Genomic DNA, 144,179 nt, shown 5'->3' with positions numbered 1-144,179 from the left:
TTTCTCATTAAATAGTAATAACACTACTATGCACCTTTATTATTCATAGCACTCCAAATCCTGTCATCCCTACTCAGGGCCCGACTTCAGTGGGACAATTCACACGATTAAAGTTAGGCCTGTACTTAAGGGATTTGCTGGATCAGCTCCAGGATGTTCAGCATCTTGTAGGAACAAACCTTATCATTATAATTTGTAGGCTGGAGTTCTTTTCCCGAGACATAATCCAAATATATCTATTCAATGGCTTTTTGATGAGGCCCAAAGAGGGGCAAACACACGTATGACAGAGTAAAATTCAAGAGCCCAATTCACAAGTTAAGGAAGCAGGGGGGCAGACACATTTTTAACTACAAATTTTTAAAAAATAGTTTTATATGAAAATTGAAGAGGAGTTTACAATTTTCACTGGGAGTCAAGCAAGTCAAGAAAGGAGAGGTTAGTGGTGATGTGCAGACAGACAGCTGATGCCAATGTCCAAAAGCCGCATATAGTACAAATAGGTATAAGATGTGTCGGTACCCCAGTTTCCGTGTGCCAGATCCTATTTGCTTGCCCAAAATGATGTTTTGCAATGGGGAAGAAGGCACCATGCCTACCCTCTTTGGAAAGCTGGCCTTCACCCTGTGTTTCTGGTATTCTTGACGCCAAGCGTGGGAAAAGTCTGTGCTGGAGCGGGCCCACAGCAGACTCCATTTCCCAGCAGCCCCTGCCCGCGTCACTCCCAGGGAGACCTCAGCAGCTGTGGCACAGTACATTGCGACCCTGCCCTGACTCTGGACCATGCTGTCACCACTGCAAGATCACAGCCCTGGAGCAGTTCCCTGCCCAGCTGCACGCCCTACTGGTGTGACTGGGGCTGGTCTCCATGGAAACCCTGGCCCCACACTGTCATGGCACTGCCACTGCTGGGCTCTTCATGGAAACCAGCCACAGCAATGCAGGCAGAAGCTGCTGGGAAATGGGGTCTGACCACCAGCTGGGTCCGCCATTTTGCCCGTCCCTGCCCTACACCATACATTTTTGTCTATGCCCATTTAACACTTTAAACAACATAATAACTTAGCAAAGGGTTTCTTTTCTTAGCCTCTCACATGGTATCTGTTATCTCAGATCACCTTAAACACACAGAAATCAAACTCTCCTCATGGATGTAATAATCACATTTTCTAGCAACCTCTAGAATGAGCAGGCTTTCTTCCTGGTCAAGTCATGAGATTTAAAGTACTTTTCCCATGATGATCCTTCATTTCAAGCCTAAAGGCAGATTTAGGTTCCCAGCAATGCACAAGACATACTAGGCAAACAGGTGCTAACTTACCAGAGTGTCAAGCTGATCGTTGTATCTTTACTTTATACTTAAACAGACAGGAGGGCAAGAAATGAATTATTTTCTTCAACCATTGACTGTAAATACTTTATTTGACCAACTGCATGATGCCATGTTCATATGCAAATATGTGTGTAGGGGCAGGGGGGGAGGTTGTTTCATCATTGGAAAGAACTCCATTTGTTTCCTTCCTACCTGTTTTTTGAAAATCATTCGTTTTAATTTTGAACTAGTTTAGATATTATTTACACTATGACAAGACATTATCTGTTTTTCTGAGATCACCTGTTTTTATTTAATAAAAATGTTCTTTCATAACGCACAATGGGCTAGAGAATTCCCAAACCATTCAAAATACTTTAAAGTTCTTTTGGGACATAGCCAGATACTTAATATTGTATTACATTTTATAGTTGTCACTTAATCAAGCTATTTAATATTATAGTACATTTTAAAACTGTCACTTAATCACATTTTCTTGACCCTTTTATGTGAATTAAAGATCACTGTAGATAAAAAATGGCATGCTTTAGTTTAAATAGATTCAGTATGTCCAGTTTGACAGTTACTTCTGAGACATTAAAAGAATTTTCTGTGATTAATGTGACCCACACACGTTAAATGGTGTAATGTTCCATTTCTTCAACCATTAGAGGAAACAGCATCAGACAGAAGGAGCCAACTTATCCAACTGTATGTAAAACTAAAAAAGTCTAAAGATAATGTAGGGCTATGCATGCTGAGCTAGGAGACTGCCTTAAACTGATTTAATATTTTCCTTCTCTATACCTCAGGAGGGGGAAAAAAGATTCACTAATAATCGTAAATGTATCTTCCACAACAAAAGAGCATTGTACCATAACTTGCTCAGAAAGGAAATAAATGCACTTTACACCAAAACAGGTGAGTGGAATTATTCTGTGCTTAATATAAACGATTGAAAAGCATTTGTTCTAATTTTAGAAAAAAATATCTCAATGGACACTTACTCACAAGAACATAAAGTACACAAGAAAAGTCTGTCATCAAACTGTTTTAGTGATGGCTGTGATGGTTTTATGCAGTTAATCTGAAATTGCGTCATTAAAAGATTTTACGCTCTTAAGTAGTACATAGTAAAAGTAAATTATATTCATTCATGGGCATTTTTAAAAGTGCCACACTTTTTTTTTTATCAATGGCCCTCAATTCTACTTGTTTGTTTAATTAATCTGTCTATAATTGTTCTTGCTTTGTATCATAATCTCAAATCAGATGTATCATATTTGTTAACAGCTGTGAATATAAGGGTTGCCCATTCTTAGAGCACCGTGTGCATTTTTCATGATAGTTTAATTAGAAGAGGTGAATCATACTCTATTTAATCCATCAAGTAGGACATTTTACAATAACATTGATCTTTTGTTTGACAGCAAATTTATTTGATAACAGAACAGAATATAATGTAACCAAATCAGTGTCAGTAATTCAATTCAGATAGTCAATTAAAATACTGTGTATACAGTACATATGGAAACAATGAACAGTAGGGCAAACTAATCAAGGCATGACAAGAAACTACATAGAAAGCAGGATGTTGAAGCAGAAGAATGGCTCAAAATGTTATTTACAGGAGCTGCCAATGAGAGGCATATACAGTAAATGCATCTCTTCAAAACCCTTCATATGCAGCCATATTGGGAAACAAAATCAGACAACAAAGACTAGCAGATATCTATACAGAGACTGCTCCCCCTTTATCATTTTCTTCAGCAAGACTAGACATTACCTGATGTCATTTTGCACGCAACATGACTTTTACCCCTCCTTACTCACAGCATGAGTAATCAAGCTTTTACAGGGGACTTTGGGAGGTTGCAGGGGAGGGAGAAGGGAATGGGAAACATCTCAACCTGGTGAAGAAATCTGGTCAGCGGTAAATGCTCTTTCTATCCAGACATTTTGATGCTGAAACAAAGAACACATTGACAGCATGGGGCAGATGCAGAGGCTCACTGCAGAGTGATAAATCCTACTATGTGGTGTTCCAGAAACAATGAACATTGCACGCAATAGCTAAATTGGAGGTCATGGGGACTGCAGGTATCTCCGCACAAACTATGGGACATATAGCTCCAACGGGTACAATCTATCAGTCTAGTGCCACAGAAATTATTTACATTGGTTAAGAGTAAGTGCCAATTAACACTGGTTAAGACTCGAGTCTGCCATAGACTCATTCATAGAGAAGTCAGGCTTATGCTTCACAGAACCTTCAAAGCAAGCATATTGGGAAGTTACTGGGGTGTTGTGGGCATTAGCTAGTTAATATGTCTATAGGACTTTATGAAGCATTCTCAAAATGCTGTTGCTTAATATGCTTAATATTGGGTAAATATTCTCTCTGTTACCATTAGTCTCATCCACCCTTCCCTCTTATTTTTGCTTGTCACTATCAATTGTCATGTTTTTTCGTATGACCCAAGTTTCTTGCATCGCAAATGGACCATTATTACATGTTTGTACAAATGATGTCCACAACACGGGTAATATTATTCTAACGTGGGTTGGAGTTCTGGCAATGTAAATATTAGTAACTGTTGCCCTTCATAAGTTCCAACTCAAAAATGCACAAATGCTGCCTGCATTTGAAAGCAAATGTTTCAGAACTTAAAATAAGTAGCTGAACATATGTAATTCACCTCCCTTCATGAACAAACATGCTTCCTGATGTTGTTTGCTCACAGTTCAAATGCTAGTTTGCGTAATAAAGCAGTCAGTATACACCTAAGTCCTAGAAGGAAGAATTACAATTGCTGCAAACTCAAAAAATATATAAGCTCAGTGAATTAAGAACACAGCCCTAAAATGTGTACCAAGAAGTATTTGTAAATTGCCTGCATGACCTTTACGTTTGTCCTGCATTGCTTTTCTTACCTCTTCTCATTCCAAAACAGCATTTGAAATCAAACTAAGGTTATCTGCTGAATACATAATGACCCCCATCTTAATTTCTGGTCATATATATCCTTGATGACCTTAATGAGCTAAAAAGTTTTAATACAGCTTTGTTTTAATTTGTCTTTTGCTTTTCACAAAACCCTCCTGTATGACATTATTATAATTCTTTCCCTAGCTTTATACTTGCCATCTCCTTTACTATTCTTCTTGTCTTTGGCTAATCTTTCCTTTTGTATTAATGAAGCCCTTTGTAGTTTCTCTTCAAATCTTCAACTAGATTCCTTCGTGACTTTTTTTTTTTTAAACTTGCCAGAGTCTTTTTATCATGAAAATTATTAATACTTCCATTGCTTCTGGCATTGTACCATCAGCTCTAAAATACTCTATTATTATTTCTGATCTTCAGTGGCTTTCTCCTGACCCAGAAATATTGGCAAATTACAGACCTATAGCCAAGCATTTATGGGGAAGGTCTTGCATCAAGTGGTAGCCTTTCAAGTGCTTAACCATCTAGTAATAATATTTATGACAAATGGCCTCCTGGTTTGCAGTTATGCCTAGTTTACTATGCATACTGCTAAGAGAGAGCCCCTTAAAATGGTCAATGATTTTTTATAAAACCCTACTTTGAGTGTCATGTCAGCCCTTACCCATCTTGCTATCTGTATGGCATTAGACACTGCAGATCATGGTAACCACCTAATCACATGCCAGGTTATAAAAAGTGGGAATGGTCTGTTCAATCCAAAGACATCAGCTTGTCTCTATTGATGATAATCATTCATCTGCACCAAGCACCACATATTTTTTCTAGGATCAGTGCTGAGACCACTGCTCTGGAATGTTTTTACAACTAATTACCAAAATGAATTGGACTGTTAAGGTAACAATGTATGCAAATGAATAATTTATGCATAATATTTGTTTGGACAACCTGAGAAAGTCTCATGAAACAGTCTATCTTCACTCTCCCTTCACAGCTGTCACAATGTCTCACTGTTTCAAATGAGTTTTCAGGACATAACTAAATAAGAGAAATAATTGGTGAGTAGCAGCCTTTTGCACTGATATCTCCTCAAACCATGATTCTATTCTGATTATATACAAGCTCAATCAAGATTGTAATCAAGAATATTAAGGATAATCTTGAATGATGAGTCATCTCCTACTGCACCTATAGCAAACAGGCTGAATTGAACCTCCATTATGCACACCAACTTGTCTGCAAACCACAATTTGCCACTTCAGATAATGCCACAGCATAACCAGGGATGCTTTTTACCATGCCTTGAGTCAGACAAACATATTCAGCTATTATTACATATATAATAAGACCTACGATAAGGTCTTTAGTTAATCCAGTGGTACCTCTGCTTGTTGATTTTGAACCAGAGACCCCTCTCACAATCTTTTTTTGACAAAGTCTCATTTTGATGGCAGACTGAGATGCAAACTGCTCCATGAGAAGATCTGTCTTATTAAGTAACCTACAGAAAAAACCCTACAGATTCACACTCTATTCTGAGTCTCTTTATTCACCTCATATTGTCAATACCAACAATAATAATTTACCCTTCGAAAGGACAGCCTTGCCAAAAAATGGTGTTTAGAGCAAGTTACATGCATCTTTTCCTTGCCATGTGCAATACTTGCAACACTTGGCTTTGGAAATACCACAAACATTAAGATAACCATCAGGGGTGGATCCAGGGGGTTGCACTGGTGACTTGCACCTCCCCACACTTTGAGTCCTGGTCCTCCCAAGGTTTGAAACCAACTGCCTGGCAGTGGCAGCAGCATTTCTAGTCAGGCAGTGCTGAGGAAGTCACCTGACTGCATGAATCATTATAACCTACCTTATCCCTTTTAAACTTTTCATTCCACAGGCATTAATGACACTCTTCTTTTTAATGGTCTTGATGTTCCATCAACCCAGCTAGCCTTTGTTCTGCATTTCTGCTGTCCATTAGCTGTTCCTTGTAATGAAGCTCCTATTTCACAGCCCTGCAGATTGATTCTAAACCATTCCAATGAAGTTATACTTACTTTTGCTTCAATCTTAAACTGAATAATGCAGCCCTAGAACCCTAACAAATTAGTAAAGTGTCTAATTTATTTTTAACTAGAGAAAAATGTGTTGTTTTATATGTGATGATGCACTTCACCATTGGCACCCCCTTATTCAAAACAGTTACCTATCACCCATGTCAAAATGTCCCATTTGTAAAGAAACCTATCCTGTAATGCCATAAGCATATGCAAAATGCTGCTGTGTCACGCATTGGTCTCAAAATAGGGTTTTACAAACATGAATTGAATCTCAGAGCCATTCTGTCATATACAGAAGGTTTATAATTATGCCCATTTAGAGAGCACACAGAAGTGCAGAAAATCTGAAAGACCTGCCTGAGTATACAATAAAACAATAGCAGAACTTATACTAGGAAAAAGCATTTCTCTAAGTGACCTCAGTATAAGTTGTGCAAGTTGTCAATTTGTGTCCTTCTAGTGATATGTCCAGTCATACTTGTCTCAGTACCAGACATCCTCCTACTTAAATCACAATATAATGCTCTCTCCTTCATTGCTACCAGAATACACTGCAGGTGTGAGTTTTCCAAAGCATACTCAGTGGGCACATCTACATAAGATGCTTACTGTGTATTCGCCTAATAACACTGCGCAGTATCATGGCATGGCAAAAACTGTGCTAATAACCTGCTGCATTATTAGGCTAATGCATAGTAAACGTCACTAAACAACTGTGTGCCGCACATTTAAATGTGTAGTATCTAAGGTGCATTAATGAATGTGTGGATGTGCCCAGTATTACCTTAACTCTGCTCCCACCAAAGTTAGTAACTATTACTCCTAAAGTAAATGTGGATTTTATCATTGTTTTCAATGGGAATAGTCAGGATAGTGTTGAGTCCATTTGAAACTTGACTTCCCACACATAGCTGTAACTTTGTTGCTCCAAAAATTAATTCTGAATGATATTAATCGTATTAATCTCTGCAGCTCTCAAGAGATTTCAACCAAAACCCAGATCAGGCCATAAAACAGGCTGTTCATCACAGAACTATGTATTATTTTTTAGCTTGTTTTCAGTCAATCAGCATGTGTCACAGGGGGGCAAGGGAGGAGGGAGATTGATTGTTTTAAAACCACTACCTCTGTAGACAATACCACGGACAGATTTAGTAGTAATAACATGATCTGCAAGTAATTTTATCTTAAAATGCGCCTGTTTAGTGATATGGTATTCATTAAGCGTGAGTGAAGTAAATCAAATTCATTATTTATGTGCCTTGTCCTGCACACCCTTACTTTCATAAGTAACGGTTACCAGTTTAAGAGAACTCAATGGGAACTGCTTGTATAAGCACCAGTAAGAGTTTCACATACAAGTAAAGGTTCCCATGATCAGAGCCTTTATTTTTTGTTCCCTTTTACTACTAATTTAAAAAAATATTATCAACACTTAAAAAATAAGGAAAATATGGAATTGATACATCAGGATGGGTCGAGGGAAATTAATCTGAGGCTTTTCTATATGGATACTTTCTGGCCAAATTAGGAGAGCTCTCTACATGTAAAAAGGGGATATGAGAGGAAAGATGTTTAAAAGTGGAACATGAGGAGTGAAAAAAGCAATTTTCTTGTATGGCACAAATATACCTCAACACTTACCCTAAACTGCCTAAATTCCAGTCTAGCAGACCCTTGTGGTGGTCTTATGGTAATGATAGCACAAGACTGGGAGAGTCAAATCCTAAATTGTACAAATTAAGGACACCTGATTTCAAAAGATCCAATGGTACATAGTTCAAGCAAAGCCAGATAAATCATTAGTAAAAGAAATAAATTCTTGCTGAAACTCCTCCTTTGCAACTGGCCATCACATAAACTCAAGTTGTGTATTACCTTTTCTGTAACATCTTCTCCACAGCAGGGAATTCTACCGAGAGGAAGTAAAACAGCCATAGTAATGGGAATGCTTTCAATGTGTGCTTACACCAGAGCCGCACTGCTGCCAAGCAGAAGGCAGGGCAGGTTGATACTTTAGGCTGCCTGTACACGTGCTTGGAAGCAGGAGCATTTTAATTAGAACTATTTCAGGGCAGCCACTCTAAACACCACATTATTACATGTATTAAGCCTCTGCACGTTTATAAATGGCTGCAGGATGCCTTATCTAAACCTTATCCATTGGAGTTCTAATTAGAATGCATTGGAGCACATGTATAGGCAGCCTTAGAGACTAAGCGCTTCAAAGAGGCATGAGCTTTCATAGGCACCAACCTATTTTGTCAAATGCTATGAACGGAGGCAGTATGCTGGTGTTCCAGCAGCGGTATGAAGAATGGAATTTCTGTGCAGATGGGAACTGGGCCCAACTGGAAACTAATTCAATGATATATAGAATAAACTTTGTGCAGAAGTTTTACCAAGGGAAAGACAATAGTGTGACGGGTTTAAAGTAAGGAGATTACAGGGGTGTAGGTTATAGCCATGTTGGTCTAACAACATAGGCAGACAAGGTTCTTTGGGTGAATCTGATATCTTTTATTAGACCAGCTTAAATAGTTGGAAAAAAATTATTAAGCAATTAAACAATTCGGGTTCAAAAACCCTTCGTCAGGCTAAGGAAACACCAACTGCTGAAACTTCCTTATCCTGACAAAGGGTTTTTGTGAACCCAAAAGCTTGCTTAATAATTTTTGACCAAGGTATCAAGTAAGGAGCTTCAGATGTTGGCCCCAATAAAGACATGACTATTTCTTGATGGGGTGACTATAAATGCTATGATGGAAACTGAAGAATATAGTAAGAAATAAAAGTAGACATATATCTTCCTAATGATAAGCACAAGTTTAAAAAAAGACAAATTGGGTACAAACAATTAAATGGTCATTTTATCTAGAACAGAAATTAGCTGCAAATAACAAGAACAAAACAACAATAAAAATAGTAAAATTGATCATTTTCATAAAACACTGGGTGTGGGTCAAACCTTTATGAAAATTATAGCAACAAGGTAAGAAATAATTGGAGAAATCCTGATAAATAAGCAAATTTATTTTTTCAACTATGGATGATAAAAGCAGCACATATAAATCTAAATTTGAACAGCGTTCAATGCGCAATTGAATTAATCCAACCAAATTGTTAAACATCTACTAGAGAAGTTGTAAGTGGTTAATCTAGACAGAGCTTTATAATGAATAAGAACAACAGCAAAAAGAATTGAACTTTTGCTGTCAGTAAGAAATCCAAATCATGGATAAAGATATTATGAATGCTGTGTAAAAGGCTCTGCAAAATATCCTCCACTGAACAGGAACTAATGATAGATGAATGCACATATGTAATTGAACATGCCAAAAAGGAAAAGTTACATCCCAAGAAGAGGAACAGAAATGTTATCAAGAGAATGGAATCATGGTAACATCAGAAAGATTAGGAAACATGTAGTGAGCAAAGGCAAATTATGGAAAATGCAGATTGCTTCATAAAATCCATGTTTCGGTCTCTACATATTCTGCATTAGATCATCAAGGGAAAGTCTGTCATGAATACAGGCATGTGGAATGTTGGCAGGGAAACTCAACCATGTAAAACTCGCCTGTTTTGGGGTTTCTTGTCAAATGTACAGCCCATGTTCCCATCTGAATTGGTGGCAAAATTCCCTTCCATGAAAGCAGGATAAGGCATTTGCAATTTCACTTGGTGAAGAAAGGTTCACAAAGATGCACAAACCTTTCAAGTGCACCTGAGCCCAGGTTCAACCAACCCTAGAGGCTGATTTATCATTTTGCTTCAACTCCATATGAAATATGATTTTCCTGGCTGTGTTTTGCTTTAAAATGCTGGGTCCGGTTAAATCAAAATTCAAGCGAGATAAACCCACGCAAACTGAAATCAAATGAAATTTCATGCACACACCCTGAAAAACTGAAATGGCTTAAGGGTACATTCAGAAGACTAAGCTAGTGTATTGGTTAAGACTAAGCAAAAAGCAGACCACATTTATAGCATAAGAAAGAGAATGCCATTAAGGTATTGGATGCAAATATTTTCTGAATGCAAGCCAAGTACACAGTAGGAATAGTCCATAAAGCTAAATCATTTCTTACTGTAACTTAAAGAAAACTTCATTGGTAAAATATGCTTTTTAACTCTTCTTTTCCATGCATACATCACAACTTTTGTTTCCGTTTGTCTTGTTCCTTATTTCAAAAGCTGCATTTGCTGTAGCAGCTCATTTTTTTCATGCAAAATACTGAATCTAATAGCGGAAATATGTCATTCCCTCCTCTACACCACATGGCATGAGTTAATGATGATGAATGAAAGTAATAAAACCCAAATCTTTTTCAAACTAAAGCTCCTGTTAAATTACTGGAAATTATATGCATGCGTCTACAATGAGGACACTGCAGAAGGTCAAAGATCCTGCTTCCTGCATTTGGCCAAACTATTCAACAGGCAACTTGGCTGGACTAAAGAAATATTTCTGCTGAGATCTATGGGAGCCACCTAAGAAAAGCAGCTTAGCTTAGGGCTGGAGATTTCATTACAATGCTTCTTTCCTTCCCTGTGGAACATTAAACATGATTCACCAGAGCCCAGAACCTGCCTCACGTGTCTGTGCAAGCTATTTTTGGATGTTCAAAATTGGGGATTAGGGCAGTAATATATCATCTAACGTGATATATATTCTTACAGTAGGTCTCAATTTCCCTAATACGGGACTTGATTCTGCGGCATTCAATATGAAGCAGAAGGAATTCAGCTAATTTAGAACCAGACTGTGCCTTGCTTATTCACTTTGAATAATAACTTACTTTTTGAGTAGTCGCATTGAAATGAAAGGAAAGTACTTGAAGAACTAGTTGCTTTTCAGTTGAAGCAGGGTGGTCAAAACTAAACTAGTTTCTGGCTATTAATATTACCTTATTTCACAAAGTACATCTACATATTGTTCTCCTTCCTCGCTTTTCTGTGCACCCTTTCTCTTTCATTTTGCCTCACCTGTCTGTTTTCTATCAACTCCCCTTTGCCACTCACATGCTCTGTTACTTCCTGTCTCCCGCTCAGTCTTAACTCCCTGCGGGCTAAGGACAAACATTATGCATAAACCAGTTTAAGTGATCAGAAACTGATTTAAACCTGTAACAGAACAGATGTTCAGTGCACATAAACCATTTTGAAAATGGCTGAAACTGGTTTTAGGTAAACCTGTTTGAATGTAGTATCAGACCTAACTGATTTGGGGCAAACCGATTTATGCAATGTCTGTCCCTGATCCTTTGATGGTTTAAGCTAAACCAGATACCCCCAGCATCCCAGCATGCTCTCTGGGCTGGGCAGGGCTCTCTGCTCCACAGCAGAGCTGGCCCCTTCCCTCTGCACCTTGGTTGGAGCTCCAGCAGAGACTTGCAGGCCCTGGGTCTGCTGGCTTCCCCGTGCCCCCATCCCCCCTCAGCACTCGCTGCTTAAGCAGAGATCCCTTCCTCCTCTCTCCCACAGCATGGACTGTAGCCAGTATGTGATATGCTAGCTAATGCTGTGTAAGGCAAATAGGACAGTGTCCGCTTAGGGCTTTTTGGAGGTGATCAACAGCTCAGATGGTAAGTGTCCCTGCATTCCTTCCTTTGGAAAAGACAGGCAAGGTTCTTTGGGTAAACCTGATATCTTGTATTAGACCAACTAAATAGTTGGAAAAAATTTTCTTAGCAAGCTTTTGGGTTCAAAAACCCTTTGTCAGGCTGAGGAAGCACCTGCAGTTGGTATGTGCTCTTCATGAATAGAATGAATAGTAAAGACGACAGAGGCTGGTATGCATTTTCCTTTGGAAAAAGTTGTTTAAGAACAGCTTATAATGAGAAAGGATTTGTTTTCTGATGGCATGTTAAGTGCTGACAACAGAGCTGACAAACGATCTGTTATCAAGGTGGGGACACCCCTCCCTACTCACAGTGTCCTGCAAAGGGGTCTGGCCACGCCCCTTGAGCTCAGCCCTATGCAAGGGAAGGTAAGGGTGCTCTAGCACACCTGAGCTTCTAGCCTGAGCCACTGCAGGCATGTGCCTACATTTCTGGGATGTCTGTCTGGTTACAAAACTGGTTTAGCCTAGCCAGGTTAGACTAACCTGCCAAGATTGAATCCGTTCAGACTCAGGCTTTCTGAATGTCTGTCCCCAGCCTTGAGGTCTGAATCCCTTTCTCCTTTCCTATCCATTTTTGAGGTTTCTCGCTTCCTTTTTTCTTTGTTCACAACCCTTCTCTCCCTTTGTTCATAATCCTCCCCCACTGGTCTATAATAGGCCATTTTGCAGCTACAGCACAGAACACTTGAAAGTTCAACTTAATAGTAAGTACTTTTCAAAATCTTCCCAGTAGCTGGTTATTTTCTCACCAGAGATGAGTCTGACTGCTTTGGATTTAAGACTGGTAGGAATTCCAGCAGTTCCTCTACAGAGGTCCAAGGAGGTTTAGTTTGCACATGAGAAAAAGGGTCAGTACCATCACTGCCAGCAAATCTTTCTAGACTAGTTTTATTGTGAAGTCTTGCTGTCCCATGCAGAGCAGAATGAAGAAATGCAAAACAGAACGAGCTGCATGGGTATTGGGATGCTTCTGTTGCATTAAGTTAGCACATGGAGGACAACGGACAGTCACCACAAAGCCAGTATAAGATTTGAAAAGTGAACCAACATTATTTGAGGCAAATATTACCTACTTTTCCTTTCCTCTGTGTTTGCAAATGGTCAGCACTGTAAGGTAGAGAAAAAATAAGCCTTCTTTTTCCTTTTTTCTTCTCTCTGTTTTGGTCTTAAGATACCTTCGTCAATACCAACATTCTCCTAGGTCCATCAGCCTAAACATTATGGGCACTCACATGTGCACTCATCTGGATGTTTCTCCAGGGAGAAATAGCAGCAGCACATAGTTGTGCCACTGCTACTTGTTCCCAGGGAATGCTCCTGCACATGCAGTCTGGCACATGGCAAATTGCCCCAGGTAGCATAAGAAAGACTGGGGCCAGCACCTGGGCTGGCCCAAGCAGCCTTACCTGAGGTCCTGGGGGTTTTCCATAGCTGCAGCAGTGGTGATCTGGGTGTGCAGAGTCTGGCTCGCAGCCAGAGTGTGGCTCTGGCTGGCCAGGCTCTGGTTTTGGGTGGTGCAGCCACATGCACTGCCCCACTTTTTTGTAGCACATTTTTTTAAGATACCAAGATTTCCCATCTTTTCACATGCACCTCACGCATTTTGTGGTGCCTCAAAGACTTTGAGGCACCACAAACTACACATGCACACTTATCTGAGCACACCAAATGAGCAAGCATGTGTACTTTGTAACACCTCAAAGGCTTTTGAGGTGCTACAAAATGCATGCAGTGCATATGAAAAATTTTCTGCACTGCAAATTTGCAGACTGGAGCCAAAATTAGATACTGAGAAATTCCAATATCTGAAAAAAAAATGCACAAAAAAAAAATAGTGGGGTAGTGCACATGCCTGCAGCGGGTGCTGACTGAAACCAGAACCTGGCCTGCCAGAGCCGTGCTCTGGCTGCTGAACAGGCTCCATGCACCTGGATCGCTGCCACTGCAGCCCCAGGAAGCCCCCAGAACCCCAGGTAAGGCTGCTGGGGCCAGCTTAGGTGCTGGTCCCAACTTCCCCTAAACCACCTGGGGCAATTTGTCACACTCCAGAGCACACATGTAGGGGCATACCCTGGGGACAAGTAGCAGCAGCACAACTGTGTGCCACTGCTATTTGTCCCCAGACTAATACACATGTACGCTCATCTGGACATGTCCAATAGGTGCAAATGTAGAAATTTCCCAAAATGGCTAAAGAATTTAGGTATAAATATCCTATTAATTTTCAGTGAGATCTCTACACCTACATCCAGTAGTTGCTTTAGAACATCTCCTGCTTGATTGCCTGTTGCTTTTTGTTTCGTTTTACCAGAGGTAAGTTATCCAGTTTTGATCCTGCACTGAATACCAACATAAAAACATTTTAGGTGAGCTCATACCAAACCCAGCATTCTGTGGGTATTGTATAACATCAGATAATCCATTTTGGTATGTTCTTACAAGACTGGGAAAGTTCAACAACTTCCATTATCTACAGAAATCAGTAGAAATGAAAGAATATATACCCAAGCTAACACAATTTCAGATGTAGTTTGAGGCTGTGACTTTTATTCAGCAATCTCAGAGAGACCACAACTCTTAGCAATATTACATAATATACATTCTGGTTTTCTCACATACTGTATGCACGAACACAGCTCTCTGCTAGAGTGGGATTAAGTCCATTTACAAGGCTGGATGCCTATTTTGAAAAAGGTACACTCAAAGTTCTACCCCTATATAGGTTTAGAAGGGTAGCCTGCAGCAAGGGGCATTTCTTCTGAAGACAGAATAGACAGATGACAAATAATACCATATAGGAATATATTCCATAGTAAAAGCCAACCCATGAGAACATTATCTATTAATTTTTATTCATATGTCCTTGTGTATGAAACTTCTGGGATCATTTTAACAAAATATTTTAGTCAAATGAAAATAATTGAAAATGCACTGACAACAATTGCCTGCATTAAAAACTCTGCAAAACCATTTCTAGAGACTCAAAACCCTATTACAAAAAATGCAGTTATCCACTGCCCTCCCTTACTAGCTGCTCATTTTGACCACTGTAGTCATCCCTCATATCCATACTTATCCAAGCAAAGGCCTCACTGAGGCCTATAGATAGGTCCTGTGTTTGTGCCTCACATGTCCACATGTTTAAGAGCAAGATGATCCATCTTGTAAAGAGAATCCCAGAGTGGTAAGTGACCTACAATGGCCTCTTTCAGTCACACAGTAGTGCTCTTACTACCATAAAAAGTAGCCTGAACAGAGCACATATCAGTCAGTTTGCAAAGGGTCTGGTGGCAAATATAACCATTGTCACTTATAGGAAGGTAAGAAACTGTCCTGACCAAGTAAAAACAGGGAAAAACAAACTCTTTGCTTTTGCTATCACCTGGAATTGCTGTAGAAATAGTGGCTCTAAACAATGCTGAGGTTGTAAATGTACTTAACAAGGTAGTCATCAATAAAGGGTGAAGACAGGAACTTCCCACCAGTTGCTGCAAAAGGAAGCAAATTTGGCCATAGAATCAGTTTCTTCCCATCCGTTTGGCTGCAATACAACTTGAGGCTTTTTTCAAGCCTCTGTCATATTCAGGCACTGGTAATGGAAAGCAGCTGCACCACCTGAATGTCATCAGGATCCTGCTGGCACCACAACAAAACACCTCACACAACTCTATCTTGTGGCCTTACAGAAAGGAATGGGAAGCAATGCTGGAGAGGGCTCTTGAGATGGAGAATGCAGTTCCCAATACCATTCACTCCAGGGTCCCAGAGAAATAAAGACAACGAGCTAGCAAAGGACCCACAGTTCAGTCCTGGCGAGATCCATGGGAATGTCCATAAAAAAATATGATCAAAGGGATCAAAAAGTTTTGTATAACCCTGTATAGACCTGAAATAGTCACCTAAGACCACAACCCTTGACAAAACAATTGTTGGCTTTTGCTACCAGCTAACTTCTGAATCCCTGAGCCTAGATCCAAACCAATGGTATTCCAAGGAATTCAGAAGGTACAGAGCTATACCATGATCCTTTTAAGCAAGGGGGTGAAGCCTCTCACAACTCTGAAATAACTTTGCAATCAAGCAATAATTGCCTGAATGGTTATCTGAGAACACACTTGAGGAAAATGAGGCTGTGCTGAGTACCACAGAACATCCAGAGTTCAGCATCCTGCTCTTCTGTCTACACCAGGCATCTTCCTTCCCCTCCAACCTCCCAGCACTGTCGTCCTCTTCCTGCTTTCCCATCAGCAGTTCCTTATTTCTTACATGTAACACTCTTCTGCTCTTCATCCAATTTAGAAATTGACCCCTCTCATTCCTAGTATTCCGCAATTAATGCCACTTTCTCTTCCCAAGAATTTCTTTATTACCCTCTCCTCCCCAGGCATTCATAAATCCTTCTGCACTCACAAAGGTGTCTCATGACTTGTCCTCTTAATACCAAGCATCCATCACCTAACCTCCTTTATGGTGCCCTCTGCACTCCTCATTTTTTTCTGCTCCCCTTCAGTCCACAAATACCCTTAATGGCTCCTTGTGCATTCTTAAAATAATCTCAACTCATACCAAGTCTCATCTCCCCTTTACTCAAAGCAATATATAATGGAAATGGAATTCAACTAGATCAGCAGACTTCCCAGATTGTGATGAGCTTGCTGAATTACAGGATCTGAGCTCTTTCTATTTCATCCTGCACTTCTTAGACATAACTTTTATGGTGGTCAGGGCAGGATCATGATCTCATAATGTCTGTAACACTCATAGCCTTCTATTTTCAGTCTGAAGATTGTAGTCAAGACTATGGTGATTCAGCAAAGCTGAACAAAACTCCATTTTCATCTTCATTGCAAATTAGTCCTGTATGATGGCTACTACAGACTAAGAGCAGTTTGCACGTATAATAGTAATATTTGTGGCAGTGCACCAGGGAGACGAGAAAGTTAATTTACAAGCTAGTCAAGAGGATAATTTTGCCATGTTCGTGTTATGTGTGAAATTTCTATACAATTGCAGGATCCAGTCATCCTGCAAAAGCACTGGGGGGAAGGGGAGGGGGGGGAAGGGTGTGGGGCAAAAGGCTGATTTCCAACTTCTGTAGTGCCAATGTCATGAAACACTGGAGACATGAATCCTAATTTAGCTCCTTGAGTGCTGAGCTGTGGAGCCTCCGTGACCGGCCCCTGCAGAGCCTGAATTTGAGATGAATAGAAGTCTCTGAGTGGGACTTCAGTGAATGATGTAACAGTTATACAGATGGCATACTGGTAGTCATTAAACAGTTATGGCCAGCTTCAGTGCGAGAATGAATAATGAGTATCTAGGGTGATAAAATTCACCCATGAAGTTGAGAAAAAAACACATTCTGATTTCAGATGCATGGGTAATCAAAGATAGGCAAGTGCTTGCCACAGTATGATCTGTTATCAGAAACCTAAAGCAGCTGGTTGAGTTCTGAACTTTAACTCTCAGAATTCCATATGGTCACAGTTTGCTGAAAAGAGAAAATAATTGCAGCGATTTCTTTAAGCAGAGTCCAGTTTGAATGTCTTTTCACCTCCACAACATAAAAAAACCAATCTCATATATTCTCAGAGCCCTGTTGATATGCTTTTAAAAAAGCTGAAGAAAAACAGTCTTTCAGTGCTGACACTATTTCACTTCCAGCATGGGAGAGAACTGCTCTAGACTAGTTAAAGTGAAATGCAACAACCTGATTGGAATCAGGAAGCTGCAGTTATTACCTCTAAAACCTTTCTAATAGCAATCCCAGAATATAGGTTTAGAAAAAAAAATCACTTTAATGGAAGTCTTAGAACTACATTTTCATACTGCTGAAAGTTGAGCTATTGATTAGCTTTACATTAATTTTAAAAGGCAAGAAGAATTTGTCATGATTTTCTCCCTTTGATTTCACTGCCCATCAGCAACCATATCAGTTTTCTGCCTTGCTGCTGAGCAAAGTAAATGATGATGCACTTCCTCTCCTTGCTTTTGATTCCAGCCTGTTTCAGCAAATCTCAACCAGTCACTTCCTGTCTCCCCTACTTCACCGTCTGGCACTTATTTCAGACAAGTCAATATGTTTAAATTATATCTGTACCAGAAGTAATTAATCATAAAGCTTTATGCTTTGTACAGTTGTTTGAATTTCTGCTTGGTATTCACAAGTGGGGAAAAAAATGAAATGAGTATGATTGTATTGCTTAACTTTACATACCTTTAACACTGGGATTCCTTATGCTTCTAAATGAGTTACATTGCTCTCTGAGCATAAAAATTAGGGAGCTCAAGTTACATTCTCTCAAGTGTAACAATAAAATATGTAACTTTATAATCATTGTCAACTATAGTTCCAGATAGTACACTTTGAGACAGATTAGCAATAAAGAGTTAGATTGTGACATTAGTCACAGTCCTGACCAAGGGACAGCGTGTGAGCTCTCCTAACCAAGGAAAAGTCTTTGGAGGGCTCGTGCCTGGGAGACGCTTCTGAATCACAATTCTTGCACTATTACTGCTGCTCTCTGGGACATGAAGTAATTCATAATATAGTAGTATATGCCAGCAGGCTCTGCAATCAAGCAATATGCCAGCAGGCTCAGACTAGTGACTGGGAAGGACTGGGGAGAATACCACAGCTCTCAATTTCTCTCTGCTTGCCTCTCCCTGCCCTTTCTAGTCCCTTCTGCTTCTGGGAAAGAAATACATAGATAAGATTTTATTCCTGTGCACCCAGGTAAACCATGCAGGGAAGCTTTTAGTCTCTTGTGCAGTCCCTTAGAGCAAGTTAAATCTTGCCCAGTAGCGAAAGAAGGATATTTCTACCTGTAAGTGATGACATACACCTGTAGCACAGCACTCCGGTTCCGCTGAGTCATTTGCCACTCTTGCATGATGCCTCTTGTTCTCACAAGGACAGCAAATGACTCCACAGTTCGAACCTAGCAGGTCAGGTTTCTAAAAAAGTCTTAAGCATTTTGCAGATCTACAGAATCTATTATGTTGTGCAAGCATAGCAGATCCTTTGACGTTCAATCCATAATTTTGCTGCAGCAATCTATCAGATCCACGACATCAGAGAATTTTCTTCCAAATGCACTGGGGCCTATATAATAAAATCAGGGTGGGGGTACTCTATTGAATTCAATGAAGTTATAGCAGCATAAATCAAGCACAGGTCCCATTGTTTCTCCTCATTTTGTCAGCCATATTTTATTGTGTGTCCATTTTTTAGTTGTCTCATTCATAGGTCATGTAAAGTTTGGACAGATAGCTAGTAATTTCAGTTTATCCTAAGCAAGCCAGTCTAACAAGCAGCTACTCATGCTACAGGAAAGGAAATTAATTTAGAGTTCAGCAGACTGCTGTTGTGCTTCCTCAAGACATAAACAATACAGCTCCATCAGTTTCTAGAAACGAGGGTTTTTTCATCTAATTTATGGCATGGGCTCCTTTAAAATATTTGTTTAAAATAGAACTTTTCTTAAAATGCCCCAAGCAATTTCAGGAAGATTACTTATCTTTTTTTTTCCTGCCTTGCCATACCTTTCAGCTCTCATGCAAAAACTATATTTCAACTTATATCATGATTTTTGCATTCTATTAATTAGCATTTGACCTATCCCCTACTGCTTCTTCAGTGGAGACTGCCAATTTTTAACCAAAGCCTACGGCAAGAACCAGGACACTAATGTGGCAAATGGAACAAAGTGCTTTTAAATGAGAACACTCAGGTGTGTTTTAAAAAGCATTTTACAAATAAATATTTTCTTTAGAGAAACCTCAAAATTATTTTACTTTTTTATTGCAGCTCTTTTAGGAAGTTTGCAACTGGTCCTTTCTAGCTTTCCATGGACAATGTTGTAAAATACTCATGCCATTCACCAGCAGTCTAACACCATCAATTAGCAATGTCTTTAGTACCAACATAAAAAGTTTCTTGCACATATAACTAATTCAAATGCCCTAAGGTTTCCCAATCCATAATATATATCAGGCCCCAACTAAGTCCATCTCCACAATATTTTGCATCATTTATAGACCTCTGTACATGGTCTCTCCTTTTTGCTACTGTATATATTTGCATGTGGGTTCAGACTTTGTCACAGTATTTAAATTTGTTTCTTTCCCTCCTTTTCAGATTTCAACAGCCATTCAACTGTACTCTCTGCCCTTCACGCCTGTTGTTCTTTTACATAGTTATTTCTAATACTCCCATCCTTCTTCCCTTGTTGTAGTTTGTGATTTATAGCTGCCCTGCAATGGTTAACTCTCTTTATTTCCCAGGCTATAGTAGTATGCAGCAGTAGTATGAAGATGCTCCTTATGTGACACAAGTTTTAAATCAGAAAGCCCCAGGGTAAATAGTTATTAAAAATAACATTCTCCACCCCCACACACCGAAAAAAAGCAAAAGTTGTTTTTTCTTCTGTGAAATTAGCTGGTAATACCAGCTCAGACCCTAAAGGAAAAATGTCTTCATAACAAAAACCACCACTATGTTTAGCATTCATTAGTATCTTTGCTGGCAATCTCCATAACTAGATACAGATTTGCATGGTCATGGAGGCTGAACCAAGGAGGCTTAGTCATTAAGATGGCCTTTCCAGTACTGTAACAGGCCATGTACAGGGTAGACATGAAACCACAGCATTTATTGAGGCACCAAGAGTGAAAAGAAAAACAATGGGCATTGTGTCAATGGAAAAATCAGGACAATTGTAAAAGAGCAGCATGTACGAGTGTGTATGCATATGAGAGATGTGGGAACATACATTCCCTTGCCCCCAACCCCCACACTGGTTCCTTAAACCTGTAGTGCAAAGAAATTCAAACTTTTACTGACCAAAGCTGATATCATTCTGCAGGAGCTTCACCCCATATGAAATGAACATCAATGTCAGTTTGTATTCTGTATGAAGTGAAGGAAAGCAGAAGTAATCTACTCATAATAAATCAAAACTGCCCCAAATGATTATTGCAATTACACATGTGTATACGACAAAGCATGTCAGCCCAAGTCAAACTTAAGTGCATTTGAACATCATGCACCTAGATTTCCACTGACAGTAGAGTGTAACCGTGGACAACTCAGCAAGAGGGCATCTGTCTATGTAAAGAGATTAGAGAACCAAGATAACATGATCTCCATTTTCTCCCCCCATCCCCCAAAGCAACTGGCTTACTCCAGAGAAAAGAAAAGAAGAGAAAGCAGCAAGTAAAATGCAATGAACTTCTGTCCAGCCTATCAACCCTCTGCAGACAACTGCATTAATTCTGATCACAATGTATGTATGTGTTTCAAATGTAACTCTTTGGGAAGGACTCCTTCACTTGGGGGTACCTATTCATTATGGTTTACAGGAATTTTTAGCCAGGAAGTTCCCATTCATGTTGAAAGGGTTAAGCAGTTAATTCCAATGTTCAGATATTAACATTCATACACCACTGACCATCTAGCCTCTGTATGGTAGCTAAAACATTTTGGAAGTGGTCTGAAAGTTGCTTGCATGCTGTAACACACTTACTGAAAAGGAAGTGAAAGTTGAAACATAGCTGAAAACATGTGAAAGCAGTATTCTACAGGACTCTGCAACAGAAATGCTACTTTCACTTGTTAATGAGCCCAATTCATAGATTTAAATCCAGAACAAACCATTATGACCAGGCTGGCTTCCTTCATAGTACAAAGCCAATGACCTTACTCAGTAATTTCTGCATCCATAACCAAGCCAAGTCCATAACTCTGGCTAGAGATATAGCATAGCTTTTAGAAAGATATACAACCTTAATTTAAAGACTTTAAATAAGAGAGAATTCACTACCTCTCTAGGTAAGCTGTTCCAATGATTAATTACCATCACCAGTTAAAGTTTCCAGTTTATCTCCAGTCTAAATTTGTCTAGCTTCAGGCTTCAAATTGTTGGATCTTGTTATGCCTTTTTCACTAGAATAAAAGCCACTTTTCATCAGGTATCTCTTCCCTGAAAAGTTACTTTTAGACCAAGCCACCTGTGAACCACCTCTCAAATGAATTAAATTGATCAAGCTTCTGTAGACTTCCATTATAAGGCATGCTCTCCAGAGCTGTAATACATTTTTGTAGCTCTTTTCAGTCTCTTTTCTAACTTGTCAGCATTCTTTTGGAAGGGTGGACATCAAAACTATACACAGCAATTAACTGTAAATACCAGTATGACTATATCATTTATATATTTATATTTTTGTAGAGGAGGAGGAAAGGGTGGGAGGGTAAAATGAAATAAAAATACTTACATCAAATTAAGTCTATACTCTCCTGTATGTATCAATGGCCTTTGTGTCATGCCCAGGTAGGAATAATTGAAGTAATAAAATAGCCTCTAAGTCCAAGGCACCAATGTGTTTTACGGCATAGGTGAAAATTATGATAATGTTCTAATGGATAGTTTTCACCAACAGAAGACTACCATGCAGTTGTGTGCATCTTAGGAAATGCTCACAATTACAACAGAATACAATACCTGCCAGTATTGAGTACACTTTTTTTGTTCAAAATGACAAAAGAAAAATAATAAGAGCAGGGAACGATATAAATACCTGGCTCTGGACCTGCACTGCATGTTTCTTTAGGGGGCTAGTAGCAGCAACACAACTGAGGAGACTTAACCATGGGCTAAATCACATTGCATTAGGTACTGTACAAACACAAAGGCAGTCTCTGCCCCCAAATGCTACAACTGCAGTCATGGACTCTTCAACCAATAGATGTAGAGAAAGTATAGTAAATTTGGTCCACATCACAGTTATTATTGTAAGGATGATTTAATTATATCCCTTTAGTGTTCCAATGACACTGTGAGCCCCAAGGTGCTGGGCACTACACAGTCACAGTTTCCAAATGCTTATAACATAGGTAATTTTAATGTTGGAAATATGGTCAGACAGGAAATCAGTAGCAAAGGCAAACAAAAATGAATCCTCCACAACAGACAACCAAACCAGTGTTTTCAGTTAGAAGACCATCTTTTCTCAAACTGGAAATTTATAGCTGATATTTTCAAGGAGGCATAAAGGGGTGCAGAAATCATTGAATTTAAGGACTTGGGTGTCCAGTTCCTTTAGGCTCCTTTGAAAATCAGTCTACAAATCTGGGAAATAAATTATGACTCCTATTTTATGCCTGAATTTTATTAGTATTTTGAAATATGCCACATATTTATACAGGTTGGGAAAGCCGTGTCTATCATAGAGACTGTTTCATTTTATTTAGGTCATATGTTAAAGAAATTGCAACAAGCAGGAACACTCATATAACAATTGTTCGACACCTAAGTGGAAACCAAAGAGTTTGCCTTTTGTTCTTTAAGAGTCAGCATGTTGAAGAGTTCCCTGTGACGTCTTTCATGATTTCCATTGTTTGCATGGTATTAAGGAAATGAATAGCCTTTTATTTTTGTGAGTTTCAGTTGCAGAGCGCGTATGCTAAGATTAAAAGGAAAACAAAAGTGCAGAAATGCCAAGATACTATATAACACACAGCCCTTCATCACTCGCCTAGATGCACAGTGTTACAAATTTTATCTAATCAACTGACATTTTAAGTAGTGGAGAATTCAACAAGAATAACAATGTGGTGACAATTTAGTCTTTTTTTTCTTCATAAAAACACTGTCTTCTGTTTGGTCTAGATTCAGGTCAAGACATTTCACTAATTTGCTAGTCATTAAAAAGATATTTTTATACCCAGCCTGTAATATTATACTCTTCAGTGATTATGATAGCTCCCAACAGAATTCCAGACTTGAAAATGAAGGCTGGGAAGCTGAGCTGCAATTATGATACTTTAAATAATTCCACAAAAGTAGAACCACTGTTAAATAATTTATAGTCTTTGATCTTGTCACAGATCTACTGAAATCTTCACATCACTCAAGCTAAATATTTTCAAACAGAAATGGGATAGGTTGCTTTCTCCCCTCCCCCTCCCCCGCCTTCTGTCAGAATAGAATCTAAGGAAATAAAGGTTCAAGGGGCCAAACTCTCAGTCAAGGTGGTGTAAGTTAAGTGCAGCTCAGATCAGAATTTTTTCTTCACATTTAAAATCTTTCAGATATTAGGCTTTAACAACATCATTTGAAAAAATAATTTAAAAAGTATTCCTTATTTTTTAAAATAGTCTTTTTCTAATATCAAAGAGGATCTTGAAAATACTACTCTTCTATTTGGGCACTTCTCAGCTCATCTATGCAAGATGATAGACGTATGGCAAGGGAAACTGAGCCACAAGCAGATCAAAATATGGTTTGTGCTAAGCTCTTTAACAGAACTTGGATTCATGGTGTAACACTTACAATCTGCCTAATCCCTAGGTGTGGAATAGCTACATGTTATCATCAAAAGCACTAGCCAAAACATGCATATGCAGTGGAAATCCATGGAAACTGATGGCACTGCTTACTAGTTGGACATGTCCTATTGAACCAGATTCAGACCAGAAACATTGAATTCTGACTCCAACAGCAGTTGAACTACATGAACTCTAAGGTCCTTTTCAGATCCTATGAATCTAGGAATACTTCTCAAAAACTGATTTTATAGGGGAAATAAAGTTAGAGTAATTCTAAGAAAATGTGGAAACTATGTCAGAGATATGATGTAAGTAGTAGGTTTCAGGAGAAATCTACACACGCGCCACAAGGAGAGCAGCATGGCATGCAAAATAAGAAAGGATTTAGATTCCAATCGCCTGTGTAAAAGGTCTACTGGTTTTATACTTCTGTGACACCAGCAAAAGATCCATATATGGCCATATGATGATGGCACAACTCCACAAATGGCTCACATCTGTAAGTCCCATGTTCTCAAAATGTACTGTGTGATTTTAATATCTGTGTGGATGCTGCACTCCAAAGAAGATGGAAAGGAATCTTGGAGTTAGGACACTTGAAGAGGTACACAAGTGACTCAAGTTTATGATGCAACTTTGGGTTATCTTTTAAGCTTGCAAGTTGCCAACATTTGCAAAGAACTAAAATGTAGAATGTTGCATCTTTTGTTGAAAATCATGCCACTGCAGACAAATTGTAACGTCTGAGAAGTTTTCATAGAATCAAAGCATTTGAAGGGACCAGAGGAGTCATATAGTGTTTCAGCTGGCACAGATTCAGAATTCACTGTTCTTGGCTTATGCAGCCTCCTTCTTGGAAACCTCCAATAAGAAAGATTTCACAATTCCCTTGGCAGCTTGTTCTATTACCTACTGTTTTTAAGGCTAGAAACTAAGATTTAATCAAATTTGCTTGCCTGTAGCTTAAAACACATTGCCTCTTGTCCTACCCTCCATGACAAGGGAAAACAATTTTTCTCCATCTTTTGTATGGCGATCTTTCAAATATTTGAAACCTGTTATGTCCACACTAAATGTCCTTTTCTCCAAACTAAACATTTCTAGTTCCTTCAGCCTTTTTCTCATGCAGTTTGAATTCCCAGTTCTCTTATCATCTTTGTTGTTTGCCCCTGGATCCTTTTCACTTTCTCTGCATCCTTCTTAAAATGCAGCACTCGGAACAGAACACAGTACTCCAGCTGAGGTCTAGCTTATTATCACCTCCCATATTTTGCATATAACGTTTCTGTTAATTTAACTCAAAATTGCATTTCCCTTTTTTTTTTTCTTGCAACAGCATCACACTGCTGGCTCTTTTTCAGCTTTTCATACTATTCTCGTAGATGCTAAGGTAATATAGTGACACAAGCCACATAAGATGATAGTCCAACATAAATTGCACCTCTCTAAATTTCATATACAATGTTTGCCAGCTCAGTCTCACCTACTCACTTGTCTTTGAAAAACATTTTAAAATATTTACTGAAAAAGCAGCTATTCATTTTATGCCACATTTCATGCAGTGTTTGATGCCTATTGTTATAAATGAGTGATCTTAACTTAGTAGAACTGATGTAACCCTACTTAATGTCACCTAAGGATCCACCCCATCCTTTTCCTTTGATTCTATGCTTCCTTCGGTTTCTTTCATGTTTGCCTGACAATTGAGCATCTTGGTTTCTGTGTGTCTTATCCATCTCTGACCACATGTGCACATTTCTCTGTATTGCACCAGATTGGAGTCCTGCCCATTACATTTATCTACACACCCATTCAGAGAACACTACCTGTCAGAGGTATAAGTAAGAATTTTGGCTCTGGAGGCACAGATAACAGAGAACAGTGTCAGGGAAGGAGAGGGAGGAGAGGTGCTGAGCAATGGAGGGTGAAAGAGGGCGACTACCAGCGTGGTGCGGGGAGGATGCTGAATGCCAGAGATTCTAAATCTCTCCTCTACATCAGCACCCGAAACTGGTACCTCATTTGCCAGTCCTAGTTACACTACTCCTGCCTACAGTACCAAAAAGGTTCAATAGTGGGCCAGTTAAATCAGCTGATGGAACTCCCAGCTGCATGATGCGCCCCTGCACATGGTATGCCTATACAGCTAGGAACCCAGATCAGCAGACAGGGCTCCCAGCCATGCAAGCATATGGTATATCCCTGTGGCTGGAAGCCCTGTCAACTGATGGGGTTTCCAGACATGGGAATTTGCTACTTGCCAGTGCAGGGACAGCCCAGGATCATGATCACAGGCTCCCCCTGCACCAGCAATAAGAGAAGATGGGATTTGCTACTTGATCCCATAATCATGCTACCTTCCATGCACATGTGGCAGGAAGCACAAGTGTGTGGTTCATGCATTAGATCCTGCCATGGTTTTAGCTGCATATCTGAAATGGTCCTTCTGATGATCTTCCGAGGTCCCTTCCAGCCCTAATGTCTATGGTCCTCAGATTCTCAGAACCCTGTTAGACTCTCACGTAAAATGGTTGCAGCTCTTGGGATAGTTAGGTATTGAGTAGTTAGGCATTGTTTTCTCAGTAGGTATTATAAATGTTGACTGCTAACCACAAAAGGGTAAAGGAATAATATTTTGGTTGTATCTGTACACTATATACCATCAACTTAAAAACATTTGGAATTTCCACTTTGACTTTCTCTCTTATGTGAAATGTTAGTTAAGTGGCATTCTTCCAAGCACCTATTGTGCATATAAAATTTAATCATGACAATGAAGGAACCTGTATTTTACTTACTACTTTGTTAATTAAACTTAACAGAATTGTTGGCAGCACATTTATTACATAAACCATAAGGGAGAGAGCATTACACACAGAAGATAAAAGAGTGCGGCAGAATTGCATGGTTATAGCTATGGCTTACAACAACTACAGGTACCATAATAAAATGTAATAAACATTATTGTTTTTAATCCATTCACTGTGCTTGCTTCATGTATCTTTGTTAACCTAATGCAGGCAGACAGTGTTTCCATTTCTATACACTCTTATTTTTGTAAATCACATTTCTCTAGCGGTTATTTGTTTTTGCAACCCGAGGGATAAAATGTATTATTGGTTACAGTCAAGGGGATTATAAATAGGTATCTGTTTAATTTCAGTAAATTGGGGCAAAATCAGGGTCAGTTTCACACAAAGGACTTCCATTAAAGGTGACAGACAAAGGAAAATAAAATTGGGCATTTACTCTTTCTTCTTTCTTTAGGCTCGACTATTTGGGGTGGAAGGATTAAGTTATTCCTATAAGAATCTGTCATGACTGGGGAAATGGCAACATGAGAAAGACCAACCCAGTGAAAACTGAGCAACTTAAATCTCAACAAAATTCTGGTTAGACTGGTTACAATGTTTTGGTTCAGTAAATGCCTATTTAACTGCTACTAAACATTCTCTAAGGAGAAAGTCTGTTGAAGATGCAATATACCACTTCCTTTAACCAGGTCTGAGAGCCAACAATAACTATCCTCCAAGACCTCCAATAATCCCTTCTGTAAAACTATGCTTACAACAAAACAATGCTTATAAATGCAAGTGCAAGTAGAATTATCATTTTTATAGTTTGTTTTTTAACTTTAGCAACATGACATTACTAATTCCTTGCAAGTGCAATTCGAAGGTTACCCTTTCAATTTTTCCCTTACTAATTGCCTGGATTCTAATGATGCTTGGAGGTCCCATTCAAGACTCCCATCCAGGAAATGGGACTTTATTTTACTTTAAATTTAACAAAAACATGGTTCCTGTCCCAAAGTATTTGCAATTCACATGTATGACAGATGCCACCAGGAGCATAAAACAAGATTTGGGGAAGGTAAAATAACAGTGAAGTAAGTAACAGTCACAACACATTAACTGTAACGTGTCTTTAGCCTATTTTCAGATTGTATCATGCTTCTGTATGTGAAATGAAAGAGAGAGGTAAACAAAATACTCTTTCTGCATAGTACATAGGGTCTCAATTATGTATTTTCAAAGAAATGAAAGGGTAGAAAGTAGAGAGTATATGGCTATCCCTTCCTCCTGCATGGACCTGTAAGAGTGGTCATCCAATGATTTCTCCAGACAAACCTTGTACCTGGAGTCCTTTAAAAGAAGAAGGCCTCCTCGTTTGCAGATGGCACTCAAATAAGTTCCTCACCTGTCTAAGGAGAAAGTGTGGGTTTAATTAGGCATCCATCTGAATGCTTAATGCCTGAACATGGTTTCTATGGGTGAAAACTGACAATTTTAAGACATATTCAACATTGTCTCAGCTACCTGTAATTTGGAGCTGTGCTCATGCACAGTAAAATTTCATACTGTGACTGTTAAGTTCAGGACTGAGTCAGGATTTGGCTTCCACTATGAAGAAAAGAGAATCCATGAAAAACCTTCTCAAAGCAGCCTGTATAAAATGGGTCTTATGTACACCAATGTTTTCCTTTAAACTCTCACTGCTGTTAAAAGGATACTGAAGAGGACACATATGGCCTTTGTTTAATGCTATTGCCATCTATGGAGTTATACCACAGATTGGCAGAAATAATGAGAGCATTAGGACAGATCGGTCCCATTATGAAGGTGTTGTCTAGATTCACTCTGTGTAGAGTTTAAGAGCATGCTGGAAATTCCTCTAATGGTGAACCAGCATTCTTGCCAGCTGCAGAGACTAGAGCTACACCAATGAAGGTGTTTGTTCAGAAATGCCTGAGTGAAGGACAGAGTAAATTAGCCTTTACACCCTCTGTATCCAAGAGCTGTAGTCAAGAGGAGGGCTGGCATATCAGCAAGTTAGAAACAGAGGAACAGGCAGCTGTTTCCCAAGTGCACAGGTTGTTCATTACTGCCCTTACTGTTCGTTACCTCTGGGGACATGGAGTCCAACCAACCTGAAGGGCTGTTTGAAGAGCCAGAATTATCAAAGGGAAATTGAGAAGCTGAGGGCTGTCTGTGTTGAAAGGGCAGTGGGCAAAAAATAGATAGAGGGATATTCTGCAGCACTAGAGAGCTACAAACTCTTGACAAGTCCTTCAGGGGCTCTTCTCATTTCAGCTTGCAGCTGTGGACCCTGTAATCCATGAGAACATGGCTTGCTTTCAGGGGCAACATTTGAAGAACGACTGCAAGTTTCTTTGCTACATTCTTTTTCATTTCTCTTTGACTTCCAAGTCTTGGTAGGGTAAGAAGTATCCACCACAAAAGTGAGATGGTATTTAGTAACAGCAGAGTTGCCTGTAACCTTGTACATCAAAATATATACTGCACATATTACAAATGGGATACATACATCCAAACCATATATCAAAAGATCAGCGATGACAGGGCAGCCATTGGAAAGGTGTCAATGCAGATACATTTGGACAACTGCTACCCTCAGGCTGCCTCAGGGAAGTTTTGATCCAGAACAATGAGGCAGCTTCCTTGACACAGAAATACCCATAGCATCTGTTTATGCTATGAGTGTTTAGGCTGTTGGGAGATTAACACTTCAGGAAAATGTGTCTAGATTTTCTTGTGTGCAAAGCTACAATTCAAATTCTTTGCTTAGCACTTATCACAATGCCAGTTTCAACTAGACAAGATAGATAATCAATGCCCTTTGATAACTAGTTTTGCTTCACAGCCTCATTACTTAGAATAAAGTTTTCCCAAGTACATTTATTGACGTCTTACATACATCATCACACATCTTCAGAAATTAATTCATTTAATGTTTCTTCATAAAGCAAGACTGCTAAAATTATGTCAGTTCTGAGCCTTTTCTGGGATATCAAAATATTTTTAAAAATATTGCATATTATTATATCATAGACATGCAGGGCTGGAAAGGACCTCAAGGCTAGGGACAGACATTACAGGTGAGGTCCCATATGATTGGAAAAGGGTAAACAGAGCCCAACTTTAAAAAGGGGAAGATCTGGGGAACTACAGACCACCCAGCCTGACCTCTGTACCCAGAAAGATTATGGAACAAGTCCTACAAGAATCCACTGTGAAGTACCTAGAGGAGAACAAAGTGATCAGCATGGATTTGCCAAGAGCAAGTCATGTCTAACCAATCTGATTTCCTTCTAGAATAAAATGACAGGCTCTGTGCATAAAGGGAGAGCAGTGGACATGGTATACCATGCTTTAGCAAGGATTTTGGTGCTGTTTCCTACAACATCTTTATTAACAAGCTAAGGAAATATAAACTAGACAAAAGCACTGTAAGGCGGATACATAACTGGTTGGGACATTGTACTCAGCAGTCATTAATGACTCAGTGGCTAGATGGAGGAGGTATCATGTGAGATACGTGGTCTGGTATTGTTCAACACCTTCATAAATGATTTAGAGGATAGGATTGAGTGCATGCTTGGCACATTTGCAGATGACACCAAATTGGATGGAATTGCAGACACTCTGGAGGGCAGGGCTAGGATCCAGAATGACCTGGATAGATTGGATGGCCTGCAATAAATGAGATGAGGTTTAACAAGGACAAATGCAAAGTCCTTTATTGACATGGAATATCCACATGTGCAAATACAAGCTGGTAAATGTCTGGCTACATTGCAGTATTGCATAGAACGACCCAAGGGTTACAGTGGACCATAAGCTGAATATAAGCTAACAGGATGCCCTTGTTGCAAAAAAAGCCAACAGCATTCTCAGTTGTATTAACAGAAGCATCACTTGCAAATCAAGGGAAGTGATTCTTCCTCTATTCAGCACTAGTGAGGCCTAACCTGGAGTATTTTGTCAGTTTTGGGCCCTGTACTTCAAGAAGGATGTGGACAGTTTGGAAAGAGTCCAGCACAAGGCAACACAAGTGATCAGGGACCTAGGAGACAAGACTTATGAGGAAAAGACTGAAAAAGTAGGGTTATATAGTCTGGAGAAGAGAAGACTGAGGCGGGATTTGACAACAGTCTTCAAATAGCTGAAGGGTGATAGAGGGGATAGAGATGGGCTTTTCTCTGTGGCCACAGCAGACAGGACTAGGAGCAATTGCCTCAAGTTGCAGCAGAGGAAAGTCAAGTTGAAGACTAGGAGGAACTTTCTGGCTATAAGGGCAGTCAAGCATTGGATCAGGCTACCTAGAGAAATCGTGGAATGTCCATCCTTGGAAACTTTCGAAAGCAGGTTATGTATACTTGGCTGGGATGTTTTAGTCAGGGATGATCCTGTCTTGAACAGGGAACTGAATTAGATGACTGTATGAGGTCCCTTCCAGCCCTACTTTCCTATAATCCTACTTAGGTCAATTTAAGTGTAACGCTATATGTACCCATGGAAAAAAACTGTATTAGAAGATTTGTACCTCCCATAAGTCTTTGGCTTTTAGACCAAACAAACCCATTTCTTTCAACTTTCCTACAGAGGTTACACAAATGAGTCCACATCCCATACCACATCTCAGATAAATACAGTCTCAGTGCCTCCAGTATCTCAAAAGCAGCACTCTATTAATATATCACAGAAGATTTGCTTTTTTTGCAAACAGACTTCATTGTCATCTCATAATCAATTTATGATCTAATGTACTCATCATATAGTTTTGTAACAGTGCCATTTAGCCTTCTTATATTTACTTTCTTTTTTCCTCTAAAGTGTAGTACTTTGGATTTGTAGTGTAGTACCCAAAGAACCTTGTCTGCCATACTTTGGATTTGCCATTACTGAATTTCATCTTGTGGATATCAGGCCATTTTCTCCAATTCATCAAGTTAATTTTATTTTTAATCCTGTCCTTCAAAGTTCTCATCATCTCTCTCAGATTCAAATTATCAGCAACTTCTAAAAGTGGACTTGCTCTTCCATTACCAGACATATTGAGTAGAACTGTGCCCAGGAGCGACCCTTATAAGTCCCCATTTTAAATGACCTTCTAGCTTGAGCGCAAACTAGCGACAACTATTTTGTGAGGCAAGGAACTTAGGGTGTTATCTTTTATTAAGCTACCTGTATATTTGGAAGATCTTATGGGCATGAGCTACCCTTCCTCTGAGGATCTTAGACAAGCTTTTGGGCAGGTACCCTTCTTCATAGGGTTGCATTTTGGGTAGTTTGGGGAGCTCTCTCCCAACCATCCAGTTGGTCCAATAAAAGATATCACCCAAAAATCCTTCCTTACATATATCCCAGACCATCATAGTTAGAACATCATTCCATCACTATACCCCTTTGAGTGCAGTTTTTGACTTGGTCATGCACCCAACTTCTGATTTAGATCATAACTCCCTAAATGCTTATGAACATTTCATGTGGGATGGTATCAAAATCCTGTCTCATGTCAAGATGCATCACATTTACTGTCTCTCCCTTACCCACTATGCCAGGTCAAAAGAAAACACTAGATTGGCTCAACGTGACCTGTTCTTGATGGGTTTACTGTTTTTATTTCTTTATTATCCATTAGATACTTATATACTGATAACTTAATAAGCTGTTCCAGTATCTTTCCAGGTATCAAAGTTAAACTGACTGGTCTATAATTGTGCAGGTCCTCCTTTTTCTCTTTTCTAAAGATGGGTACTAAATTAAAGGCCTAAATATTCAGAGATAAGTGAACAGCTATACATCTGATTTATGTGTACAGTCATTATAATATGTGTACACTGCTCATTTTGATAAACTTAAGCCAAAATGGTAATACACTGAACCTACCTACTGCATACTCCCAGATTTAGGTAAAATAAATGAAGTCCAGGGAACCTAACCAGAATAACACTATATAATGGAATCATTCACTGTCATGGAAATTAGATTGCTATTATGTAACTTATTCCATTCTCCTGCCAATGCATGATTTTTCCATGCAGAGAATTTGCAACTGCTTTATCCAATACAGTGTTAAGAGGAGCAGGTAACTCTCCTTCCTCTCACTTTCCATGGGAAACTGTTCTCTAGCTCACTGATCTCACAATTTCAATCAGCTTGGTCCCAGCAAAAACAGTTATTTACTACCAAATTCATGGGATTTAGTGGCTAATTCAGTCAACAAAGTAATATTATCCCAAATTTCTCTCCCCCACTCATAAACTCCACTAGCACACCCACATTTCCACTCACAAGCCTTACTGCCTGTAATGCTTCCAGCCTTGTTTTCCGGAGTTCTAAATAGCTCATGCAGTTCTTATATCATAATAATACCCAGTGGTATCATGAAATTTTTCCAGCTAGTCCCATGGATAAACTTTTCGTCATTTCAATAAATTAATGAAATAAATAAATGAAATAACCCTGACACACAGAGGGCAAGATGAAGTTTATTTCAGGACTAGTTGTGTAGTTCTAATAATCTGGTAGCATTTTACTCCTTCTTTGGCCATCCATCCAAGTATCCTATTACCTGGGCATGTCTGCACATTCATTAATGTGCAGTGGATACCGCACATTTAATTTAGTATGCGTATAATCAAGAACTAAATAAATGCATAGCAACTGGAGTTTCTACGAAGTAGGACCAGCAAACACTTTTTAAGTGATGGTACTTTACAGTAGCCTAATAATACTGTGCAGTAGCATATTAGCATTGTTTGTGCTGTGATGTGCTACTATGCAGTATTATTAGGCTACTGCACTGTTAGCATCTAATCTAGACACAAAATTGGAGAGGCCAATAATACCATGGACATGCCCTGTTTGTGATTAGACCTTCAGGAAATCTCATGAGGTTCAATAAGGACAAGTGCAAAGTCCTGCACTTACGATGGAACAATCCCATACACCGATAAAGGCTGGAGGCTGACTGGCTGGGCAACAGTTCTGCAGAAAAGGACCTGGGGGGTTACAGTGAACAATAAGCTGAATAATAGCCAAGAGTTGTGCCCTTGTTGCCAAGAAGGCTAACAGCATACTGGGCTGCATTGGTAGGTGTGTTGCCAGCAGATCAAGGAAAGTGATTCTTCCCCTCTATTCAGCAGTGGTGAGGCCACATCTGGAGTACTATGTCCAGTTTTGGGCCCACTACAGAAATAACCTGGACAAGTTGGAGAGAGTCCAGTGGAGGGCAACAAAAATAGTTAGAGGGCTGGGGCATATAACTTCTGAGGAGAGTCTGAGGAAATTGGGCAAAATGCTATTCTGAGAAGACTGAGAAGGGGTTTAATAGCAGCCTTCAACTACCTGAAGGGGCAAGGGAAGGCTGCAGCTGCAGGCTGGGGCGCAGTGCTAGGCTCTTCCTGGCAAGGGAGTTGGGCCAGAGTTGCACTCAGGGAGGGAGGGAGGCTACAGCAAATTTTGGGATGGCTGTAGGTCCCCTCCCCAGGTACCCGTCCTCCCAGTGCCCCCACCACCCACCCCAAGAACAGCCTGGCCCAGCCCTCCACTGAGAAAAGCTCAGTGCTGCCCCAGCCCCAGCCTGCAGTAGAAGCCCACCCCCACACCACGTTTATATCCAAGGGCACATACCCCCCATGCCCTCCCGGGGTGCATGTAGCAGAAGCAGGTGCCCCCCACCCGTGCCCCTGGGACAAGCTGCTCACAGTTTCATCCTGTGCTCCACCCTAGCTGTGCAGCACCTGCCCCTGCCTCTGTCCCAGCCTCACTCCCTCCCTCACTGTGAGGACCTTGATTTCCCCACCATGCCCCTTCCCCCACAACAGACTTACCAGCCAAACGCTGCTCTCCAAGCTGCCTGGTTGCATACTGGCAATCATATGCATATTGGCCAATATGGCTTGTTAAAAATTGGCCATTGGCATTGGCTCAAAAAATCTCTATCAGTGCACCGCTAAGCTAGACTGTTGTCAGTGGTGGCAGATGACAGGACAAGGAGCAATGGTCTCAACTTGCAGCAAGGACATTTAGGCTGGATATTAGGAAGAACTTTCTCACTAGAAGGATAGTAAAGCACTGGAACAGGCTACCCAGAGAAGTTGTAGAATCTCCATCCTTGGAGAGTTTTAAGACCTGGCTAGAAAAAGCCTTGGTTGGGATGATCTAGTTGGGGATGGCCCTGCTTTCAGCAGGAGGTTGGAATAGATGACCTCCTGAGGTCTCTTCCAACCCTAATTTGTTATGATTCTATGAAACCAAAGTTACTATTCCTGAGCTGGATCTTTTCCAAAGATTTAGGCTTGAATGGAGAAGCCTCTTCTGCAGAATGGATTTCAATAACTAAATTATCTTCCTCTATAATGCCTATATTAATGCAAAGCATGTTTTATTTTTATCTGCAAAAGTAGATTACTTACAAGATTTCTTCTGTTAAAGAGCATATTGGGTTATATTCTCTGCTCTTCTAAATTGGCAAAGCTCCATTTAAGTCTACATCAATTTATTACAACGAAGGAAATGGCCCAAAGCCTTCATATTTGCTGAGCATTTGACAAAAAGATAGTAACTGAGACCATATCATATGAGAGCTCTGAACCTTCATCTGACTCTTCACTTGATATGAGTTCTGATTTAAGGACCTAATGTGTAAAGCCATCATGGATGACCGCCTAGTATCTCAGGGGCTCATTTTTCTTTTGTGAACTCCTGAGCTAATCAGGGATCCTGAAGCATTCTTCAAAGCCTGCAGCAAAACCCACACTTTCCCAAAACATTCCTGATGCAGAACAAATACATTTAAAACTATTATATCTAAAAAGGAATGCAGAATTTAGACTTGCCTTCTCCGAGGTCAGCTGCTTATATAGATCAACATCCTCAATACGAGTATAAGCAGCTGAAACCATAGAAGACAAGTCTAAATACTGTATTCATTGCCTAGATACTATGTTATGGCTACATTAAAATGCCTAAGATATAGATAGAAACCTCAATGAGTGGAAGGTTGAGACCTCACTAAGTCCAATCTGTCACTTCTCTACTTGTCCCCTGATTTACTAATTCAATCCAATCCAGGTCAGTTAAAAATAATTCTGATAAACTGACGTGCATAAAGGAATATGGGGGCCTACATTGTTTACAAGCTAGCAAATACTCAGTGTTCACCACTATTCCAGCTATTTCAGATATGTTCAGCCCCTTTCTATTTGTAACACACTGAGTGTCTCAGAGGTTTGTGACCAGCTGAGAATGCACTGAGTTATCATTATTACAACTGCTGTTGAAATTTATTTCTAGGTACCAAACCTAGCATCTATTGAAATAGAGAGCAAAGCATCAGGTTAGACTTTGGATACCATGTAGCCTACTCTCCATTCAGATCTTGTCTGAAAGTAAAGTATAAGCAGCAGTATCACACAATAAAGGTACCATGTAAATAAATGCTGTTAAATTCTTCGTCCATTTAAATTTATTATTCAGATAATAAAATCCATTTGGCATGTAGTAAAATATTTTAATCCATGATCCCCGTCCCCCATCAACTTCTCTAGAAACAAAGATGATTATATACTGTAAAGTATACAACTTTCTCTGAAATAAAGAGCTGAAGTCCCTGAGCAGAGCCACTTTTGAAGTGTGAACCTTTTTTTTAGTAAGAGTAAAAAGACTCAACCCTTGACCTTCAGAGATGTATGATAATGCTAAGAAAATGCTAACATATTAACAGCTGAGATTACCTTATACAAAATTGCATTTTATAACTTGTGTTGCATTTGTCAACTCACTTAGCCTGGTAAAGCTACCATCCTCAAAGTAAAATTTTGTTACTTTTTTTGTTTGAAGGGGACTAAAAGATTTTTCTCTACCATTTTAAAACACTGTATAAACAGGTGTGTATTTCATCCAACATATTTGTTAATATATCTAACAACTTTAAGAATGTTACAGTATTGCATGATGGGATTTAACTGGCACCTCTCTTCTCTCAGTGATAAACAAAAAATTATCTAAGTAATTCTTATCACCAATAAAAATGTCATACATATAAAACCCTTGTGCGTCAACAAGCAAAAAGACCCATAGACACTCATTCATTTCCAAGTTGTGTATCTTGGCCATAACTCTTTAGTAGAATATTATTCAGACCATTTTTGTTTTCCTTACCTACTTTGCACACTACAACTATTACTTCCAGAGCAAAATAGGGACAGATATGGATCACAGTAAGGTAGAGTACAAGCATTTTTGTCTGTTCAAAGCTTTTCATTAGCAGCTAGTGGGCAACAAATATTTTTATTAAGATGTATTACTTCAGCAAACTGTAGTGTGGCAGTCCTTTTGGGTGGCTGTAGCTTTATGCTGACTGATTATGAGCCCACCTCCCAGCACATAGTTTGTAGAAACATATCCTCAGTATTTTCAATATTGGAAAAAAACTCTCTTGCCTGTTGGAAATGATTCCATGAGGACCAGCTGCTACTGTATAGCTTGAAGGGAGAAGAGGTTAAGATTAATTCACAAGTTGTAAGCGCACCTGACATGAGCAATTGTTTTCTTACCCCATATAAATAATATTGCACATTGGTAGACTCAAATTTAAAAGTACATGCAAGTACAATATGTATGGACATAAATCCTATATATTCACACATATATGCATATCTTACTATTGTTACCAGCGATAACTGCTATGCTGACAATGCCCATGGTCAGCCATGAAGATGATTTGCAGAATAATCCAAATACTGCTGTGCAAGTAGAAGTTTGATCAATACGGTCCATAACTTGGACAGCATGAATTAAGTCACTTTGATGGTATGTTCAAGAATACCAAGGTAAATCACAAGCCAGAAATGGCTTTAATTATGCACATTTTACCGCATTTTACTTCAGGCATTATTTCCCCAGGCCATCACAGCCACAGTTTCTCCCAATTCCAACACCCAACACCACAAAAATATTTTTTTAAATGACTTAAACATTTTTCTCCCCTTCTTTTCTCTTTTTGCAGCAATATTCACATAAACTAGTCACCCATTTGTGTACATTTGAACAATTTGCCTGACAATAAGGCATCTGCACTTGTATTTTCATTTCTCTGGCGTCTGGAGTTCTAGAAATTCAAAACTTGCTTTTTAAAAGAGTCTGTAGTAGCATTGGTCAACCCAGTCATATTCAAATCCAGGTTTCCTTGCAAATCTCAAGTTTGATTGATCCAAAACAAACCTGAATGTTAAAGGAATTCAGAGAGAAGTCAGGTAGTGTCCCGGAGGCCGGGGTGACACTGGGAACTCACCGGTGGCAGGAGTCGACGCCCCGGGGAAACCCACGCAGCTCGTGAGCCAGCTCTTCATTCAGCTGTGGCCAGCCGGTGACATCAGCCTCGAACGCTGGCCGGTGAAGACAAAAGCGGCAGCAGCTGTAACGGAGGAGGAGGATGGCCCCGAAGAGGGAAATCCATCGACAGAGGAAGAGAAGGGTGAGGCCCCGTGGCGTCCTAGGAAGGACAGGGAGCCAGAGCAGGAGGAGCCGGAGAGAAGGAGCCGGCTGCAGCTTCCAGGAGTCGGCAGCAGATGGGAGGCATCTGAACTGGATAGCGGCAAAGGGAAGTCACTGCGGAGGACCCACCAGAGCCAGGTGCACGCTGGGCGCGGTATGGCGGCAAGAATCCCTAAGGAGAAGCCAGATCAGGGCGGGGTCACCGCCGGGACCATGGGTGCCCGAGCCTATTAGAAACATAGGTCCTAGGGGCCGAGGGTCTGGAGCCAGATCCGTAACTATAGAGGCTTGACCCTTTCAGTATAGAGAAAAGGGGTAAAGGAAGGTGGCAGATGGGCAAGAGGAGCCATGTGCTTCCTCCTCAGGGCCAGCTCCAGAAGGTGGCATAAGGCCGGGGTGTAGGGGTGGTTGGAGCCCCGTGTACATCTGTCGGGTGGACCCGGGCAACGAAAACCCATCAGACAACTCCCCCCCAATGCCGATACACCAAGACGTGGCAGGCGAGAGTGGGGGCAGCGACGCGGTGACAGAACATCCGCTTTGCCCTCAAGGGTCCCGGGTTGGAGCCGACATCCGAAGGGTGGTGTCTTCAGGAGCAAGCAAGGCCCAGCGGGCACAGGCAGTATTTTGATAATGGAAGGTACAGGTTTACTGGGGTTGCAATAAACCTATAATGGTCAAAAGAAAACATCTGCAATTAATGGTAAAAAGGACATGTATTTAAATGGTAAAAAAGCATATACATGGACAAGTGATCATTGGGTCAGTTACCAAGAAGACACTGTTTACCTACTGTATATGAGCAGGACTAAAAGATAGCCATGCCAGGGAATATGGAGATGACACAGCACGTGGATATGTTGTATAATTTTTGCTGGAATTATTATGGGTGGCTGAGCCCAAGAGAGAAAGAATAACCACACCCTAAGATCCATACAACTTTGTGACAACTTAGTTAGATTTTGTAAATTTGGCTAAACTCAAATGTGTTTAAAGTCAGGCGGAATATAAATTTCTTAATTCTGCCACTTACTGAGGTGCCCAGTAAAAGTGTGTGGGGTTATGTGGGTGGGTGTAGGTGTGGTATGACTAATACTAGGGTTTTTGTTCATTCTGTTGCCTGATTAACAGTAAATATATTTTCCCTCCTGTTGGGAACACACAGGAAAGCCAAAACAAAAACAGAACTTATCATATTTCAGGACCAAAAAACTAGAAGTCCCCCAAGAGCTCTTTTCAGTATATTAATTGGCTTCTATGCTTTTATAATAATCGTGTTAAACCAACAGACTTGAAAACTGGTAGAGTGTTAACTGGAATGTTAAAAGAATGTTTACTGGGCGATGTGTTTGCATAGGAAGAATACTGAAAGTGCAGTTTACATAAGGGTGTTGGCCATATATGACAGGGAATGTGTTATAGTGTATATTTCCTGCATGGTGAAATATGATGAGGTAATGGGGAGCACAGCTGAAACCTAAAGAATTACATATTTGTGTGTCAAGACCAAGAGGCTGTTTACATTTCTAGATCCTACCAAGGATGAAGAAGTCCAGTCCCTTCTCCTACCCGTCTACAACTAGCATGTTTCATTCTAAGGTATGTTATTAAGGAGTGTTACTTTTACTGTATTTAACTGACTTTTAAAATGAAAAATACGACATCAAGCATGAAAGAGAAGAAAACCTCACATGGAAATAGTGAGGTTTTAAATGGGAATTTGGGACCAGATTGTTAATGCTTTACGTTGGCGACTGCTTATCTCAGTTGATCGCTAATGTAAATGTGGCTCAGAGTGGTCCTTCTACATATTTAAATACATCAGTTCATTTTATCTTAATACTGTGTTATGTTACCCACTGCTTTCAGGACCATAGAGGATCTCATAGTCTGTAGCTTCTTTTGATCTTGTTGGCTGCTTCTGCTGCTAGGGCTCAAGTCCTGTCAGCAGAAGCTTTGCAACTGGTGCACACAGAATCTGCCTAATGTGTTAGAAACTGTCACAATTCCAGCAGTAGCCAGCATTTAACACAATGCAGTTTTTTTTGTAGTCCTGTCTTCTTCTTGTAGCTGAGTTCCCAAAAGGCAGTAGTATGTTAGCAGATGCACACCATGAAAACAGAGCAACAGTATCATCCAGAAGGCTTTAGTTCAATATTTTATTCACCTCTGATGTGATGAAGGGTAAGTGTGGGCATCATGAGTTCCTTGAAAAAACTTGACTGAGTTTTTCTTTCTTCCACCCTACTTGAAGACAAATGATACATTTGATGGGCTAATGAGTATTACAAAGTGCTGGAGTTATCGGAAATATTCACCGTTTCTAGCCCCATTTCCTTTTCTGAGGCCACCTGACCACCCCTAAACTCTTAGTGCTCCTACCAGGGTTGCTAACGGTCCATAAATGTAGGGGCAATCTGTAAAAATAACAAGCTGAAAAATACAAGTTGTCAGGGAATTTCACAAGAAAAAATTAAGCCACCAGTAAAAAGCAGAAACACTGAGCTTGTTTCAAGAGCTGTATCAGATTGAAGCCAAATACAAACGCTGGACTGAGAAAGCAGAGCAGTGCCACCTAGTGTCTAAGCAGGACTGCTGCTTAGACCCTGCAGTGAAGCCCTGTCAAGGCTTTCTGGTCCACTGAAATGTCTATGCCAGAATGGTGGGAAGTGGAGCCAGTGGAGATCAGGTTGGGGGTTGGGGAGAGACAGCAAGGTTCAGGGTGCAATCTAGGTATCAGTGTGTGGGCAAGTAGGGGACCCCTATGGGGGGAGGGGGCAGCAAGTTGTAAAAACAGTGTTGCTACACAGAGTTGCCACCCCACACTTTATTTATTTATTTTACTGACAGTAAAAACATATGCTAGTAAAAAGGTTTTGCTGTTAGTAAAAAGTTTGTAGATTGTCAGTAAATAATTTCCTTGGGCTGGCAACCCCTGCTCCCACTTTTACTCACTGACTTGAAATAACTTCAATATAAAACTCAAAATGTTGCAATGCCTCCAAAGTGGACTCCCCATGAGATCCCATCTCTTATGTCTCCAAAAGCTAGTTTGCATCCATCTTCATCTCATTTCAGCATCAATCAATTCAAAACCATTCCCTCCTTCCCTTACTGCTTCCTGCTGATTACCAAACTCTTTGGCCTTTCTTTTCCTATCCCCACTTTGATGTGGCTCAAGAGCACAGACCTCATTGACTCCAACCACCAGGAACTTTGAAAAATATTTGGCTGAAACCTCGAACTGCCTCTAATCCATTGCACAGGCAAGGGGCTTTTGAAACACCTAAGAGCATTTCAACCTATAATTGGATTGGATCAACTCTTCGGCTAGTAACAAAAGCAGAAACTGCAATGTCATTTAGTCCGGCCCTCTACCCAAGGAGGAATAATGGACGTGTAACTAAGAAAGCTTCTGGCCGAGATAGCCAGGGGTCTTGAAACACAGGCTTTGGGCTTTATAAGCCATCAGGCTGACTACTGAGCTAGAACTACAGATCATTTTGTCTCACCATTTTCTGATAGAGTTGTGTTGACTGCCTCTTTTTTGGTCCTAAGCAGTTACAGGTCCAAGGGTAAACAGCGTTCTAGGCTGTGATTTTTATAGCTGCCCAGAAGACTTGAATACCCTGCTCTCACCAAATCCAAAGAGAATTGGACATGTGAATCTATAGCCAAGTTTGGAAATCTCCACCCAGATATTTTATAACCAAGCCATCTAATTCTGCTATCCACAAAAAGGTTGTGTTGTATGGGGCTGCTAGGCATGCTATACAGAACTAAAAAACTAGCCTCAAAGTTTATGGAGGATTGATAGAAGGGACAGCCTGTGATGTAGCAGAGATGTCACACAGGCTGAACCAGGAAGGCAGAACATCAATGACAGTGGAGCTGGTGGCAGAAAACAAGAGACATCTAGCAGGGTGTCTAAACAGAGGGAGGTCTCTTCCATCATAATTTCCACCTCACCATAAAAATAACTGCTGAAAAGAAATCTTTTAATTTCTATTACAGTCTGTGAGATACTTACGTATTATCTAGACACACCATATACAAAAAATATGGCACAAACTCCAACTGATCAGTTTCAATTACTTTAACAATGATTTTGGAAGTAAAAAAAATCTGCCATAACCACATATCTTTATAAGCAGTGAAATAAACACCACAATATGCCTTCTCCCAACAGCTGGAAAATTATGCTATGACTGAAATGACATCGTTCTTTTTCCTATGGAATATTTTTGCTCTGAGAGGTCAGAGAGAAACTGGGTGATACTTGATGTAGTACTAGAGACAGTGTCATATAGAAGTGGGGAAAAATGAAAATGAGGAAAGGAAAAGGGTCTCAAATCCTCTTAATTTTTTCTTTTGTAACTAAGACAATCTATTCATTCTCTAAAACACCAGAAAGAACAACAGCTGAAGATCCATTCTTTACCAAGCTTCCCTAGCTCCCTGCAGATGTAATCATACCTTAGTAGATTATTAATGTACAATCTTAATGTTTCTGAATTTTTTCTTATTTCATTTTTCCCTCTGTTATTACGCCACTGAAAAGCACACAAAAGGAATACCACAGTAAGAAAAACATCTGTGTTACAGTAATGCTATGACTCAAACAGACTGAAAAAAATAAAAAACTGAAACACCACCCTTAATTATATGCCCTGTTGCAAATTCAACACAAATGCCCACATGGGATACGCCAGTATCCTTAACTTTATATATGATTCACTAGTAAGGTTTGGGCCACAATAGTTACAAGTCCACACCACAAACGTGGTTCCTAATCTAAATAAGAAACTTCCACAAACTGTAGAGATGTCAGAAATCTGATCTGGTTGGTTACCAAAACAGAAGTAGTCACACCAAAATTGTATCAGAAACTGGAAACCCCAGTTTCATTTCATTCAGATCTGGACTTGGCTGGGGCCCATTTCTAGACACAGCTTTTGATCTCCTTGTTTGTGTACAAGTCAAAATTTAACTTTAAACTCTGTACGCATGTCATTCTTCAATTCAGCATAACACCAACACTAGGTAAACAACAGAACAAGTTTAATACTCAAAGTCTGAGCCCTAGCTATAATACAGCATCCCATATGTGTTACAATACTTACCATATTATATGCACATGGTTTTCAAACATTCAGATGACAGAAACCTGCTTGAGAACCTTTTAACTTAGGTTTTATGATCTCGGGACCTTAGAAGCAAGGTCACCAAAGTCAGTGGGAGATATTCTAATGATTGGATTAGATGCTCAGAGTGGACAGGCTTTGAGTTACGATTATGCTGAATAGAGAAAAAAATAGGACCGCGAGATGAACATACCTCAAAATGGGCTAAAATTTAGTTACAAGCAATAGTGTGGACTTAACCCTCAGGACAAGAGTGGTAAGAATGTATTACAAACACAAGGAGTCTTTTCTACAGACTACTCATAAGCAATAGGCACAAAAGAAAAGAAAGAAGAGCATGAAGGCATGAAAAACGTGGAAAATAAACACTTCCACTGAAATGTAATGAAAGTCTACAAAGTCCCATTTATGTACAAAATCCTATGAGGTAGAGGGGTCTTAAAAGGGCTTTTCATTGCTCCAGAAACAACAGAAACATCAATAATGCCTGTTTTTGACGAGTACATTTTCTTTCCTTTTTTATTGAATAGTTGAGTAAATAACCAAAGACAGCCTAAGTAAACAGGCAAAGTGCAAGTTAAAACCTGCCCCTAAAGCAGGTATAACATAAGACCCACCTTGTGGAGTTTTTCTACATTTTTTCATAGTGTAGAGGAATGAAGTTCACATATTTTAACCTGACATTCCCTGTTTCATTAGTTAACTTTGCTTGTTATTTTTAGTAAGCGTCTCCACCCAGTTATTAACTTTCGCTCCCTGCTCAGAAGGGAGAAAATAACTTGATCTTGGGTCCAGAAGAAAGGCAGTGAAGGACTTACCTTTGAAAACTCCATGTAAAAAAAACATGCATAAATGTGCATATCGCTTTAATGTATCAAGCTCTCTATATACACATAATTTTGTGTGATTTATATCCCTAATTAGATCCCAGTGGCAACATTCTTTCAGCTAACAATGCGTATCATAATCACCTTTTCTTCATACAAATGATTTCCTTAACTTTGCATGCATAACTTAACAGCTTTTATTTTAAAAACTCTTGTTAACAGCTTTCCTCTTGTTACCAGTAGGGGTGCTATGATAAGAAACTAATTTGCTGTAAAAATTACTCATTTGTCAAATAAGCATTAAAATAATTGTTCCCCTTTTGACTGTTACCCTGCTGTTTCCAGTCATTTTCAAAAACTAAATTATTTACTCATTTGAAAGTTCAGCTGTGCATATTTTAATTGATATTCCCTCATAGGAGTCATATTGTTAATGACAATAATTAACCCAAAATGGCTGTTAAATAATTATGCTGAAAAGATATGAAGTATTTGTGCAGAAAGTAAAATCAGCATTTGAGAAACCATCAAAATGTACAACTTTCATATTTTATGGCAAAGCATAGTAATAGTTCATAATCAAATTAAGGATAAAAAGGAAAAATGTAGATTATATGCTTTGATGCAGAATACTTTATGTTTCCAATATAGTGAGGTATTCAATCTAACAATGAATGAGTACTCAGTCATTTTAATAAGTCTCTAACATTGTTATTCCAGCTAGTAATATAAAATATTCTCACACAGTTGGTACAGTTAAGAATATAGTAAACTATCCATTAACAATATTATTTTGCCATCTATTGCCACTTCTCCAAAAGAATTAAACTCCCAATGTGCTCTCTCCAGAAAGCAAGGATTGAGTCCTGAAGGAGTACACGTCATAGTCCAGATTCACTACTGAGCTGTCCTTTGAGCAACAGTTTACGCTAATGGAAAGGGGACGTAAAATGTTATTATTCTGAATTAACACCCCCACTTACCCCTGGTGCTAACAATTTTAGTCAAAGTTTAAAGCAAAGGTGTATCAGACTTTCTATCTAACAATCAATAAATACACAGGGCTTGTCTACCCAGAAACACTCAGCAAAATTCATCCAAAAATGTGAATTCTGAGTGAAATATTAAAGCCACATTAAACCACATTTTTAAGACACTCATTCAGAATTGAAATGGCCATAATTCAGTTTAGCTCAATTGCTTTCCAAAAATCACAAAGATGAGATTAAATTAAATTTAGCTACTCCATTTTAATAGTTTGGATTAATTTTTCTGCCTATTCCCATGTAAACCAGCCCATAAATAAAGAGAAAAAAAACACTGATACCTTGGAGATGAGGTTGAAAACATCCATTTATTTATTGATCAGTTGATTGATTTATATTCTGCCCTACCCAAAAAGGTTCAAAGCAGCCTACATTAAAAACAAGACAAGTCACTAAAACAGATAGCAATAATGCTTCCAACAATATCCCAAAGCTTACTTCCACCTGCCCAAAATAGAAAGTCTCACAACACTTCCAAAAGCTGGTTGAGCTCAGGTTGTGACAAGCCCCTGTGGGGATGGAGTTCCCGAACCTGAGGGATGACTACCAAGAATGGCCTCTGACACAGCTTCAGTGAACGAACTTGTGAGCAGACGGTACTTGCAGAAGGCTGCTCTCAGCTGACCTTAGGGACTCCAATGGAACATAAAGGTGAAGGTGGTCCTTTAGGTATGTAGTACCCAGACCATTCAGGGATTTGTAAATCAAAACTAGCACCTTCAATCACACCTGGAAGCCAGTGCAGATTTTTGACCTACGTTAGAGCGATGTGCTTCCAGGGAATCACCCCCATCATAAAGACTAGAACAAGTAAAAGCCTCTCTCAAAAGTATTTTTCAAGAGAAAATTTCATGTTAAAATATTCCCCCCCCCCAAAAAAAAAGAATCTCTGCTTTCTGCAGAAAATATTTTGTTTTTGTCTAAAAAAGAATCCCCTCCTGCCCAAAATTCCCCCAATTTTCCAGTGGAAGTCCAACAAATCTGAAACCATAGTTTGGGTCCCTCATGCCCCCTTCCCTTGTGGACTACCTCTATCTGCCATGGTGTACCATTGCAAGCGACTTCCGTGATGGACTAGGATAGCTCAGCAGAAAGGGACAATTGTGGTGTATCATGAAAAATTCAGTCAGGCCAAGGAGCCAGTTGTCAGCTTTAGGTTGAAATGCCTGGAGTTTTGATTAGTCACTGAAAACTCAAGATTTTCTAACCAGCACTAGACAGGAACATATATCAGTAGCATTAGGGATACTTTAAAAAGCCTTTTAAGAACATTACCCATGGAAACAAAATTTAAAGTTTAGGTGAAAGTTACAATAAACCCAGACAATTAGGCATTGGTGTTCCAAGATACTGAAGACATTGAGGAGCTCTCATTATTGTCTCTATTTCTGTTGCCAGACCATAGCTCTGAATCCCCTAAATCCCCAGGCTCCTCCTCTACCTAAGGGCCTTGTTACACATCACAGTGAGCCTCCCAACCATTGATCAGTGTCAGTGATAGCCGGAGTTTGAAGCAGTAACATGTTCAGGCCAGCAGGGGTCTGCAGGGCTGAAAGGTAAAAATCCCTCCCCACTTCCCATTTCAGGCTTCCCCCTTCTCCCTGGAGCTCTCCCAGTTCCCCACCCCCACGGTTCCCCCACCTCTCTAGGCTCCCCCTTTTCCCCACCCTCAAACCCCTCTGCCCCCTTCATCTTACTTGTGGCTACCTGTGGTGTCTATCCCAGTGTTACACCTCAAGTGTTACATGAGCTGAGTAGCATGTATCAGCGATAATCCTGCCCTGGAGTGGCGTAACTTTAAGCCACCTAACAAGTGCTTAAAACTAGTTTCAGGTGTTACTCTGCAGACAATCCAGGTGTTAAGAACTCCAGGAGCTGCCCAAAATTACCATTTAACAGGCCCTAACACTTTATTTATGCTGATGCCATACCTCCACTCCCACACTGACTCCCTGCAGCCTTTCTGTACCCACAAGATCTGCTGTGAGTCTGAGTCAGTTCTCAAGCCCATGAGTCTATGGCACTTAGGTTCATAGCAATGTTGACTGATTTGCATATGTCTGCAAGCATGCATACCTGGGACTGGTGCCAGAATTAGGATATGGCACATGGGGGACAACTAACTCACACACAGGTTGGCCGAGAGCCAGGAAGGCTCTGGTATCTTCATGGGCAAGGGAAACTTGGCAGCTGATGGGATCTGCAACACTGAGGGGCAGATGAAGTTGTTCAAGGCACTCTGTAGGACTGCAAGGCTTGCAGGGATCAGGGGAAGGTAAAGACCAGCAACATGTGGAGCCATCTGCCCATGGAACATCCACTCTTCCAGCTATGAGTGCCACATCACAAATTAATCATCCCAGTGATATAGATGCCTCAGCTGGGTGCCCATATCTGAGAATTATGGCATGTGATTTTGCTTTCTTTCTACCCCCTCCACTCCCAGCTGGTGTGATCAAAGGGAAGAGCTACTGTTTGGGGGCAGGTGTGTACCACATCTACCTGTATTGCCACGTGTGTATTTGAAGGTGGTACTACTTTTCCCCAATGCCAGTTATGTGAACAGTCTGTGACCAATGGCCTCTCCCCCATGCTGCAGAGCCCATGCTTATACCAGGGCTAATGCAGTCCCTGAAGAAAGATTTAAGGAGAAGATCACCTGTAAAAAACTGCTTCTGCAGCAATCCCACGAAGAGAAGGCCGCTGCTGAAAAACAGTCAGGCTGTGTGCTTTGGACTTAGGATGAGAGGCATAGCTGAGTCCATCTCATCTTCCTCCGAAGTGGGGGACAGGGGTATTTCTTAAAACCTCTTCACCACTCACCAATGCCATCAGGGTGGAAATGAAGGGGAAGTGATTTCTTTCTCATTATTTGTGGTAAAATAACAGCAGTAATGAGGAATTTACTGTTGAAGTCACTGGGTCAAACCCTCTGACCTCTGTTCTCCTGAATTACTTCAGATGAAGCAGCAAAACAGGGGTGCCAAGTCATTTTTCCTTTCCTGGGCTACAGACCAGTCTCACAGTGCAGTGATGTGCAACCAGTATTAATTCCTTTGGCCATTCCCCTGCACAAGGACAGATGGAGTACAGTACAGAAACAGCCTCTCAATTTGTAAGGAGAGATTTCTCCCTCTTTTTTTTAATTAAGTGTTTAAACGAAAGTTTACATCACTACTATTCATATTACATTCTTCTAAAGCCAGACAGGGTCCACTGAATCTTTCTGACCACATGAATTTACCACTGAGTAACTTCCCACCTGTGGCATTCCCTTCTGCAAACAGTTTACATAGCATTTTATTTGGAAAGAACACAGCCTCTTTTCTCCCATGTGGCAGAAGAAAGGGAGGGGGTTGTATTTATTTGTATGCTGAGCTGGTAAATACACAATCTCGTGCAAATTAAATCATGACTCTTTTTATTTTTACTATTATAGAAAAGAGCTGTCTTGAATGAACAGAGGATCTCTTTCCAGATCCAGATGCAGTGAGCTGTGCTCTCTAGCAGTTTCAGTAATGAGTCTGGATTTTACTCCTTGCTCAGAAACTGACTTTGTACTGAACCATAAAGAAGCAAATTAGCTGCTTTTCTAGCCCACATACACATATACATACCATACACATACACGGAAGTTCCTCTTTTAATTGCTTGGCTTATTTCTGTCTCCAAAGTGAATGCAGAAAAATATGCTGGCACCAGATGACTCCTGTTTTTCACTGGCCAGCTAAAATCCATCTGCAGGCTCATGAGATGAGTAAACAGTGTAGGTTAAGTAACTAGTTACTAATATTTTCCTTGAGCTACAAAACTTTTAAACAAACAACAACAATTGTGATTGCAGTAACCTTCCAGAGGTTAACAGCATGCAGGTGGTCAATCTGAATTAAATACAAAACAGACGGCTGCTATATTATAAACTGTTGATTCTCCTGGAGATCACAGTTAAATCTGCTTCAGAAACTGAGTCTTCGTTTTTAAAATCCTTAACGAAACAACACATAAATGTCAAAATGACAAAAATAAGGAAGTATGTCATAGACTAAGCATTTTAATGTCCTTTCTGGCTCACTTTTGTAGGCCAAACTTTCTGTGTTGACCACATTTGATGGCATCAGTGCTTAGAGTGGCTAAGCGCATGATTTTTTAACAGCTGAAATAAATGGAGATGGCCCATCAAGCACTTTTTGATCACTAACCAAAACTTTGCTGAGGGCTCATATTTTAAACCACTGCTATGATACACTATAGCTCATTAACGATGCTTCATAGCTGACTTTGTGAGATAGCTCAGGGTGTCGGTAATGAGATATTGAACTAGAAACAGGTTCAAATCCAGCTGCGCCGGTATTAACTATTGACTGAAAGCACTTTTAATGTCTTTTCATTGGCCTGTGTGAAACAATATGGTGCCTTCAGTCCAGATGTTCTACTGGACATCAAGGCACAACAGAAACCCCACTTACCAGGGACTTCCATTGGCATTCACAGCAAAATAAGCATGATTAAAGAGATCTCTCTTACAGAGAAAAATGGTTGCTTCAGGGTCAAAGTTGAGGTATGTACAGGCAATTTGAGGCCACAGGTCCTGACAACATTCATGCTGTACCTCAGGGGTGGGCAAAATATGAAATATGGACCAAATCTGCCCTGCCAGATGATTTCATCCAGCGCACAGACAGGTGTCTACTAATTCACTGTATCCAGCCAGGCCCTAGGCTGCCCCTGCAGTGCTTGCATGGAGCTGAGCCCCACTCACTCCTGTGGGGGAAGCATGCACTGCGCACCCACCCTCACCCATGGGACGGCTCCAACCCTGGCCTCTCAGGTAGAGAAACAGCGGGGGTGGGCAGAGGGGGGAAATGGTGGTGGCAGAGGTGGGGAGGCAGGGGAAGTGACAGTAAGTGGGCAGGCAGGTGGGAAGCAGCAGCTGGATGGGAGTGTGGCGCCCCTGATGGCCCTGAAGCACCAGGGCCAGCAGGGGCCCAGGGTAGGGCATCAGGAGTGCAGAGCCTGGGCTGGTGGGGGCACGGGGCCCACCTGTCTCCATCATGTGGGTCTCTCCAGGACTCAGATGAAGTTCCTGGGTTCTCTGCCTGAACCATGTACTGCTGGGCGGAGACCTGCACAAAGGAGCTGGTGATCCAATCCCACTCACTGCCGCATGCAGGTCATAGAAAATGGCAGGGAGTTCTGCCAGACCAGTTCCATTCCTCTCCCTGTTGGCCTGGCTGAGCCCCATGACCTGCTTCATGGCTTCATCTCACAGGGCTCTCCCGCAGTGGCACAGGCCTCAGACAAAGAACCCAGGAACTGAATGTGAGCCCTGTGCAATGGAGCCAGCAGCCCAGCCACATGCAGTTCTGGGGCTCACCAGGACCATGCACTGCTGGGGGGTTCTGCCTGCCATGGGCATTGAGAGACCTGAGGGCCTGCCACCTACTGTGTTGCTGGCATAATGGGGGAGGGAGAATGGGAAGGGTGTCTGTAGGGCCCCCTACATGCACCCCCCACCATACATATGCACCCATACCCCCCATATACACCCCACCATATACATGCAATCATACCCCCCACACACACACCTACCCACATACCCCCACGTATACCCCAGCCCCATTTCCCACATACCCTCCCCCTCCACATACCCAGAGCCCCCAGAAAGCCCATAGCCACTCTCCCACACCCTACATACACACATACCCACACAGAGCACCCAACAAACCTCATACCCCCTCCACATCCCTCCACAATATACAACAGTAAGACTTCCTTTTGAGCTACAATACAACTGCCTCTATATACACTATGCAAATACACACAAATCAGGATAAAACTATTTTTTAAAATAAAATTAATATATGTTACAGTAGATATTTGATTTTTAGCATATAATTTGGGGGTTTTCTGGTTCCAAGATGGCAAACCCCCCTCCCAAAAGGAGTACTTCTGGGAACAAGGGGAGGGACTTCCAGTGGCAAAGGTCAGGAGTTCAGGGTGGGACTTCTGGTCCCAAGATGCTGACCAGGGGGTGGAGCACCTGTCAAGGGGTGGGGCTACTCTTGCAACCCTTGACAGCTCACCAAAATTCACTGAGCAGCCCTCCAGCCAAAATAATTCCCCATCCCTGCTGTACCTAGTGAATAAACAGAAATGTACAATCTCCAGAGCTGTCACCCTCACTTTTCATAAGCACTCAGATTTTATTTTTAAATTATTTTAAAGCACAGTGACAGACCACCTAGCAGAAACATTATTATTAGAATGGAAAAATAAAGGTAGAGGAAAGACATCAGAAAGTTCCATCTCTTAAGTACTGGCTTGTGTAGCCTGCAGCACATATTGTTTGCTTTGAGGGCTTTCAGAAAAGCATCTGTCAAGGCTGAGCACTCTCCTTTGGGTTCTTCTGCTCATTCACCAGTGTCATCAGGCAGGACACTTATCTATGAAACAACACCATAAACTCAAAGATGTACAGTAGCTGGGGCGAGGAGGTGATGGGAGGTGTGCAAGACACTCTCTTCTGCAGAACTGTCATTTGCAGTGTACAAGTGAGAAGCAAGCACTGGGCTCCATGGAAAAGCACCAGCAGTTCTGAAACCCGACACAGCTCAGAGACTCGCATTCAAGTTGAATATCTGCCAGTAAATAAATACAAATCTGTTGTCAGGGTGTTTCATAATGACTAACTCTTTTAAAGTCCTAACACTCACTCCATGATGAAGCAATATCCCTTAAGGTACAAACCCATCTAAGTAGCCTACAATGCTACAAAAATATTCGTTTTTATGTGCTGCATCTTACCGCAGAATGAGTCACCATAAGTTTCTGTACCTTAATGCATCAACAGATCGGGTGTGGTGAGGTCAAGAATACATAGATAGCGTCTAAATATTTTCAACTAATTATCAAAACAACGACATGGAAGCAATCATGCTAGTATCCTATGCTCTTTGATTTACTGTTTGGTGCCACTAATATATACTCATATCCAGATTATTAAAACAAGAACCAAAAAAAATCACCTGCCATTTTTTGCAGCACAGGTTAAGTCTCCCACTTACGTAAATGTTACTAAAAATAACTTCAGCTGCAGGGCTAGGGACAGAAACTACACATAAACTGGTATAAATAAGTGGAAACTGGTTGAAATCTGTAACACGAAAGAAGTTCAGTGCATATAAACCACTTTCAAAATGGCCAAAACCAGTTTAAGATAAACCAGGATGGATTCACCAGACTTAACTGATTTTGGTTAAATCAGTTTGTTGAACTTCTATCCCAGATCCCCTCCAGAGTCAAGTTAATGCACAGTCTCCCATCATCCCAGGATGCTTTGCCCCTCCCCTGCGAACCCTGACCTCATAGGCTGGGCAGGATAGCGTTGGCCCAAGCCGTTTGTGCCAGCTGCGCAGGGAGACATGCTCTAACACCCCCCTGCTTCTGACCTGGGCCACTACAGGCATGCGGCAGCATTTCCAGAATCAGAGGTGAATGTCTGTTCATTTGCTTATCGGTTCAATCTACACAGCTTAGACTAACCTGCAAAGATTAAATTGATTCAACCTCAGGCTTTTTGGCTGTCTGTACTTAGCGGAGACCAAAACAATTAAATACCCTGAAAACCTGAAGTCTGACAAAAGGGCTAGAGAGAGCAAACACCCTTTTCAAAGCTAAACTGACTTGTGGTGCAGTGAATTCCTAAAGCTGTTCACTTCTTTCTTGAAGCAACTATCTACTTTCCTCATCATTTGCATGGTGAATATACCATAATTTCAGCCGGAAGATCAAAGAGGCGAAACCCAAGATGCCCGCCATTGAAAATCAATGGCAGTTTTACACACAATATAGAAAGAACATGATTTTTCCTGTCACCTGATGGGGGATGGTGATGAGGGAGAGGGGGAGAAGGGCTTGATTCTTTAATTATACAGTAATTTTATTACAAACAGAAACTCTGCCTCCAGCCAGAAGACAAGAGCCTACAGTAACACAGTACATGACAGAAAGGAGGATTTTTCAGACTCCTCAACCTCAGTCCACATTACCTGCAAGCGGTACCTGATGGAATGTAGTGCCAGAAAGTGTGTTTTAGAATACAAAGTATAGTGTTTCATAATTTGATTTAAATCAATTATACCATCTCTCACTGGAACATTCACAAACTTCAGAAATAAAAAAATATATATAAATGGAACCAGCTGCTGTGAATACTCTTTTCCCTGGGATGGATTTCTCTTGAACTCAATAAGCTTTCTTTGTAACACATTATTGTGGTGCAGCACCAGAATGGAGAGCATACAGAGCTGTACAAGTTACTGCAAAGTAACCAATTATGCTGAGCGAGAAGCAAAAGAATTAAACCTTTTCTGCTCCGGCTTGCTTAGGTCTGAAGCCCAAGAAAGAATTAATTAAGTCCTTTGGGGCAGACAGGGAAACTGAGGTAGTTACTGGCATCCCAACAAAAACTTACAGCTATTTACTAAATTGCATAATCTTTTGGTTTTATCTGACCCTGGAACCCCATGGTGCCCCACCAGCATGGAGGTCTGCAGCACTGGGTAGGAAGAATAATTGCAAAAAGAGTTATAGGTGCAGCCAAAGCTTTAGGTTCTTCAATCTCTAAGTATAATGCATGTGTAGGTTTTGGCATCTTTCCATCCAAATGATTGTTTGTAACTGGATATCATATCTTAGTGCCTAGATACCATGATGACTGATTGTTTCATAAATTAGAATAAATAGATAGGGGAAATCCTGGCCTCATTGAAATCAATGGGAGTTCTGCCAGGGACTTTTAAGAGAGCCAGGATTTCACCCATAAGCTTTTCAGCAGCCCAAGCAGTCCAGCATTGTGGTTGTTATTTTAGTATTTTAAATTCCTTTTCTCATCAAGTCTTATTTTCCCATGCAGCATCTCAGAATATGTGTCAAGATGCAATTGGATATTTAACTTCCAGCCAAGGTAAATTAAATATGAAAACAAACTATGTTAAAGTAACACTAAGATTCTAGTTTCTCCTGACAAAAGCAACTTCCTATTTAATTCACTCTGTCAGGCTACATGCTGCTTTCAATCTTGAGGCATGGGCATGTATCAAGGAGTACACAGGGATGTAAATTTTACATGGGTGACAGATGAATGTAGGATGTCCTGTGCCCAGAAAAGAGTTAAGGACATAATGATAGCCTTTACTCTCAATTTCCCTGCTTTTGTCAATTTAAACTAAACCAAATTTCCTTCCCTTTTTTTTCCTCCCAAATGTATTTTAAAAAGAAGGATCAAAACAAATTGTTCTTAGCCAACCCTATATTAAACCGCAGAGCAGCTCTCCAATAATTTCTTTGTAATTCATCAAGATGTGCCATGGCTCATATATCTGATGCCTCTTAGACATCTCAGTACATCAGTCATTCAGCTTTGTATATCCTTAAAGCACTGCTGCATGGATATGTAGCACAATCTTTCATGAATGTGACTTCAAGACTGTTACATGTCTAACACATGCGAACCTGTACCATAAAGACACAATGCAATGGGATGCTGATACCCATATTCACCAAAGTGAAGTCAAAGAACTGTGCCATTCTACCACTATGTAAAGGACAAGGGAGACTGCATCAGGGAGATATTCATATGGGGTCTGTCACCATAAGAAACTCCTGTGAAGTATTGCATTAATCCTCATTAAGAAAGACACATTGTTATGGCTTCTTTCATTCAAGGTACGAACATTTGGTAATGCAGATATGTACACAACCCCATAGCAACAGCAGTTAAGCATCTCACAATCCTTAACGTATTTACCCTAACAACATCCCCTATTTTTGACATAAGGAAAGGAGGGAAAGGAAGGCTCAGACCAGCATTCCTGAGTATTTTCATTGTGCTAGGACCGGTATCCTCAGAGGGCAGGCTACATAACATACAGGTGGGCCCTCATGCTCTCCATTCATTTCCACTATTCAAAGTACTGTCAAAGGCCTTCACAAGCTTAAATGAGGGAGACGGGTGCACAAAGATCTGCAATGTACTGCAAGCAATGTTTTCTGCACTGCAAATTGCATTGGCAGGTCAGCTAACAGCAGCGACCCCACAAATAAAGGCTCAGAGCTGAATTATGTCTTAATTAAAGACTGTCTTGAAATCAACATCTGATATGGCTCCTCTATCAAGATAGCAGTGCTGAGCAAGGGTGTGAACAGAGTTCCAAGAATCAGTATTGCAATTTTCAAAAACAAAGACAGCTTCTGTGGCATCCTTGAGAAATGTTTCAGATCTAACTTCACTTATTCTCAGCCATCTGCTCATACAACACTTTTTAGAGCAGCATTGGTTAAACAGCTCTATCAACTCAGAAAAACTCTTTAATAGAGATGAAATCTCTTTAGACTGGCCTCTAAATCCCCACCGACCTTGATTAGGTACTGTTAGAATGTGCTTTGTGGCACCTACGGCAATAAACTGAAAGGCTTTGAGAAGTCAACTAGACTGCAATGAACTGAAGGACATAGCATTCAAGGATCACCTCTTAGGAGTCACTCCCCCCCATGCTATGTAGACAATGGTTCCTATGAATAGCCTTGCATCAGATGCAGAAACAGATCCAGGGACTCAAAGTCAGTGCTGCAATCATATGGGCCTCCGATAACTCCACCATACAGGATTTTTGTCTTCAAAATGCATCTCTCCAGATTCCTCAAGACTAAGGCAGAACACCGAACCTTTATTTCCTCAGGAGCAGGGGATACTGAAAGTAAATCTTTGATTTTGACAGATTATTTCTATGGTCCTAGTCTGAGGGAAAAAGCAAGCTCCCCTTTTAAACACTTTCTCACAAGACTAAACAGGAAGGGGAACTCTTTAAATGCCCCAGATTGCCCTTCAGAGCTCATAGCCAAAACATCAGGTCAGGGTGAATGGGAACTTTGGGCCTGGGAGCTTTTTTTACACTGAAAGGCAGACTCACAGGATGAGCGTCTGATCTCATCTCAGAGGGAACTGAAGGGCAATGTAGAAGTTACCAAGATCTGAGTCTGGAGATGCCCTTGAAAAAGACAACAGTTGTGTTATCTTTTCTGCTTAACCTTTTTCTTCCACTCTGTCCCCCATTCTTTAATATAAGGTTTACAAAATATTATTCTCACCTGCCTAATTTTGCCTAGATGCAGGAGATAAAATACTTAATATATATACATTAGGAAGGATACTTGGCTAAAATCAGATGGTGCTGGGAATCTCAGGGGCAGTAACATTTTCCAATATGATTTTGCCAAAGTGATTCAGGTAAATGTGAATGCTTTCTTGAACCAAACCTTCCAAGATTCACCCATCACCAGTCAGAGCTGTGCAATCTCTCTCTCACCCCCTTCCTGACACTGGTGACATTTTTAAACACAAACTTTCCTGAGGTCGCTGCAGTCTCATAGCCCCAGAGACTTGTAAATTACATGTCTCTGTTAATCAAAGTGACTCTGCCAACATGATTAGAATATTCACAAAACCATGCCAATCAAGCAGCTAACTGAATGAGACTGCAGAGCAGATAGCAAGTACCACTTCAGTTGTACATTGTCTCAAAAACTTATCACTGCAGTTGTTCAAAGTCTTGTGACCAACATGGGATTCTAATGACTCACAGCTATTGTGTTCTTGCAGTTCAACATTATGTCCCCTGAATATTCTGAATCTCCATAGTATCACATGCGGGTAACAAAGTGCCACACTTAATATCATTGCAGTAGAACAAATACTAAAAATAGTCTTTCAGCAACAAGCATACCGAGCAAGAAGTGGACTGTGTTAGAACAGCTCACTGCGTGTCATTCCAAAACAGCATCTGCTTCGGCCCCTAGAAGTGACTTAAAAAAAATACTTTCCAAAAGATCACAGCTTGCAACATACCAGAAAAACTAAAGAATAAATTAACAAATGACTCACCTCCACATGATCTATCCTGCAGTTTCATTACCAATAAAGCAGAATCCAGTGTTACAAGAGTAGTTCAAGATGGCTATTTCATCTGTGTGCCATGTTTCAAACACATTCTGAACTTTCTGATATATGGCGTCCTTAAAGATGAGAAATAATATTCTTGGCTGTGGCTTGAGAAATCATCACGGTTGCTCAGAAAAGCTCCCACTCATCAGGAGCTGTGAAAAAAGAGGGTCACCTTTCAGCTTCTTCTAAGAGCCTTCCCAGTAAACCATGAATCTGTTTCGCGTACCTGATAGTTATTTTACCACAATTGCAGAAGAAAAGCTTCCCTACCATGGCTTGGCAGTGGTGGTTTCCTGCCTGATGGAACCTTCTTAAATAAACCAGAAGCAACACATACATAAGAAGACCTCTTTGCATACAAAATTCAGAAATGAAAATATGGTCTGTCCTGCACTTTAGCTGCTCTCCTTCTCCATCTCTTGCCAGCATCTACTCAGAATGTATGTTCAGAGCTATCAGAAATGCAGAAACTAAAAAAGCAGGCATGATTGACATCCTGGAAGGGAATCATGGAGAATTCCCTTCCATAAGATGCTGCTTCTGTCCCTGCCATAGCTAAAGCAGCTGATGTACTTCTGACACTGATGGGTGCCATGTGTAATATCAGTTGAAAGTAAGAAGCTACAGTGAGATCCTCTGCACATCAATCATGCTATACAAATAAAGTAACACATGAAAAGCAGCCCATGAGTCAAAAACAAAGGGAGGCAGAAAATCTTGGCCCAGCATTCCTTTATTGCAAAATATTTCTATTAAGTATTCTGTTTGTTCATTTAGCAAAGTTGTGATTGTTCAAATATTGGGCATTGGTGAGGGAGGATTCTCAAACATGAAGCTGGACTTTGCTGAGGGCTGAACAAGTGATCTTTAGGAGCACAATGGGGAGAGGTACTCATAGGACATAATCAACACACTGGAGCAGTAGGGTATTTGTTAGCATTTGTACTAATGCTACCAAATGTTAATGCACAAGCAAATGCCACGCATCTTGGTGTTGTACTCTTGTCTTTCCCAGTGCCATGTCCAGCCTTTATTTCATGCTTGATATCAGTGATCCTCAAACTTTGCTAACCCATGAGCTGTGTGCTGCAGGCAACATCTCCCTGTCAACCTTTTTATTTATTTATTTTTAATTTCTTAGTCCCATGCTCAACATGAGAACTGCTCACTGGTTGCCCCTAAGCCATGCCTTTTTTTCCCCAAGCCTAGTTGCTAGTTTAGCCAAGTAGACATATATAGGGTTCCATTCTCAGAGCTCTGTGCCACATGTATAAAAGGGATGTCTTTCAGAAATATATACAGGAGACTTTCAATACACAGAGAGCTAAGGGAAGCTGGGGTTATTTGGACCATTATGAGTTCGTTTCAACAAAGAACTAAAGCATGCATCTCATTTTAGAACATCAATAACATGTACCATAGACTCCAACTGAACTACTAGTGTTCCTGAAGTTCAGCATAAAGATCATGTGTTTTGCTGAATCAGCATCTTACAGGACTGGACCCAGAGGCAGGTAGACTATCCTCGAGAATATCCAGGACTTCCACCTCCACTTAACTGCTGCAGTCATTGGCTACCTTTCAGGTCTTCTGATGAGACCATCAAAACTCCTTTTTTTGCCCACCATTTTTCTTCTCAGACTATGATGAACATAGCAGGAAGTTATTCTACCAGAATACTCCTGTCATTCTGGGTGGGGCTAAACAAAAAAGTAAGGGGAATCTTAATACGTATGGCACAGAATGGGTATATAGAAACACGGAAGCATGGCACAGGGCCTGGGTAACCACATTCCCTTCCATCATGGCCCCCATTCCACCACTTCATAGTAACCAAAGGTAGCTGACATTTTTTACAGTCTATTGTGTTGTGAACTACAACACAGTGGGTGTTTAGTCTATTTGGTGTCTTTGCACTATTATAAACCAGCCTAAAATTTGGTACATAGATTTTATGCTGGGAATTGGGTTATGTACTCAAAATATTTTAAACAAGCATTTAAAAATGTGCTAGTTGCCAAATAAAATCTACTGGAACTCAATCAGCTAGTGAAAGCACATTCTCTGCAGTCTCTCCCAGCTCTCCAGTGATACATGGCACTTCTCTGAAATGCTTTGTAGAGACTTATCCAAACTTTATGAAGGTTAAAGGGAACTTTTCACACTTTAAAGAAAGGCTAACTAACTCAGGTTTACCATGAAAGGTGCAATGTGTGGCTATATGGAATATAAAACCCTGTGCTCTGCAGTATACAAAGCCTTCTCCAAATGTTCACAAGACCCTTTCAGCTTTTATTCACTTAAGCAAAATGACACTGAAGTAATGTTAATCCTTTTGTTTACAGTTACACCCATAAAAGGGAATTCACAGATCAAGATCAAACATATACACTAATGGGAGTTATTTAGCCATGTTAAAGATAGCACCCTGTAATTACTGTACATATTAGAGCTCAGGTCCTTCAACAGAGCTTTTGTTAGATGGACGGAATACCATCTTATTTATGATTTTGCTTTAAAACTTATCTTTTGGCTTTGGGTTTAACAGCAACAACAATGAATAACTATTTATCAAACACTTTGACAAAGTGCTCCGGGTCCCATAAAAGATACATCTAAATAAAACCACCACCACATACAAAAAACGCTAAGCAACTAAAACATAATATACACCAAAACACAGATAATCCTTTACCACTTTAGCACCTGCAGCTAAAAGGTAGTTGCCTGCCAAAATGCACATACACCTTAATTATTCTAGCAACTGCCGACAAAGTTACCTATGAGGACTTTTTGAAAAAATAGAGGACAGTGGATCTATCTGGTGTCCTGTTTCACAGTCTGGAAGTCACTGATGAAAACACATCCCTACTGCTGAATTTAGGACCAAAGTTACAAATAGATTCACACAGGAAACTTTTTCACTTGTGCAAAACCTTAGTAACTTCAGCGGGGCACTGTCTGAACAACATGGGCTACCCATGCACTTCTAAGGTGAATTCATAGTACCACCAAGAGGTGGTTGGAGGAGTAGCCCAGATTGCAGAGAGGCCAGTGGCCTGAAGTAAAATTTAAGCCTAATCACAAAGCAGACTAGGTACTCAGGTACCTATAAGAAATTATAGATAATAGGCAGTTTCCATACTGTGTAAGATTTCCTGTGCCAAGGAAACAAGCAGCAAATTCTAGACATCTAAATCAAGAAAAGTCCCTACTAAAATGTGTAGGTGATCAGTCAGACAAAACTTAGAAGACAATACAAGGAATGCAAGGCAAGTGTAATATTCTCATAAATCTACTAACCAAACTAAGTCTAAATACTAATACTAATACTGCCATATTCCTATACCCTGTACATCAAGTCAAATCAAGTCAGTCCTGAGGCCACTGTGACTTTTGGGGAACCTTAGATGATGTAACAACTCTCCTTATGAGGTTAGTTGAGTTGATTTGCATCACTGGTGATTCTTTGGGCAAAGTGACCCAGTGGCGCCCATCTCATCTCCATGTATGGATGGCTGTTGGCTCTCAGGCTAGCCCAGGTGGGGGCATCAGATTAGTTGCCAACTACCTGACCATGGAAGAGGCTGTGCTGGTTTACGTGATACCAGATAGCAGACCCTGGCCTGACAAGAATATTCTGTGCATGGAGCCAAGCATTATGAGATACCTGCTCCCAGTCAAGGGAGTTTTGTCACTGACTATAGCAGTAGTAGTAGTAGTAGTAGTAGTAGTAGTAGTAGTAGTAGTATCAGGCACATTGCATTTTTGTTTATTTTGTGATGTTCCATTTTTGAAACTCTTACTGCTCCCTTCTGGGCTTTCTGTTCATTTCATGAAGTTGCACAATTAGGACTTAGAATGTTAGCTCAGTTTGGGTCTTGAATATATATGCCTTCATTTTAAAATATGGATATCCTTTGATATTTGCTTTAGATATACACATATACAAACACACATACACATATAAACAGTCAATTATAGCTCATTTACACCTGAACCAGCCCCAATAATTATAATGAAAAAAAGAAAAAGGCTGATAATGATAATAATAACAATAATAATGACAGGCATTGTAACATTCATGTCTAAAATTATAGAATAAAGATTTTAAAACTCTTTTTAAAAAGATAAAATGTGTATAACAACTTTCAAAATAGGTTTATTTCAACTAACATTATCAGACCACTGAACATATGACCTTTTATTGGAAATGCTGACAAATTTCTTGCCATGGCAAGAAACAATACTACATAACAGGCTTTGTATCTTGTTTAGAAAAATAAACTGTGAAGGTGAGCCCAACATTTATGGACAGTTCCTGAAGGTCATTATCCACAATGGAGTCAGACCACAAATGCCATTTTGATTTACTATGAATAATACTAAAAGTAACTGCTACTGCTTCCCCTCCCCCTACATCAGATTCCTTATGGACCAAATTTCGCACTTGTGTATTTGCATTTTGTTTCATTTACTTGTGCCATCTGTTGGATTTCAGCTGAAAGTGCACCCCTCAATCCAAATTACCACATACTCTTAACTGGTTGTGTGAAGCACAGTGATTTGATGATAACAACATGACACTGCATGTCATAGAAGTGCTTGAAATAATTCCTGCCCAGAATAAAAAACAAAGCCCAGCATTATGCTTGTATTTACTTTCATGGTGCAGGTAGGGAGATACTAGCCATGTTGCTCAATGCAATGTTGGACGATGCCCCATACCATCTGATGACCATATAATGTGGACTTGAAAAAACAGAACAGAACCAAACCAAAGCATCCCAAACAGTAAATTATATTAGTAGTGCATGGTGGCACTTCTGGGATGGTGAGGAGCGGGGGGAGGGGCGGAGGCAGGCGTGGGATATTGATAGTGTACACATTATACTACTTACATTTGTCAGAACCTTATATATATTATGCTCTATGAAATACAAATTCTGTGTCTTTTACATTGAATTACTGCTGAGGCCAGTACAAGACTAGAGTCCCATTCTGAATATTGAGCTTAGCTTCAGTGTTGACTGACAGTAACTTCTCAGCTACTCAGCCATGACCCTCCTTTACCAACAAAATAGTTTGGATGGTAAGACTGAAGGAAAAGGTACTGGTGAATACAATTTTGCTTCAGCTAGTGCCTTATAATCCAGACAGAAGAAGCAAAGCTGAGTATGTAGGGTTAGAAGGCATGGCATAGCAAAGGGAATCTAAAACCATAAAATTACTTCATGAAGGTGAAATACAAAGAAAATCTTCAATTACCTGATCCTCTTCTAATTCTCATATGTCATCTCCTTTAAGGGTGGATTTCAAATGTACTTCTAGGATACCTATGAATTGGCAAGTGTGTTGACTCTGATCTCTCACATGTTTTTTCTTATTGATGCCTTCACAATTCATCTTGAATGAACATTGAGTCCTCACAAAACCCACAAGAGCTTCATTCACCTTCATTTCTATATCTTTTTTTTCCATGTGGCTGGAGATATCTAGAGGAAAGAATTAAGAGTTTTAAGAACACCTACAAAGGAAGCAGGGTCTGAGGAGACAGAAAAGTTTTTATAGTTATATCTGGAAAAAAGATGATTTATATTTATGACTGTTAGTGCTGATTCAGGCAGCTCCATCAGATGCCCAAAGTAGTTTCAGATATGATCCACTCTGCCTCACAATCTGTAATCCATATATCTTTGTCTAAACCAGGAGCCTTCACAGCAAACACCACACCCAGAGACCAAGGACCTTATGTGAAAGACTCTACCGGTGGGGTTGATCAAATGGGTCACATAGTCTGTAAAGAGACATCTCAATTGCAGCAGGCCTGATCATTCAGGAATTTGATTGGGATCACAACAGGTACGGCTACATGATTTACACGTGGGGCCCCTCCAATTTGCGTTGCTGCTACTTTGACAGTAGATAGTGACAGAGAGCACACAGCCTGGCCAACTTACCTCTGGAAATAAGCCGCAATAACCCTGCAGGTGCACACTGTCATATTCCTGGAAAAATTATTAGCATGTTTTATCCAGCATCCTTCAGAGGGACTTGAAGCAGGACAATGGACTTGTACATCTGTAGGATACCAGGACAAAAGGCATTCTCCTGGGACAAATATGACATCTATTTACAGCCACAATGTTACAGAAGACAATTATAGAACTGAATGCCCCTTCCGTGCTAAACAGAGGGGAGTCCCAGGGAAACAGAGGTCTTTATACATACCATGACCCTGATGCAAATGGCCTGACATTGGAGCCAACATAGAACGTATATGTAGAACCTTCCCTACGCCAAGAAAGAACCTGGAGGCAATACAGTTCTTTCAAACCTCTTCCTCAGAGCCTCACCACCTTTAGGAGCTTCTTTATTTCCAGGGACTCACGGTATTCTGAGAGGGCTGCCAAAGCCAGATGCTTTCCATTTTCCTGTAGAAGTACATCAGAAGACTTTGAGTCTGGCAAATCCAGGCCCTAACTACAGAATGCCATGCAGATACTGCTTTTTTTTCAAGAGATGCTTTTTTTCTAACCATACTAAATACCTAATCTGCACCATTTGGCTCAGATCCTACCTCACGTATCAGGCACCTAAGTAGACTTGGGTACCTATTTGGGATCCCATTCCACATTGCTCATGCCCCTGAAAATCCATGAATGCATTTATTTTTGTAGGATGCTGCCATCTAAGCCTTAAAACCAGGTTACAAAAAGAAGCAGCGTGGAAGAGGAGGACTCATCTAACTTTTGCATTAACAATATTCACATTAATTAATTAATAAAATAGCATTTGTGTTACTGCATTAATTTTTATTCACAGTGTCTAAAGATCAATAAGCACCAACAGCATGACATTTGCCTAAACAGTGCACACAAAACACAGCACCTCTTACCTATAGTAGGGATTTGCATAGGCCATTTCACTGAGTAATGTGTTGTTTAATGTGCCTTCCTGTAATATTTTGCTGCCATTGCATATACACACTCCTTCACTATGTCAGCATTGTGCCTAAGCACTGGGCTGTTGACTTGCCCTTTTTATTTTTTATGTTATTTTATATTATTTATTTTTACAGAAAACAAAGACTATTGGAAAATACAGATATTATCTGCGTGCACACTGTTATATGTACACATAGTATACACACATTATAATCAAACATATATAAAGCCAACATGTGGGTCTATTTTCTTAGCATCTCTCTAACCCAGCATGAAAAGTAGTTTTGTGTATCGCTACTTGATGTAGTTTCTATTTAGTTAACATCACTGAGGTAATCCCAACATATAAATATTGAGGAGGAGGAAGGAAGGGGAAAAAGGCTTAATAAATAACAGAGGGGGGGAAAACTGACGATTTTCATCTCAGCCACAATGAAACAATGGTCTGAGTACATGCCAGGTTTCTTACCAGTCCCAAACTGGAACACAGCATCTAGCTCACTATAGTAAATAAACTATTACAGTAAATTAAATAAGTAGAAGGATCTCATGAATAATAAAGGAAACTTGAGCACAAGTCCAATCAAATGTTGTTAACTATTATTTCATTTTTAGCTTACAGAGAGGAAACACAAAAGAGAAAAGCGGGAGGGGGGAAGCTGGGGAAACGTGTTCAGAAGGAAGAGGAAGGGATGTCTCAGTAGAATTTCTGATAATATCATTTCTAAAATAAAGTACAAATTAATAAAATTATGTTAACATGATTAATTCCCCCCTAAAGACAACATGAGTCAGAAAAAATAACTCAGCACAATCAGAGATGAAGCTGCAATATATTTAAACAACACTGGGCCAGCGTCATTCTTAGCCAGCCTTCAGGCAGTGGGATTATAACCAGATTGGCATTTGGCCCACTGTGGTTATTTTTATTATGGTACTAACTATATCATCTCCCAAAACCAAGTGGGAGATGACACCTAGCAGCATATGTCAGACAAAAAATAATTAACAGTATTAAATTATGGATTCAAGCTTGGATACTATGGAAAAATGTTTTAATATCTTTCCTCCCAGTTTTGGAAAAGGCTGATCAAGTTCACTCAGCTAAAAGAATCCACTGTCCACCTACACAGTCATACAGCCATTTTCAAAACACCAAAGTGCTGCTTCACACTTTCCCTTTCCTTTCTCCAAGTTAGATCTGTATAAAATATCTGGGTTTCAGCTCAACCTCAGTACAGTGAAAAGTAAAAGTTACAAAGTTTGAGAAGTAAATGAACCTTATGCTTATGAAAATCCAACACAGAATGACATTGTTTTCACAGCTAAAGAGGTCATTGCCCCCCCATAATACTCAGCCTGGAGGTGCTTAGCAAATTGCCGTTCGTTGTTTGCTGTCTTCCAGAATTCAAAGCTTGAGATGCCAAACTGCTGTGCTTCCACTCCATGAGCACCAGTCTTGGTTGTTCATTTGTAAAATTTTCTAACATGCGGCTTTGTGTTTCTCTCTATAGTGCTCTTCTTGTAAACACTTCTACATCCTCTTCCCCATCCTCACCCTCTAAACCGCTTCTCTGCTGTGATGCCTCCAAAACAAAAAGCAGCTGGTTTGTTCCTTCTTGCTTATCTTTTCAATCCTCTTGTTCTCTCTCATACTCACACTGACACTGATTCCTGGTCGCTATCACAATCCAAATAATTAAAATTGTGACAGTCACCTAAAGTTCTCAAGCTGCAGGTCATGAACTAGGAGTTTATGTCAAAGACACGTGTAACAATGGCGTGACCACCCTGCTTTACCCGTATTTGTAAATGGGAAACCAGCTGGGGCTAGCTGGTGAGCACCACTGTATGACAAAAAGTTTAAAATGACTAATCTAATCTAAACCATTTTTACTGTCTCTGTTCTTTGACTAGATAATAAACTTCATAAATTAATTTTGTTTCTACCATAAAAATATGAAGGTCAAAAGGGAAGAAGTTTAAATCAAAAGGACTTTTCTCATATGCATTCTTTTCTGCCTTCTCCTTCCCACCCAGTCCTTACCCAGATACCTTGCTAGGACCTTCTTAAGCAGCTCACACATACACAAAGCCAATTCTACAGCTCCCTATTGTTTTTATTAGAGCTGATAAACCATCAAAAAACATGCTGATAAACATTTATTCAAATTTCTAACTGCTGCTGGATTTTGAAGAAGTTCCTTCCTTACTATTCAGTATTTGCATGTGCACAGAAGTTTGGGGAAAGGATGTTCTTTGCTAAAATACATATATTTTCATAAGGTGGTCATGTGAGTATTGATCATTCATTCATTTTTTATCCACACAGCGTATAACCGGTGGAATTTATTGTCACAAAATGCACCTGAGGACAAGAGATGGTGGTATTAATAAAAGATCTGGACATTTACACAGATAATAAAAACACCTATTGCCACATTTGTCAGCTTAAGAAATGTTTGGAATGGCTATAAACTCTCATGTTTAAAGGCAAGCACCAAAATCTAATTGGTAAGTATTATGAAAACTCCCTCTAAGAACAAGTTACTGCAAAAGTGCCAACTGCAGGGCTTTTTGCACCTTTTTCAGAAACATCTGTTACTGGCCCCTTTACCAACAGGATTCAGGACCAGATGGGCCCCTGGCCTGATCCATTATGACAGTATCCATGTCTTCATATGCTTGTCACCCAATCACAAGACAGGGAAACGCTTCATCACCAATTATACACTACATACAGCTAACAAAGCAATTAAGCCATCTGTGAACAATTCATAGCTTGTGCAAAATATCTACTAAATAACTGTAAATAATGAGTATCTCTGCAAATTAATTTGCAGACAATTCACTTACAAACAAAAAACACTTCTTTTACTGCAGAAACAATTTGCGACAGTTCAAGCTGCTCTGGTTTTGATACACAAATCCAGCAGCACCAAACTAGAAGGCATCTTCAATAAGTTGCTAAAATCTAATGGGAAACACACAGGCTGCATTCAGACAACCATGACCATGCAACATGTGGTGCCGCAGACCTGCCTGCAGTGCCGCACACTGCACATTCAGGCATTCCCCACATTGCTACCCTGCAGCATGGGGGAGTTTTTCAACCCCAGGAGGTCCTGGGGTCAAAAAAGAAGGGTAGTGCATATGGCAATATGCACCACCTAAAGCCAGAGCCTGGCTGAGCAGAGCCACATACTGGCTGCCAGCCAGGCTCCCAGCGGCAGAAGCACCATAGCTGCAGCTTCCCTGGCCCCCAGGACTCCAGGTAAGGTTCCTGGAACCAGCAAGTTGCTAGCCCTAGCCTCCCCTACCCCATCTGGGGCAACCTGCCACACACCAAAGCGTGTGTGGCACAGGCATCCCACAGGGAGAAGTAGCAGCAGCACAAGGGGCATTTTTACAGATGCAAGCACTGCTGCACTAGATACTTTGAAAAGCACCTGGTGCTGCATCACTTGCAGTTGCACAAGTGGTGAAATGCACATCAGCGCGCAGAAAATGGGAGCGGTGTGCTTTTGAACTAAAATACATAGGAGGCAAACTTGATTAATGGAGGCTGCTCCAATGCTCCAGCGCGTCCGGGCACAAAAATGTACATGTATAAATGCTCAAGGTACAGTACTGCTGCTTGTCCCAGGGGAACCAAATGTCAGCGCTCGTATGGACAAATCCGCAGGCTCTTAAATCATAAGACATTCTTTAGGTTTGTGGATGAACCCTGCCCCTTCACAGGTAGATGCACTGATCGTGCCTCCTTGTTTTCACCTGATAAATATTATATTCCTTCATTTATTCTTAATAAGGCAATCAAGTGTAAAATTCCCCCCAGGACTTTATGTAGCTGGCATGGCACCCCAAAGGAAGAAGGAAACGTGAATACATCAGCTTCAGCACAACGAGCTAGGAAGAAAAATTATGTCAGCTGCAGTACTGCCAAACACAACCATTTAAAAGTACTGAACTGGAGACCCCAAAACCATGCACATTTAAATAAAAATATATAAACTTTTCATTTCTATTCGTATTTGGTTTCCAGAGTGATGGTTTTAGGGTCACATATTTTCATGTTTCTCTCTACAGAAATTTTTAAAACATATGCTACATTATTGACATAATCCCACAGACTAAGGTGCTGGGTGGGACATTATGGGTCTTGTTACATATTAGACTTAGGCTTCTTCAAGTGGTAGTCAGTGTTAGTATTAGCTTGAGTTCAAAGCAGTCACACATTCAGGCTAAAAACTTTCTCCGACTGTCCCAGACCTACACAACTGCAACTTACCCCCAGCAAGCAGAGGCCTGAAGGACTGAAAGGCCAGAATCCCCCTGCCCCACCTCCTTCCCTCCCATTCTGGGCTCCCTTTGTCTCTACCTCCCCATTAAAGCTCCCCCTGTCCCACCAGCCCTGGGGCTCCCCCTTGGCCCCTGGTCCTCATGGCTCATCCATGACCCCTGCATTCTCTTGGCTCACTTGTAGCTGCCAGCACCACCACTGCTGCCGAGCTGCAACTGTTCTCTGGGCTGAATGCAGTGGCAGCAGGCAGGCCCTCCTTCCCTGCCTGCTTCTCTGATCTGGGGTGTGAGGTGGCTGGGGACAGCAAGCCCAGTCCAGGCAGGCAGAGTAGCGGGCCTGATCTGGGCTGCTGAGGGAAGGAAGGCAGTGGGGGGGATGATGGCCTTATCTTGAGGGGACGGGCAGCAGTGGGGCACAGTGGTCCAATCCAGGGAAGTGGGGTGTGCAGCAGACCTGATCTGGGCCAGGGGAAGGATGGGGGCCTGTGGGTTGCTACACTAACTTGTAGCCTAGAGTTGACACGTGTTAACATAACACCAGCTAGGTAACACAGATCAAAGATAAACCTACCCTGGAGTTCCCTGTGCCACCTTAATATGTTACAAAGCCTTAAGAACCGCCCTCCCCCCAAAAAAAACCAAAAGAAAAAACAACAACCTACCAACATTAATAATAGGGAAGCTAATAATCCTTTAACATTTGCTGTGGGGGGAGAGATCTCTGAATACCCACCCAAATTGAATCTGAAATTGAAGAGGTCTGCTTAACCCTGTCTAAAGTACACTTGTGACCACAAATGGCACCATGAAACTAAGAAAGGTACTGCATTTATCTTAGGCCCAGGCTAGCATGGAAGCTATTATGAAAACAAAAACAAACACACAAACAACACATGAAGCCTATCACTGTCTTCAAGGATGAAAGCATTAAAGTTAATTATCACTGCACTGTATGAACAGTTAAAAGGCCCATATTTACTGCATACCATGCATACCTTTTACTATAAATATAAAGGAAATGTTGGTAACCCCAATACCAGTTTATTATTTTCATTAGTTTAGGAACTAATGAAACATGCTAAATCTTGCGATGTCCATCATATAATACTTATATATAACTATGGAAACACAACTCAATGAACACAGTATTCATTTAAGTTTGAAAGCTCAGTTTTAATCTGATCCTATTTGCAAATCATTTTTGTTCTGATTTGATTGCACTGGCAATCCACAACCAAATGCACACATGAAAATTCAGCAATCAGTCATACATTCAAACTTAAAATTTATTTTTCATGAGTGTTCAGGGAAATATGACTCAAATGTTTAAATGCTCATGTTGATATATTTTAAGCCAAACTATAGCAATATTCATTTCAAATTTAATTCAGTTTAGCCAAATTCACAATTTGGATTATTAGTCATACTAACCAACAGAGTGAAATCAGGGTACAGCCTAACATTTTTCACACAATTATAAGTAACTTGTGGAACTCATTGTTCCAGGATGTTGTAGAGGTGGATAATGTAACTGGGTTCACAGGGGTACTAGACAAATTTATGGAGGACAAGTCCATTAAACATGATGATTAAAAGGGAAAGCCTCACAATGCTGCAAAGTATAGGGGGAGAACTGCAGGGGATGGATCAATCAGGATATGCCCTGCTTAAATACCTTCCCCTTTTTAATGTCTACTTTCTTCCACCATGAGAGAGAGGATCCTGGACTAGACAAACCTTTTGTCTGACCCACTGTGGGCTTTCTTATGGGAAAAAACTAGCCAATAAAAAACACGAATTGCCAATATTCAACCTCCACTCTGTGCTCACAAACAGCCTGCAAACTAGAAAGACTTCACTGAAGAATTCTGCAGGTAACTTAATATTATGAATAGATCTGAGACTATTCCATAATTCCTGCAAACAATTAAGTAAATAAATTGTACGTAATGGACTTACTCTGATCTACTCTCCTTCGCTTCAGGTTCCTCTTCTGGGTAATTACTATAAAAATTACACTGTGCCTAATTTTCTTGCTATGGTATAACTGAAAATGAGGAAGTAAGTATAGTTTTATTAGAAGTTGTTAAGCACAGGACAGAAAGAGACAGGCGCTACATTAAACTATAATCCTATCTAAACCATTTTATCATAGAAAGATATGAAGTATTTCAGAAGCAAAATGATACCTGACTTTTAGTTGCCATAACAAATGTGACCATAACTATGTAGGAGTACAACAGCTCCACCATGGCAGGTGACAGTACAGTCGGGTTTGACCAAATCTGTCTCTATTTACTCTTTTTTCAGGCAAGAGGGAAGACAACATTCCTGGAACAGTTCATTTTATGAACAAACTTCTACAAACTCTCCCTCACAGCTGCTGCCATCATGAAGTTCACCCTGACCTCTTTCTCCTGAGGCCATTTTTTGAAGGCTGCTCAGCTAAGCCAATAGAGGCAGATCATATGGCAATAAGTCTGATTATATCATCCCAATTTAAGCACAGCCCAGAAATGAATATATCAAAATGTCTCTGATGCCACTCTCTCATATATATGTAGGGCCCTCAGCAGTGAACTATCTAAGCACCTTGTAACCATGGACAGATGTTTATCCTCACAACACCATCTAAGGGAGGGAGGCATTATCTACATTTTACATGCAAGGAATGAACGTACATGGCAGAGTAAGGCCAGGTACAGACATTACACTGTTACTGGTGTCAATGATGAAAAACCAGTCTATACCCATAACAGAACAGAAGTTCAGCGCACAGACTGGTTTAAAAATGGCAGAACCCAGTCTAAGATTTCCCCCACTTCCCACCCCACCCCCAGGGCGCATGTGTGTTCTGTTTGCTACCAGTCTAAACTATTCTGCTTACAGAAAACCATGCAACTTAGATTGATTCCACCTAGGGCTTTTTGAATGTCTGTACCTAGCCAATGTAATTTCCCAAGTCAGCCACTTCTCCCATCTGGCTGGCAACTGAAGACAGGTCTTTTGACTCCCAGTACCCATCAGCCCAGAGAGGAGGGAAACCCAAGTGTTTACTCTGTTTGTCTGTGATTTGGGTGATCAATGTTCTTACTGCACCACAGACTTGATGTGTGACCTTGGGCAAGTCACTTATTCTTTCTGGGCCTGAGTTACCATGCATAAAATGAAGATAAGACCCTCCTTAGGAAGGAGAATAAAATATATTAAGGTATGCAAGATACTTGAACATTATGATGATCCATCCTTCCAGCAAATCAGTGACTCAGTACTAAAGAAACGTGCTCAGGTTACCAGCAACAAGCAGGTTACATAGAAGGCCACCAAAATGGCATTTTTCTCTTTGAAATCTTGCATGTTCTCCATTTACAGTTAACACTTATGACCACTACAATGGAGAATTAGCAAAGAAACACTGTTTTATAAATGTGTGCCTCTTGACAACAGTACATTGATATTTATTAACTCTTTCTCTGTAAAGGCAGCTTGTCACCTGACGAAAAGACCTTTATAAACACACATAGGGGAACAACAGATTTCGGAAAAATATATATAAAAGGATTTTTTAAATTCAAGATGTACTTAATAAAGAGTGCACTCTCAGCACCTGGATGTCTTGCAAGTCAACAATGTCCCCCTAAAACTTCAATTTAGATCGAGAGGAGGAGATTAATTATTAGTATTAGCATATATGGTAATCTAACATATATGGTTATGAATGGACAGATGTTATGAATTTTGAGTTCACCTACTCCTCAAAACTAGCTCAAATTTGCAGGTATTTCCCAACAATTTAAATTCAGAGGCTTTTCCTCTGCCCCCAATCTGATTACATTTAGCAATATTTTCTGGCTAACAGAAAATTATGCGATACATTCTGGAGAGAAGAACTCTCCAGAAGCGAGGCTGACTTACTGGCATTGGCGGCTGGTACATACTGTCTATTTCTTTTCCATTTACATTTTCCCTCTCTGTTTTCTGCTTCTCTCTTTCTCCCTCTTCTGCTTCTTTATTGGCTGCCCACACTCACCCCCCTCCCTAACTTTGTTCCATTTTACACATTTATTTTTGTTGGGGAGGGGGGCACCGTTGTCCCCTCTCTGTTTTTACTCTACTCTCCCCCAACAATTGCTTTTAAGCAAAACATGAACCCAATTGCCTGTCAAATATTTTATGCTGTAAAGTTTGAATGTTTAGAAAACTGGCAAAAAAGCATTTGTGCACTGCTAGTTATTCCAGTAAAGGAAAACTGCCCCCACTTTGCTCAGCACAGCCACATGAAAGCACACATAACAAGAAGCAGTTCTTACCAGATACACGTAACCCAAACCTTTTAAAGAAAACTGGTGTTTTCAGACATGCACAAGAGGCAGCCACTGTGCTGAAAAATGACATCTTTCACTCCAGCCAAATGTATAAACTACCTAAAGAACAAGTTTCCATCTTGCTTTAATATTATTTTAGCAATCAGAGGAAGGACTTTAATGATGATGATTATAATTCATTGTGTATTGAATGCAACATTTTTGGCAGTGTACAAAACAGAGCAGGAGCTTACACGATAAATTAGATGGCTCGTGTAGCTTAGACATGTAAATAACATTAAGCCAACATTAACATTTTAACAGATTGTACGTGGACATGAAACACAGCTCAGGGGAAGGGGGTGGGTATCATATACTGCAGGTAATATCCACAAAAAGACTCCCATAATGAAAATGCAAGACTATCTGTGATGTTACCTGCAGTCAGTGTATGGGAAGGCAAATATTTTTCCAATTAAAAAACTGTCCTGAGTTTCAAGAAAGCAGTCAAGGAAAAATACCTTCTTTTTAAAAAAATAAAATTACCAGGTTCTGTCCCCTAGATTTTAATGTACCTTTTTGATGTCATTGGTGGAGTAATAAGAAAGCACAATGTGCTTTCCTTCTGATGGATCAATTAGACCACAGCTCCAGGGAGTAAAGTTGTGACCCATACAGTTTTCACCCAGATATCCTAAATGGTGCCAACAGCTGAGCCAGATGTCCAATGTTCTGGTCACTACTTTCATGAAGTAGTGGCCACTTCCCAAATTAACAACACATTACTTCTGGCTCCCACAACCAAGCACACACATGCAAACATATACACATACAAGTCTTTTTCAGTTGCAGTGGGCATGATGGTCTCTTTAAAAAAAGTGGCACGTGCTGGGACTCCCAACTCCTCAGTGTGCCCCATTCCAATGTGTTGGGTATCCAGAAACAGTTTCAGCATAATGTAACCTTACAAGTTAGCCATTCCAACTTACTAAGTTCACCAAGGTTGAGGTCAATATTGCAGCAAAGGGTGTTGTGCCAACACTTGAATTCCTTGCAAAACACCAGGCAGAACACAAGACACTTCTGAAGCTGGGAGGAGATATGAGAGACTCCAAAAGACAAGTATAATGGGGATGGAAAATAATAGAGATGGAAAGTAACCTGGGAATGATCCCTCATGAGACCTACAAAGCTGATCAGGATTTGTCCTCCCCATTCACCCACACAACAGTAGAATGTCAAGCCACCTTGTAACGGCTCCAGGGCTAGGGACCTGAGTAGATCATCTAGTCCAACCCCCTGCCATGGCAGGAAACAATACTGGGGTCAAACAACCCCAGCAAGATGCTCATCCAACCTCCTCTTAAAAACCCCGAAGGCAGGAGCCAGGACCATCTCTCTTGGAAGTTGGTTCCAGATCCTAGCCGTGAAGTAGCACTTCCTGGTATCTAGCCTAAACCTGCCCTCTGCCAGCTTGTAACCGTTATTCCTGGCCACTCCTGGCGGTGCTCGGGGGAACAGTGACTCCCCCAATGCCTGCTGATCCCCTCTGACTAGTTTATAACAGGCCACAAGATCCCCCCCTCACCCTTCTCTTTTGGAGGCTGAACAGGTTCAGGTCCCACAGCCTGTCCTCATAGGGCCTGCCCTGCCGTCCCCTGATCATGCGAGTGGCCCTCCTCTGGACCCTCTCCATGCTGTCCATATCCCTCTTGAAGTGTGGCGCCCAGAACTGGACTCAGTACTCCAGCTGTGGCCTGACCAGTGCCGCATACAGGGGGAGGATCACCTCCTTGGACCTGCTCGAGGTGTATCTGTGGATTCATGACAAGGTACAGTTGGCCTTCCTGACTGCTCCCCCACACTGCCGGCCCATGTTCATCTTGGAGTCAATGATGACCCCCAGATCCTTTTCCGCCTCCGTGCTGACAAGAGGGGAGCTCCCCAACCTGTAGGTATGGTGCCGGTTGTTCCTCCCCAGGTGCATCACCTTGCACTTGTCTCTGTTGAATCCCATCCTATTCACATCCGCCCACCCTTGTAGCCTGTCTAGGTCTGATTGAAGCCTGATGCTACCTTCTAGTGTGCCCACGACCCCCCACATCTTAGTATCATCAGCAAATTTGAACAGGGTGCTTTTTACCCCCTCATCCAAATCACTGATGAAGATGTTGAATAGTGCGGGCCCGAGGACTGAGCTCTGCAGAACCCCACTGCCCACGTCCTTCCAGGTTTGAGAAGGACCCATCCACTACCACCCTCTGGGTGCAGCCCTCCAGCCAGCTGGCGACCCAATTGACTGTGTGGGCGTTGAAACCACAGTCCCCCAGTTTCTTAATGAGAACGGGGTGAGAGACAGTGTCGAATGCCTTCCGGAAGTCCAGGAAGGCTATGTCTACTGCTACCCCCGCATCTAATGATCTGGTAACCTGATCATAGAAGGCCACCAGGTTGGTCTGACAGGACCTGCCACTGATTAACCCGTGTTGGTTGCCCCTAAGCATGCAGTTCCCAGCGGGCCCCTCATGGATGTGTGCCAGCATAATTTTCTCAAACAGCTTGCCTAGGATCGAGGTAAGACTGACTGGCCTATAGTTTTCTGGGTCCTCCTTCCTCCCCTGTTTGAAGATTGGAACCACATTGGCCCTCTCCCAGTCCTCTGGGACCACAACAGAGTACCACGAGTGCTCATAGAGCTGTGCCAGGGGTCCTGCAATGACCTCAGCCAATTCCTTAAGGACTCTAGGGTGGAGTTCGTCCAGGCCGGCTGACTTAAACACGTCCAGCCCCTCCAGAAGCCCCCTAACTAGTTCCACGCTAACCTTTGGCCCAGGTGTGCCTCCCCTGGGACCCAAGGGGGGCCCAGCAGGGAGGTGGCTGTTCTGGTCCCTACTTAGGAAGACAGAGGCAAAGAAATCATTAAACATGTTAGCTTTGTCATCTGGTGTGATGACCAAATTTCCCAACGCGTCCTGCAAGGGCCCCACGTTAGCCGGGACCTTCTTTTTGCCCCCTATGTATTTAAAAAAGGACTTCTTATTCTCCTTAATCTGAGAAGCTGGTCCTAATTCCATCTTTGCCTTGGCCTTCCTAACTGCCCCCCTACAACCCCGAGCGACTACAGAATAGTCATCCCTGGTGATGACCCCTTCCTTCCATTGGGTATACGCCTCCTTTTTAGCAAGGAGACATTCTTGGATGCTCTAGCACCCCCCAGCTTCTGACCTGCACCACTGCAGGCATGTGTCTGCATTTCTGGAATCAAAACTGAATGTCTGTTCGCTTGCTTATCAGCTCAATCTATGCGTTTTAGACTAACCTGTGAGAATTAAATTGATTCAGCCTTGGGCTTTTTACTGTCTGTATTTAGCCTAGAGGTTCAAGTTTGAGCCTTGTTCTGGATTTGTTCCAAAGGCTCCCTGGCTGTAAATGGGTTATGCAGGTTGAGGAGTCAATGGCAGATGGACCTGACGCTGGCCATCTCACTCCACTGTGGGCTTTTGACTATAGCAATTGTTATGCCTTATCTACCCTGGGAGAAGGGAAGACAGTAACATGAAGCTGCTTAACAGAGGAAACTTTAACACAGTGACTGAAAAAGCCACTATGAGCCCTTTCCTAGCCTATTCGAAAGAAACGAAGCAGAACAGGTCTACACACATCTTGCTCCCTCCACATCTTCTGCTCACCATCACAGAGTTCACCCAGAGTAGAATACTGCAGTATGGAGGGGAATACATATATCTCCCCAAAACCTTTGCATTTAGTTTCCCTCCTCTTGCACTGTTACCAACTCTTACAGTTTTCACACAAGTCTCATGAGATCAGGAATTTTTCTTACAGTTCCAGCTCTTGAAAGTATGCTGCCCTCTCAGAATATCAGCATTTAATTTTAAAAGTCAGTTTTTAGGTCCACAATGCTTTAGAGAAAGGTTTGAATTCATGACTGAACATTAAATGTGAAAAATGAAAGAGCCAAAAATATTTTTTTTAATTACTGCATTTTTTCATGATTTTTAAGTCACTTCTGATTTTTGGAGCCCACTTCATAGTTTGTCAATATGCAGGGTTAGTAATGAGGCTTGTGCAGCAGTTTCCTTCTTATTCCAACATGTATTAACTATTAATATACTCTGTTTTAATACAATTATTAGACCAACAAACCTTTTCTATTCAAACACAAAATTTTCATTTTTAGCAACAGAGCACCCTAGATGTTGTTATCAAATTCTACAGTCAACAAGGGTTATTTGACCTTTGCTAAACCACCCGCTGAATTTATCTAAAATTACCTATAGCTATAGTATGGTAACAAAAACAATAAATCAGAAGTAGCTGTAGTTAGCTATATTCCAGCTCGCAGTATTTTGAGTTTAGACCATACTACTCAGTCATCTACAGATTTTCAATAAGGCTTTAAAAATGACATTCACACGACATCATTCATTCCAGTGTAAACATGTAGTAACTGCACTGAAATCAAGTGAAGTAATCTGGCTTTATATGAGCACAATTGTCATCAGATTGAATATCTGGGTTTTGGTTTGGTTTATAGGCTCGAGTGGGAATATATTTACTTTGTAATCATGCATGAGTGAGCAGCCAAAGGGGTACCTTCCACTAGAAAGATTTATATCACATAAATAATTTAAATTGGTGCGGAAATGTCTTATAACATATTTTAAGACGAGTATAAAAATATCTCCAGTCTCAATTAAAGGCATTCCAAACACCCAAAAATTCTGTATCAGTTATCCCAATTTAACTTACATCCATCTTCACCATTAGACGAAAGCATACACTGCCATACCTCTATGCAGCTATAATGACAACAAGTGTCCAACCATGGCATGCCCATTAAAATTGTTGGCATACTACTCTGCTCTTGATTCTACTGGGGTATTCTAACAGGAATGTAGAAATTACAAACAGCTGATAAGATCAGTGGCACATTTAGCTTGTTATACTGTCTCAAACTATAGCCCATACCAGATATTTCATAGGAAGGTACAGATAGCCCCTAAAGGATAATTATGAAATAAGCCACCTTTTGAAGGTAACTTTATCCTAGTCCCCAACAGGTAGCATTTACCTTATAACTTGTTATAAGGTGATTTATATCCCACATAATTTCATGCCATCTAATATAACTACAATTAATATTTCCTTATTATCTACCAATGGCTAGCCATTCTAGTTGGACTTCAATGATATCTTGCAGCAGTGAGTTCCACAGGTTAATTATGTAACTATATGTTGTATAAAAATACAGCATTTGTTGTACTCAGTTATAGGTAGGCTTGTCAGGTTTGCTGGGTGCCCCTTTATTATTGCATCATGAAAAAGGCTAAATAGTCACTTGAGCATCTTTATAGTATCCAGTAATTTATACACCTGTATAAAAGTAACTGCTAGGAGTCATAAACTGGGATTTGTACACTGCTATGATTTATGGACTGAATTTGTCAAAAGAGCTAAAGGGAGTTAGGTGCTCAATTCCCATTGTTTTGAAAGCTCCAGCCTAGATCTGATTGTGGTAGCTACTATTTTAGCTAAAAAATGCCTGTATTTTTCAAAGACCAGCAGCAGCAACAACTAAAAGGTTGATCTTTGTCTGGCCACACAGAAGTAGTGCTCTGGGAATTTAAAAGCAGTAAAGCAGGCCTTGAAAGCCTAAAATGCTTCTATTCAGCATCAACATAATTGCTGGTTGTTTCATAGGATAGTTTCATTTGCTAAAATTCTACCACTGCTGACACTAGACTGCAGCACACACAGCTCCCTACAACATTTTATTACATTTAATACAAATAAAACATGGTTTTACCATTTCTGCTAATTTCAAAATTAAGTACTGCAAAGCTGAAAAAATGGCTCTTTTACTCTGTGCTCATTATGTGACTTAGCTTCCCACAGGCAATACTTCCCCTGGAGCTTTGATGGGCGTTTTGGAGCAGAAGGGATACTATGATGGGCATCAAGTTTAACATGACACTCCTGCTTTCAAGTCTTTGTAGGTCACCAACACATCACAAGGAGAATGCAACCCTCCATATAGAATGCTATAATTCAGTGTAGCCCCAATTCATAAAACACTCAAGGTCAGATCCTGTTCCACGTTGCTCCAGTCCCTGGGAAACCATTAGTGCTGAAGGAGGACAGGTTCAACTTCCTCCTCACTAGCTTCTCTGACTGAGGGTATAGAAATGCATAACTTAAATACTGCAAAAGGGGAGGATGATCTGTTTTTCAAAAGTACACATCAGCTGGTACAGTACTATTGTTACATCTACATACTCCTACAGCAGAATAGGTTAACATCGAAAAAACCCCCAGAGTTTGCTACATTTGTATCACTGAAGGAGCATGCAGACATTAGAGACACAGCTTGTATCAGTATCATTTGATACTGCTATAAGTGTTACCTCTATCAATACCCATTAGTCCTAAACCTGAAATGAAGGAACTTTACAAAATAGACCCATTTATGATTTTTAAGGGGTTTCAGCAAATCTGAGAAGCATTATGCTTAGCAAGATAAGGAGTGGAATAGGATCGACCACTTAAAACTATTCCTTAGATAAGGATTGTACTGTTCTTGTAATTTGGGATAAACCCATATTTAATGCTCTGCTGAATCATGGCTTAATATTTGATCTTTAATCTTATTATGTCATAAACAGAATTGGATTAATATGAATTATAGACTAGATTTCACACTATTTAATACATTGCTAAGACTAGTTGACCCTAAAGCCATTGTTTCCACACAGTGTTCCACAGAACCCTGGGCATTATTTCCCCTCTCCCTTTCTGAGAAGAAAAATATAAAAAAGAGAAAAAGAATCAATGACTCTCACAGGATTCTAGTACAGACTCTGTATTGCCTACCCTAAACAAGAAATGTAACACACTGAATTAATAACAGCCTTCAACTACCTGAAGGGTGGTTCCAAAGAGAATGGAGTTGGACTGTTCTCAGTGGTGGCAGATGACAGAACAAGGAGCAGTGGTCCCAAGTTGCAGCAAGGGAAGGTTAAGTAAGATATGGGGGAAACCTCTCTCACAAGGCGTGTAGCAAAGTATTGAAACAGGTTACCCAGAGAGGTGGTCAAATATCTATCTTGGAGGTTTTCAAGACCCATCTAGAAAATGCCTTGGCTGGGATGATCCTGCTTTGAGTATGGGAGTGGACAAGATGTCCACTCCCCTGCTCCTTCCAACCCTCATTTTTTATGATTCTATGAAGTGTTTATCGCCTTAGTATTTAAGAATCTCCCGGTAGCATACAAATTCTGTTAGAGAATGAAAGCAGTGGCAAAAATACAATATGGCCCATATACAAATGCTTCAACCTTGTTCAGCCTCAGTTCTAACACCTTCATGGTAGATAGCAGGGGACTTACCTGTAGTCCCTACCTCACCATGGTCTGCCTGCCTAATTTGGCGTATGGGGCTAGGCCAAAAGTTGAAAAACAAATGGCAAATCAAGTACCAGGCAACAAGAAAAGAAATTTTGAAATCTTCCAGCTCGGAAGCTGGAACACCAAAATCATGTGTCCTGGCACGAATATCAATTAACAGATGATGAACAATGTCTGGAAGACTAGACTGCTTGGTCAAGAGCTAAAAAAACTTAATATCAACATTGCATCCTTGGAAGAGATAAGATTGACCAACACAGGCTCCATTCATGAGGCCGGCTACATCCTTTTCTGGGAAGGCAGGAGTGCAGAAGATACTCAACTATACAGGGTCAGATTTGCAGTCTGCAACAGGTTGGTCAAAACTATCAAGATCCCCATTGGAACATCAGATCGTGTCATCTCACTCCAACTACCATCAACTGATGGTTTGGTTAACATCACTAGCACCTATGTACCAACTTTACAAGTAAGTTTAGATGATAAAAATAATGTCACAATGCTTTGCACCAAGTCACTGAGCACCTACTATCAAATGAGAGGCTTCTCATCCTAGGGGACTTCAATGTTCGAGTAGACACAGATCACTACTTTTGGCCAATCTGCCTGGAACATCTTGGCATAGAGAAAATGAATGAACATGGCCAACATCTTTTTGAACTCTGCACCTTAAACCATCTGTGTATCACTAACATTTACTTGGCAAGCAAAAAGCATCAAAAAGTATCATCCACAATCTGGTCACTGGCATCGATTAGACCTCAAGACCACCAGGAGGAAAGACCTGCCTAGTGCAGGTTGTGACATAGACCACTTCCTTACTGTCAGCAAAGTGAAAGTGATACCAAAGAAGCTGGATAGAACCAAGCACAAGAGTCAGCCAAAAATTAACTTATACACCCCAAAAGCCCAAAGCAAGTGCTTCAGCTTTCAAAGGACTTTTGAATGAACTATGTCTACAAAAGCAACAACTAAAAATGCTGAAGGAACGTGGAGTGGACTAAGAACAGTCATCCAGGACACAGCTACAGAAGTATTTGGGAAAAAGAAATTGTTAAATATAGACTGGTTTGAGGCAGACTCGGAAGAGATGCTACCACTTGTTGAGGCCAAGAATACAGCCTACGTGAAACACAACCAGAATCCAACAGAAAATTCCAAGGCTAAGCTGAAGCATGCCAGGGCAATGGTACAGAAACTAGTTAGACACTGCACAAAAGAGTACTGGACTGACCTATCTCAAGAGATAGTTTCCCTCAAACACAGAAAACCTGTGAGTTATGTATGAAAGCCTGAAGAAAGCCCTTGGCCTAGCTGTCACTAAAGTCACCCCCATTAAGTCTTGGGACTGGAAAGTAAAAATCACTGATAAGAATAAGTAGATGTCACACTGGGTTGAATATTATTTAGAAATTTAATCCCATGAAACATTCATTTCAGAAGAGGCACTGGATCATCTTCCAACTCTAAGTGTACTGGCACAGCTAGACAAAAAACCTACAGCTGAAAAACTTCGCAAGGCCATAGACTCTCTAACAAGCAGAAAGGCACTGGGGGAGGGTGACATCCCAGATGAGGTTCTCAAGCACAGGAAGGCTAGCCTGCTACCACATCTTCATGAACTCCTAGTCTGCTGCTGGAAGGAAGATCAAGTACCCCAGGATATGTGTGATGTCACTCTCTACAAGAACAAGGGAGACAAGGATGACTGCAACAACTATAGCAGCATCTCTCTCCTCAACATCACAAGGCAAGGCTTTTGCCAGAGTTGTCCTGAAACACTTGCAACAACTTGTTGACTGCATCTACCTGGAATCACAATGTGGATTCAGAGCAGAAAGATCAGTGGACAGGATATTCATTTTACACCAACTGCAAGAAAAATGCAAAGAAAATAAGCCACTGTATGTAGCATTTATCATCCTAATAAAAGCCTTCAACATTGTCAGCAGAGCAGGTTTGTTCCAGGTTCTGGTAAAGATTGAATGCCCCCAGCATTACTCAGTATGATATGCTTCTTCCATAAAAACATGCGGGTCACAGTTCAGGTTGATGGGTCAACCTCTGACGGGTTTGAGATGTAGAGTGGAGTGAAGCAGGGTTGTGTTTTAGTGCTCACATGTTTTGGGATCTTCTCCATGCTGCTGCACTACACTTTTGATGGCTTGGATGAAAGCATATACCTTCACACAAGATCAGATGCAAACTCTACAATCTATCATGTTAAAGCTGAAGACAAAAATGATGCATATATTCATTAGGGAGTTCCTTTTTGCTGATGATGCTCCACCTCATCATCGATGAGGAAGGCCATCTACAAATACTCATGAATCACTTCTTCCATGCTTGCAGGATATCTGCACTGACCATCAACATCAAGAAGAGTGTGGTCATAAGACAGGATGTTGACCAGTCACCATCCATTAGCTTTGGCTATGCACTTCTTGAGTCAGTAAACAAGTTCTGCTATCTTGGATCCACAGTGAGCAACAGCCTATCCATGTGCACATTGGAAAAGCAGCCACCACATTCAGTAAGCTCTCCAAACAAGTCTGGAACAATACAAGACTCACAATCAAAACTAAGCTGCTTGTGCACAAAGTCTGTGTCCTCAATATCCTTATGTATAGCAGTAAGACTTGGTCAACATATGCATATCAAGAAAAAATGCTAAACCTATGCTATTTACTGTGTATCCTTGACATCAAGTAGCAAGACAGAATCAACAATACGGAGGTAATCACCAAAGCCAATCTGCCAACCATCACTGCACTACTCAAACAGTGGTGCCTATGCTGGCTTGGCCATCTCTGCAGGATGGAAAGTGGGCACATCCTGAATAACATCCTGTATAGGTAAATTGAAGGTGGGGAGGAAAGAGTAGGGTGCCTGAAACTGTGCTTCAAAGACATCTGCAAGCAGGATATGAAAGCTTTTGGAATTGACCCAAACCTTTGTGGGCTTTAGCAAGAGACAGGACAAAATGGTGCTCCCTTCTCAATCATGGAGTCCAACACCACAACAAGAAATGGTTTCTTGAATTACAACAGAAACATGACTGAAGGAAACAGCCTTTCAGTACAGTAGCCCCTAGTACCATGTCCACCTGTGACCACTGTGGCAGGACCTGTGAGTCTAACATTGGTCTCTACAGCCACAAGAGAAAATGCATCACCAGTAAGTAGAATAGCTGCAATATCCACAGTCACTTGCTAATGTACGGATGCCATTATACCTGTAGTCCCTACCTGCTTGCCACTAAAGAAATATGTGATGTCTACTTGCTCCCAGGCCAAGTGCTCATAAAGCAAATGATTAAGCAAGTCTTAGTGTGCGCTCTGAGCCATTCAGGTCCATGCCCCAGTCCCATTCTCAGGCTCTCTGCCTTAGGAGAGCGTTACTGCAGCTCCAGGGCATATGCTTTAGGCTGCTAAGGGCTGCTGAAAGCCATCTACCCTACCTAATTGCTGTCTTTAGGGGCATGCTAAGCAGCCCAAACTTGCCTTAAAACTTGAAATTTGTCACTGATGGCATCTAAGTTACAGAGACATAACTCCTGCATTATAGGTGTGATTTATGGTGTGTCAATAGCAAGAGTTTAATCATCATTATTTTCCTGACGACATTGATTTTCATTGGACAACAAAAGCAACACTCTACCAACATTCCTATTTTGCTAAGTATAGAAAGAAAGAAGGAAAAAGCATAACATTGAAATAGACTTCTGCATAACTGCAAAAAAGTATGGGAAATCAATTATAAAGGAAAGGGCATGCAGAATATTTTGTCTAATGAGAAACCTAAAAGTAAATGGGACTCCAAAAGAGTTGGATCTTCAATCCCTACAATAGGCAAGGAGTACAAAGAATAAACTATTGGTTCCTACCCAAAGATCACGCATATGCTGTATGGCAGTGTTCATGTGGTGTCTAGCAAAAACACTGCACGTAATGGATCTGTCATGCTCTCCCTTATACAAAATAACTAAATAAAAAACTGGGGGAAAAAACCTTTCCAACAAGGAACGTATAGTTTACAGAAGTTAGGAGATGCTAGAAGCTTGTCCACATAACCTCTGGTGATTCTGGACTATTGTAATATTTAATTCAATAATCCCAAACTCTCTTCCCTTGTCTCCCCCCTAGAACCAATCCACTGAAGTCAGTGGAAATAATCAGTGGGCACTGAGTCAGACACTTGGACTAGGGACAGACACTCAAGAAGCCTGAGCCTGAATTGATTAAATCTTTGCAGGTTAGTCTAACCTGGCTAGGCTGAACTTGTTGGAAACCGGACAGGCATTCTCTCTGGACTGAGAAAATTCAGGCACATGCCTGCAGTGGCTCAGGCTAGAAGGGTGGGGAGTGCTAGAGCAGCCCTTCCTTCCCCCGCACAAAGTTTATCTGAGAGGGGGCGTGGCCAGGCCCTAGCAAGACTTTCTCATTAGGGAGGTCTGCCTGCATCATCCCAGGCATTTCCCCACTGGCTGCTCCACTGGTGGAAGAGTTGTCAGCCCCCAGATTCTTGCTGGCACTATGAGGCAAGTGGGGGTGTGCAGTGCATACATTTGTTGATGATACAGAGCTTTTTAATCTCCCTCCCAGCTTGACAAACTGCCAGCAGCAAACTGACAAATGAGCAAGGTAGCCCAGCGCTGGTAAGTCTTTATCATCCAATTGGCAAAACAACAGCCTCTCTCCCATTACTTCAAACTCTTCTTAAACAGCTTACTGGGGTGACCTGTTGATTAGCTCCAAAAGCTCTGTCTGCCTACTTGTCCCAATTATATTGGAGAGACACACACACACACACCTATCAGCTTTAGCTAGCACACCACATGCCTAGGGTCCATGGGGCTGGGGTCCATGCTGTGGGAGATGGGGGGGGGGCATTTCCTGCTTGAGCAGCGAAGTGGGGTAGGGCAGGGGGAAGCCAGTAGTCCCTGATGTGTCTGCAGTCTCTGTCAGAGCCTTATACAGTACTAGCTAGCATACCACATGCTATGCATGTCTGTGCTGAGAAGAGGGGAGAAAGGAATCCCTGCTTCAGCAGCAAATGGTGAGAGGGGAGTGGGAGGGGAGCATGAGGAAGCCAGCAAACCCTGCTGTGTCTGCAAGTCTGTGCCAGAGGAGCTCTGCCCAGGGAGCAGAGCAGGGGGGCCAGCCCTGTTGTGAAGCAGAGAGCCCCGCCCAGCCCAGAGAGCATGCTGGGGCACTGGGGGTGTCTGGTTTATCTTAAACCAGCAAGGGGTCTGAGACAGACATTGCATAAACTGGTTTGACCCCAGTCAGTTAAGTCTGATACTACATTCAACCAGGTTTATCTCAACCCAGTTTCAGCCATTTTCAAACTGGTTTATGTGCATTGAACATCTGTTCTGTTACAGGTTTAAACCCATTTCTGATCATTTAAACCAGTTTATGTGTAATGTCTGTCCTTCGCCCTGGTGCTCAGGTAGTATAGTGAATCAGGTAAAGGTGTTTGGTGAATGACTGAGGACTATAGAGAGCTCTCTCATCCCACTCCATAAACCAGATGGTTTGTTTCATGTAAGGCACTCAGCAGCTCAGTTAGTGAATGGCTGTAAAAAAAAAAGGTGGGCTGCAGTGGCTTACTCAATGCCACAAAACAAGTCAGTGGAAGAGGGGAGACTTTCTGACTCAGATTTTTCATTCAAGGCTTTGCACTTCTTTGCAACTGTAGAAAAAAAGCTGAAAACCATCCACCTAATAATAACTAGAGATGAAAACAACTCAAATGAATTGACAAACCATTCCAGGTTTGGAATTGCTTCAGAGATAAATTTTAAAAAAAAAATAGCAGGGCTAGGTTTAGTCTGGATCTGGCAAATGTCAACAGCTCTTTTGTTTTCCTGCAGTACCGAATCTAGAAGTAGCTCTAATCAAAACCATGCTCATTCCAACCCTCCCAGAACCTTCCTGGCTAGAAAGGGGTTAGGGATTGCATGGCTCTGGTCCATTCTCCAGCATCATTGAGCAAACAGAGATCCTAAATCCACATACATCATAGATAACCTGAGATACTTTCCACTAGGTCAGCCTCAGTCTTATCTACTTTTAGGACTGAACACTGATGCATTTTTTTTAAATCTTTATTTCCTCAGGACTCCACCACTGAATAAAATGTCATTTCAAATTCCTCACTTATTCACCAGGGTCCATCTGCATCCCATTTTTAATCTGGAAAATGTCTCAAGTTTTAAACCATCCACTACCCCCTTTTTGTTTTCAGCTTCTTCAATTCTTCTCCATAAAACTGGCTTTTGGCATATTAAGGCTTAATTTGTGTAAGAACAAACAGTTGGAGGCCTGCGTCTTGTGGACCAGAGAGTGACAGATCACACGATGAGACCAAAAGCTTTTGGGGCTGACGATTTGGCAGGTTTCCATCTCAGTGGAGATACAAGAGTGTTCAGAGCTCATTGTCATGTTTCCAAAAGGCATTACACAGAGCTCCAAGGTGGAGCTGTTTACCAATACCGTGATCTCTCCCCAGATGCAATTGCTACTGCAGCTAATTAAGAGAACAATTAAGACTAAGGCAATCAGTCAAGTACACAGATCTGAGTCATTTTCTCCACTCTCCAATGCTGTGCTGGCTCCCAGAGGGCTAAACCTTATTCACTCATTCAGAAAATGACAGGAAGAAGCTATTAAATATCTGAAAACCATAAAAATGCAATCATACTGTTCTTGAGCTAAGCCACTCACCAGAGACCAATGCCAGGCAACTTAAGAAACTTGCTGGTCCCCGGAATTCACATACTTACAAATAAGAAAATTAATCAAAAGCAGTTCAGATCAAAATTTAATTAAAAAGAAAAGGATTGTGCAGGACTTCCTGAGATTTCTCTGTTTTATGTTTATGACTGATCAATATTATGTGTATCAGCTCAGTGTATGACAAATTCCACTGGGCATCTTTAAAGAGGAAGTAACAGATTAAATATTGAGCTAAACAATTTAATCTCTCCTTTAAAAGGTTTTCAGATATTTGTAAAGGTAAATCCTATTAGTGTATAAATGTCTTCATGAGCTGGTGCTGTAGGCTCGTCATGCAAGAATTTGTAAACACCAAGAGACAAGCCCTTATTAAATATAAATTCCCTTCTTTTGTACAGCTATTGATAAGGAAAAAGAAAGTATTTACAGCCTTGAAAAAAAAAAAGAAAGTGATTTTTAGACAAGTGTGAAACTATCTTTATATAAAATGTGTGTGCATATATAAATGATACTTGAAAATTTGTCAGGAAGATTAACCAACCCCTTAAAAAAAACAAATGACACCCATCCAATTCACCCATCCTTTATGAGGATGAAGAAAAAGGATGTTTTACTTGTATCTTAGAAATAACTTAATTAGAACAAACACCCATGGGACTGGGAGAAAAGTTTATTAATAGAGGGTGTTTGCTATGATAGGGTTAGTCAATTTGCTGCTTCATAATAATGAAAAAAATATTCAGACTGTAAAAGGCAGAGGGTTGTTACAATGAAATTATACAGTATTATATGAATTAATAGGCTAAATTGGGGCTGTTCAACTTTAGAGCAGCTACGGGTTGCACATCCCACAGGTCACTGACCCCAGGTCACGTGCTAGGCAAGCTGCCAGCCACAGAGGCTACATTATGTACTACCCCACACTGTACAAGAAGTGGGAGCCCCTTACTGTTGCCGCCACGTAAGCCCCATGCTACCACCATGGCATGGGCAAATCCCTTCCCTCCCTCACTGCTGCTGGGTGAGTAGTTCAGGCTCCCATCCAAGTCCCCCATTCCCCACCCACCAACACTACCACATGGATACCAAGCTCACCAGGCCCCCCACCATGCTATCTGCATGAGACACCCAAGCTGCCCTCACTGCAATAGAGGGAGCAATGGGGGGAGTGACAACCAGGCAGGAGTCTATGGGTCACACTTTAACCCCCTGTGGACCAGATGCAGCCCTCTGGCTACCAGTTGGACAGCTCTGGAGACTATACAATATGTGGGATATGCCCCACAAGCATCTACGTCATGCACCTATCTATTTTCAATTAAAATCACAGTTATCAACACTGACCCTCTCATATATGCCAACTAAGCTCAGAAGTTAGGCTTGGGGAGGGGGTTGGTAATAAGGACCTGAAGAGCAAGGTGGTCCTGGAGCTCTGAGTTCGGAAATACCACAGCATCCCCCCACTGAGGGAGCCCAAGCTCTGCCTTACAGAGCCCCTGTTCTCAGCAGGATTGCAGCTGGGCCAGAACTGACTTCCACTACCAGATCTCACAGACAGAGCCTATGATGCCGAGTGAAAAGCCCCATCACATGAGCACACTGCATGCAGTACGGAATCCATGGGCATCTCCCTCAGGGAAAAAAATACACCCTTAACTTATAACTAGAGTTACTCAAATGAATTTCTCATGGAAATGAAATATAGAAGTGACTGGGTAAGATGACAGTAACATTCCTACAAAATTTGATCCACTTCCTTTCCCACAAATACCCAAACACACCTGCAGATACCACACTTACAAAACAAGGCCTCACTCAGCCCCCATACATAACTGTACACCACGCACACTTCTAGTTGCAGACTTTCTTTGACTGTCTTGGAGCAGCTCTACCTCATTCCTACCTGAGTAAAGTTAAGATACATCCTTGCCTCAAACCGGTAAAGCATGTCTGGCAGTGCTCAGCCATTCTTTCCTCAGAGCTGGGGAAGGAGGGAGTGATTTGGAGAAACTGGAAATGCATGTTGTGGTAGACAGTCAGCATTAAAAGTACAGTGCTAGTAGTAACATACCCATCCTACAAAGCAGCTAGGGCAAATAAAGAAAGACAATACCTCTGTTATGAGGTATCCCATGAGATGGCAATGTACATGTGAGCAAAATGCCAAGATTAAGATTAAAATATTAAGCCACTTGTGCCAAAGTTTAAAACTAAATGAATCTTAATTGTTTTCTGGAAATTAATGAATAATGATTGCTTTGGTACTGCAAGCAGTTGCCTCCAGTCAGATCCCCATGTCACCTCGTTGTCACAAGGATGAACAGGATCAGGCCTGTATTATGAAAAAAAAAAGGGGGAAGGGGGCATGAGGATGCTTAGCCCCTGAACGATACTCATTTTACTTTACTTTCACGTGACACTGAGGCAGTTTTATCCTGCCAATGATAACTATAGCATTACCACTAAGACTTCCACAAAGCTGTATATATTTAATATTTTGAAAACAATATGAACAAATGTGGCTGTGCATACATGCATGTACACACAAGTATCTATACTATTTAATAAACATTTGAGTTTCTGAAAAAGAGACATGCCCATATGGACACAGAGTGGGCCAACAATTTGCGAGATATGTCCCTGGTCAAAACTTATATCACACCCAAACTGTTCTTCTCTAAGCAGGCCATCATGTCAACACCTTCTGGTGGGTTCCTACAAACAAGAAACGTTTTTTGCCACAGGAATTAATTGACTATAATGTTGCATTTTATAATTTGATACCAAAAAGCACTTTAATTAGGGTCCTTTATCTTACCTTTATTACCAAAATTTTTAAAGATGGGTGATGGAGGAAGCAAAAGATGGTACATGTGTGTGGGTGGGCAGATGAATGGGTATTCATTCAGGCATGTAGGTGTGTGTTCACAGGTGAAGTAGTAATTCTGAAGACTGTATGAATCATATGGGTAAGGAAATCAGTAATACTTCTATTGTATCTTGTACTAACTAAGCTAAAAACAATCTTGTAAAAATTAAAAGGTTAGCTTCAAAATTTCAGTACTTTTTTATAATTTGGAAAAAATATTTAAATATTTGCACTTTGCTTGCTCATATTACCATTTTTATAATTTAGGAGGTAAATTTAAGATCAGGGCTGTGGTATCCCATTCAAGTTAAATGACCAATTTCTGTTGTGAAAACCAATCCGGGCAAAGTAAGAATCCACTCAGCTATAGGGGTCTGACTGAATGCATTTGGGTGAAAAATCTCTAGAAGCTCAACAGAAGCCATTAAGGAGATTAAATTTACCATAAATGTTTACTAGTGTAATTAAATATGAGATCTGTCTCTTATAGGATTTAAGCCACTGCTAAATTAGACCCAATCCGTTGTTAATAATTAACATCTAACTGCTTTGGCCAGCATGCCACCAAGAAAACCACACCCTCTCCTGGAGTGCATTCAGATCTTCCTCCTTCCTAATCCATTGCTCTCTGCTCTCCTTTCTCACTTATTTGTGCTACTCTCCTTGCTCTCTGCCAGATCTGCCACATGCCAGATAGACTGGCTGCACATGCTACTTGAGACACACAGGATGTGGGTTGGCCACCCCTGCTCCAGTGAATGGGATCAGTTCACATTCCCCCTCAGTTCTCCTCTGGCGTAGTCATTCCACAGTAAACCTTCCTTCCTGTGGACACTAAGAGAAGAAATAAGAAATCATTTCTAAGATCTTTAACAGTGGCATAGGTAAGACCAATTTAAAAAAAGATGGGTGACACAGGATATTTACATCATTGCAAAGTTAGAAAAGTAGAACAGAAAATAGTTCTCCCCTCATTCATTTATTGCAAACAGAGATTTTCTTTTTGAAGAATTTATTTAAAAAATATTACTACATAACAATAAGCTCTATTCCAAAAAGGAAATATATTTATATATATGTTACATTGGTTTATTGAGTTGTTTTAATTTAGGAAGGTAAATATTCTGCATGTTCTGTGGCAAAAAAGAACAGGAAAAAAAGCATTACTTGGATTTTTAGCATAGTTTTCCAGGACATTACAGTGTTTTTCTTGGAATCTTGAGATTAAGCGGGGGTTGCCCTTTAAATGAAAAATATTAAGTGTCCTTTGTTGCTTTAAAAATGTTTGTTAAAAAGCCAATTCCTTGATATAGTGCTATATTGTGCTATTGATTATTAAGCAGAATCCTCCACCCCCTCCTGCCTGAAATTTTGCAGAAGTCCTGCTTGATAATCAATATTGTGTTCTGTACTGTACTATGAGACAGTTCTTCCGAATGCCCCCAAGGACAGCTGCAAAAATGAGAAAATTACCTCACAAAGCAATCCAAGGACCAGATCCAGATCCAAACTGCATTGCAGCTATAAAAAAAGCTTCCACTGACTTCAGCGGGCTTTGGATCAAGTCCTCACTGAGCTTTAAAATAGCAATTATATTTCTATTTATTATATATAATCAACACACCCACACATAATATATAGAAATACAATTATACTTATTAAAATAGTAGAGACTTTCTAGCTGTCATATATATAATGAGGTAGTTTTTATATTGTATATGACAACGAGAAAGTCGGTAGTATTATAACAGATAAGTATTAGGGAAAGAAAGTGGTAATCCACTCTTCTCTCCTTATGAAAGTGTAACTCCCTCTACTGTCAGTGAGAAGACATTTGCAATTAGTGTTGCACAGTTGAGAAAGAAAGAAAAAACCCCCCAGCCAAATACATGCAAAATCTAACTGCTTAAATATCCACTTAATAGGAGACTAAAGAATATAATGAATACCACAGAATTTAACATTTCTAAAAATGTAATTGAGGTTTGTAAAACATTTTGAAAGTTAAAGAACCATAAAATCATCTAAAAGAAAAGGATAGAACGAAAAATAATTTTCATTTAAAAAAAATCAGAAATTCTACATATACCCGAGCATTGATTTGCTCTAAATGAAACAGCAGATCTAAATCTTTATGTCTGCTGCAAAAATTCATCCATGCCTGCTCAAGACTAGCACTGACATCCTATGGAGATCCATACAGGCATGAATTCTTCACCTCTCCCCTCCAGACATGCTTGCACACTTCATACTGGCCTCTGACATTAGATTGGTGTAGATGGGGAGTGAAATGTAAGCCATACTTTTTCAAAATGGCAGAGGGGGAAGGACGGGGTGTCCTCCAGTATTCCCAGGGACCTGAGAGCTGAAGGAGAGTCCATGTTGTGAAAAGCTTCTCTGTACCTGTGTTTTTACAATCTAACCCTGCAGTTGTAGTTGTAGTTTTATCCAAACTCAGGGAAGTAAGAGTGTGGGTGGGAGGAGGCAGGTGGGCAAAACCAAACTGTTCCAGTTTGACCTGAAACTATATCTTATTTCTAGCTTTCTTGACAAAATGAATAAACGCCCCAAAAGCATGTTTCATGTTGAAACAAATATTTCATTTTTAATTTCTATTCATTAAAATTTGGCAACTTTTTTTTTAAACAAGAAGGCTTAGTGTTTAGAAACAGAAAAAAAGTTTCACTTTGCAAGTCTCAAGCCATTTGTTTCAACTTTTCTGAAATGTTTTTTTCTGCTTTTTCCTTGGCCAAAACTATTTGCTGAATTTGGACTGAATTCAAAAACTTTCAGTTCCCCCCAAAATAGTATTTTAATGAATAACTTATTCTCCAAAAGTATGAAAAAATATCCTATAATAATTACACTAATAACAAAAAAGTCATGATGCTACAGCCTGGACTCATGCCCACTCTAAGTTATAGGGGTGTGCATATCATTTTAAACTCCCTGCCTTTTGACAATTTGTGACACATCGTAATGTTGGTTAAGTATAAAGGTCTTTTTTATTAAATTACCTAATGACACAGGTGAAAAAGATGAAAGAGACGTTTTAAAAGCCAGAAATTTATTCAAATGCTGATATAAAAATAATTGGGCTACAAAGTCACGTTTTAGCACTCTCTCCTGTTATACACAAGAGACTCGCTCATCGCCCACAACAATTTCAAAACCATAGTTATAGGGAATTGTATTATATGATCATAAAATTACACTTGAGATAAGATTTAATTATCATTTTCACCTTTCTAACACCTTTGGAAAAGTAATACCTAAAAGCCTTGCAAGAAAGAACATTACATTTAAAGTGCTAACATGCAACAATGATATTAAAAGAAAGACAAACTGCCATGTAGGTTTTATGGGAGCTTAAGTTCAATGACTTTATTCAAAAATATTACAAGTGACTGCTGTCTGATGGATTTTAGATATTCATTTCAGCCAGAAGGATGTTAGAGCAAAATAAAATAAACTGACATTATGCCCTAAAAAGATCATTTCATTTTCTTGAGACAATCAGGATGGTGATAACTACTGATAACTCAAATTGCAGGATACTTTGCAAAGTAAGAATCATGTCCTCATGTGGTTTTATTTTTGCAACAAATCACAACAAGCTGGGAATTAGCATTGTTATCATCCCACAAGGCTTATTGAGAATGAGGAAAGGGCAACTGATAGGAGCTGATGAACTTTATCTGTCCTTTCTGACTGGACATTATTAAGATGAACGTGATCAGTTAGAAATGATTATTTGCCACTGAAAACAAAGCATCTGAGATGGCATCCAGTTTACTAATGTGTTGTATCTAACGTTGTATTATATGGTTGAGTCATTTGGAACCGTTATGAATACACTCAGCTATGAATCAAGTTTACACATTAGTTCACATGGAGTAAGGATCCATAGTTACAGTTCTACATGGGGTGCTCTCACCTTGGATCCAGGTGCTGAGGAGGAAGAGTATGCCATACAGCTGCTGACTTCTCCAAAGCAGAAAGGCAGAGAGTAGATGGGGAAAGAGCTACACTTTCATTCTACCACTCTCCCATGCATTACCCATACTGGAGCAGCTGGCCCCATGAATGCTGTAGTTTTCTGCTAGGATAGTCCAGAAACAAAAAAATCCTATTCTGGGAGCTACGAAGGAAAGAAGAGATTGAGAATTGATGCAGGGGTTGGCAACCAAAGCCCAGGGGCCAGATGTGCAGAACAAATACATGCAGGCCATGAATTTACCAGCATTTGCCAGTGGGGGGGCGTTAGCTGTGGTCCCCTTCCCTGTGCCATTATGGAGGCAAACACCAACTGCAGGATAAAGCTCTATGATGCCATAGAGACAAGCAGTGGTGGAGGCCAAGTCCTAGTACTCATCTAACTCTGACTTCAGGTGCATCATTCCAGCCTGCAGCCAGAAAAGGTTACCTACCTCTGAGTTCGACTATTCCCTCCAAGCTGAGATGCCTCCCAGAGCAGCCAACGGTTCACCCCCTGCCCAAAGTTGCAACCTATAGAAACGCCTCATGACCAGGGATCTGAGTTTTCTATTTGCTATGGAAAAATTCAGTAAAACGTTCCAGTCTGTAAGGGGCTGGGGGCAGCAGGAGGAGGGCAATCAGGCACATACACATGACAGCCAGGCAGCATGAAGAGCAGTTCCACGCAAGTAAGTCTGGGGAAGGGAGGGAGGGGGGAAACAAGGCCCCCATCATGAGGGAGGGAGGGAGTTAGGCAAGGCTGAGGCTGGGGCGCTGCCCAGCCAAGGCAGTGAATGGAGCCTGGGGCTTGGGGGCCAGGGACCAGGGCCTAGCTGGGGAGTGGGACAGAGCCATGCGCAAGCTCATCCAGCTGGCACCCTGACACTGCATGTATTCCTGGGGGGAACATAGGGGCACCCAGATTTGTGCACAGAGGTGGATATGGGCTGCCTGCTCTGGGCTTGGGGCTCCCTGCCCTCCTGAGCTCCCCCCAGGGCCTCTGCAGCCCAGCAGGCAAGATCCAGTGCAGGAGGACAGAGCAGGGTAGGGCAGGGAGGCTCACTGCCACCACCAGGAGGCCTGTGTTGCCAGGGCAAGGCATTTCCTGTGCATGTGGCAGCAGCAGGGGGCACAACTCCATGCCGTCACCCCTGTTGCTGCCTGGCAGCTAGGGGTACTTTGCCATGGTGATGCGTGGCTCCCAACCGCAGCACTGAGCCTCCCTGCCCTGCCCTGCCCCACATGGTCCCACCCCTGCTTGGGCCATAGAGGCCCTTGTGGGGAGGGCAGCAGTGCAGGGAGCCCTAAGCCTACAGTGGGCAGCCCACATCCTCCCCTCCCAAGGGCTCCACGCCAGCTGTGCCACCCATGGAGGAGAGGGGAGCTGGGCTCCACGCTTCACTCCGATTGCAGCAGCCACTGCCTCCCACATGGTAGCCAGGGCTTAGGTGCTGCTGGAAGTTGGGGGCTGGAGGCCCAGGTCCCTTGCCCTGTAGCCCTAGCAGCTGGGGGCCCCCTCCAGCAGGTCTCGGGAGGTAGGGGACTGTGGGTAGGGGGTGAGGGGCACTGGCATGGCCAGTGGGCTGTGGCTTGGGAGTGAGAGGCAGTGGCATGGTCAGGGTACCAGCATTTCAAGGATGCTCAGAGTCACAAAGCCGGGGGGGGGGGGTGTCAGCTGGACCTGCAACCTGGTGAGCAAAGAGGGTAGTGGGAGCCCTGATTCTCCATGATAAAAAACCCAAAACCAAATGCCAGCATTTATATGTATTTAGAATGTTTTTTATTATAGTGATTGAGGCACTGATAGGCTTCCAAATTGCTTTAAGATTGTAAATATATCTATAAAACATTGTGTTCATCTGATACCTATATATATAGCGGCATTTCATTTTAATCATGGAAAAACACAGGATTTGGGTTTTTTTTAAATCAGAGAATTTGTATTTTTATCAGGGAATTTGTAATTTTTAAACAGAGAAAACCAGGATCCCTGCTAATAACCATCTTCAGTCTTTAGTGAAAATGAGCAGCAGATTGGCTTACTTGAGCAAATGTGCCCCAAGAGGATGTGCATCGCAAGAAGGTCCAGAAAACAAGCAAGCTCCCAGAACATGGAATAAATGACTTCTCCTTTCAAAAGGAGGGCTGCATCTTGCCTTCCCACTGCTGCTTAAAGTCTATAATATTCCATCATCTAATGATGTTCCAGCAACAACTGAACCACCACATCATGCAGTCCATGAAACTTGCAGATCTCTTGGAGCACTGAGAGAAATTAAAGTAACCCTGAACTTTGAGTTGCACTGTAAGTGTAGGGGAGTGGCAACTCATGAAAAAAGAAAAATATTAAATGAGTCAGAATTTCCAATAATGATTTAAAACTCAGAATACTCAATGCAAGTGTATCCAGCCCCAAAATTAGTGAAAAGTCATTAACTGACTAGTTCATTGAGTATATTTTAGAGAACAAATAATCTGTATCTTTGCATCTCAGTACAAGTCTCCATAAATTTATAGAAACAACTGACCCAAAGCACTATAATCCACACCAAAAGGCTCTGCCTTCATTCAAAAATACTTCTAGCTGACACGTTTGAGAAGGCTGAAAAATGTAACAGAGGCAGTGACATTTGCTGGTGTATGCAGAGAGCCTAAAAAAATAGATCTGAGAGAAATTAGCTGCCCCGTGCAACTCAGTGCTGTGTTCATGCCATCAGGATCTGCTGCTCTCAGGGGTCTCATCATCTTCCATCCAGGCAGCAAACTAAGTATGTGATAGAATATGAAAAGTACAGCAGAAGCGTCCCACTCATCCAAAATGCAGCTGCTTGGGGAAGAAACGGGCTCATGCTGCTATCTTGAAGGAGAGGAATATCATTCTACATCGGGTGGGGACAAGGCATAGCAGTGCAGCTTTGTTAATGCTCTGTCATGAGGCACCTAGGAGCTGGAATTACCTTAATCCAGACATGCCTCGTGCCAAGTTATGTAGAACAAGGATTCCATTCTGTACGCAGATAAAAGTGCGCACATAATGGGATTTGCAGAATTACCAAAAATAGAGCTGAATTTGAATGGAAAATAAACAAACAAACATGTTAGACTTCTTAAACAAAATACCAAGTCGGATACTAAGTAATCAGGCATTTTTGAATTTCTCAACAGTTGGGGGATTTGAAATTTGGAAATATTTCGGTTAGAATCCACTTCTACTTTATATATGACACAACAGAGGTCCATAAAATCATGATTGTCATGGAGAAAGTAAATAAGGATTTACTATTTATTTTCTCTAACAAAATTAGAACTAGGGGACATACAGTGAAATTATTGGGAAGCAGTTTTGAAATACACCAAAGGAGGAACAAGGAGCAAAAGTCTCACGTTGCAGCAGGGGAAGTTTAGGTTGGATATTAAGAACTTTCTCACTAGCAGGGTGGTGAAGCACTGGAATGGGTCACCTAGGAAGGTGGTAGAATCTCCATTCTTGGAGGTTTTTAAGGCCCATCTTGACAAAGCCCTGGCTGGAACGATTTAGTTGGGGGTGGTCCTGCTTTGAGTGGGGGTTGGACTAGATGACTTCCTGAGGTCCCTTCCAACTCTAATTGTCTATGATTCTGTGATACTAAGTTCTAAAACAAACAAAATTAACTTGTGGAACTCATTGCCACAAGATACTGTAGAGGCTGATAATTTAACAAGATTAAGAAAATTAAACACAATATGCAGGATCAGCCTATCAATAGAAGTTAAACATGACAGTTTGGCACTCAACCAGAAAATCAGGACTTTCCAGGCCTCTGAATGCTGGCTATTGTAAAGGAAGAGGGGCAGAGGACAGGTGCTGCATATATTCTCTTCCCTTTAACATCCTTCCTTCTCTCACTCTTCAAGTATTCTTTCATGCCATTTGTTTTTCCTCAGCCAGCTTTTATGATTTGGGGTATAACCCTCCATCCCTGCCCTTATATAAATCTCACTTTAAAATAGGATTTTGTCCAGAAGCCTATTAGCTCTACTGAAACTGTCACCACTCTACTTTGTGATACACTTATAAATGGCACAGTATAAAAAAAACCAAAGTTATAAGGCAGCAATAATGTGACAGTTTTTAGGTCTCGTTTCATACAAGAACCTATGGTACCAAATGGCTGCTCATCCTTTTTTTCCCCCTCCATGTACTTCCCTACAACAGCTTGTCTGTCACCTTGTCCCTATGTGTTTTGCCTTTTAAGCCCTGTATAACAGGAAACTCATTATTTTATTTGCCTTTAAAGCATTACACACATTTATGATGCTAGGGCAAATGGTGAAGAAAACAAAATAGGTTAAATTAGGAAAGATAAAAGCTCAGCAAGGTCTTTCCACCATAACTGGTGTGTTAAAAAATGTCCTCTCGGTCTCATCTCAGTCAGGTCACAAGGTAGAAGTTTATAAAATCAAAGCATAACAGGCAGCAAAATCAACTCACCAGGAACATCTATACAAGACGTTTACTGCACAGTAGACTAACTAGCTGTGCATGAAACATCTCAGCATCTACACATGCACCACTACTAGGCTGGAGTAAATTTACTTCACAGCAGGGTAGTACTTGTAAATACAAGTACTATCCAGCTGCAGAGTAAAAAAATTCTGCAGCAGCACACATGTAGATGCTGCCCCAACTGGCTGGAGCATGAGGGTGCTTAAGTGAAGGGGCTGCCTGCCAACTTGCCCCACACTGAAGCAGTCTCATGGCCTAGCCAGCCCCTCTGCAGCACACTGAGCCATGGGGAGCAGCTCCGGGATGGCAGGCTGACCCCCAGAGCTCCCTGCCAGCCCGGGCTGCTCAGGCCTGGCTAAACGTGCTGTGATCCCAGGCGCAAATGCCATTCCCAGAGAAATAAACGCCAGTGTGATAAGCACCAGAGTTTATTGCATTGCACTGATATGCACATATAGATGCACCCACAGAGTTGGTATTCCATGACTTACATCTCAGTAATGCTACATCGCTCCTTGTTCCACATGGCCTAAATTATACCTAATAATGCATTTAAGGAAAAATTAAGCTACTGGATATGTGACAAGAGAACATTTCAACCTCTGTTTTCCTCATTCTTGGCATAAAAGTCCTCCTTTATTCTAAGGCCTAGAACTTTCAGTGATGGCAAGTCTCTCCAGTCACCATCAGGTTCAATATCATTGTTAAAATCAATGCTGAGTAGAAACTATAAACACTGCCAAATAATACACCTCACATTTTCTCCCTCTCCAACCAGGCCTTTTGTTACAAGCCTACAAACAGAGTTGGACCAGTGGAGATGTGCCTTTGAATTCCACTGAATTTCAGGGAAAAGGTTCAGGGTCAAAATCTCCGAAATCCAATCTGATCCAGGATGCAGACAAAAACATGGAGAAAACATCTATTCTTATAAGACTTTGCGACACCATGTTGAAAATTTCTGAGAGTAGTTAATTTTGTTGGATTTCTAATCTTTAAGAGGGCTGAAATCCTATGAAGTTGCTTCTGCTCTGCAATATTATGATCCCACTAAACATATAATGAACTCTCAAATGCAAAAGTAAGAAAATAAAAAGTGCTACGCTGGGTCAAACCAATGATCCATCTAGTATCCTGACAGTGGCAAGGCTGTATGCTTTAGAGGGAGAGCATTGAACTAGATCTATCTAGAATGTATTATCTCCTATTGATTGCCCACCCTTGCATCCACCATTATTGATTTAGACATGCCACAGGAAGCAACTCCAACCATTGTGGTCAACAGCTGTTAATAGATCTACCATCCATGAACCTGCCTAGTCCTTTGTTGAACTGGCTATGCTATCTGCCTCTACATCCTCCTCTGACAATGAATTCCATGAGTTAACCATGTGTTGCATAAAGAAGTACTTTCTCTTGATAGTTTTAAACCTGGCTCCTACTAATTTCAGTGGTTGCTCCCTAGTTCTAGTAGTCTGAGACTTAGTGAACAACAATTCCCTCTTCACTTGATCCACACCGTTTATGATTTTATAGACCTCCATCATGTCCACCCTCAACCTTCTGCCTTCCAAACTGAAGAGGCCTAAGCCTTGTTAGTTTCTCCTGGTATGGCAACTGCTCCAAACCCCTGATCATTTTGGTTGCCCTTCCCTGTACCTTTTCCAATTCTGCTACATCCTTTTAGAGATGCAGAGACCAAAACTGCATACAGTATTCAAGATGTGGGTGCACCATGTATTTGTATAGTAGCATGATGATGTTCTCTGTTTTCACTTCCATTCTTAATGATGCCCACCATTTTTCTGCTTCTTTTGATTGCTGCTGCACATTGAGCTGATGTTTTTAGAGAACTATCTATAACTACACCAAGGTCTCCTTCCTGAATCATAACAGCTAGTTCAGAGCCAAGCATTGTGCATATATAGAGTTGGGGTCATTTTTCCTCACATGCATTACCTTGCACTTGTTGAAACTGAAGTTCATCTTTTACATCTTTGCCCACTCACTTAGCTTGACAAAATCTTTCTGCAGTTTGGGATTTGACTACCCAGAATAATTTGGTATCATCTGGAAACTAGAAAATTGAACAGTGCACACTCATTTCCAGGTCATTGATGAAAATGCTGGACAAAACTGGGCCTAGCCCAAATCTCCGTGGGACCCCACTTTTGACCTCCTTCCATCCTGAAAACCAACCATTTAGCCCTACGCTTCATTTCCTACCTTTAACCAGCTCTCAAGCCATGAAAAAACCTTCCCTCTAATCTTGTGGCAATGCAGTTTGTTTAAAAAGCCTTTGGTGAGGGACCTCATTGAAAGCTTTCTTTTTTTTTAATGTCATCTGGATCCCCCTTGTCCACATGCTTGTCAACACCTTCAAAGAACTGAAGCAGACTGGTGAGGCAGGATTTCCCTTTAAAAAAACCCATGTTGATTCTTCCCCAGCAGATCATATTTATCCATTTGACACTTCCCAGAAACTTGCAAAAGGGAAGCAGAGTCGTAGTTACATATTTTGCAGCACATATAATCCTTCTGCAAAGGCAAATAAATGGGCATATGGACCATCCAAACTAAGGGTGCGCCTACACTACAGACTACCATGTGGTGCAGAGATGCCCAAGATACCATAACGTTTGGATCTTGTGCGTTGGTAACATAAGTGGCTGTGGGGTCAGCTAGGGGCACAGTGGTGCAGCCGCACCTCCCATTTCTGACCACGCTACAGGAGCAGCAGCAGGGGACTTAAGTCCCAAAGAAAGTAAGAATTCCACCCCCACCTTTCCCTCTGTGCTCAAAGGTGTGTCTCCTTCCCCACCCCCTGCTTCTGGGGTCGGGCAACCAGTTTTCTGCCAGGTTCACAGGTAAGCCTTGAGAACAAGCTGGGTCAGAGATTCCAGGGAAAGAGACTCACACCCCGGGATCAGTTGTTATCCCTCTCCGAATTGTCAGCTGCCAGAACATAGCCACTTGACCTGATTATTGCACTCTTCATCCCAATGATTTGGGATTTTGTAAGAGGGTGAAATCATTTAGGGAGTCTGAGCAAATCCAGGATTCTTCCTGGTGATGATTATTTTTGGTCCAAAAAACTGCAGCACAGAGTTTGATAGGGACTCACCAAGTCTCCATGGGTTAGATGGGACATGAACCAGGAGCAGGTTAAATTTGCACAGGAACTAGAGAAAATCAGTAATTATCCTTTAAAGTTTCATATCGGCTACCACAGTCATTTAAGAACTTGGGGCACCTGATCAGGAAACAGAGATATTTTTGGCCAGCATTGGGAAAATAACTTATTTATGTGGGAACTCACCTAGTGATGAGGAGTGGGCAGGAAAGTTATACGTTGGTGTTTTTGTCCGGCAGCCATCCAATCCTGGTCCTTTCAGAAATAGCGGCACCTCCTTAACCCACATATCAAAGAGAATGCAGCATTAGTAACCAACAGGCTACAACCTGCTTGGAAGCGGGGTGGACTAGAGGTAGCTGTGACAAATAGAAGGAAGCAGTCAAGGCAAGTGTGATGATTTTACTGTACAATTTATTGCAGGTGGTGTTCCCAGAGTACTTAATAATATTGTGGTATAATTAAACCATAACCCTTGTGATTTGTCTTGTCTTTCTTCCTTCATGACTGGGACAAAATATAGGCTTTAAACTTGTGTACAAATAAAACTTTTTTTTTTTTTTTTACTTGATCCAAGGGTCAAATCTTGCTGGTCAAACTTTTGCGTACGTTCCTAAGACAATACAAATGAGAAAGGTAAACCACAGCTGTCCATAAAGGGACATCATGAAGGTACTCATGTAATCACCATGCCCCTGAATGCGTCAAATTTTAAAAATAAATAAATCCATACAATGGCCTCCCCCAAAATTCTGTAAAAAAAACAGACAATTTAAATATTATGTCCCTTAAATGATACAATTAGCTGAAGAATGTGGGAAACCTGTGACATTTGATGAATTAATTCTGCTCTGCAGTCATTCCTATCAGTGAGACCACCAGAGAGGGGAGAGGGCACAGATAGGTATTCAAACAGAATTACCACTTTCATTTTAATTTTGAGCAAGAAACTTTCTTAGCCCTGATAAAGAGGGTGTGTGTAATGGCCACATCCCAGTTTTAGGGCAGCAAAATTTAGGGAGGGAACTGGGCGGGGGGGTAACACAGCTACTTTGTGAATAAATATAGCATTTAATTCAGAGGTCAAAAAGTTACAAAAAGACTTTTAGACAGAAGCTATATCCTGCATCTTTCTGAAGCAACAAGAATGCCTCTGAGGTAAGTTTGAAAATGTAAATCATGGAAACAATAAATCAATAGCATGCATCCCTAGCTTTTAGCTCCGAAGACACATCTAGTAAAAGTGCTGTAGATTCCTGAAGGACAGAAAGAAAGCATTCATTGTTTTAGGACTAAGTTATGTGATCTGTATCAGACCTTTGTACACCAGCTTACAGTGAAGAATTTACTTATTATGCAGGGAAGTGGGAGGTGTTGAGGAGGGAACTGCATTAGTTTATACAAGTGTTACAAATGTTAGAATTATGTTTGCCAGTTTACAGTCTTTTATTTCACATAGCTCAAGGGTGAAGTGAAAGATGACAACAGCTTGGAACATGTTCTGTACCTGAGAAGGCTGAAGAAGTTCTAAATGCTCCCATTGAAACACGGCCCAATTAACCTTATCTTGTATATCTGAGCTCCAGCTGGGAAAAGTAGTTCAATAGGGTACTATAATAATAGTAAACATTTTGATTACTACAGTCTAGTGAAACACTTGAGAAGGAATAGAAAGAATAGCTCCATTCTCTTTAGGGTGCAAGCCTCAGTTTAGCAAAGCACTTAAGCACAATCTTCTGTCTCACTGAAGTCACATGCTTAAAGTTAAACACACACTCAAAATACTTTCCTGATGTAGAACCAGCATGCTGTTTGCACCAATCTTCAGCTAGGATAGTTTGGTGTAGCCCTTCTGAAATCAATGCTGATTTATACCCACTGAGGGGCTGGTGGTCTATTCTATGATTCACCCCATCTGTACCACCAAAGACTACAAATACTGCAAATGCAGAATGTCCAACTTCCAAATGGGATTGCCACTCAACAGCAACCCCTATGAACCGAGAAGAGAAGGCATTGGAGAGACTCTGAGCAAGTTCCAGTGCTTAGGTCCTATGAACAAAGGCAGAATGCAGAATCTTGAGGATGAATGAAGCAAGGACACTCAGGGGAACCAACGAGCCCATTTCTGAAAAGCAACGGTATGTGTTCATTAGACTGGATCTTGCTACCAGTCATGTCAATTGGAAAACTCATATTTTGTACACCCACATCCATACCTACATGCTTCTATAAACAGAACAATATTTTCAGCACAAAATAACTGAATTATTCTGACTTCTTTGAAGTGTGACGCTATACAGACAGAAGGATGAAAATGCTGAGAAAGGACTTAAGAGCTCAATTTTATCTAATGCCAAAGAGCAGTGCCTCTCAACAGTTAGTATAGAGATGTTACAAGTAGCTAGTTTAAGTGAAAAGAGAGGTGACAATTCTAAGTCTAATCCTAAAAGGTGCTAAGAAGGTGATCCCCATTGTTGATGTGAATGATGCATACAATTTGTCATAAGTAGAACCTTTAGTCCTGCTTCATTACAACCAGTGGGAATTTTGCTATTGACTTCAATGTAATAGGGATTTTTGTCCTGCCTCAACAGCGCTGCTGGTATATGTTCCAATGATCTGTCAAAACTAAGCGATAAAAAACTCTAATTATATTATTCACTTCATGGACCAAATTCATCTCTGGTGTAGACACTTATATCAAAGATGGGATATTTTCCCTTACAAATTTAACTTTTGGGTTAGGCTGAGGTGCACTGAGTAGAAGATCTTTAAAAGATCATTGCTTTGATCAAGCAAATATACTTTGCTATGATTTCTGAGTTTAGTAAAATGCACAAATGGAACTTAAGAGCAGCTGTTTATTCATTTCTATGACACACAGTAAATCTTATGCTCTATATCACCCCCAGTACTCTTTTTTCCCCTCCCATAATTCCACTGCTTAATAGCAGTATTCAGCCTGTGCATTCTTGGGGATTTGATGCTGTCCTTGGTTGCTTACTGGCCATTGTCCTTTGACCAATGCCCTTTATTGCCACAAGATGTGTAATAATTGCTCAGAAACGCCTGTTGTGTCTTATGACTTAAATAGTTTTAAGAGCTCAACTAGGAATTTTCAGGGAGTAACTCTGGAGCCTGGATGCCTCATAAAGTATTGACATTGCTAGAAATGAGGACAACAGGGGAAAGGACATGAAGTAAACCTCTTCTACAAGCTGAAAGTCTACAGAGAGTAAAAGATGGGAGGGAAGAAGCATTCTAAGGAGCCAGCCTCTCCAGATGCTGTGAATGGCTCCTTTTCTTTCCGTGACAGGACAACATGGCCATAACAAACTGTGCTATCACCCAAGCGTTATTAATCAACATACAACCTAATGTGACACAAGTCCCTTCCTGCCACTGAAGCTCAAGATCTATTCCAGATCAGAAGAATTAAAATAACACATAAAGGAGAAGCAAACTTGCAGTTGAACTTTCACTGAGTTACAGATCCCATTGTTTTTTGTATCTCAACTGCCTGGGTAAGATCTGATTTGATGACATAAATGCATGTAAGAAAAAGAAAAAAAAAGATTTACATGCCCAAAAAAATGTAATTAACTCACTCCTAAAGCAGAGGACAGAAGGAAAGGGGATAAAATAAGAAAAAGGAGTTAGATATTTAGGTGCTCCATTCATTCTCCATTTCACCTCCTCTTTTAAAATAGTTTTTAAAATAGTTTTTAAAAGGTCATCCTCTCAGAATATTTTAGAAGATCACTAACTGGCCATTGTCTCTATGGCATGTGTGTATTTTTGAACCTGCACTACTTCACACACTCATGATGTTGGTTAATCCTGTATGATTCGTAGCATCTGTATGAGAGGTGCTGACTTGACCTGCCCCCGGCCTAGATCTGGATCCATCCTTGTGGGCTGAATTTGTATCTGGTGGTGGTGAGATGCAGCAGCAGTAACAGCAGCAGCAGTGCAGGGATTAATGCAGCCATCACTTGCCCCAAATTCCCAGCCCTTCTGGGAACCCCCTGAGCCAGGTGAAATGGCTCTGCAGGTTGGATCCAGCCCATGGGCCATATCTTTGTCACTCCTGTTCAGTTTCAATGCCATCCTGGGACACTTCCTTATATATCTGTTGGCTAAAAAAAAAGAAAGAGAGAAATTGTCTCATAACATAGTAGCCAGATCCAGGTTTTCCATTTCCCACAGAAAAATCATACAAAACCACGGTTTTCCTGTTTTTATCAGAGAAAACATGAATTTTCTCTTTTAGCAGAGTAACCCGTGGATTTCCCACTTTTGCAAAGAGCTCTACAGGCTGACTGAGTTCCAGGCTGCAAGAGCTGTTTGTAAAAAGGGCAGAAAAGCCCCAACCCTCCCCAGAGGGGCAGGGGGAGGAGAAGGGGGAGGGAGGGGGGAAGGGTGCGGCCTGCAATTTTTAGTCAGTCACAAGGCTTAGGTCAGGCTCACTTTCCTCCTGGAGCCTGTGAAACGGTAAGTGGGGCTTACAGGGGGCTGGGGGGTTGCGAGGCAGGGCTGGGATGGAAGCTGGTTGGGGGCTAAGGGAATGGGGAGGTGTTGGGGAAATATACAGAGTGCCTGGCTGGTTCCACATCTCATCATTCCCAGCTGGTGGGGATGCTTTGATTAAAACGGCTCAAATTAAAGTGCCTGAAGCATCTCATATATTAAGCATCCCTTGCTTCAAACTGGCAGTGGGGGCACTTTAACCAAAGCTCATTTATTTGAGTTTTAATTAAAATGCCCTCACCACCATTTTGATGTAGTACATTGGAGCAGCATCCCCAAAAGTGTACAGGCACCCTTATTTCCAATTATACATTGGCTACTTCCACTGAAAAGGTTCTGTTCAGCCTAAATTTACCCATGAGGACACCTATGAAACACGTGAAAACACATCAAAACCAGAAGTTGCACTATAGATTTGTCTACTAGAAAAAGACAGCTTCTGTACTGAAGGATCTTTATAGAAACAAAAGGAAAAACTGCCATGGATCCCATGAGAGGTAACAACAGGAAGGTGGTAAGGAGGAGGAACTATAACCCCATGATAGTGCCTTTGAGAACTATAGAGGTGCAGGTAAGATAACCTGTCCCACATTCCATCACATCTATAGTAAGTATGCTTGCTAAAGACCACATTAGCAAAAGGGCTAGCACATACTTTGCTGACACTCTTTTTTGAAAACTTGGGGAGATGTAGAGGTGATCCTGCAACATAAACACATCGGCAATTTGAACCATGTTATTAGATATCAGATGCAGACAGCCATCCTGAAGTTATGAAAGTAGTACAGGGGGAATTACCCTAGAGAAATATGCAGCAGCATCCCACAGTTCCCCAAAATCATACACTAAAGCCCCTGGCAAATGTTACACTTGAGATGCATTTAACCAGTTAATTGTGTCTTAAGTAGTATCTTGGCAATGTGTCCATGCAATTAATGGCATGATAAAATGGGGAATAAACCACAAAGTTATTAGACAAAAAATGTGTGTTAACTGTGTGGCTGATTCCCATCATAGCATATACTGAATGTATGACCATCACCAGGGTCCTGAAGGGCTCCGGGGCCTCCCAAGGCTGGGAGCACTCATCAACTGACTGGAGATCCCAGTTGCAGGAGTGCTTAGGGCCCTTAGCTGCCAAGGGCTCCAACAACTGAGAACACCCATCAGCTGATCAGGACTCACAGCCATAGGAGCTCATTGAAGCCAAGGGCTCCAAGTGCTTCCATGGCTGGGACCACCAATCAGCTGACCAGAACTCCCAGCTTCAGAGCACCACTTGCCACTGCAATAGGAGCCTGGGATCATGCCAAATGTGGCTTGGCAAGAGGCACAACTGTTGGGATCACAGAACACAATCCCACTGAGCTTCTAATTTATTATCTGTCAGCAACCTAGGTCATTGCTCTCTCAACCTAAGAGAAATGACGATTCAGTGGTTCATCAGCACCTGTTTCCATCCTTTATTGGTGACTGCACACAACAAACCCAAAGAGGAAGCTAAGTCCTTCAGTAGCCTTTGTAGAGAAGCTATTCTATACCCCACCTCAAGCTCAGAGTATCACAATCCAACCTGTTCATCCCCATGTACTTCCCCTACATGTGGACTGTGAATTCAGGATCTCCAAGATTTAGTTCAAAGCACTTGCCTACAGATTAACAAAAGGAGATATGGGGATTTAATCATTGCTGAACAATATCTGCCCTGTTTAATTCATTGCCACAGTCCATGAACACAGCCTGTAAACATACTGGGGTTTGGATGGGCTTCCATAGATAGTAATGGCAGAATTCAGAAAGGGTTTTCGAAGGCAGAAGAATGAAGGTCAAAATCTCAAGGTTTTTAAATACACCTGCATACCCTTTCTTGACCAAGTTGGTGCTCAAACACCACCACACCCAAAATGAGATTTACAAACCCTCTTTCATGTTCGTTGCTTCTACAACAAATCTTAATTTACCTCTGCTCAGTGCAGACTTTTGCAGCCAAACTCATTGGAACACAAAACATCTGCTCCATACCACCCAGGGTCTAATGCTGCTACAAGGAAGCCAGGACAGAATTTTAACAGAGCACTAACACAGGGCAGAGATTCAGGAAAAAAAGTGTTTCTCATATATTCCCCATGGCTTTGTTCAGTTATTGGAAGGAACTAAAAAAAAAGTCTCAGGCAGAGATGTTTTCAAAAACGTTAGCACATATCCAGGGATCAATACTTAACTTAAATTTTTCTAGTCCCCACAATAGCCCCTCTTTAGCAAGATATCTAAGCATGAGCCCAGAGGGACGACTCCCAGGCTTAAGCACCTAGCTAAACAGAAGCAAGGTAATAAAGTCTCATAATAAGTGAAGACAAATGGGTATCTTTCCCTGTAAACTGTGTTCACAACAGATTAGCAAGGAGATGTGGAGGGCTGATCTAGAGGTTAATGCACCAGGTACTGGGATTGAAAAGTTCAGGGTTTGGCTCCTGACTGAATCACAGTGTCTCTGTGTGAATTCAGACAAACTATTTAGCACATTTTGTGGGGATAGTATTTCCCTACCACACAAGAAAGCAAGGATAAATACATTAAATGTATGTGACATGCAAGGACATTACAGTGATGCAGACCCTATAATTAACAAAGAGAGTAAATTGATTATAAATGGAAAGAACATCCAAGTTCAGCAAGAGGCTTGGAAGAAGAACCATAAATAGGACTTGTGCAGAGTGAATAATATATATATACCAGATGTGGTTAGCTAAATGACTGAAAGAGTCCCAAGAGCTGCAGGATCCAGGTTGATGAAGGAGACTGAGCACCAATCCAAGTATTAACAACGTAAATATTTTTGGACAGAACTGTGAAACAGACCAAATTTTGAGTCTATAGAACATAAAAGTAATATCTATTATACCTGAACATCAACACAATCCAACAATCAAGTTCTAGATAGAAAAAATATATTTGGAAAAACAATATGGGGTTGGTTTTTTGGGGGGTTTTTTGGCAGGGGGGAGAGGTTTACACATACATGCTCTAGGAGTGGGGTGGAAGGAAGGCCTGGGCGAAGTGGCTAGTATTCACTTCAGATTCAGATTTGGGGAACAGCAATTCGATTTGGTGATTCAAATCACTATCCCAATTTGATTCAGCCAAATCTGATTCAGAGATTTGGTTGCTGCCATACCTCTGAATCACCCAGGCCCATCCCCCACCCGTTCCCCCAGCCTGGCAATGGCTGCCCTGCCCACCCCAGCTCCTGGCACTTTGGGAAAAAAAAAAACCCTGACTCAGCAGGTGCTGCCGGGCAGGGGGCAATCCCCACTACCCCCCCCCCACTGCCCCACACTGCATGGGGGGCTCTGCACGAGCCCCCTGACCCCCTGTCACTGTCCCAGTCCCCCCCTCCCCTGGATCCGGCATTTAAGAAAGAAAAAAAAAAACCCGAGAAAACCCCCTGGACTCACTGTTCCTGCCAGCGGTGGGGGGGGGCAATCCCCACTCCCCCCACACTGCCTCATGCCATGTGGGGAGCTCTGCACGAGACCCCCAAAGCCCCGAGGCTGCTTCAGGAGTGGTGAGTCCCAGGGCTTTTCTCAGTTGTTGTTTTTTCTTAAAGTGCCAGAGCTGGGGTAGGTGGGGCAGTCGTGGGGGGATGAGAGAGCAGGCGGAGGACGGGAGCTCATGGCAGAGCCCCTCATGCAGTGTGGAACAGTGGGGAGCAGCAGGGATTCCCCCCCCCCCCGGCCTGGCAGCACTGGTGAGTCAGGGCTTTTTTTTAAAGTACAAGGGAGCTAGAGCAGGTGGGGCAGCCATGGAGGGGGGCTGGAGGAGCAGGCAGGGGATGGGGCCTGGCAGTGGTCCCCCATGGCCCCCTCCCCCTATTTACCAGCTCTGAGTCCAGCTGCAGCTCCCTGCTACACCAGGCGGGGACTATCCGAATCATCGAATTTCTTCAAATCTTTTCCAATGATTCAGAGAGCTTTGAATCAATTCGCGCCTTTAAATTGGTCCCCTGATTTGATTTGGATTTGGAGATTCGACCACCAAAGCAGGCCAAATCTCCTCCGAATTGAATCACAACCCAAAGCTTCATATAGCCCCAGTGGAGGGTGCTTTAATTACAGCAGTTCCAAGAGCTGCTCTAATTATAATTGCTGGGAGTGTCTCACATATCAGCACCCCTGCACTTCAAAATGGAAGTGGGGGTGTTCAACAAGCTTTAGTTCAAACACCCCTACCACCGTTTTGAAGTGCAGGGACACTGATACCCGAGATGCAGAGGCTGGCTCGAGCACAGTAATTACCATGCTCCAGCAGACTCGATTAATCAAGTCTGCTCCAATGTACTATAATTACAGCATGTCAGAGCAGCCTCTCAGCTCATCTATAGGCACCCTGTGGGGCTATATTTTCTGCTGCACTAAGTTTCTATTTAACACAAACAAACAGTTTGGGGAAACGGGGGAACCAGTTACATCTACCCAGGTTTTGCACAGCTCCAGTGAATATCAGAGCAGCCCAAAGGCTGCTCTAAAATATCCCAGCTGTCAGTTGTCATAATGAAGCTATCCAGCATTTGGGACTAATGTGGCCTTTCCTAATCTTACACTCAGCCTTGCTCAGGATGGGGCCAGCTAGTACAAACAGCAGTTGTGTCCCCCATTGGGGAATATCCTCTGTAGAGTCTCTGGCCAGCTTCAGTATGCACCAAAGATTGGCTCTAATCGACCGGAGAATCCCAGTTCTGTTATATTAACTAACTCACCTTTGTTCTTTTTCCCATTGGCTCCAAGCACAAATCAGGCTAAACCACTGGTTTTAACTATATACAAAATTTACTGAACATTATAGACCTTGGGCTTTCAAGGGGAAAATAAGAAAAAGCACCTTCTATTAGTCACACTTTAGAAATTATTTGTTTCTCTTGGAATAGGACTGTAAGACTAAGTTCCAGCATCTCAACAAATCTTGTCAGTCTGAGACACGTTTCCTGCCAACCCCCAAGCAAAAACGAACACTCCACAACTTACCAAGCCTCTCTTTCTTTGTACTTTAGTAAGTCTCAGCACTGCTATTTGTACTGTACCACAATGCTTGTGGCAGGTTAGAGAGCACAGCCTGTCACGGTGCCTCACCCAGTAACTTTGCACAGATGCCACAGGGCATATGGGATCTTAGGACAGTCTTAAGAATGACAGCTCAGGCCCAGGCAAGCAACACTTGGTGCAGGACCTGAAGAGGCATCAGCAAAGATGCATGGATTAAAGACAGATTTGCACTCCCTTTTTCCTGAAGATAGCCAAGGGCATATTCAGTCCCTGATATAATTTACAGCTGCCTCATGCCTTCCATAATCTAAACCAGCTGCTGTAGCCCAATAGATACTGCTTGTGCAGTAGCTCCTTTGGCTGTTCCTCCTCTCACCCTCTCTGCCAGACAAGTCAGGTCTCAAGCCAGCTTTATGTGACCTGAGGATTCCCCACGTGCACTGTTTAAAGCCATCTTTCCATCCTTTTCCATACACCCAGGAGACAGCACAAGAGAAACCCAGAGGGACAAGAATGGCACACATTATTCCAAATGGGGGGAATGAATCATGAATCTAGGAACTGTAAAGAAGGAAAGACACTCACTCATCTTAGAAGCAGATTCTAAATGGAAGATCCTTCTTCAAAAAGGGAATCACTAAAGCTACGGACAGAAGTTACACATAAACCAGTTTAAGTGATTAGAAACTGGTTTAAACCTGTAACAGAACAGAAGTTCAGTGCACATAAACCAGTTTCAAAATGGCCAAAACTGGCTTAAGCTAAAACCTAGTTGAATGTAGTATCAGACTTAACTGATTTAGGTCAAACCAGTTTATGGAACTTCTGTCCCAGACCCCTTTCTGGTTCAAGTAAATTCACAGGCCCCCAGCATCCCAGGATGCTTTGCGGCCCTGGACTGGGCTGGGCTATGTTGCCTGCTCCAGTGGAGCAGTGTTGGCTCTGCCCCTCTGCTCCCTAGCCGGAGCACAATCACTGCTCTGGCTAGCTGAGAAAGGGGTGGGGGTGGGGGTGAGAGTGGGAAACCTGCTCAGGACCACAGGTGGGTCTGCCTGGCAGGAGTGGAGCAGCCCCTCACAGGCTGTTCCCCCACTCACCACTACAGGGGAGGAGGCAGGGGTGTGGCCAGACACTAGCCCCAGGCCAGCACGCTGAGGTGGAAGGGAAGGAGGGGGTTTAAACCCCCATCCTTCCCCTCTCCTGCCAGGCTTTTACACACTTGCCACTGGCTGTGCCCCTGCCCCGTCGACTCAAGTGGTAAGCGGGTAAAAGCCTGACAGGGGATGCCAGCCATACCACAGCTGGCATCCCATGCAGGTGGGGAAAAGAGATTTAAACCCCCTCCCTTCCCTCCACCTCAGTGTGCTGAATCCTGGAGAAGTGAGCGGAGCAAACCCAGGCAGGGTCTGCTGTGCCCATGCCAAGCAGACCCTGCCTGAGGTCCTGTGCCAGTGGGAGAGGGGGTTTAACCCCCTTCCTCTCCTCCCTGCCTCAGCATGCTGGGCCTGGACCAGGGTTTGGTCACCCCTTCCACCCCCCACTTCAATGGGGAGCAGGGGAAAAGCTTAACAGGGGCTGCTTCGCCCTCCCCCTCCAGGGACACCCTGGCTCGGGTGTGTGCAAGCCAGGGTATGGGGGGGAAGCCTGGAGGAATTCTTTCCCAGCTTCCCTCCAGCCTTCCAGCCACTGCTGAAGAGAAAGGAGAGCTCCCTCTAGCGCCCCCCCCCCCCCCACACACACACACACAAACTTATAGCCTGAGCCGCTGCAGGCAAGGCATGTGGCTGCATTTCTGGAATCAAAAGTGAATGCCTGTTCGCTTGCTTTTCAGTTCAATCTATGCAGTTTAGACTAACCTGTAAAAATTGAATCAATTCAGGCTCAGGCTTTTTGACCATCTGTACTTTTCCTAAAAGGAAGCTAATTTAAAACCCTGGCAAAGAAGAATAGACAAACCAAGAGCAAGGTACCAACATATTTAAACTCGAATAACCTTCTCCTAATAAAACCTCAAAAAATGTGAAAGATCCTCCAACATCTCTAATTAAATTCCCTATTAATCCCAACTACATTTTAAAGGCAGTTGAACTGGGCCATTTATTATCATATCAACAGACTGAGAAATCATGCAACAAGAATATAACCAATGATGCACAAAAAACCTCCCCGAAATATTCTGCAGAAAGCAGTGCACTGTTTTTCCCTCCTCTGTTTACACACAATTAAGACCCTCTGGTAAGTTTGATCTCTAGAAGGGGTCAGAACTTCTGTGTTTCCAGCCTCTGAATCATCCTGATTTTTTTACATGTCTACAAGGATGGGGATAGGGAAATATCACTACTTCTATATTATGAAAACCTTGCAATTAATAATTGAGAATCTCTTTCTCTCTCTCTTTTTTTCTCTCAGAACTAGAGTGCTCTCTTCAGCTTGTTAAGCTTAGTTCACTCCCACTGATAATTCACTAGAGATCATAATTTATGGACAATTGAAGCTGCAGAAACATCTCTTAGAAGGAATAGAGCAGATCCATAGCAACAATTCTTCAGGGGAATATTAATCCCCAGCTTTATGTAGTGCTAAGTGTACAATAGTAATCAGAACTTGAGTAGAAGCTGCTAATCATTGAGGGAAAAGGCTGTATAAAGAATTCATAATGGAATTAGCCTGCGGCAAACAAAGAAAGACAAAATTAAATCAGCCATCAAATTGCACCAAGGAATTTTAATTTACAGGTTAATGTAGGATTATGTAACTAATCACAGCTAACATTTTCAATGAACAACCAATAAAATTCTGCTCCTTTTTTATTCTTACTAATGGTATTCCAATAACACACTTTTATCACCGCATAATGTGTTAGGAATGATTTTCAAAAATTCTAAAAATCTTCCAAAACACATTATGGCTGAACAATCAATGCAAAATGCTGGCTTTAAGTTAATTAGCATAAATATACATCTAGATGATCTACTGTTTGGTTCAAGCCAATACAATAAAGTTCCTTTGAGTCTACAGATTTACATAACCAAATGTACATAACTGTAGCTTTAAAGTATAAGCATGTCTTCCATACAGGCAGCTATAGTGATACAAAAGAGCTTAAATTCAATAAGCAAAACAACTTCTGAGTACCAAAGTGCATCAGCTAATTCTAAATAAAACCCTATTATAGATTTTTATATCAATACAGCATATATATCCTATGACATATGCACAAAGGATTGCTATAACAGAGTTTGCGCTGTTTATAATCTGAACATCATAAAACAGAATAAGGTTTCTAGGGTAAAAAGTTGATTTGCTTTCCCTGTGAGAGAGAGGGAGACCTTGTATCCAACCCTCTTATATTTTGATATTGGTCAAGGCATGAAAAGAAGAAAAAAGCCCATAAAACCTGCCAATGTTCTGAAAAATTATTTAAAACCCACTACTTGCTAAATGTAAATATATAAAAGGGCTGCATAACTCTTTGCACATTTGCAAGGGGAAACTCCTAAATTACACTGTATGCTTAAAAAGACATCAGCTTAATCAAAAAGATCTTTTTTGCAACATATGGTGGCATGAAAATTATTATAAATGGAGTAAAAAGCATTTTCATAAGCTTTACTTCACATGAGAGGAATGCCGGGAAGAAAGGCAACAGCATTCTTCCTGCATATGTTTTTCTTGTTCTGAGCAGTGTGGGAAAGCCTCATTTTGCTTTAATCTAACAGTTCATTTTATGGAAGCAGCAACATTGTGCCCATTTATTAGCAAAGGGTTTGGGGTTGTGGTTTAGGGGTTTTTTCCCCCCCTTCCTTTTATAAAGTCTAATTTTAAGATGCACACTTCCAAAAAAACATTATGGTGTCAATTGCACTACCCTTCAGCAATCCTGTAATAACTTTATTCAACCATTTCTAATTATAATTATATTTTCAATTCCTTTTAGCTATAGAAACTCTTTATCAATCAGAGCACAAGACAGAAAATTACTTTATTACAGCTACAGCTCGTTAGTCTGAGTGCTCTTAATGAAGCAGCCTCATAATCAGATGAAAATCATGCTGAAGAAAACTTGCATCATTAGTCTGGGCCTTAATTACCAAGAAATATAGTCACTAACAATGATACTCCATTTCATGATACGGTGTATGCACCTTCTACACTAGTTGCAATTAATAATTCCGCAGACTGCTACAGAATCTTTCTATTTATTCATAACAATGGAGGGGAAAAAATTCTAAATTTAATTGAGCGACTCAGATTGCACTCTCTCGCTCTCTCCTGCTCAGATTAAAATGTCAAAAGGCTAATATTCTATCTTACAATAATTCATCATTTTAATTACATATTTTATGTAGGTGAAATGTCTTTTTCTTCTTTATCATTTTGGGTGACATTTTGGGGGGACACATGTAAGGAAATAAAGGCAGCCCGTTACATAGGTGGCTGATGCCGCATAGAGCTGCAATGAACAGATGAAGACATTTATTTTCATTGTCAGTGAACTAGGTCCATGTTGGATAAGCTTCAGACATGAGCATGAGACATTCATTTAAATTAATGATAGCCCTCATCTGATACACTTATTGGTAAGGATGGAAAGGTTCTAGAATGAGAGATATGTTGGTTCCCGAGATACTTTATGAATGTGATTGATCACTGAGTCAGTAATGTCTTCGTGCAAAACTCCTTTAATCGAATGTATTTTCTATACTCTTTCCTATTCAATGTACTTCTCTTTCTTCTTCAGTTACCATCCTTCATAAGGAAGTGGTAGGAAATGCATTTACTGGCTGCCTTGTGTGGCCAGCTAATAGAGCGATTCTGCTTGGTGACTGAAACTCCCACCCATTAAAACAAAACCCAGTTAGGTTTTCTATCATTTACACCAGTGTGAATCTGAGAAACACTTCCACTGATTTCAATGGAGCTACTCGAGATTTTCCCTGGGGTATCTGAGATTGGTTGGTGGCCCAGCTTTACTATGCTCTGTCTAGTATCCACCAAATTCGGGATTCACTCCCAGGCATGCTTTCTAACTAAGTTCTTCAGTACACTAGTTCAGTGTGGTGATGCTGCTGCTACTGTTCTTCTACCTGAAACATTATAGAATCAATGCAACCTCGAATCATTTGCCTAGGTTTTGCAATCTGTTTCATTCTCTGCTGTTTACCTGATATCTAAAAAAGACTGATTACAATATAAATATTCCACCACATAGCTAAAGTCCCCAAGTCTGTGATTAATTGCAGAACATTTGCTAGATAACTCTTTTGTACCACTGACTTTTCCTGCCTTCACATTGTTCGGCAACTCTGTGCAGGCATTTTAAATAACAACTAGCCATTAGCTAGGCTAAATGAACTTGCAATAAGAATCAACAAACACTGCTGTTTAATATCCTGTACTTTACAAAGATAACTTTGACAAACAGTACTATCAAGCCCACATAAGACTAGAACATACAAGATTTGGATACCATTTCCAGCTCTGCCAGCTCATCTTCAACAAATTCCTTCACTCTTCAGTACCTGCTTCTCCCCGACATGTTGTCTCTCATTTATTTAGACTGCAAGCACCATGGGGCAGGGACTGCTTTTTTTTTTTTTTTTTTTTTTTTTTTGCATTCATAGACCAAGTACAGCACCTGGCACAAGTTGGGGGGGGAGGGAGGTGGTGCTAGACATAGTGAGGGTCATTAGAGTTTACAAAACACAAACAATAAATTAGTTGAAGGAGGAAAACTAAACAAACAGTCTTATGTTCTGCAAAGCATGTCCTTTAAAAAAAAAACAAGCTAGGTTTCTGCCTGAGCTTTCCTTTTCAATCAGCATTATTTTCCTTCCCTCCTGCCACGCCTTAGTGTTTCCTTCTAGCAGCACTTCTTTTACATAGCTGCGTCAAGAATTTGCATCTGGCATTGGAAACTGACAAAGGCAGGATACTGACAAGATGGACTGCTGTGGCATTTCTGTGTTCCTACTACATTCTTAAGCTGTGCTTTTTGGCATTCAATACTGTAAAAAAACACATTTAGAAACTGACAACTGGAAAATATATTCTTAAAACCTCGGGTGCTTACTAAAGTTGCAGAACAAAATGAATTCATAGTAGGACCGTAGCTAGCCAAAAAATCATGGACTTGTAGTAAAGCAAATGGAGTAAACCTGGTTTTGGAAGCAATTTCAGAGGTTTTGGGTCTCTGTCCAAAAACTAATGTTTATAAACTTATTGTATAACTTATTGGCAAGAGACTTGCATCATATTGACCTCCACTTGCATCACAGAAATTACATATTCAGTGTCTTTGAGGAAAAATGTTCTTATGGTACCACATTGATATCCTTTGTGGGTTGATTCATGAATCAGCATTGGCAGCTGACTCTGAAGCAGTTTCCCTGCCAGCCTTCCCAGCTGGAAAACGGGTAACACATGAGAGATGTATACATAAGGGATGTGATGATTTCCCAATTCTGAATTGATTTGTATGTGAATCCACTGAAATTTTAAGTAGCCTGATGTGCCAAAAACTTGATCCAACATATATATAATACTGAACACAATTTTCTTATGTTTAAGGCATTTAAAACAATTTTATAGACTTAACTGTGAAAGGTATATACCATGTATGTAACTCTAGCCTCACAGCTGTAGAGAAATATTTGAAAAATGCTTTGAATATATTGCGTAAGTTTGCAACAGAGGCTCATCTTAATTTAATCTCACCCACTTAGTTATTGCCTTGATAGGAAGGAACTGAAAGCAAAGAAGAACCCTATCTAGCCTTCCCCTGAAAACAACAGGATAGGTGTCTTCCTGGTGTCCTAGTCAAAGCCTGTGAGCCCCCATCTAGTCATTCTGATGGAATGGGAACTATAGTTGAATGTTTTGCCTTCACTTTCCCCTTCCTCAGTCAATATTCATGGCAGGATAGAAAGCCTGTAGGCAACCTGTTCTTGGGTGGCTTTGCTCAGAGGAGTGCAGTTGTGCACATCTGGACCAGCCTCGCAAATCTGCAGTGCCTGGTGCCATGTGCAGATAGTTGTGGGATCCCTTTACCAGCCATTCTGTATGTAGACTTTTCAGTGGGATGGCAGATGGCACAGCTGGGTTGTTGCCCATGGAAGCATGGAAGGTATGGACAAGAGAAAAGCTGCTACTTTGGATGCTCTTTGCAAAGTCCCAGCATGTTTTGTACCATAAGAGTACAGCAGTCATCAGTAACATCACCATTAGGAGAAAGACCTTGTGTCACCTGTTTGATGGTAGAAATGAGAATTAGAAACTTTACCCCCTCCCCCCATTACTGAAAGCAGTCATCATAGTCTGCATGAATTTAACACACTACCTTAGTGCTTGGGATCATATCCCCCTCTAGTGGCCCAAGCAAGAATGTTCTTTACTAACAGCACAACAAACCATCCCTTTACCATTAACTCAAGCAGAAGTAGCTTATGCTTCTAGAGCTTAGGGTCCTAGGTTCAGTCCCTACTGATGACTATGGCACTGGATGTCAGTGGTGAATAGAGTCATTACAAAGTGGCAGCTCAGAAGAAGCTTCACTTTGAATGACTTCAGGTGCTCAGGACTGCTTTACCTAAAACAAGGAATATATGGTACCTTGCAGTCAGGATGCCCTCTAGTGGCTAGCCCCGAAGCAGATGAAAGTGGTAAATTCAACTGTTTATAGGCCTTATACCTTTGGTGTTGGGCCAGCACAAGCTATTTCTCATTAAAACAAGACCATGAAATTGCTAATAATTCAGATCCACATCCTCCCCAAACAGGGAGGAGAGGAGCACAGCTAGTATTCAGAATCAGCTGATTTCAAACAAAAGGATGAAGCACACAATGAGCTAGCCTTACACCCACCCTTGTTCCACTGAAATTGTAGCATTACAATATTATAAACACATTATTTTGGCCCAGAAGTGGGAGCCTGATAAAGATCTCTCAGACAGTGGTCCTGAGAGATCCTGGTTTAGGCCAGAAGACTGGAAAATTGAACACACCATGAATAAATATGCCGAATCCAGAAATTCATATCCTTTCTAACTTTAGTAGTTTTGGCAATTGCTTGACATTAATAGCTTAAGAAAACTAGGAGAAATGTTGTGACTTCTGACCATTGAAAACTGGAAAGGCCAACACCATTATGATTCTGCAAAGCTCAAGACTTCTGCAAACTACTTCTATAACCTGGACATAAGGAAGAATTTCTTTACTGTCCAAGCCCCCAAAGTCTGGAACAGCCTGACATCAGAGGTGTTTCAAGCACCTACACTGAACACCTTCAAGAGCAAAATGGATGCTTATCTTGCTGGGATCCTATGACCCCAACCGACTTCCTGCCCTCTGGCCAGGGGGCTGGACTCAATGATCTTCTGAGGTCCCTTCCAGCCCTAATGTCTATGAAATCTATGAAACCTGGATTAATTTCATCATTTCCATTTCAGCTTCTTCATTCTGGTTTTGAGCAAGTGAGCTGCATTTGCGTACACCAAGCATTTATTTTTCCCAGAGCCTCAGCAACCAAGATTTCAGTCACCAGGTAAACTGGGAGGTTGGGGACAACAGTCATGAAAAAGCCTTAGGTGTGGCAGAAAGAAAGTGGGCATTTCTTCCTGAAGGCAAATAAAGCCCAGCATTCACCAGTCAGTAGAAATCAACCTGTTCTCTGAGTTGCCACATTATGCATTGCTGGCTGCATTCCTTTGTTGCACTCGTAAAGGACAGCTGTCAAGAGCAAAGCTGTGCTGCAAGGAAGAGTTGCTCCTGGCAAGGGGCTGCCAGCATGCTACAGTGATATCAAGGCAAGGTTTTTTTCCCCCAAATAAAGGCATGTTACGTTGTCTTTCTTGCCTCTCACCTCTCACTGAAATGGCTGGCCATAAAAAACAGATGTAATGCAGAAATTCAACATGTACACACCAACACCACCACCAGAGGCTGACAAACAGGAAAAGAAGTCACTGTTAAGCAGAGAATACAAAATGGGGGACACAGCTAGGAAAGAATGCAAGCTCAGGCTGTGAGACATTATGGGAGACCAAATAAATCAGGCCCTGTTGCTTATAAAAGGCTGGATGCGGGGGAGCATTCAACAGTTTAATAATTTGGCGTCTGTTGCCATTGGACTACTGCACAGTGAAGAACTACATGGTTTGTTAACCCTACTTAAATACTTAATTATATTAAATGGTGATATAACAGGGCACATGATTCCAGGTTACTGCACAGCTTGGGTGCTGAAGGCATGAGGCTCTCACAACCAGGACTCCTTAGCAATCTTGTCCATTAAGTGGGTGGAGATTCTGAACAAATTCTCTGCACATTGGACCCTAATGATTTTGGTAAGCCAGTACCATCATGCTGGAGAATTTAGCCAAGATTAAATCCTCCCACAGTTTTGTGCATTCTTCCAGCAGGACAACTTAGTGCTAGGGAGATCCTATGTATTTTCATCTGTGCACAGGCGTGAGGTTGGACTGATGTTCTACTCTGGCTATTCTCAGTTGCTATAGCTGGCACCTCAGGGGCCACAGGCACCAAACACAAGTTAAGGTAACCTTCAGATGAGGTCAAGGCATAGAGGTGTAAAGGTGACATAGATATGCTTTCCTCCAGAACATGCTCCATTAGCTCAGCTGTAGCATGGGGATGAATGAGACTTGCAGCAGGTACCTGAACTCAGACTCTTGGCTCTCACTCCTCTTCCTACCAGGTTGTGTACCAGGACAACCCTCTACCTAGAAATGATGACTCAAGCCATTAGTCTGCTAGAGGCCATAAGACAAGCATTAGTTTCCTTGCCACCCATATCACCATTCCTTCCTAAATAAACTTAACTGTTTGCCTTCCCAATAGCCATGATATACTCTCTACAGAGGTTTCTACAAAACCACACCGCTAATCAGATGAGCACTTGTTAAGATGATGGCAGTCTTCCTCTCAGCCCCAGCCAACCTGAGCAGTGTGATTTGTAGAGGATATTTTCCAAATATTCAGCACCCCACCTAGTAGTGCCAAATACCCTGGGTGCCATTTGATATGAAAATAAAAAGCTATCTCCTTCCCCACAAATGATTGTTTTCTCTCCTATTCCCATTTAGAAGTTCAAATAATAATGCTTGTTCTCCTTTGCTCTCAGGTTCAGAAGGCACATGATAAAGTTAAAATATTTACTGAAATGTAGTTCTATGTTACAGATGTGTCCTATATTACATTCAAATCCTTATCTTCAACTTACAGTGTTATAAAGGAGACAATGCCTGCTAAACGAAAAGTTTTTTTTAGATGACATGGTGTATATTATTTGCTCTGTGGGATCACCTCCTTTCCACTGCAGAATCTATTTTAAATATCAACACAGGTTGGCATTTTAAGAGTTATCTAAAATGTCACCAGTCACAGAATGTTTAATTATTGCAAACATCTTTCAAAAATTCCACAGTGGGTTTCTTTCGCCAAGTGATTTATTTTGGATATAATTTCTGTTTAATTAATAGGGGATTTAGTTCTGACCTGGAGGGTGTGAGAACCAGTGGAGGATCTGTAGTTTAGTTAGGTTAACACTAAAACCTGCCCATGCCTGCTGAAGTCTGAGAAAGTGCCAGCACAGTTCTTTCTCAGCTGCTAATACCCAGCACATTCTCACATTAAGGGTTGCAATGAAAAAACTACACAGATGATCTGAAGGTGAAAAAAAATAATTACTAGATTATAGACTCTGGCTTGTTATTTAGATTATATTATATTTCACTAGAGTATAAATCATATCTAATTTCAACTGAGTTACTGTATAATGCTTATTTATTCATAAAGCCTAAGGTTTTGGTTTCTCACAGTTATTTGGCCTACATTTCCTTACATCTTAAAAAAGTTTGATTTAGACATTGAAAGACTACTCACAAAAAAATCCATATATTTTTGACAACAAAGACAACCCCAACAAACATGAAAAATGCCTAATCTATGTGTCTCAAAACACCAGGTTACATCAGATTCAATTTTAATATCCTGTAAAAATCTCCTAGTATGACGCAAATACAGCTGTCTAATATTGCTGTTCAAAATGCACCAGCATTAAATAAGATTCCATGCTGTAAAATTTTGCAAGGTGATAAAACAAAAATGATATAATAAATATAAACCATCTGCATTTTTTAACAAGCCATTTGGAAATGGATTTCATTTATATTTAGAATTGTTTTGAAGTGTTCTCTTTTTTGAAAATGTCCCAGTTACAGTATATTAGGCTTTCAGTAGAAAGATTAAAAGAGCTGATGCACAAATAAACACACATGCACACACAGAGTAATTTCCAGAACTGTAAGAGCATTTGATTCTTCAAGGATACTACAGCTGGCTTTTAGTCACATAAAAAGGGTTAGTGTGTGCAATCAGCAGCTCTGGCAAATGGATTCATGCACACAAAAAATGCATTAAAACAACATTAAGATTTTGGCAACAATGAACATAAACTGCAAAACGGAGCTTAAGGCTGAAATTGCATCCTTAACTCTTTCTACTGTGCTTTTCATAAGTAATGCTGTTCATGTTCCTTGCATGTAGTCAGGCCACACATTGCTTACCAAGGCTTTGAGTGGCAACAGTTACATAATAACCAAGGGAGCCAACAGGTGGAGCGACAAAAGTCAGCAGTGGCACAAGCAATGGAATCATGCCAAAAGACACTGGCCTAGAATTTCAAATCTAAAGGTTTTAGATCTAGTTTTTCCTCAGTTATTACTACTCCTACTTTGCACTTCTACATCAACATTCACATGACCCTCAAAGAACTCGGTGAGCATTCATTCCCAGTAAGCCTCAAGAACACCCTCGTAAAATACGTTATATAGGGCTCTACCATGCAGCAGCATGAAGGGAAAAGGCACAAGGTTTCTTTTGCTTCTTACTTTTCCTTGTACCCCTACACAGAAGCTGATCCTACTTGGACTCACTGTCCTCACAACAGCAAAGCCTCAAAAATCAGTGGGCTGACACATATATTACTCCCCAAACTTATTTTATTCCATAGGTATCTAATGTTTGTGGGTGTTGAGGAATATTACATTTTAGTGCATAGTCTCAGTGCCAAAAAAGCCTTTAGAAATGTTCTCATTATGATATATACTACTAAAACAACTGACCGTTTGGAGCTTTCCTTGTTTTTTCTAAAGCAGAAGTATCTTTCCAGAAGAGAAAGATGCTCCCCACCCCCAACCCTGAACCATCACTAAAGGTCCAGATTTAAGTTTTATGGCAGAAGTGCATTTTCAGCTAAAATAAAAGGGGAAAGCATCTTGAAACCACTGGCTTTTTCAAGCCTAAAACTGCCTTAAAAATAGACAAACTAGCAAACAGACATTTTATTGACAGATACTTAGAATTTCATATTTAAGATTAGAGCTACGCTCCATCTCTGAAAATATGAGTTCTATAATGGAATTACAGGGTAAACAATATTTATCATGATGTTGTAGCAAGTCCCAACAACATGTGGCAGATCCATTACAATAAGGGGATTCAGGTAGCAGCTCTAACTCCCACTCATTTCAGCTGGAGTTAGGTGCCTAATTTTCAGTTCATTCCTAGAGCTCATTAAGTTTCCACAAGTGACTAAGGGCTGGCTGAAATCAAGGCCAAGGCTCCCAATTGTTTTGTGAGCTCCCAGAAGGCATTAGACTATGCCCTAAACAGCAGGCAGCATGGGTAAATCTCAATTTTCTTGTAAGCACCATCCCTCCCAGGACTTGGACTTGCACTAAGCGGGAGAATTGATAACATAATACAGGGTTGGGCCCCAATTACAAAGTTAGTTGTGCCGGTTTTTGGTGATGAAAATTACTTGTTTACTAAGAACTCACTGAAACATCAGATTGGTTTTGGAGCCTGATCCCTGGGAATGACAAGTCCTCAGCAATCCACAGAAGAGCTTCATTTAGATCATCCAAAGAAACTAGATCTTGAAGAACAGGAAAGCTTGTTTTTGCAACATACTTTTTTGCAAAAAAGCCCCTGCAAAAACTGTATATCCTTGGAGACACAAAGCCAAGAGAAAAAAAAATAACTCTCTCAATTGGGTTTCTGAAATTGTTTTTCAGAACAGGTTAAGAATCTTTTTCCTAAATGATTTTAAAATGCTGATTCCCTGAAAACATCCCCTGTATCCAAATGGCTTCATTATTATGATTAATTTAGAAAGATACTTCTTGGATTTATTTCCTGCATCTAGTTTCAATTTGGTGAAAATACTATGAGTTAATTAACGAAAAAACCCCAGCTTTATATAGGACTTTATATTGGTCTATTTTGTGAAGGTCTACAATAACATGTAATTGTTCTAACATTCAGGCAATGGGTTCAAAGGCAAAGTCCATATAAAGCAGATGCTGCAAAGATAATTTGGAAAGGCTGACACGCCTCGGAATGTAAAGCTGTCTGTCTACATACCTAAAGCTTTGGCATGTTGGTACCAGAATGAAATTTTTTTGTACCAATAGATAAGCAACCCAGAGAGATCCTCATTTTCTGAAAATGCAGTTGCATGATCCATATCTGGATGAATACCAGTTCACCCCTGTCATGCTGCTTCACAGCTTCTTGGTTTTTATCTTTGCAGAACCCTCCATGTGAAGTCCTCAATCAGCCATGCATTTAAGTCCCTGTGCAGAAAGGACCCGAGGAAATAAATTAAGTACAGAAACTAGGAAGGGACTCCTGAATTAGGGTGTAAATGTTGGCTAGTCTAACACCTCACTAAAATTACTTTTAAAGATACTTTTGAAGGTTCAGCAGATAACCCCAGGGTGAATTATAGATGCAGCACCGAAGGACTTGGCTGCACTGCCTCCTTGGTGTGCCCACGAGAGCTCCTGTGAAGCACACCCTGATTGCTGGCTCCCACCTATCACAGGCCAAATCTCAGAAGTGAGGCAAATGTGCCTCCCTGCAGTAGCCCTGAGCATGCTTGTGACAGAAATGCTCAGGGCTGCAGTAAAACATCTATGTTGCTTCATTTCCACAGCTTAGCATGCCTGCAACAGGAACACGTGGCACACTGGGCTTCACCACAGAGCTCCTTGCCACTTGGAGTTAGTGCTGGCATGCCCAAAATGGCATGGAAAGCAAAATTCATTAAGACTCTCCTAGTCTCATCCCTAGACTTCCCTAGGCTCTCCAGGAGTCAAGATGAAACTCCTCTCAAGCAGCACTGGAAGTAGATAAGAACAGGAGAAAGGGAAGTCAGTGCTGGTGTCCATCAGCAGAGATCTTAATATAATTCAGTTGCATCATCTTGTCGCAACAGGTTACATTAAGGAGAGCAGGAACAAAGAAAGAAGCGTATCTGAAAGGAATTCAGTTCAAGAGTCAGACAGACAAAAAGGTACATGTTTAAATGGTCTGCCTCATCCCTCAGCACTATCTCTGGGTTGCCTACTTCTGCTAATGCTATCATTTAAGTTCATCCAGGAAGAGGGTCCTTTACTGATAACAAAAGGCAGATCTAAAATGAGGATTTTTCCCTTGATATTTCTGAAATACCCAGATGCTGTGTCCTGCAAGTTCAACATAATACAATGTTTCAGGAGACAGACTTGAGACACATGCACAAGTTATCTCATCTAAAATCTAGCTGTACCTTGCCAATGGCAAGTTATGTTCTACTTGCAAATAAAGACAAAATGCCAAGTTCCAGCGCTGCTCACAGACATCCCAGCACACTTACTTAAGGCCAAATGTCACTGTAACAATGTTTAAGAAACAAAAGGAATCCCTTTCTCCATTCATCCCCATATCTTCCTCCCTGCCACCCTCACATGCCCCCTTCCTTCCCATTATGCAACAGCAAGAGGGTGCACCAGCAGTGATTTTTAAGCCCCATGTCAACTGAGGGTTGGGTGGGAAGGAGATAAAACAGGATTACTAAATGCTTGGTTTTGACAATGCTGCAATATGGCTGACTTCCTGCCTCCACCATATCATGAATTGTCTTCTACTGTAGATTGAAGAAGCTCTCATTCTGCCCAACGTACCCAATGCCTTTGTATATCCTTCTCTCCCTTTGAAGAGAAAAAGTCTTTCTATAATCCAATGACAGAAGTAAATATGTTACTCTACCTATTGGTGGGATATACTGAGTTTCAGAAGCTGCTCACCAGCATAACAGTTCCCTCTGCAGCTTTTATTTCTTATGTATCTGACCTCCCATGATCTCATTTCTTTAGCTCAGCAGGAAGGGAGTTCTGGGAAACCAGTATTTGCCCAAGCACAGGAGAGGGGAAGAACATGGAGCGATACTGCCTCACTCTTCATTGCTCTGAATGCCTCTTTTCAAGTACTACTAGTAGTTCAAAGGGTGTGACAACACATCTCAGTGGTCACTGGGGGATTGTATGGCTTTCCAATGCAAGAAAACAGGCAAGAGGCATGGCCAGATTATTCCTCTAAAAAGAAGGAAGAATGTGCTTCACTAGAGAAGGGATTTTCACATGATCTCCAGTTTCAGACTTAGGGTCAAATTCCCAGCATTCCACCCTCAGTGTTATAATATTCTGTCTTTACCCACACTGCGCAAATTTTCCTGTCATAACCCATCTATTGCAAAGTCCTGAAGAAGAAGAAGAATCAATAACATCCCCATTTTTCAATACACTGTTTCTAGCTAAAACAGATTTTTTTTCTGATAATTCATGAAGTTTTGCCATTTGCTTTTACTGATGATTACAGAAAATTTACTCTGAGAAGCTTCTGCACATCCTTCCTTGCATTTCTGGAGACCTACCAACACACTGCAGTGATAAGTTCCAAAAAGGAAAGCAAGTTCGAAGTGCTTGAGGATGTTTTGCTGGGGCTCTCAGCACTACTAGTAGATTCTGGGAGGTGCAGATTATTGAACAGAATGTGGTGAAACACAGAGTTAGCATATTTGGTCGAGACCAAACAAGATAGGGCCTTGAAGTGCGTACTTCTCTCAAAGCAGTATAATAATTCAACACTAGACATCACACCTTTTGTTTTTTCATAGCACAAGCATAAAATTCTTCTGCAACAATGCACTGTTCCACAACTCCAGTAACAGTGATCCAGGAGCAGCTGAAAGGCAGGTGGCTATTGTTCCCATGTTGATTATGGACTGAGCGAGGCTTCAAAGCCCGATCCAAAAGCCTGCAAGACACTCTAGTTGGGTTCACAGGGCTCTGGAGCAGGCTGCATTATCAGGGAAATACACCACGGATAACATTCCTAAGAAAATGTAGCTGCTCTTTTCATACTGCTGGTGTACAGATGTTTCAGCCTGAACATGTGGCGTGCCCAATCTATTTGCAGTGTGTGCCATTCTTTAATGATAGCAAGTTTAGCAAGCAAGACCCTAAACAATATATGTTTCTAATTCAGGATGCACAGTCCGTAAGCGTGGCTTCTCCTTTCTACAGTGCCTCTGGAAAGATCAAATCAAAACAACTGCAGGGGTTGACTGGTGGTGACACTGAACCTTTTAAGTTCAAGTACATCTTTTTCTTTTAAAAAACCCTCGGCCTTATTAGTTAATGTGAAAATTAGATGCGGCCACGCTCGGGCAAGTTGTCAGCATGTTCTTGGGACCACAGCCTAAAAGAAGTCCACAGCAAACTACTGTAGCGCAGAATGGTACGCAAAAAGTAAGCAAGCTTGTAACTTTATTCCACCGGGCTTGCTGGAAGGGACCGCACTCCAGAGGGAATCCCGACATGAATTCTCTTTGATTCAGTCAGGGTACAGCAAGAGCAGAAGGTCTGTTGCAGGACAGCGAAGAGAGAGACTCCTTACTAACTGTCCCATTCTTACACACCTGGGCTTAGCCACTATAAACATGGCTCACAGTTTCATCTCGCAGACAATCTGGAATATCCAAAAATGTGCCTGTGGTATAATATGCAGGACAGTGCAGGACAGACCCACCCTGGGTCTTATAAGCAATGATCAGCAGGCTCATTTAGCCTCCTCTTTTTCCACATCATTCTTCCCTCATGTCAACTCTGACAATACATTATTCCTCTCTTTTCTCTCCTTTTTCCTCTACTACATCTTGAGTTTGTGGGGTGTTTTTCTCCTTCATGCTACAGTAGAGCCAGTGAATGTTGATGAGGTAATTCACGGTGCGATTCTAGTGAGACATGTTTTCAGGTAATTTCTCACGCTCTGAATATCTATCCTGTTCTTTTCAGGATATCCAAAGGTGTCTGGATATCTGAATATGGACTGGTATTTTGGTGGTTATTCACAAGTGCCTGAGAGGCTGGGACATTTTAGAGCAATCTCTTTTATCTCTAGAAGTTACTTGTTATGATAATCTTTACTGTAAGGATGCACGATTCTAAAAGGTAACCAAGACTGCAGCAGAAAAACCAGAAGGTAAATTTCAGTAAAAGCATTATTACAAAATCTAGTCAAGCATTGTAAATAGAACTGCCATATTATTATTGAGAAAAGGTGTAGTGCCCATGCAAACTACATATTTGATTAGGATCTGAACTCTTTGCTGAACCATGAATCCGAAATAATTTAGGTGATACATATAAATTTAATTTCTTTGTTCAACATTGAACATCTGAAATGATGCACTGCAAATGTGCTGCTCTCACTGAAGTCTGCAAAATGAGTCCCCTTATAACTCGCCTATACTGTGTGGAAATAATCTGAAATAATCTTAAAGGAAAAGGAATAAACCTATTTTAAAAACAGCTGAGTCCTTTAGATCGTATACCCTAACCAATTTATGGAGATAAATGGAATTCAATATTAAAGAAATACTTTTTTCTCCTGCAGAAAATTTAAATGCAGAAAGGAAGAAAAGGAAGAAAAAGAAAAGAAACAAAGAATTGGCTCGGAAACATATGAACAACACCTGGCTATTGTTCCTACTGCAGCATCTGCTGGAGGCACTAGACCTCATTTTCCTTGTCCTAAAGTAGAAGAGGCAAGCTGATTGTGGAAATGACTCATTCACTCTCTATAATGTAGAGGTACCAGCTATTGGACATCTTTATTTCTCATTCATTAAATGAATCCAGTATCTACCACTATGATAGCCATCAACAAAGACAGACGAGGAAATAAAAAGGGGGGGAAAAGAGCAAGAAGGGGAATACAAATGAATATTATAGACTACTGTATGGGCCCTATTACTAAAAATGAATACAAAATACTTTAAAAAAATACATTAACCGGGTATTGGCTTACAATGAGGTCAATATTCTGATTTATTTAACTCAGGGGACAATAAATCTTAATATTGACTGAAAACATAAGTCAATATGTGTACTGTTGTGTGCATTCCATTACAAAAATGAGTAGGTTTAAGTTTAATGGACACTTTTAAAAGAAAACAGCTTTTGCTAAGGAAGATTTTTTTAAATTCTTCTACTAAGCAAGGGCCAACTGGGCAGACACCCTGTAAGGGACATGGCCCTTCACAGTGCATCCCCTTTCACCGGTGCAAATTTAGAGCAAGTTTCTGACCACAACTCAGATTGTCTCACCCTGACTACATTTTTATACATTATCACCCCACTGAAAGCTCAGGAAGTCAGCGGCCAAGAAGAACATAGGTGCTGGAAGTCGAACACAAAGCAAACACTATTCTCACAAAAGATGACCAGGGCTGTAGTCTCTCTTTCTGGCTCAGAGCTAGTCAAACATCATTTCAGCTCCATAGGAATTTATCTTATTCTGAAGGAATTCTGCTCCATCTCAGAACAAACAATGGGATTTTCACAACTTCCCATAAAAGGAAAAATCTAAAAGAAAAATCTGCCTGAAATAAAAGGGGCCAACAAGCAGCTGGGTGCCCAGAAGCCCTTGGGTGGGGAGAGGAACAGCTGAGCCAGACTCCAAAGCTTGCGATCCCAGCCCTCTGTCCTTTCTCCAGCAAAGATCTTGGAAGCCCTCGATTCCCAGCCTTGGAGCAATCCATGCTGGAAAGCCTGGTGCCTCTAACTCCATGAGCATGTCCTGACAAATATGCATGTGTGGTTTGTGGCACCACAGACCTGCGGGGCACCACAAACAACACGTGCCACACATTCAGGCTTTCATTATGCTGCTAATTAGCAGTACAGGGTGGGGGGTTAATACTGGGAGATCTTGTGTCAAAAAAACCTCACAGCAGAAAAAAGCGGGGAGGCACATGTGGTGGCAGGATGTGCTGCCCAAAACTGGAGCCTAGCCAGCCAGAGCCACACTCTGGCTGCCAGCCAGGCTCTGTGCACCCAGATCACCTCCACTGCAGCCCCATGAGGCACCCAGAACCCCAGGTAGGGTCCCCTCCCCTCCCCTACCTCACCCAGGGCAACTTGCCACGTGCCAGAGCGTGCATGCACAGGCATTCCCAGGGGAGAAGTAGCAAAGGCACAACTACATGCCATTGCTATTTGTCCAGGGGAAATACACGTGTACACTCATCTGGACATGCTCCAAGTGGACAGAATGGTATACAGGAACCATACAGCCCCTGGAGGTTCAGCTGCCCTGTTAGGGAATCATGCATGGTTCTGCCTGTGTTTCATTAGAACTTTCACTGGAATAGCGACATTTTGGTTTTCAGTGAACTGACATTTTCTACCTGGTGGATTTTTTTTAATTTTGAAAAAAAAAGAGTTTCTTTTTGAAAATTCTCAACCAACTATACCTAGAAGCTGCTATCTTTTCCACCCTCTATTTTCTGTACATTTATGTGGGACTTATCTAACACAGAGCATCATCATAGAAGGCTGGAGCTGCATGTCATGGGTGCAATTCACCCAACTCACCAAACTCTGTACAGGATATTCCAGCCAGTGCTGCTAGTATACCATTTTCTTAAGCATAAAATTTGCTCATGGGTCCTAAGAAACCCAGAAAAGACTCTGCAAATTAACAGACTGCAGACCACAGACACTTTCAAAAACCAAAGGAAGAGTGAGTGCTACAGTGCTTTAAAAAGCCCTTTTCTTGTAGAAGCAGCCTGTTTAACTGAAAAAACTTGTACTATTCTCAGTAAAATGTTTCACCTGTCAAATTAAGTTTTCCAGGAGCCAGAGGGAAAGCGTGTGACATCATAGACAATTACACAGCTCCAGTTATTGACCGAGGAAGCCAAACAAGGTGAAGAATGAAACTTAGCAACTCAGCACATGACTATTCTTAACCAGTTTGCAACCAGGAAGGATTTCACACTCCAGCACCCTGATCTTCAGAAGTGCTAGGCACCTACAAATCCCACTGACTTCAGCTGGTGTTGCAGGTGCTTGGCACGTCTAAAAAAAAAACAGACCTGTAACAAGTGGGCACCCCCAGAGCTGGTCAGTCTCTGGGCTAACCACCTCCTTCCTCATCTGCCATGTCTTGGTGATAATGATTAAGAGATGTTAATCAGGCAAGAGGCTCCCCATTTACTTGCCCTGATGCTAAGCGCCCAAAGCCTCACTCCCAGCTGCCTTAATGCAGCCTCAGATCTCACTGTGAGTCTGGGCGCTGCCTCGTGTCCCTCCACCTAATCTGGGCCCTGCCTCAGAGCTCACAGTGAGCCTTGGCTCCCCATGCTTGGCCTTATTACCCATCAGGGTTATGGCAGCTGGGGTTATAACATGCCCCATACTTGCCTTTCACTGGGGAGGTGACTGGCCTGGCACTTCCAGTGATCATGGGCATGCCCCACCAGATCATCCTACCCCAGCAGGGTATAGTTTTAAGTCATGCCTCAGGACAGAGAACCTCCTTCCATCCCCATAGTCCCCCCCAGACCTCCAAGAGTGTCCCATGAGCAGCAGCTTCAGCTGGTAGTGTCCTTCTGACTGCTAGCAGCAAACTGCTGACCCTGCTGTTCAAGGCCCTGCTCTTCTAGCCAAGAGCTGGGCCCTGTTCCCAATTAGGGAACTAGGCCTGATTGGGATTCCAATCAGCTGCAAGCTGCTTTGCTGCTGCCCATGCCCCTGTGAGTAGCAGAGCACACCCCAAACAGGGCCCTATAACAAAAAGACTGCCATTAGAAAAAAAAATACATACCACTAGGACCGCACACAATTGCGGATAAGTTCAACTTACATACAAGCCAGGTGAAGTCTCCTGCACCATTTCTAGCCCCTAAAAGTGGCAATGCCTTGACATGCAATAACCAGAAGTGCTAAAGTGGCATCAGTACACAGATGCGTTCATTATACTCCATTTGTGTAAAATATTTCACGTTTAGGTGTCTCTCCTATGGTAATAAGCAGAAGGCAATGTTACTCCCACAAATTAGCAGAAGCCAAGACTTCCCTTGACAAATGACATGGCTAACAGGATGGAGAGCATCACTACAAAGGTTTTGGAAAATGCTGTGCCAGAGTTCCAGCAAAGCATGCAGAGTACCCAGCTGACCAGTTTGGAGAAATCTGAGGCCCAGCTGAACTGAGCATGCATTTCACCACTGACCTCAACAGGGCCAGGATTTCACCTGCTTTCTCTGGTAGTCCTGTGTATACCATTTTCATCCCTACTAACATATGAAAAATATAGTAGTGACCAACGTCAATAGCTAACAGCTCCTTGATATATATAGAATTATTGTATTCACACAAAAGGCAAAAAGTACAGTGCTGCTAAGTGTCACTTGGCAGTACAAAACATGAAAAAATACAGATAGTGACCACCCACAGAGGGAAAAGAAATAGCTCTAGCCTGGAAACAAATTATTTCTTTAGACATAGATATGACACAGAAGCAGCAGTCATGAAAAAGTGTTCTCTTGTCATTCAGTTTACACAGCAAAGAAAGGGTGATAAAAAGTAAAAACCACCATTTGTTCACAGAAATTGCTAATTTATGTATTTATTTAGGTCTCCCTCCATTGCCTAATGAATGCATGTATTTGCTTTGTTTAAACAATGAAACTATTTTTTTTTTAATTCTGACTTGAATCTGTGTTGGTGGCTACTCTTTCCCAACTCTTCAGCAGTGACTTGCCTTGCCAAAAGAGATGGCCAGAATGAGGCAGAAGACAAGATGAACATCAGGCATGGGGGCTGCTTGTATATGCCACAGGGGTTTACTTCAGTCTAAATTGAAGCGGTGGGTTTTTAAAAAACCCACTTCATTTAAACCGAAGTAAACCCCCATGGCATATACAAAGGGGTTGGGGCCCGATCTTTACCTGCCTTTCCAGCGGTAGGAGGGCTGAGTGGTCCCTGAGCTGGGGGGGGTGTTGCTTCCTTCTATACTGGCAGTGGCGCCCCCTCAGGTGGCACCCACCTGCAGGCACCCGGCCTAGGTGGTCCTAAGGGGAACCACAGCCACAGAAGGAAGCACCAGGCCCCTACACAGCTCAGGCAGGAAGGCTCCAGGGAGGTGGGGAAGAAAACAAATCAGGCTCACCACTTCTTTTTTTTCCCTCTTCTTCAGTGGAGCCTGCCTGCATGGGCTGCTGCCAGGCTACCCACACAGCCCCAAGATGCTCGGGGCCCAGTGCTTCCCTCCACAGCTACTAAGGTAACAAACTAAAACACCTTGGAGGTGTTTTATTTTGCTAGGTCCCAAAGTCATTTAACATGCAAGATACCGCTGAACGTGCAAACAGCAACACCATTAAAGCGGTGCAAAAGGCCATTTAACCCACTTTAAAGGCCAATTTTGTGGCATGTACAAAGGCCCAGGGATGTCAGTTTCTGAGGTCCTGTTAAAGATGTGAGCTTTGCTTGAATTTTTTTTCCTCCGAAGTGTGCGATGTTCGCTCCCCTCAAAAACACTAACCAGACCCTTTGATTGAGACTCATTTCAAAGTTGCATTCAATCACAGGATAAACAGTTTTGACTCGAACAAGGCCAGATACAGATCTCAGTTACATTGCTGTAAAATAGATGAATTAGTCCAGGTTTACAGATGCATTCATGTGACTCACAGTTAGGCCTAAGGTCTCCAGAGATGAAAAGCTGTAGATATTAAATGGTGCTGATGCCTGAAAACAAATCCTTTGCCCTTTCCTGCTGAGAGTCAAGAGTTTGATGTACTGTATACAAGGTGACTTTCAGGTGAGAAAAGCCTAGCCTGACTTCTACTTCCTTGGGCAGCAGGAAGCTGGCTTTTAGCAGTGCAGCTGCCTGTAAATCACAGAGGACCAAGGTTGAGACTCAGCTGCAGTACTGTGTGCATGTCACATGCACAGTTAGTTTGTGGACAAGAAGCTCTGATAATTGGATAAGTGCCCCCTGTAGTGCTTGGTCACAGTTGACAAACAGCACTTGGTGAGAAGACTGGGATCATTGCTTGACTACAGCCCAGTGAAAAGGAGGAAAATTAGATGTGCTGGATAAAAACACAGCAGCTTCCAGCTTAAATAGGCAGAGAGGCAGACTCCACTGGTGTACCCAGGAGGTGGGCTTCTGCTCTTTTCACCTCACTTGGACCGGCGGTTTACTACAGATTATGACAGTCCCAGGACCATTAAACACTAGTGCCCTTATTGCATACAAAGCTAGGTACTGTTCTTAGTGTTACTGTAAAGATATCAGTGGGGTTCTGTAGGGGAAGCAGACCCACAGACTCAGCTACTGCTATCAGAAAAGATGCCTCTTGTAAAATACAGTAATAATTTCATTCACTCACTTGGTAAAACTAGCTCTGCCCAGAGACATTGCCTTGTATTTTTTCAGGCTGTGTTACTGAAATGGGACAAGTGCTTGTTCCTCAGAGAATGGGTCTCCCTCTGTTAAGAGCTGATATGCAACCAGCTGCAGGGAGGAAGGCATTTTGCAGTGGACAGCTGGAGTTCACTGGCATGGCATTTTTGGCAAAACACAGGCAGAGTCCTACACAAAAAGAAACCTGTAAAGCAGGTTAGGCACAACAACATCAACTCCAAGGCCTGTGTAAGTGTGAACCCAGCCTTCTATAACCTGTGCTGATGCTCAAGTTTTCATAGCTACAGTGTAGGGTTGCCAACCCTCCAGGATTGCCCTGGAGTCTCCAGGAATTAGATCTAAATCTCCAGGAGACTGCTGAAAATCACCCAGGAGATAAATGATTCATTAAAATAAATATTAGATGTTGAATCCAATTTATACAGTAGTCCAGTGGGCTTTTAAAATGTAATAGTAATGTGCATTTGCCTTCCTGATGTAAAGTCTATGCACTGTAATCTGTAACTAATATATACACTAGGGCTGTGCAAAATTTCACCACCCGTTTCATTCCAACACTGTTTTGACTAATTTCGAGGTCGAAACAGCAAAATTGGAATGAAACGAAGGTTGTCGAAATAGCCTCAAAACAAAACGAGGCTGGTCAAAATGTTTTGAAAGTCTAAACATTTCGACCATAGGCTGGGGATGGGAAATCAGTCCAGCTGGGCTGACTTCTCATCCCCCATGCTAGATCATGCCGGGGGCGGGAGGCACCCCAGCTGGGCTGCTTCCTGGTGCCCTGTGGGGGCGGGATCTAGCGCTGGGGATGGGAAGTCAGCTGGGCTGACTTCCCATACCCAGCAACACTCGAAACAGTGTCAAAACAGCCTTTCTGTTTTGACAGAATGAAATTTGAAATGAAACTCAAGATGAAACACTGTTCCCTGGAACGGTCAAAACACAAGGCAAAATGGAACAGTGCCATTTCACACAGCCCTAATATACACAATGCAAACATGCCCATGTGCTTCTGTCACAGGTACGTTGGCTTTTCAGAAACATCCTGGAATAGGCTCAAACAGAGTTGGGAAACCTACTACGGTGGTACCCAAGCCAGCTAGATTAGAGCTAATCTGGGTGTTTCTACATACCCTGAAATCACACCTCTGGTGGAAGTGAACATAGACCCCTTATGCCTAGAGAGATCTAGTGTACTTTCACAACACAACTCCCTTCAGGCTGGCACTTGATATGAAGTCTAGATTCAGCTCCCCTCCAGAAAGCTTTCCTGATACTAAGTTTTCCCTTCCCAATTTCCTTTTATTACCCATGCTTATAGATCTATGCATAGGCAGTGGAAGGGAGGGCTAATGGGACTCAGCCCCTCAAACACAGGGCAGCAGCAGGCATTGCCTTAGGGCAGCCTGGCCACAGGGTCCTGCAGCAGGGTGGGGGGGGGGAAGGTGTCGGACACACTGAGCTACCCTGTGCACTTGCAGCCAGGATTGCAGTGGACCCAGCTTCAGGCATGTAAATTTCTTTTAACCTGTTCTTTTTATTTTCATGGGCTTGGGGGGAGGGCAGATCAAGACCCCCCAGTGCAGGAGACAGTGGTGTAGAGCAAATCATTCACCCCTACTCCTGGCTCACTCCCTCCTGCAGTGTGGGGATTGTCCCATGACCCAGCCTGGCCAGGTTGTGGGACATTCAGAGCCCAGCACCTCCTCCAGAGGCACAACAGCAGGCAGCCAAAGCAGGGGAGGGCATGTGGCCCCTTGATTTTTGCACGGGAGAGGGAAGGCCACAGCTGTGACCTGGACTCAGCCTGTGCTATGTGTCTCTGCACCTCACTGCCACCACTTTGAAAACAGCGGGTGCCACCATTTGCTTCACTTCCTGACCCACCCAGTGGCAGGATGCACATGGCAGCACCTGCTGCTTTCAAACCAGCAATGGCAAGGTGCGGAGACACCAAGCAAAGGCTGAACCTAAGTCACAGCTGCAGCCTGCCCTTGTCTGTGCAAAGATTGGGGGGGTCACGTGCCCTCCCCACCTTGGCTGTGTAATGCTGCACCCCTGAAGGAGCCACCAGGTTCTTCCTGGGGATGACATGGGATGGGAAAGGGTGGGCACGGAAGGGGTCCTGGGATCTCCATCCCCTCCAGCCCAGTGGTGCAACTGAAGATGGCCTCACTCTAGCCCCCTCCAGGTCTGCCCCGCCCCCAGCTGGTGCACAGCCAGGACCAGGGTGAGAAGGCAGCCAGGGCTGGTGAAGCCAGGGCCACCAGGAGGCAGCCAGGGCAGGTCCAGAAGCCAGGGTTGGGAGATGGCTAAGCCTGGCGTGGTCAGCACTAGTGCAGCTGAAAGGCAGCTGGGGCCAGTGCAGCACCCAGGGCTGGTGCAGCTGGGAGGCTGCTGGAGCCAGGACTGGCATGGCTGGGGCCAGGGCCAGGAGGCAGCCAGGGCTGGGGCCAGTGTGGCCAAAGCCAGGAGGCAGCCATGGCCAGTGCGTCATCCAAGGCTGGCGTGGTTGGGGCCGGGGTGCCAGGGTGAGGGCTGGGGCATTCCAGTGCCCCACTTGGCCCTTTCCCCTCCCCACTCAGACTTTGCCATTGGAGGAGAAGAACACATGTGCATGCATGCATGTGTGCATGTTCAGCTTCCCCAAATGATTTTTTTCTTCCTCTGCCTGTGGATCTATATTTCACATACTAAAAAGACCTTATCCCCACTGGCTTTCAAAAAGTCACCTCACTGTGGACCGACCACCATATTCCAGATACAGCCCCCAAAGGAAAACAGTTCTCTCCCATTCTACAAAATTCCTGCAAGACCTGAACCACCCCTCTTTGTTCCCCATTAAACCTGGCAAAAGTTTTTGTCTGGATGTGCACTTAGCAGCTCCAGCCCTGCCATCAGTGGTATACATTACAATGTTTTGGTTTATGCTCCTGCAGATTCCTCTAGAGATAGAGAAGGAGGAAGTTCTTTGCTTCTGAGAAAGAATGAAAATTATAACCCTATCTACATAGCAAAGGATACTTTCCCTTGGGTGAAGAACAAGAAGGCTGAAAAAAATGTAGGTGAACATAAAAATTATCAACAACTTTGTATGTAGTTATCTCTGGTGTGAGGCTGACATTCTTTTTCTTAAGTGTTGGTATTCAGGCTGCATAATATGTGGGAAAAAAGATGGCAAGATATTCATGGTCTTAAGGCAAGGTCTTAACGTCTTCCAAAGGCAACAGGCAAGTGTAGGAAAAATCAGACTGCACAGGGATGGCTGAACAGTAAGTCCTTTAGACCAGGGGTTCCCAACCCTTTTTACTGTGGACTGGCAAACATATTTAAAATAAATTTACATATTTAAATTTAATTTTGAATGGGGGGTGCAGTTGTGAGGATTCAATCGGGTTGGGGGACTGCACTGCAGGCATCAGGGGACCCTGCAGGGGCTGCCCAGGAGGAAGGGACTCTACTGCCTTCCTTAGGAGCAAGCAGCAGAGCCACCTCCCCACCCTCTACCCCAAGCATTTCCCCACCTGTATCCCCCTCCCTGCTCCCAGCTGCGGGTGGGGGTGATGGGTCATGCCTGGCCTGGCACAGGCCCTGGTACCTGCTGCACAGGCATAGCTGGGCACACCCATGGCAGCAGGAGCAGAATGGGGTGCACAGAGCTAGCTGCCTGTCTCCCCACTGCCCAGCTTTAACCCCACACGTGACTGCCAGTGGCCCAGGAAGCAACCCTTTGCAGCCCCATGGTTGGGAACCTCTGCTTTAGATCTAGTGGGAATGGAAGGACTGAGTAAATGAACAAACAAATTAAAGCACCATTTTTGATGCAGAGGTTTGAGTCATTTTTTCATAAGGTATAGTTATATACCTGCCAGCTTCCTGATGACAGAAAACCTGTTCTGAAATACTGCTCTTGAACAGAAGGATAATTGTTCCAACAAAAAAAACCCATAGAAATAGTCATCTTCTCTCCAGCCCTAAGTTACTTATGCCAATTGTTTAGTCTTCCATAAAGAATACATACATTTTTGCATGCAAACATTTTATCAAACGGCTATAAAAAAGTCAATGGATAGTAAAACAGAACAGTATTGTATATTCTTGCTATAGTCCAAAACTCAATTGCAATCCTGCCAGACACCAGAGAAAAGTTGCAAGTGAAAACTGTGTGTTCAAAAATTGAGAAATGATCACCCTCAGCTTCTGAAAGTTTAGTTCTCATGATATTTTGAATGCAAATAAACCAAAACCATGATTTTGCTTTTGTATATAATGTCTACTTTGCTTTAGTGCAGGCTGCACTTAAGCTTTACTTTAAATTGTCTTGCTTTAAAGGATATCAAAAGCCTTTTTTTCTAACTACATGAGGTGCCATATCGGGCACCTCATGAGCAACTGCAATGATGGAATAAATACAACAACGAAGTGATATATTTATTCCCTCTATAAGTCACCATTAATAGCATAAAAGCTCCATTAAAAAAAACTTTATTTTTTTTCAGGTTTTTTGGCTCAGATACCTTTAAAGACTTTTACTTAGAGCTAATATGGGACTCGTCACTTGATGATTAATTTGCATGTCGATAGGCAGTCAGTGTAGCAGCTTTCAGATTAGGGACATTCCGCTGCACACTAAAAGGCACAAAGAACAAAAAGTGAATTTCAATCTTGCCCTTCTTTTCCAGTCAGTGCATTCCCAGCCCATGTCTATTGATGAGCAGTTGGAACAATACCAAAATGCAGTGTAAGATCAATCCTGCTGTTTACTTCGCTGAGCTGAAGGAACAAAGGACAGAAGAAAGGACTTAAACCCAGCTATAGTAAAAGAGTGGGGATGAAGGATGAAAAATGTGCCTGATGGGCAGTTGCACAGAGTAAACTCATTTAGAAAATAGGCAGCTCCAGCTGAGATAAAACCAATGATGATTTGTATTTTGTACTGTATCTTCAGGGGATAAAAGCACTTCTATCAGATACCATTGGAGGCAAACTTGAAACACTGCAGTAAAATGCTATGTTCCCTACTAGGGAGAGAATAAAAATTCCCATAATTGCAAAGGAGTGTTAAATATCTGATTGTGCATGCCTTTTTCCTCCCATGGTGAGATAACTCAACCCGGTCCTCTTTTTAACTTCACAGGACCTGTCTAATAGAATATTCAGCTGGATGCTTTTGTATCAAATGCAGCATGACATCGTGTTTTACTTTGATAAATACTGATGATTGTAATTTTGGGGATTATTAGCCTTTAAGCCTTTTTTTAAACCTATTGCAAATGAGAAGGATGCAACTACATTGCCTGAACAGCCAGGAGGAGGTGGGGAATGACAGTGTGAAAGTTCTTGTTCAAATGCAAATATCTTAACAAACTGTAACTAATGGAAAGGGGAAAATAAAACAGTCCCTTGCACAGCTAAACAAAATGATTCTAAATCAAAAATCTATTTACTTTCCTGAATAGCAAGAACACCCGCCACAGTGAACTATCTGCCATCCCAGACAAGGACAGTACAAGACAAAACAATATAGAAGGTAAAGATGAATAGCAGAAAAACGGATGGGATCCTTGTTGAGATTGAAGTACAATGGAATTTGGTTGTTTAGTGATCACCATTTACAGGGATTGCTCACCTATTTGGTTTAAAAAATTACTTCCCAGAGGCCATTCTTTGCTGATGCATTTGCCCTTTGTGTGTACTGATCAATGTACGCTCGTGTTGTAAGGATCAGATTTAAGTCACTTATTTGATTTTCTTCGGTGTTTTCAAAGAATCTCTCATTGTGACTGAGCACCAGGTAAGCAGTGCTATGATTTGCAGAAGTACCACTTGAAGACTTTATAAATGGACCTGCCTTCACATTAAAATGCAGAGCAGAAGGCACATTGTTCTTCCAAGATGGAGAATTTTTTCATAGGCATGTGGCTGGTTTGGGAAAGTAATTGTTCCCAGCAACGAGATGCAGCAATCAATCAGAGGAAAACTCCAAATAGGGGATTGTAGAAATCGAGCCTTCAAAAAGGTTTCTTTTGTACATCCTAAATGTGGCTGGACCAGCAAGGCAAGAATTCAAATTACACATTCAGTTACTCACAAGGTTACAGTTAGGTATGAATGTTTCCATTGCTGACACAAATGGTGAGATGCCGCCCACAAACACGTCCCCAGCAGAGGGAATCATCTGCCACTCACTTAGGGCATCTTTAAATTAGTTTTTGTACTACAGTGCAGTGGTAAACACTGACCCCCAGTCTCTCAATATATAACAACCAATTATATACTAAATGATGCAATAAGACAAATTTCCCAAAGGTCCCACCAAAACACCAATGCAATAGTTGCAAAAGCATCCACCCATGCCTGAAAAACCCTTCTTTTGTGCATAAAAATAAATATCTGGCACACCAGTTTTTGTTCCAAGTTTAAAACCTTACATTACATAGGAGCAAGGTTTAGAAGTCAAGTTATAAGCCTCTAAAAATACAAGATTAGAACAAAACTTCATAACTAAAATGCTCTCTCTTACAGGGGTAAAAAACAAACCCATCCAGGTAAACATAGGCGGCATTATTCCAAGTAGTTCTACATCCTTAGAATTTTAAGTGTAATTATTAGCATCTCTAATAGAAATACCCCTCCAGAGTAATTTAGAGAATCTAGAGAGGGAAAAATCTCCTCTCTCATCTAGTTTATTTACAATCATTTTGCATATTATGACACGTACATTAGTTACCTTGGAGTCTCACAAGACTGCATTTAAGACCACCAGGAACAAGTCCTTCCCATCATAATTACGCAGCAACAGCATTTGAGGTCCTGTTCTGCAAGGTAAGTGTCCTCCATATCCCTTCAGTTCTTTGAGAATAAGGGTGCTAAGCATCTCATAGGTAGCAATATGCCTATGAAGACAATAGGGCCTTGTATGGTCCCTCAAGAAAGAGGCTAGTTTCTGTATTTAAAAGACAGTGTGTGTGTGTGTGTGTGTGTGTGTGTGTGTGTGTGTGTGTACACGCTCACTAGTCAAGAGCGTGTGTGTGTGTGTGTGTGTGTGTGTGTACACGCTCACTAGTCAAGAGCCAACCTTGGGCAGTCTGCCATTGAGTTGCTCAGAGTTACTTATTACTTCTGAAAACTTTGCCCTGTGTATGCACAGTACTAATGTGTACCTGCTGGTGCCAAGTTCTCAAAAGCAACCAGGAATTCTGAGGGTGTGTACATGGATATCATAGGGAGGACAGATTGTATGTCTGGGCCCATGTATACACACACACAAACACACTCAGAGGCCATGTCCCAAGGGGGAACATGCAGTTTACAGTGCCTCAAAGCCTTTTTGAAGTGCCGCAGAACACACATGGCTTTCGTGAATCCATTCGCCATGCTGTATATCTGTAGCACAGCAGGAAAATTAGATACTGGGAAATCCCAGTATCTTAAAAAAAAGCAGAACAGCACAGAAACTGGAGCTAGACTGGCCAGAGCCATGCACTGGCTGCCAGCCAGGCTCTGCATGCCTGGATCACCAACACTGCTGCTGCTCCTGCCCCAGGATCCCAGGTAAGACAGCCGGGGCCAAATGTGCCATTGCTAGCTGTCCCAATGCATGTTCCCACTCGCAGGGATGCACTCTTGTCTGTCTGTCTGTCTTTCTCTCTCTTTCTCTCTCTCATTATGTGGCCTATTAGGGTAAAATGCAGAATAAAGGAGCATGAGGTAGGAAACCAAGATTATACAAGCCCTCATCCCCTTCAAGAGTTCTAGAAATGTTACAATATTGAAGAAGCTGCTTTAAATTCCACAAGCAGGATTCTTTTATGTAACTGGCACACAAATATGGAGAGGACCCAAAAATCTTACTGACCTTGCCAAGACAGAATCATGTATTCACATGGGTTCCTAAATAGTTTCTCCAAGCATAATAAGAGATTTTTCTACAAATGTACTTGGTTCTTCCCTTTATTCCCCACCATCTTCTGCATTTTTAAGTATAGATGTTGTGGCCATTAAAGGTACAGAAGCAAGAGCCTTAAAAAGAAAAGTTTTCTAGCAAAGCATGGAACAAGAGGTTATGTTCCTTGCAGCGCTATAAAGATGAGGGCTTGCAAGTGAATGAGAACTACATGCAGCTCCAACAAATGTGCAGGACAGTTGAGATGTTCCAGCTGAGTGAAGCAGCAGCAACCTTTGAAATAAAAGCTGCAGCAAATGACAGTGCAGCTCAACCTTCCAAGCCTCCTGGCTAGCAACAGAAATTACAGATAAACTGGTTTAAATGATCAGACACTGGTTTAAACCTGTAACAAAACTGAAGTTTAGGGCACGTAAACCAGTTTCAAAATGGCTGAAACTGGTTTAAGATAAACCTGGTTGAATGTAGTACCAGACTTAACTGATTTGGGTCAAATCAGGTTATGAAACTTCTGTCCCAGACCCCTTCCTGGTTCAAGTTAAATCACAGCCCCCCAAACTAGACTAACCTGCAAATATTGAATCAATTCAGCCTCGGGCTTTTTGACTGCGTTAGCCCCTGAGTCTCAGCTGAGTGCCTTGACCCTCTCCTCTTTCTCTACAGAATAATTACAACAAGGCAAAAAAAGAGAAAATTCTCTCCAGCGCCCTACCACAACATGCAGCCACCAATATCAACAAGTGAGAGGGTATCTAGATGACTGCATTCACCAGTTCTTGGGCTCTTATTTAGAACTACTAACAAGGGTGGGGGTTAATAGTAACAGTATTTCTTTCAGTGATGCTAACACATAATGCACCAGGAAATGGACAGAAACCAGAAAACTCATTTCACTTGGAACCCCCAAAAGCCATCATGTGGTGGCAACTGTCTGTCATCGGTGGACCAGCCTTCCCTCCATCCAGTAGTGTTGTCCTCTCTCCACATATTAAGAGCCTGATTCAAAAGCCCATTAAAGCCAAATGGCATTTTTCCAGACACTTCAAGTATGTCATCTAGGACACAACACAAAGCCCTATGGGAGTATGCAGTACATTTCTTCTATAGTAGTGGCATGCCTTGCCAGAGATGAGGCTGTACCAACAGCAATGCATCCAGGAGCAGTACATAGCCAGAGATATAAGTAATAGAGTAGTGCATTTCTTTTCCAAACTTCTTGCTGTGACACTGGGTCTTAGGACAAAAGCCTAAAAATAGTTTTGAACATAAATTTCTCTCATTTGTATTTAA

Source organism: Crocodylus siamensis, chromosome 1 (assembly GCF_052110815.1).
Source record: "Crocodylus siamensis isolate JL-2025a chromosome 1, ASM5211081v1, whole genome shotgun sequence".
Classification (NCBI taxonomy): Eukaryota; Metazoa; Chordata; order Crocodylia; family Crocodylidae; genus Crocodylus; species Crocodylus siamensis.
The sequence above is the reverse complement of the archived record's forward strand: the minus strand, read 5'-3'. Positions refer to the sequence as shown.